This window comes from Engystomops pustulosus, chromosome 6 (assembly GCF_040894005.1).
Source record: "Engystomops pustulosus chromosome 6, aEngPut4.maternal, whole genome shotgun sequence".
Lineage (NCBI taxonomy): Eukaryota > Metazoa > Chordata > Amphibia > Anura > Leptodactylidae > Engystomops > Engystomops pustulosus.
In genome coordinates, this window is record NC_092416.1 from 127188604 (window position 1) to 127332782 (window position 144179).

The 144179-nt window shown below is 41.3% G+C and overlaps 3 protein-coding genes and 1 long non-coding RNA gene across 6 annotated transcripts; 3 read left to right on the forward strand and 1 right to left on the reverse strand.

Annotated features, from left to right (window-relative positions):
• Positions 1 to 34339: 34339 nt before the first annotated feature.
• Positions 34340 to 66113, forward strand: RBBP8NL (RBBP8 N-terminal like). 2 transcript variants are annotated; one of them, XM_072110959.1, is made up of 14 exons: positions 34340 to 34495; positions 41832 to 41964; positions 48485 to 48527; positions 48713 to 48808; positions 48975 to 49087; positions 50292 to 50376; positions 52905 to 53062; positions 54593 to 54669; positions 54986 to 55143; positions 57359 to 58163; positions 59171 to 59255; positions 59519 to 59595; positions 62020 to 62113; positions 64073 to 66113. In XM_072110959.1, the coding sequence occupies exons 2-14, from the start codon at positions 41868 to 41870 to the stop codon at positions 64168 to 64170; spliced, it is 1986 nt and encodes a 661-aa protein (XP_071967060.1). In that variant the 5' UTR covers positions 34340 to 34495; positions 41832 to 41867; the 3' UTR covers positions 64171 to 66113. The 2 variants fall into 2 exon arrangements, with proteins under 2 accessions (XP_071967060.1, XP_071967061.1); XM_072110960.1 differs by having other exon boundaries at positions 62030 to 62113.
• Positions 48594 to 58996, reverse strand: LOC140064253 (uncharacterized). The gene is made up of 3 exons (XR_011847740.1): positions 58859 to 58996; positions 52932 to 53011; positions 48594 to 48899 (listed from the first exon to the last, which is right to left on the reverse strand). It is a non-coding gene; the product is annotated as an uncharacterized lncRNA (long non-coding RNA).
• Positions 66114 to 71584: 5471 nt separating the features above from the next.
• On the forward strand, positions 71585 to 89089 carry CABLES2 (Cdk5 and Abl enzyme substrate 2). 2 transcript variants are annotated; one of them, XM_072110961.1, is made up of 10 exons: positions 71585 to 72109; positions 75923 to 75994; positions 76435 to 76527; positions 76620 to 76697; positions 77522 to 77630; positions 79185 to 79341; positions 81201 to 81301; positions 84066 to 84172; positions 84331 to 84535; positions 84679 to 89089. In XM_072110961.1, the coding sequence occupies exons 1-10, from the start codon at positions 71682 to 71684 to the stop codon at positions 84817 to 84819; spliced, it is 1491 nt and encodes a 496-aa protein (XP_071967062.1). In that variant the 5' UTR covers positions 71585 to 71681; the 3' UTR covers positions 84820 to 89089. The 2 variants fall into 2 exon arrangements, with proteins under 2 accessions (XP_071967062.1, XP_071967063.1); XM_072110962.1 differs by lacking the exon at positions 75923 to 75994.
• A 3406-nt stretch (positions 89090 to 92495) lies between these two features.
• RPS21 (ribosomal protein S21) lies at positions 92496 to 101309 on the forward strand. The gene is made up of 6 exons (XM_072110964.1): positions 92496 to 92638; positions 94789 to 94864; positions 96078 to 96141; positions 96448 to 96519; positions 99486 to 99541; positions 101238 to 101309. Exons 2-6 carry the CDS (start codon positions 94815 to 94817, stop codon positions 101245 to 101247), a joined length of 252 nt encoding a protein of 83 aa, XP_071967065.1. The 5' UTR covers positions 92496 to 92638; positions 94789 to 94814; the 3' UTR covers positions 101248 to 101309.
• Positions 101310 to 144179: the final 42870 nt, after the last annotated feature.

The window sequence follows — 144179 nt, forward strand, 5'->3', positions numbered from 1 at the left end:
TAGCATTTCACAGATATAAGTCCAACTTGTCTCTATCAGTCCTGCTCTACACAATTTTGGTTGCCCCTAAACCTTAGCCTGTATCTTCTGAACTTTATGGTTTGGGAAGACATCTTGCTTTTTCTGTCTGACGCTGAGCTTCTCTATGCTCTCTGTCTCAAGCCCCCCCCCCCCCTTGCATTCCAGGACAAGGTCATACACACACTCACTTCCTGCAAGTCGGCTTGTGTGGATAGATAGACAACATCTTTATCGGGAGGGGGGGGGGCACAGCAGATCTGACAGTAAGTGTTATAGGTGAGATATAGTAGAGCTGAGTTTGTCACGTGTAATATGCATCTCATGGATACCTTCATCTCTTATCTGTCTCTTTCCATGTGTCAAATACTAGTAGAATGTTCAGAAGTTGAATAAAAGTGTATATAAACCTGTACCCTGATAATCTAACCACATTGTCAGCTCATAGAACTAGATGGATCATGTTGTGTCTGCTAAGAGAGTCTCAGCCCTCACAACCTGGGATCCGACACTGACCATTAATGAGTGATAGGAGCTAAAACAGCAATAAAACTGAGTAAAATTGTAAAGTAAAAGGTTCAAAACTGATCTTTATTGTTAAACATCACTAGGCCATGGATCTACCTATTAAGGTAGATAGGGTAGTAGGTGCCTCTATTGTATGTGAGGATAGCCCTTTTAAGGGCTAATATTCACGTCCCCTGCAACTTTTTCTAACTTTTATTGCCCTTATATGCTAATTTTCTAAAGAGGCTACTGGGGCATGGAGTAGCCAGAGCTGAGGCTACACGGTGCGGCTACTCCATGCCCCAGTACCCTCTTTGATCCTCCTACCGGCTAAAAGGCTTTGCTACAAGGAGCTGTGCTCCCTCGTCCGCAAAGCCTGCGTTCTGCGCATGCGTGTTCAGCCGGAGCTACTGCGTATGAGCAGAACTCCGGCCTCGCAGACGAGCGCGCACAGCTCCTCGTAGCAGTGTGCCGAAAATATGCCGGTAGGAGAATCACAGAGGCTACTGGGGTATAGTGTAAAGAAGAAAAGGTAGGATGTGTAAAAGGACAACTGTATTCAACAGTATAAAGCAAGAAATGTCAATTTATTTATACAAAACACTTAAACACTGACATTTAAAAACATTTAAAATGAGCACTCCAAGAGTAAAGTGCTATCCACAGTGCATGACAATAGCATGTCCTGTTCTCCCCCTTCTAAAGATTGTAATGTATCTAGGCTTGGTGTTGATATGAAAAATGATGTAATCAATGATAGACTATGCATTGGTTGCCAATATGGTCAGAATATATACAGTTTCCCACAATCAATATATGAAATGACGCTATAGATAGAACCAGACAATGCAATGAAGTCTAAATTTAAATAAAGAAAGGTTGATATCACCAAGTTGTGAGATGGGGGAGATCACGCGCCCCATGCGTTCCGCCTACGTTGTGGCTTCCTCAGGGGTCTAGAGTTAAGTGCCCTAGGGTGATGTATATATATTGTGGTAGTAATTGGAGAGTTGGCTCACCTGTATGGGGAGACGCTGTCAGGCTGGCCATGCGTGTGTATGTGGGCGGCCATGTCGCGGTAGCTCCGCGCATGCGCGATCCTGGATCTCGTGCGACTGACACAATCCTCCACCTCCAGCTTGCGTCAGTCGCGCGTCACCAGGAAGGCACACCCCCGGAGTCCCGTGGTTGTCGTACAAGGGAAATTGTGAGGTATATTAAATTGGTATATTATGACCTCCGTAATTGGACTACTGGGGTGTGGAGTACTCAGCTCCGGCTACTCCACACCCCAGTAGCCTGTTTAGAAAATTAGCATTTTAGGGCAATAAAAGTTAGTAAAAGATACAGGGGAATAAAATAGAGGCACTTACCACACGATCTACCTTAATAGGTAGATCTGTGGTGGTAGGTTTGCAAACCCCTTGAAGCCAGAAAGATAACAGTGCCACTGCCACTTTTACAGGGGAAAAATGTGGCACAACTTTTGGTGCATGGCAGCACAGCTTAGGCCACACCCACTTATTTTTGCTAGGGTTATTTTTCTTTCCCAAGAAACCATGCCTCCTTTCACTTTCAAAAGGCTCTAAATACTGTCAGAGGCTGATGACACACCTGGACAGGGATTTGGGTAACCTGCAGCAATTTTAGCCAACAAATCCAATCAACATGTTGCAATAAGAACTTAGATCTGAAACTTAGTTCCTCTGGGGGGGGGTCTTGATTCCACAGCCCATGCAAGGAGCAGAATTCAGCCTTTCCAATGCAAGGTCGTAGCAGAAAACATTTTTGCAGTTATTAAGACCGCTGCGGAGTGAACCACTGCTTTGTGTAAATAGCCTACAATATGATATAACGCATGTTAGATAACTTTTGGTTGCAGCTTATGCCAGAATTCTGAGACGTTTTGCTTAGTTTGTCTCCCTTATATAGTTTTTAGTGGGTCATTATGAGAAATTGCCTTCAACAGTTGCCTCAAATAACAAAAGGTATTTTACTGTAGTTGCAGTTATTTGGTGTCCGGTAACCTTATAGCTTAGTCCTGTAATTGCTAGTTAGCATTTTTTATTTCTCCTGTATCCATAAAGTTTGTGCCTTCTTATGTTTAAGAAAGCTCCATCACTCCAGAAAATTAAATATTAGCATTTCATTAAACAAAATATACCATCAATCTGTCATTTACGATGTGTGGGTGAATTGCAGCTCAGCGGACAGGTTCTTTCCATTGTATGTCACCCTCGGCATCATCAGTTAAGACATTTTCATTTTGGCATTGTATAGTCAGAATCCAATCCCTTAATTCGTGATTCCGCTGAGTGCCAATAAATGGCTCAGATCTGCGGTGCGGTGTAGCTGCAGGCATCAGGCAAGCACTCTGCGCTTAGTGCCTCTCACTCCGCTTTATAAGATGAATCGAGATACCCAGAGTGACAAAACCTTCCAGACCCCATTAAGACTCATATAAATTCCAGCGGATCAAGGATCCCTGTGGTGTGTTATTTCCAGGCTCAGCTAATCGGTCTGGGAGATTTGCCACCAACTGTTTCTGTGTTGTGTTTATATCTGTATGAACAAGTAAGCAATAAAATGAGAGCTGCCAAGTCTATTAAATCATTACCAATGTCCCACACTCTTAGGAAATGACTGAATGTGGTGATGAAACCAGAAACCAAGTCTCCTCTGTGGACTGGTCCTTCAAGAGTTCATGAAAAGAAAGTTTTGGAGAGACAGGACCACAAATGAGGGAAACATTAAACAGGATAGTCAGGAGTTACAATGTAGAATTGGAAACAAGACATCTGATGATGGGCTGACCTACAGCCACATGAGGGCAGATTTATGCTTACATGCAATTTTACTGGCGTACAGGCCCTGAAATAGTCGCAATTTCAGGTCCATCGCCAGGAATTAGGACACCAACTTCGCTCTGTCACGGTTGTCCCTGCGATCCCGTGCCCCGCCCCATGGTGGCGCCCTCCTCGGCCCTCACTTAACTCTCCGGATTCCTGCTTCTGTGTTGGCCGGTCGGTGCGCGTGTCCCCGCTCTCTAGGGTGCGCGTGTCAGCTCTCGAAGATTTAAAAGGTTCCGCTGATTGGTGCTCGCCACTTCCAGGTTTTCTATTTAAGCCGGCTGCTCCCATCAACCTCCGCCGCATCTTTGAGCTATATGCCTGAGAGAAAGCTGTCCTTGCTATTCCCCTATGTTCCTAGCGTTCCATCGCTGATCTCCCCTTGTGACCCCGGACCTGACCCTGACTCTGCACCTCTGCCGCCTGCCTTGAACATCTACTTGCTCCTGACCATGAGATTGCCTAACGTTCCTGTAGCTCGACCTTGGCTGCCACTGCGGGCTAGTCGCACCTGTGGAACGACCTGGTGGTAGCACTCCGCAGCAAGACCATCCTGCTTTGCGGCGGGCTCTGGTAAAGACCGGGTGCCACTTAGATTCCGGTCCCAGGTGTCTGTTACTGTCATCGTCTGCAGTGGTCCCGGGGTTTCACTGACCCCGAGCACTGACACTCTCCAAATGGGTGTTGAGGGGTGTGAGGGGGGCCTTGGGCTATAGCGTAAATCTACACCAGACATGGCCAAAGGAAAACACCTTAAAACCTATATCTTTCTGGTGCTCTGTTCCAGTTCTGTGCATCCGACCAACACTGGTCTCTGTATGTATAAAGAGATTCAATGGTGACATCATGACCAGAGCTTGTACTAGAGCCTGCATCTCCATGTCCTGCCTGTGTAAGCATTAGAGCTGGAATGCTCTATGGACATGTCGTTAACAATGTACAACTCACGCATGTTATTTTCCAATCTTATACCGCATTGTAAACATAAGTCTGAGACCATCACACGCTCTGGGCTGTTACAAGATTGTGGCCATATCAAGAAGACTTTTTTTTAAATATTCTGTACCCTAGGTGTCTGTGCATAAGCTTCAGCATCCTCATAGCAAACCCCAATGATGTGCCAGCCACAGCACTCCCAAATTAATGTCTCTCTAGGATTACCAACAAGGCAAATCGCAGAGTATTACTGCAATATCCCCACAAATAGTGCCAGAGTCCTCGTAACAGTGCAAGCTAAACGCTCCAGGACAGTCATGATAATACCATAACTGTACCAGGTACAAGGTCAAACAAATAACCCTGGCAGAGGCCTTGTCCTTCACCGTGCCCACAATAGTGCCACTCATAGCACAGTGCCATTCATATACTGTATATGCACACACAACCCATTTCTTACATAAACTCTACATACACACACATATATATGCACTGAGGATCAAAATTAGAGAACAACACACAATTTTCTAAATGTCATTGTGTAGGACTATTTGAATATACCATAACATGTAAAATTTTGGTATCGAAAACGTATTTAATAAATTCTATATATTCTAAAGAACAGAATAAAAATATGAATTGCATAAATTGATAAAAGAAGGATTGTAAAACAACACTGATCGATATTAGAGAATACATTCAGATACCTGAAAGTTATTGGTGTTAATCTGGCACCTAGTGCTAATTTCTTAATTATCTGACAAACCCTATTTAAATGGAAGCCTAACTTTCCAGTTTGTGCAGACTTTGCAAAAATGGAGTGCTGTTCCTGACTGAAACCCTCCAGCAACAGGTTGTGATGAAGGCCATAGGGGTGACCCTATCAGCAATGGCAAGAGAATTGGTCATTCCAACTCTGTAGTTTCTAGTATAGTTAATCTTTTCAACATCACAAATGCATTCAAGTGCATTTGCCCTTGAAAGACAAATGCAAGAGAGGACAGGATAATGCAGAGAATCTCCATGGATAATCGTTTCAATACTGGCGCTGGAATTGCTCACCAGTTTAGCACTGAACTAGGTAAGGATCTGTCTTGTTGTATGGTATATCAATGTTTAAGAGCATTTGGAAAAAAAGCCCAATCTACAGTGAACAAACCTCTTGTTAGCAGAAAGAATCAAAAGACTAGGTCACCTTTCCAAAGGGGCATGTTGTTTGGAGAAGGAGGAGAAGTGCTACACAGTTGATTTTACCAATGAAAGCAAGTTTAATTTTTTGGGCTATGACAGGAAACATTTGCCCCTATATATGAAAACTGGCGGAATCTACTTTAGTGCAATTTGCACTTTCTTTTTCCAAGTTTCACAACTTTTTATTGTTACACAAAAGATGGGACTGGAGGACAGAGCCTAAATCCTGATTCGAGGAAGCTCTTTCCTCCACTCAAAAATAGTATTGAGAACGGTGGTTGAAACAGGTCACACCAGGGGATTCCCTGGGGTGTAATGGGACTCCAGGGTCCTTATTCATATAAAACTGGAGTCCTAGCATCCCCTCTTGTTTGGTGTGGAGCAACAGGAGTTAAAGGGGTAGTCTCATCTGGGCATTGACAGTTAATGGAATTCATCTGCCATATATGTATATATTTTTTCATTTTCATGAAGAAATTACCTATAAATGTAGCCATGTTGTCCTTTAGAATCATGATTGTGGTCCCTGCCGGAGTGATTGTACAAATAAACAAATAGATTTGTATATGAATGTCCGGGAGTTACTGCATGTACCACAACCGCCCTGTGGTAATGAACGCTGTATCCAGGATGTCGGGGAGAACTCAATAGTGCATGTCTGACCACCTCTGCCAGAGTGCTGGGTTGGTCGTATCTAAGGATAACCATCTTGTTTCTTATTGCCCGTATGGTTACATTTATGAGAAATTACACACAGATACATTTTTTTTAAGAACATCCAATTAAAGAAATGTGTATAAATGGCAGATAAATTAAATTAAAAGCGAGTGGCCAGATGGGAATACCCCTTTAAGTATTACTGCTTTCTTGTTTCTACAGCCCACCACACCACTGGTAATATAGAAGCCATATCCATGGACCATTAACCCTCCAAATGTTGTTTTCAAATTGAAGGTGAAAGTAAGGGAACTCCTCCCACTTGTGAAGATTGGGGGAGCCGCTCCATGGTTTGAGCAGCTGTTGGTGTAGTAACAACTGCTAGACTATTTTTTATAATAAGTGTTAATCATCCCCTTTCCCTAGGGAAAATATAAAATACATAAATAATTTAGATACACACTCTGAAAAGGCCCAGTGTATTAAAATATTAACCTCGCACCACGATGGCCTGTTCCATTTGCATTTTTTGCTCTTCTCTTCAAAAATTTGTGTACAATATTTTTCTGCATACAGAGCGATGAGGGCTTGTTTTCTGCATAACAACATGTACTTCAAATGTGATAAAATGCAACCAAAATTTGCATTATTTTCTTGAGAGCTCTTTTTTCATGGTTTTCACTGTGTCCCAGTTGACGCCTCCTCTTTATTCTTTGGCATAGTACAATCACGGGAATATCACATTTACATAAGTATTATGTTTTTAGGGGTTCGCCAATGTACTCAAATTTCAATCACCTTGTGATGTTTACCCAATAAAGATTATTTTAACCTCTTTCTTTACAATTTTACTCAGTTTTATTGCTGTTCTTCTATCACTCAGTGATGGTCAGCGTAAAATTCCAGAGTGTGGATGGGGAATCTCTAAGAAGACACTTCATGATTCCTCTGTGCTATGAGATGCTGTGTGCTGACAATGTGCTTAGATTATCAGGGTACAGGTTTATATACACTTTCATTTAGCTTCTAAACACTAGTATCTGATACATAGAAAGAGAAATGAAAGATGATGAGATCCATGAGATGCATATTACACATGACATCCTCAGCTCAGCAATACCATACACTATTAGCTCTGCAATAAGCCTCCCTCCCCCTCCCCTGGATACAGACCTTATCTGCCTGGAGCTTGTAGCTTTACTTTCCAGTTTGTCAGCAAGGAGTGAGTGTCTGTGTGAGCTCATCCTGGAATGCAAGGGTGGGGGCTAGAAGCAGGGAGGAGCTCATCTCAGTGCAGCATCAGTCAGTCCAGGGTGGGGTCCAGGGGCAACCAAAATGGTATACACCAGGACTGATGGAGACAGGCTGGATTTATATCTGTGAAATGCTGGATTTATGTTAATAACAGTGAATTAGAGAATGTGTTATTGTGTCATTTAAGAAACTTGTCTTTGTGGAAATACCCTTTTAAAAACCTTTTGTATAGACCTTTTGTACAGAAAAAAATGGCCTCATTTTGCCATAAATCATAACTTTTTCATACTTCACTGTACGGACCTGTGTAAGGTGTAATTTTTTTAAGCACAAGCTGACATTTTCAAGGGGACTGTACGACTTTTTATAGTTTTTTGTAAAAATTTCTATTGTAAAAAAGTTGCAAAATGGAAAAAATGTGATTTGGACGTGTGGGTCCTTATGTATATAAAATTTGGTGGGAGGTATAATTCACTACTGCACAGAGCGTTTCACATCCAGTATTCTAGCAGAATGATACATCCCCCCAATATTTGAGAGGATGATATAGTCTTTTACTACAATTGTTGCAGGGTATTTATTATATGACCAGGATTACAACTTTAACTATTATACAAGATTGTTGGCTAGTTTATTTTGATGTCTAGCGTGCATACATTTACTTATGGTACACTTGTTTGCATTGTACAGACCATTTTAAAGATCTAGTGGGGTGTCAGATTTTTACCACCATTGTTTTTATCTGTATTTCACATTGAGTATTAGCCCTATAATTTTCATGATTAGGTCTATGAATTTATACCTATAACATTTATACCTGGATGAATGTTTATACTTTCAAATCTTTGGTGCTGCATGATTTAAAGGGAACCTGTCACCAGGGACCTCATTTTCACTAAAGACCGATTGTAAAAGCCCATGATACCTGCAGTGCAAATCTGCTTTTCTGCCTTTTCTAAGCATTTGCATTACAATATAATTGTGTGTTATAACTTACTCTTGCATCCTGAAAAAATCCTGCGGTAGTCACAGGGGCTGGACTTTGGTTTGGATGCAGTTCAAAAAACAACATGTGACTTGTCTAAGCTGCAGGATGCCTCCATCTTTGTGCACCTCTACAGCTCTGTCCATCCCCCACTGATGTCAGGCTGACCAACTGTGACCTTTGAGAAGGAGCACGAGGTGGAACTGTACAGGAACACAAAGGTGGGGGCTAAGATCTGAGGAGTGAGTAACAGAGACAAGGCACATGTTGTTTTTTGAAATCCATCCAAACCAAAGTCCAGCCCCTGTGACTACCCCAGGATTTTGTCAGGGTGTAAGTTAAGTTATAACACACAATTATATTGCAATGCAAATGCTTAGAAAAGGCAGAAAGGCAGATTTGCACTGCAGGTGTCATAAGCTTCGGCAACCTGTCTTTAGTGAAAATGAGGTCCCTGGTGACAGTTCCCTTTAAATGTAGGTTGTCTATCACAATTTCTTTACAGCATAGGGCCTGTGTAGTAGTATCAGGGCAGTTTCTAGGTAATTCACTAATCACTAAAATCACTAAAATATATACATTGTTCTACAATTAATCTATATACAGCACCCCTGAATTGATCTATATACTGTGCCCCTTGCATTGATCTATATACTGTTCCCTCTGTACTAATCTACATAATGTGTCTCCTGTAATAATCTATATACTGTGCCCCCTGTATCAATATATATATTGTGCAAGCAGAGCCCTCACTCCTATTGTTCCATATGAATGTTTTTACACTGTAATATTTGTATATGTTCCCGATGATTGGTAAAACCCTATGGCATATTATGGCGCTATATAAATAAAGATTATTATTATATACTGTGCCCCTTTCATCAAGCTACCTGAATTAACCCCATATATCGGATGCAGAGCTGATGCTGGTTCAGCTTGAGATCTGAGCTGAACCGACATCGGGATACACGGGGTGCTGGCTGTAACTAACAGCCAACACCCCAGTGTAATACGGTCAGCGCGACCATGCTGTCTTCGGTGGGCGCCGGTCGTTCCCCTGGAAGGACTTCAGGGCTGCCTGCCGGCAGTGCCTGTGAGATGGCGTCTACGACGTCATCTTAAAGGCACAGTGTCAGCCTATGCATGAGCATAGGCTGACACAGCTAATACCCTGCAATACAACAGTATTGCTGAGTATTATCATGAACACACAATCAGATGATGGTGAGACTGGTGAAAAAGGTAAAAAAAAATGTTATTCAATAAAAAATAAAATAATAAATCAATAAAAATGCCCATAAGCCCCATAACAAATAAAGAGACATATAACACAAAAAAAAGTCCAAACACAAGCCCTACATATATAGTATTACCGCATCCGTAACAACCCTTTGAATAAAAGTAAATAATTATTGAACCCACACGATTAACACCGTAAAAAAAACTGTTAATAACCCGCCAAAAATTATGATTTTTACCTATTTAATCCTACAAAAAAGTGGAAAAAAAAGTGATCAAAAAACATATGTACTCCAGAATGATACTGGTGCAAAGTACAACATGTCCCGCAAAAGACAAGCCATCAATCAGCTCCGTAGCCAAAAAAGTAAACATGTTATGCCACTTGGAATACGGCAATGCAAAAATGATAGATTTTTCCCCACATTAGGGTTTTATTTGGCAAAATATTCAAGTATTGTATTTTCAACAACAGGGGATACCAACCCCAAAATGTAACACTGCAAAAAAAATGCCATCACATGACGCCAATAACAGAAAAGCTAAAATTTTATAAACTACAAAAGGAGCCAATGAGAAAATTAAAATCCTGACAGCTGCATGGCGCTCCTTCCCTTCTGCGTCTTGCTGTGCGCCCATAAAACAAGTAACGGCCACATGTGGGGGGTCTCTGTACTCTGGAGAAATTACAGAACAAACTTTAAGATGGGTTTTCTCTTTTTATCTTTTGGAAATGAGTAAATTTTAGGGCTAAATGACCGTGCCACCGACAAAATTTGACCATCTCAAGGGGCTAACAATCTTTCTAAAAATGGTTTCTGATTTGAGGAGTGAAAATTTAAAAATGGGTTGATTATATAGGGGGTTTTTGATGTTAAATATGTAAAATTACATTCAAAACTGTATTTAGCCACAAAATGGTCAATTCTGAAAATACGGAAAATCGATATTCAATTTGTAAGCCGCGTGACATCAAAATAAATTATCCAGACATTTAAAAAATTATGAAAATGTAAAATAGACATATGGGAAATGTTATTCAGCAACTTATTTAGATGGTAAATCTATCTGCCTGAAAACGCAATGATTTCGAATTTGGAAAATGGCAAATTTTTCAAAAAATTTATCACTTTTCTGTACAAAACTATCTCAGAATCGCTTTGATAACTAAGTGACACATGTCAGAATCCAAAAAATGGGGCTAAGCCTAAAAAAATAAATAAATAAAAAATTCTACCACCCGGATAAAAGATTGTGAGCCAAACACACTGACATACTGGTGTGTGTCCCCTGTGAAAGAATGGGCTCTTCCCTTATGCTTCTTATGTTCTGGTGTTCGATGGCTATAATGCTTACATGGCGGCCTTAATTGGCAGTCTCCGTAAGAAGAACTCTTACTTCCCGACCTTAAACGCACTGCAGCCAGACAGTTCCCTCAGTAGTGTCGAGGCTGTTTTGGCTCAGTGCAGTGCTGCAAGTTTTGCTCTGGCTCCAGTAATGTAGTGCAATATCTGCCGACAGAGACACAGCCATTACTGAATTACTTACTTTAGCAGCATAGCACCAAAGTGGAAGGGATGAATAAATCACTCCAGTGTGTACAGTGAACAATATCGACCACTGCATAATCTCTCTTGGACAGTCCATAGAGAAGGACTTACAGTCCTAAAATCAGTGTATAGTACTTCCATTTGAGCTGAGGAGAGTTTATTCTCATTCATTAGTTCTCAAGAAGTAAACTTCAGTCCTAGTACTAGCATCCTCAAGCCATTCTTCCCAAACTTGTGGGCTAGTTCACACGGAGGATCTAGCCCCCTGCCTTTTAGTCTGACATGTAATATATTTTAAGCAGCATTCATCTTTCACTTAGAAAATAGTGCACGCTGCTTTTTTTTTTACTATGAGATCCTTGATGGCTTGATTTTCGGAGAGGAATTTTGCTACAGATTTTCCAGGCAGCAAATCAGTTTCAAAATCCTCATTGTGAACTAGCCCTTACCCCTTACACTCTGAGAAAAACTTATCTCCGATGTTGAGCTTTTGCACCATCTACTGTCCTGAGACAGTACTGCCCTAAGGCAGGGCACTGCATAGACCAGAGTTATCATCTATCCCAATGTCATCACTATCTGAAAGTTGTTAGGATATATGAGCATTTCTGTGGATGATGGCACAATATTCTAGGAATACTGAGCAATGGTGAACTGCCAAAGGACAAGTTTTGGCACGTACAATAGTTCTAGGGAGTCTAACGGTATAAGAACATTGAAAGCCCAAGTAAACCTTATGAAGGCCATTTTTAAAATAAAATCATAAATCAGTAGTACATTAAATAAAATTAAGCATTGCAAAATACTTCATTATGCAAATATTTTTTCTGTCTCATGTTTTGCTCCGTCAGTTAGCAATGTTACTAAAAGTCTTATTATTGTCCTTTAGCTGTCAGTGGATACTGGGCAGAAAGCTGCTTTACACAAACTGCTTAAAGGGAAACCTGGGCCCAATAAACCACTACTAGCATGGTGTCAAGCAGCTTAACACCTTCATGATCATGTTTCTTTCATGGCTCAGCGTGGTTCCATCACACTTTGAAGTGAGATGTAAATTGGCATAAAGTCAAGGAGGGGGAAAGTTTAACATTGAAGTTAAGCTCCCATGTGATTGACTACGTGCACCGGAATTCAGGAGATCTGGTTAGTGATGTTTCTGGATGCAGTGAAGGGGGCATTCTAGGAAGGGAGAGCTGAATTCTCTGCCTCCTTGACTTTTAACAACTAATTCACATCTCACATTTTCTGGAAGATGCCTCCATATGGGACCATGAAAGAAACAATATCTGGAAGGTGTTTAGCTGCATGACAACATACTGGTAGTGGTTTATTAGGTAGATCTGCTGACAGTTTCCATTTAAAGAGAACCTGTCACCAAGGACCCCACCCAACAAATCACACACAGAACCTTCTAGATGTCTTAATACATGCTCCACTGATGCCTCTATCCATGGGATTAGACTGTAGGGAGTAACAAACCCAACCTTATTAAATCCGGTATTTGGCCCTGTACTTAAAACCCAATATAACAATAAAGAACCGGGAAACTTACTGTTTGGGTAACGTGGGAAGGCCACAGCATTTTTATTTTTATAACAAAAACATAAATTATTAAATAACAAGATAAACTTGAAACATTAACAAGGTAGGCCCATAGACTTCTTCAAACTTCACCCGAATGGCAGCCGGCATGTGGGAAACCTCCAACGCCTTTGGGCCTGTGTCCAACTCCGCCTATGCTGTGACATCTGTGGAAAAACAGAAGGAAACAGCCAGAACCCGTAGGAGAATACCTGAAAAGAATTTATTCTGAGGGCAGGGTGGGAGGGAGACTTCACACCTCTCCGATCCTGAGGGCAGAAGGAAAGAGCCCCCCCCCCCACGTGCACTCGAGCTTTTTAAAACACCCGGGCGGGTCCTTACCCGCCCCCAAAGACCGCCTCCAGTGACCTCATTCAGGGAGGGGTAAAGGGCCAACCACCAAGAGCCTTCTAGAAGCCCTGAAACTCCACCCCCCACAGTCCTCAGCCCCTTCGCTAGTCTCTTTGGGGCTTATTAGAGCCACCATTCTTCTAAAAAACACTTTTATTAATGTCCTTCTAGTCATGGAGGCGGGGAGCTGTAAGATATAGTCTGTATACCCCACCTCCTCACAGACACTGCTAACCTGGCCCTGGTCTCTCTCAGCCCCCACCTTTCTGAGGAATGGTTAATATTGAGCAGTGTCTGTCTGTCTCTCTCAATGTTCCAGCAAGGGCTTGTGTACAACTTCCTAGTGCCCCTTAAGATGAAAGTAAAGGGAGCTTGTTAAGGAGATCGCACTGGTTTCGGACTCCATCTTAGATACAGCGGCCATGTTCCCTGACCATTGTCAAGTTAATGTCATGATTCAAACTTCATTTTATGTAACCTGTTTGCTGGCCTGTCAGCTAATACCCTTTGACATTTAATGAGAAGCCAGTCTGTCCTCGATGCTGCATAATATTAGGATTCTGGAGCCACTTATCATCTCCTTCTCAGCAAATTAGTATAAACAATATCTGTGTACAAGGTGTCTGAGAACTGAGCACAATTAATTCACTTTTTCCCAGAATGTGCTGGTAAAAAACATAATGGCCAATAGAATCTAAGTGCCTTATCTCCATTCATACAACACCCCAAATGCTGATTTCTATGTGCTAAATACAGCTGTGTCTGTTTGAAATAAACAGTTTGATTTGAGTGAATCTATAGACTGGACTGTGTATTTCTTTTACTCTGTCATCTCGCTGCCGGCAGCTATCTCATCCTCCCTGAAAGGGTTAATTAAGACTCACCTTAGAAAAGTCAAGAGGGCTGTTGGGGCCCTGCATAAAAAATCCCTATCAGAGCTGCATATGTCTGTAGTTGAATATTGGCAGATGGTCCCCAAGTACAAGTTTCATAACAGCAGCATGGTGTTACAGTGCGACCTGTCAATCAGGAGAGCTGGGGCAATGCAGTGATATATCTGCATATGCAGGATCCCATCATTACATTAGGTGAGTTGCATATAAGTTGCGCAGTCCCCCGAGTTGGAGGAGGAGGATCGGGGTGACTGCGCATGCGCGAGGCTCGAGTGACGGCGCGGGAGGTTCGCGGACGCCGCAACTGCAGGCGGAAGTTAGGTAAGAACTGCCGCTATTGGCGGACAATGTAATTACCCCTTTGTATAAATATTTCGGACACCCCAGTGTTTAAATACCCCTGAGGAAGCCACACACTGTGGCGATACGCGTGGGGCTCGTAGCCACATACCCCCTGCATGCAGTCCCAATTGGGTAATATTTGGTTTTGGTGTTAGCTAGATATGGTGCATGTACTGACCGGCTATTTGTGCCTTTACTTTAGACTTTACTTTACTGTGATTTGTATACCTACCTGCTTTCTCCTAGCCATCCTTATATCTGCATTTGTTTTCTCTGCATTGTCATATCCAGGGGGTAATGTGGAGGGTTCTTTTTTGGTTGCATCATAACCATCCCCTCTGTGTGCATGAACTTCTTTCATGCAGTTTTAAATGTTTTTAATGGTGTCTTCTATAAACTTTGTATCTACTATTTGAACTAACTTGTATCTCCTTGAGGATCATTCATACACACCACACTGGTTTATTTTGATATTAGAAACTGATTTTTTAACATTGCAGCCATAGAAAGGAGCCATTTAGAATAAGGGCAATGCTTTCTTATCATAGTTTTTAATAAATTATTTATTTTGTGTGGGTTAATTTGCATGGAGGGTTCTATTTAAATAAGGAAGGGGACAAAGAAGGAGATGGGAACATATTTCTTTAATATAGGATATTAAAGAGAACCCGTCATGCAAAATAACCCCCCTAATCTAAATCGATTTTCATAAACTGCCATTAGAGAGCATTGCCTCTATCCCTTCATTGTCCCTCTACATGCCTGTAAACCTAAGCAATGAGGTCCTAAAGCTGTATGCAAATGACCTGTGAAATGTCCAATGAGTCATTAGCATATTCAAGTTGTCCGGCTTATTCATAAGTGGGAGGTACAGACACCCCCCCAGTTCTTTAGTGACAGCCTGTATAATGATGTGAGGCTGTATAATGATGTGCTTCCTGGTGCTGGTGCCCCCTGCAGCATGTGTGTGTGTATAGGAGAGATACAGCAGCTCCAGGATGCAGCCGTGTTATAGCAGAACATGTCAGGTCCATGGTTAACTGATGTCTGTGTATCTGTGTATTAGGAGGAGAGCATATCAGCAGATAAACTAACTATGCTTTACTATACATTACACACAGACATGGGCAGGGGGAGGAGAGGGGAGGGGTAACGGGTGACATCACTGCCTCTGACCATGTGACCAGCCTCATTTACATAATAAAGAAAAGATGATTTTATAATGATTAATGTATGAAATAACTAGATAAAGGCTGGGATGGGATCCTTGTGAACTGCTCCAACAGGTAGAGGTGACAGGACTAGTGACACAGACCTGATGACAGGTGTCCTTTAAGTTTACTTTTATCATCTTCACTATTCATTTAAACAATTTGGTTAAACGTTTAGTTATGGTGTAAAAAGACAAGAAACTGACTGTTAGTGTCAGTCCTTATATAATTTGTAATGTGTTTTTAACCATAAAATTGTTCAGATATTCAATTATTGTAATATACACATAAAAATGAATGATATTTTATGTATATTTATTAAAGGGTAGAAATAAAACAACTCATTCATGTTTCAAATCATTCTTTTGCCAAACAAAATAGATTAAGACCATTGGACATAAACTTATTTTACTTTATTTAAATTTAAAAACTTTATTACAGTATGCATATTAGATTGTAAGTGCTAAGTCTTTTGAATACCTCCCACCTAGTTATGAGTGACAGCACTGGCTCCTATTACAGGCGGTCCCCTACTTAAGGACACCCGACTTACAGACAACCCATAGTTACAGACGGACCCCTCTGCCCACTGTGACCTCTGGTGAAGCTCTCTGGATGCTTTACTATAGTCCCAGACTGCAATGATCAGCTGTAAGATGCCTGTAATGAAGCTTTATTGATAATTCTTGGTCCAATGACACCAAAAATTTTGAAACTCCAATTGTCACTGGGGCAAAAGAAAAAAAATTGTCTAGAACTTCCATTATAAAATATACAGTTTCGACTTACATACAAATTCAACTTAAGAACAAACCTCCAGACCCTATCTTGTATGTAACCCGGGGACTGCCTGTAGTTGTATATGCATGGACTGATTATCTGCAGTCTGGCCCTGGCCCCTTACGGTGACAATCTTTCCTGGAACAAGAAAAGCACTCAAAGCAAGTGGCACACATTGTCCAAACATAATCTAACCATAACACTGTTGAATTGTCATGCTCTCTTTAACCCTACTTGTGACATCCATTGTATCTAAACGGTGAATTTCAGGTCTCCAAAAATTACCCTTGTTGAGGTTCTCAGGGGTAAGGAGTTGGATCTCATGGACCATTAGCCTCAAACCCTCAATGGAGAAAATAAATATACAGTAAATATAAAAAAGAAACATATTTATTCCATGCAGTAAATGGTCTAATAGTCCAAATAGGTTCTAAATGTCTAAAAATTGCCATTTTTCAACACTGCAACCTGATAAAGAAAATGGATTACAAAGTCATCAAAATGTCAAACATTCTCCAAATTTCTATTAGTACACACAAATTACTAATTATCTAAAAAATATAACTTCCACGTCTTTGCACATGGATAAATAGAAGTATTAAAACATAAAAAAAATATATAGAAATTTGATATCTCTCTAGTAGGTGTGACCCTAGCAGTAGAAGTAACGTGTAAAAATATTACAGATACAAAAAAATAATTCCCCTGCATTTGGTTTACCAGTACATTGTACTGAAAAATAAAATAAAATTAGAAAGTATGATCCGTTTTGCAAATAAAAACCCTCATACCCTCTGTAAATGGAAAGGTAAAATGTTATGGGCTTTGGAAATCGAGGAATGAAAACAAAAAAAATGTAAAAGATCTGCAGCGGGAAACTTCATGCAGCAAATGTTACATAAATTACATTTATTATACTTTTGTCCTTATCCTATTGTTAGTTGATGGGAAGGTTTATGAGTCTTTTGCATGAATAGGAACATATTATTTATATATTCTTATGTCAGTGTACATATATACAAAAGAGAAATGGATAGAGCTCATGGATACCTCTCATCTAATTGAAGTGCCTTTACATGGATGAAAACTGGGTCAGAGCCAGATGCAATAGTCTAAAGGATTTTCCAGAAAGGAATAGTTTCAGCATATAGTAGAAGTAGGTTAAAAAACTACTTTTTACAGTTAAAGGAAAATTTATATACTGTTTACATAAACAGAAATTAATAACAACACAAAAGTACATTATACTGCTGTGAATAAAATGCAGGATTTGCATCATAAAAGATTACCAGCGAAAATGCTGAAGATGCATTGGTAGGCGGAACGCAGGAGGCTACTGGGGCGTGGAGTAGCCACCCCGTGTAGCCTCAGGTCCGTCTACTCTACACCCTAGTAGCCTCTTTAGAAAATTTGCATATATGGGTAATTAAAATTTATAAATGTTCTGGGCCACGAACGAATTAGCCCTAAAAAGGTTACATTAGAGGAACCTGCCACTGGATCTACCTTAATAGGTAGATCCATGGTGGTAGGTTTCCTTTAATATACAAAAAAAATATAAATATATATAATGGGAGGACATTCACTGTTATATACTATAGGGCATCTAAGAGAGGGGTGAGCTGTGATTGGCACCATGAGTAGCCTAGGCAAATGATGGTCTGTTTGACAGTGAACACCAGGTCTGACAGGAAAACTCTACACAACACGGCATCCAGAGAAGTCTCTCAGATAGATTTTACCAGCTCATGAACTAGGAGTGATTTTCTGATCTCCTTCCAACAAAAATAAAGACAAACTCAGAGCTTCAAAGAAAACACACATATTACAGCAAAGCTGGAGGAGACGAAATAAGAAAACCGGGCAAAGAAGAAAAATGTTAAAAACTTCTTGTTTATTTTCTAAACCACAGGAATGACACAAATCTGTAACTGCTAAATGTCCAGTGGAAGTGCATGGGGGGAGGGGGCTTCCGGGAATGACGAGATTAGGGGTAATTTACTCAAAACATATCCTGGAATAAATGATCTGCGAGAACACATTTCATAATAATATAATAGTGTGACCAACAATGGCAGCTACAATCATGTGGCCCAACAAGAGTAAGGCATGATGGAGAGAGAGAGCTGAGCTCTGCGATATATAGATGGATAGGAATTGGCAAAGGATCTGTTCGTAAAAGCAGAGTAAATCCTTACAGGATTCCTAAAAGAGACAAAGGCTGATTGACAGCCATATGTAAGTTTCCCCAAAAAATGGTCTAAATTGGCTTTAGATAAATTTGAGACCCTTTAACGACTAATAATATTAATTCCTTTATTTATATAGTGCAAACAGATTACGCAGTGCTGCACACAGCTTGTCAAATCAGTCTAGTATACATGGCCTAATGAAAAGCCTGACATGAAAACCAACAAATAGAAGTTGCAAAGTTAGACCAGACAGTCATATACTACACCAATTTATCAATAAGCTATAAGACTCTGTGGTAAATCTGGTGCAGCATAAGACTGTTCTTCAAAGACTGAGTTCAATTCATGTTGTGAACACATTCAGCATGTAGGCCAGGGCAGTTCACGTCATACACAGCAAAAATATCCAAAGATATTCTGTCAGACAGTATCCAAAACAGTGACATTGTCAGTAGCTCGTATTTCCTGACCCAAGTCTAAAGTCTCTCACTCAGCTAAATTAGTTCCCTATACTGTACTGAAGAGATACAACCACATTGAAACAGCTGGAAATCTGCTCCCTATGGAATAGATTATACTGGTTTGGTTGTAATCCCAAATCAGGCTTCTTGAAATCATGCTTGATATTGAGGGTTTGCCTTATAAATTAGCTAAGAGGCAATGTTTTCCATATCCCACACTGGAAAACGTATTTGCACATTTCCAGAATCCCCTAGTGGAACATCAATGGCTATAAGTCTCCACCTTAACTGAGTCTGTAAGGAGAACTCTTACTGCCCAACCCCAGTCAAAAGCCTCTCACTCAGCTTCACCGGTTCCCTTCACTGTACAGAAGAGACGCAAACACAATGAAACTGTGCTATCAATGGTTGGGAATCTTTTCCTTATTGAATAGGTATACTGGTTTGGCTTTAATGCTAACATCATCCTAAATGTTAAGAGAGCTGCCTTACAAGGTAGCCGTGGAATTTACATATTTGAAAATATAATAATAATAATATTTAAATACTTACATAATGGGATAGTTTGCAGTTTTTTTAAGTATAGGTCAGGCGCCTTACTTATAGATACTTTATAAATCTACCCAAAGTGATGTGATCTCACTGGTTTTCCACAGGACATACATAGTTTATCATATTTATTAATAGCGTCTAAAAGTAAGACTGCAAAGTTATTCTAAACCTCCTTATGCTGCACTGTATTTATTCTAGTCTCTGACACTGAATGATGAATCTAGTAAAGTATAAGACTGTCTGGTCTAGTTTACATCAGAAAAACTTGCCACATCCTCCCTCACAATCGTTGCGGATCCAGTGGGTCAGTCCCGGATTTATGGCCCTGTACCGCAGCAGTGGGAGGTCTGTCCCCCAAGATCAACTCTATCTGCGTCTTCTGGATTCAGATAGAGTTGAATGCATAATGATGAGGAGAGCTGTCAGCTGGCGGTATGTGAAGTAGGTCTACTGCAGAGGAATGGGGAGAGGTAAGCAACAGATGTTTTTCTTTTTGTATAGATAAACAGGAGAAGGCCAGGGGCCACACTGTGCAAAGGGGAAGCAAGAGGGCAGGGGCCACATTATAAAGGGTGGACAGGGGCCATAACATGAGGTGTGTTCGGGGTAATATGTTCAGTATATGGGTCCATAGGGAACTGGTCACAGGAAGGAGGCTTATACTATGTGTGGAGCCATTAAGATGGATTTAATCCTATTCTGGATGGTGGGATTAAGGGCGCTGCAATGGTCATGGCTTTGGGGAGAAATCTTTTTGTTTCTCTTTCTCTATCCTAAAAGTTGGTATGGAAAAAGCGGCACAACTTAGGCTGTCGATCAATAATTAGTACTCAACTAAAACTGTCTAAAAATGGAGAAAGTGCAAGTTAGACTAAACAGTCAACCAGATTTTAAATATTTGGCACGTCTTTTGGCAACTGGAAGCTAAACTTATGTCTACGTTCACCCTTTTCTGTATTAGCCACAAAAGTCTCTAAAAACGGTGTAAAATGCATTGCTATTGTAGCAAGAGTCATGTTAGTCATATTTTTGGTGAAAATTATTATCATCCCCAATATGTTATGTTAACTTAGTTGTCACCATGCACACAGCTACATCTACATCACTGAAAATTAAATATATTTAACTTAAAAAAATATAGGAATATTCTTAGCTGTGGCCATGATACAAGTGAGACATTTTCTTATTCGGGTTCCTTCTTTGAATATGTGAGTATGTATACCATTTACAGAACATAATGGAAAATGTAACACATTGCCTCCACCAAACATTTACTATAATATATGTAGCAGAGGGATCATTTAACCCTTTAGGTCATCAAGACCTAGGTTATACCCCTGGAATTCATTCAACAACCCACTAATCCAGAGAACAGTATGGTACCAGAAGACATGGAGGTGTCTGTATGATCTCTACATTTTGAAGAGTCAACATTTGGAGGAAGGGAGGTTACACATGTTAGGGCCCATTTACTAAGGGTTCGCCAGACGCATTTCCGTCAGACTTCCCAAATTTTTCAGTTTTGCATTGAATTGCCCCGCGCACGCGATCGGATTGTGGCGCATCGGCACCATGCGACACAAATCGGGGCACGAGGCCGTCGGACAACCTAACTGATTCGGACAAACCGCGGAATTTAAAAATCAAATTGTGTCACTAGTTCAGCACTTACATGCACCGGGAAGAAGATGGTGAACTCCGGCGGACCTCAGCGGCGGGAGCAACACATGCAGGAAATTGGATGCATGATCTTAGTGAATCGCAGCAGCTCAGAATCCTCGATCGCCGTCGTCAACGGGACGGGTAAGTAAATGTGCCCATTGGGTAGAACGAAGAGAGGCTATAAGACTTTGAAGAAGAGAGGGGACTGAGGATGATGAAGCTGTAGTCTATGCTGTGCTGCAGAGCTCTCCAGCTGTTATGAAAATAAAAAGACCACTGCAGTATATGGCTGACTTTTATTTAATTCTGCATAATGACGCCATCTACTGGTCAGCAATTAAATTTTTTAAACATTTTTGAACAAAATATTGCACCTTTATAATGGGCCTGAATGTGTGAGAATTTATTCACTTCTTTATTGCTTAAAAGACAAAGAAGAAAGAGGAATTGGATGTTTCCTAAGGTCTAAAGTATGAGAGCTGGATTGAATAGTCCTCCATCAGAAGGAGCCAGGGGTCACTCCAAATTAACAGCTCTGGCTGCTGAGTATACAGATCAGATTAGCTGACAATTAGACATTTAATTCAGATATGAAGTAATAAGTCATCCATTTATCTGATAGGAGAAGTGCTTTGGTTGGGAATCTCTGGGATACAATGCAGTTGGACAATGATCCTCCACGTTATCTGCCAACCGCATAACAAACATTTATGAAACGACATTTTTTTGTGGCTTTTAAGAGGTGTATTTAGGCTGTGTTTTGTTTGAAGTCTTATCTCTGGGAGTGTTTCTGGCCTGATAAAGCCTCATTTAGGTGGATCTCAAAGGACAACAAGAAAAACACTAAAAAAAAAACCTGATTGCGACTAAGCCGGACACAGATGTGGAAACGGACAGACAGAGCTAGAAGTTATTCCCACACCTGCAAACAATATGGTCCAAAGTGCTCAGCTCACAGTCACAGAAGCCAACAACTAATTTAGTAACTTTGTTATTTTTCTTTATCAAATATTGTGTTTCTCCGAAAATACAAACAGTCATGTTATTTTGGTTAGGGCTTATTTTCAGGGGATGTCTTATTTTTTCAATGGACAAAATCTATAGTTATTCTTGAACAGGAAAAAATCAGCACTTATTCAAATATAATCTAGTCATCATCTGATGGAATATGAACATAACTCTCCACATCCTGAATTACAACATAAATATTGTGTGATTCTATTGCATTTAGAATCATTAGACCAAATTCTCATGTCTAGCAAAGGCACTTTCCTTGTGTGAGCCCCTGTTGTCCATGGAGCTCCCTGTAGCACATTAAAGCTGTCGGCTCACTCCTCCTTCTCCTTTACCATGGTTGATGGTTTGGAGAGGGGAAAAATTCAAATGGTTATAACTCTTGTACCATAACTTCTGGTGTCACAAAAATCCGAGGCTATCATCATTATAATAGATGGTGTGCAAAATCTCCATATACTGCCATACTGTTGTAGTATGGCAATATATGGTAGGATCAATCAGACAACCTAGTGTAAAAGTACCCTAGGGAGTTTAAAAATTGTAAAAAATAAAAAAGTAAAAAATAAAAAATTATATTTAAAAAACCTAAAAATTCAAATCACCCCCTTTCCCTAGAAGTCATATAAATATAAATAAACAGTAAAAATCATAAACACATTAGATATCGCCGCGTCTGAAAATGTCCGATCTATCAAAATATAATAGCGGTTTTACACTGCATTTAACCCGGAAAATAGCGCCCAAAGTCGTAAATGGCATTTTTTTTAATTTTGAAAAATATTAAAAATTCAATAAAAAGTGATCAAAAGATTGTACAATCCTAAAAATAAAAGCATTGAAAATGTCATCAAAAGTCACAAAAAATGACACCACCCACAGCTCTGTACACCAAATTATGAAAAAGTTATTGGAGCAAGAAGATGGAAAAATGAAGAATTTCTTTTTGTACAGGAGGTTTTAATTTTTGTAAATGTATGAAAACATTATAAAACCTATACAAATTTGGTATCCATATGATCGTATTGACCCAATGAATGAAGTAGACATGCCATTTAGGGCGCACAGTGAAAGATGTAAAATCCGAGCCCACAAGAAATGGCACAAATGTGGTTTTTCATCATTTTCACTGCATTCAGAATTTTTTTCCCGCTTCCCAGTATACGGCATAGAATATTAAATACCGTCACTATGAAGTGCAACTTGTTTTACGCAGAAAACAAGCTGTCACACAGCTCTATACATGGAAAAATAAAAAAAGTTATAGATCTTTGAAGATGGGGTGTGAAAAATAAAGACGCAAAAAAGAAAAAGGGCCTGGTCCTTAAGGAGTTAAACATTGTGTTTCCAGGTACCACAAAACCGTAGATATCCGCTGTAAAAGTTCCAGTACCAATTGGGAGCTATATGTGAAAATAATATTTACAACTGGAACACATTTTAATGTCATATTAAAGGGTGAACAGAGTTGCGTGCCAGGGTTCAAAAGATACAGCTATTTGTATCTAGGGATAATTTTCAGAACAGGGCTTTTATTTTAGCCCTACTATGCAAAGATTACAGAATCATTCTAGGGCTTATATTTAACAGGGTATATAATGGAATAACTTAAAGGGGTTTTCCCACAGCTTAGGGCCTAACTTGCTGATGGTGGGGGTCTCAGTAATGGCAGTGTTGCCCCGTTCTTCTCTATGGAGCTGGTGGAGATTGGCAAGTTCTGCACTCAGCAATCTCCGTCAGCTTCATAGAGATGCGTGTCCGGCTGCTCCAGGGATCTCGATGGTGCTCTAAGGGGTACGGCGGGTTATATTTGACCACATCGGACCCCTTACTCTAGCCAAGCACTTACATGCACCAATAAGAAGAATGTGAACTCCGGCGGACCTGAGCAAGGAAGTGACAGATGCACAATATCGGGCACACGGTCTTGGTGAATTGCGGTAGATTGTCGTCAGACAATGCACTTTCTGTGAAATCCTCGGACAGGTAAGTAAATGTGCCCCATTTTGTGAGAAATTTGCTTGTTTTTACATCTCCATGTAACAACATTTATATTTTTTTGTTTACAGATCTGTTTTGGAGCTTATTTTATATGGGACAATCTGTACTTTTTCTTTTTTTTATCATGTCAGGGTAAACTACTTTTTGATCACTTTTTATACTGTTTTTATGAGGTCAGATATGAAAATTTCATTATTTTAGTGTAGTTTTTTTTGCATTTTTGTTTTACGGAGTTCACCGTACAGGTTCAGTGCAATTTATCTTATTGTACGATTGTTTTTTTTTGCCGATTTTCACTTTTTTATGTTGCATTTGGATATTACATGGGATGGGACTTCAGGGAACTTTTATTCTTTTTTAATAATTTTTTTAACTGCACTTTTTAAACTTATTTCTACTGTTTTATTTTGGCCTAGGGTGGAACATGGACAAGTGATCATTTGATCACTTGTTCATTGTAATATACTGTAATACTAATGTATTGCAGCATATTACATAGTCAGCCTATACATTCTGCATAGGCTGACAGTTGCACTGTTAGATTGTGCATTAAGCACGATCCTAACAGGTTGCTACTGAAGGCAGCCCTGGGGCCTTATTGGACGATCGGCACCTCTGGGCATGGAGGGTGCCAATCATCACGGCATTGCACTATAGGCAGGCTATTACGATCCCGGCTGTTACTGCGGGAACTACCCACATCCTATGACGTAGAGTTACATCAGGGTGCGGGAAGGGGTTAAAGGGAATATCAAAATCAAGCATGATAAACCAGGGACACTTACTAATAGATCCAGGCACTGTGACTGTGGTAATCTTCTTATGTTTTTTATACATCCTTCCTTCTTAAATTAACTTTTAAAATTATGCTAATGAACCCGAAAGGCTACTGTGGTGGTTCCCAGAGACCCTTTATATGACAGTATGACAGATCCACAGGCTGTTAAACTTGTCCACCCGTCTGCTATCTCAGCACATTCCCCTTTCCTAAGCCTGATGTATCTCACTGCAGCACAGAATGTTCCAGCACACAGTGGGAGGGGCAAGTGCTCCATGCACACTGTAATAGCCTGTGAATCTACAGTACAGTTACACAAATAAGAAGCTCTCAAACATCTCTGTAAATCAAAAAGAAAAGATGACCTTTGGATGTAGGGGAGTGAAAAACATAAAACCAAAAACTAAAAAGCCTTGAAGGTCCTAAGACGTACCAGGTAGTATTGTTATTCCCTATCCACAGAACTTCTGTGGTGAATGGAAATGCCAGAGATCTCTAAGGGCTGTGCACAGCGATTTACATATCAATTTATACCTTGTTTTTTAATGACATGTGAGACTTTAATTTGATAGAATAATTTTAGTAATAACATTCTTAAGTTTATAGAATTAACAGACAAATAACTAAAATGTGAAAATTACACCTATTTTTATTTCTTCACAAGTTGTTTTAATAAGCAGTAATTATTATAAACCTATACCAAAATATGTTGTACAGCATCCATCACTCTTCCCCAGGTTCAGCGACAGATGCAGCGGGTGCATGTGCAAAGTGTCTTCTGCAGCTCCTTCAACATTCTGCCTTCAGGGACAGGCTTGAGGGGGGCACACTTCAAAGAGCCATATTTCCTTTGCCATGGCACAGTTCTGGTGTCCTAATAAAGGGGTATTCCCACGAAGACAAGTTTCTTAAATGTACTCAGGATAACAAAAAAACACATTCCTCTAATTCACTGTCGTTAACAAAAATACAGCATTTCACAGATATAATTTCAACCTTTCTCTATCAGTCCTGGTGTACACAATTTCAGTTGCTCCTGGTTCCCGACCAGTGGCGTAACAACAGCCGTAGCGGTTGCTACGGGGCCCGTGCTGCTAAGGGGCCCGGGATGGACATGAACCCAAAATTTAGTGTTCTCCCCTCCACCAGCACGCCCCCTTACCTGCCTGTGTGTGTATATATATATATATGTATGTGTATGTATGTGTGTATGTATGTGTGTGTGCATGTATGTGTGTATATATATATATATATGTATGTGTGTGTATGTGTATGTATGTGTGTGTATGTATTTGTGTGCATGTATGTGTGTGTGTGTATATATATATATATATATATATGTATGTGTATGTTTATGTATGTGTTTGTGCATGTATGTGTGTGTGTATATACACTCACCGGCCACTTTATTAGATACACCATGCTAGTAACGGGTTGCACCCCCTTTTGCCTTCAGAACTGCCTCAATTCTTCGTGTCATAGATTCAACAAGGTGCTGGAAGCATTCCTCAGAAATTTTGGTCCATATTGACATGATGGCATCACACAGTTGCCGCAGATTTGTCGGCTGCACATCCATGATGCGAATCTCCCGTTCCACCACTTCCCAAAGATGCTCTATTGGATTGAGATCTGGTGACTGTGGAGGCCATTTGAGTACAGTGAACTCATTGTCATGTTCAAGAAACCAGTCTGAGATGATTCCAGCTTTATGACATGGCGCATTATCCTGCTGAAAGTAGCCATCAGATGTTGGGTACATTGTGGTCATAAAGGGATGGACATGGTCAGCAACAATACTCAGGTAGGCTGTGGCGTTGCAACGATCCTCAATTGGTACCAAGGGGCCCAAAGAGTGCCAAGAAAATATTCCCCACACCATGACACCACCACCACCAGCCTGAACCGTTGATACAAGGCAGGATGGATCCATGCTTTCATGTTGTTGACGGCAAATTCTGACCCTACCATCCGAATGTCGCAGCAGAAATTGAGACTCATCAGACCAGGCAACGTTTTTGAAATCTTCTACTGTCCAATTTCGATGAGCTTGTGCAAATTGTAGCCTCAGTTTCCTGTTCTTAGCTGAAAGGAGTGGCACCCGGTGTGGTCTTCTGCTGCTGTAGCCCATCTGCCTCAAAGTTCGACGTACTGTGCGTTCAGAGATGCTCTTCTGCCTACCTTGGTTGTAACGGGTGGCGATTTGAGTCACTGTTGCCTTTCTATCAGCTCGAACCAGTCTGCCCATTCTCCACTGACCTCTGGCATCAACAAGGCATTTCCGCCCACAGAACTGCCGCTCACTGGATGTTTTTTCTTTTTCGGACCATTCTCTGTAAACCCTAGAGATGGTTGTGCGTGAAAATCCCAGTAGATCAGCAGTTTCTGAAATACTCAGACCAGCCCTTCTGGCACCAACAACCATGCCACGTTCAAAGGCACTCAAATCACCTTTCTTCCCCATACTGATGCTCGGTTTGAACTGCAGGAGATTGTCTTGACCATGTCTTCATGCCTAAATGCATTGAGTTGCCGCCATGTGATTGGCTGATTAGAAATTAAGTGTTAATGAGCAGTTGGACAGGTGTACCTAATAAAGTGGCCGGTGAGTGTAGGTTGAACTTGATGAAACTATGTCTTTTTAAAATCTTTTCTATTAAATTATGATAGTGTAGGTGAATAATAGCACATTACTGCCACTAGGTGGCACTTTTGTACTGTATTAAATACAAAGACGATCATTTATAAGATTATAAAGGCTATGTTCATAATTGCAGCAGGAAGTCTTCTGTACCTTCCAACTGGTCAGAATTGTTTTTACTTCTTTCTTCCCCTTCTTTCATAATGGCTAGGTTTTTGGAGTACACAACTAATAGTTGTCCATAAGACAGATTTTCCCTTATTCACTTTGTATCTTTGCATCTCCTCCCAAATGACCCTGGATCTCTTCAATACTTGTGCCTGGGCTGTCAGTTTAGGTGGACAGCAATATCTTGCTAAGTTACTAATGAGGGCTATGTTTGCAATTGGCTGAGCACATATGTACGCCACGCTTTGATACTTTGTGGTGCTCTATCACATAAAATACCGTATATTCCGGCGTATAAGACGACCTGGTGTATAAGACGACCCCCCTACTTTCCTGTTTAAAATATAGAGTTTAAGATATATTCGCCGTATAAGACTACCCCTTTTCCAACGCATACAAAACACCGGTAAAAATTTTAAAAAAAACAGATTTGAATTTAACATGGTCCTTTTTTTAATTTAAATTCTTATGACATGCAGGTATATAGCAGGAAAACTGTCGCTCATAAACATAAGGCATACAACAACAACATTACCATCGTCCATTTTACTGTAAATGTTACCATACTGTACCTTAAATTTTTATTTGATTAAATATTCCATGCCATGAAAAAAACGCATTTGCGCCATTTACACATACTACAGTATGGCAGTATATGGGGATTTTCCTCCTCATTCATTACAATGTGCTATCAGCACATTGTAATGAAGGGGTTAAAACAAAATAGCCTCGGGTCTTCGGAAGACCCGAGGCTACCATGGAGACGCTATCTTTTTGATGGCTTTGCTGTGAAGCAAAGACTTACCGGCTATGGAGAGGGCTCAGCCCTTGAGCCCTCTCCATGCAGCGCGACTCGACCGCCGGAATATACGGTAGATTTGGCTGTAAAGTTTAAAAATAAAAAGTAGTGTTTGTTTGTATATATAATACCTGTCTGCGCTAGTGTTATCAGGTAGTTTTCTAGTTAAATCACTGATGTAAATTATCCCACTTTAATTTTGTTATTATTATTACAATTATAAATGTAGTTAATTTAAATCTATTTATTTTACATATTTTATAAATACAATTCCAAATATGACCACAGGGGAGCAGTGTAGCAGACCTGTCTTTCTCCTTGTGTCTAATATTGTTTATTGAGTTAACTTAAAGGGCATCTACCACCAGGATGAAAGATTGTTAACCAGTTACATGCTGGTGTGTGCCCCTTCTGGCAGGATCTGCTGTACTTTAAGCTTCTTATGCTCTTGTTTTTAAGAAAAAAGTTTTTAAAATGATAAAAATGATCCAGGTTCCATCAACACCAATGTAGCCCGGAGCCTCTTTAGGCTCATTTGCATCATTTTGAAGGCCTTTTTTGTAAAAAACAAAAAAACAAAACAGGGAATAGGAAATCAGAAGAAGAACAGATCCTGTCAGAGGGGACACAAACCAGTATGTCAGTGTGCTTGGTTTACAATCCTTCATCCTTGTAGTAGATGTCCTTTAATCTTTGTCAGAAAGAAAGAATTTGCATATAATTAGTGGATGTCAAGTCATTTAAATTCAGCAATTTAATTTTTGTGCCTGCTTGTGATGTCAGTCACAGATAATGTCCCATTTAACCTTTTTCATTGTTACCCTTCTGTCTTTTACTCCTCTCATTCCAAGAGCCATAACATTTTTATTTTTCAGTTTACAAAGATGTGTGAGGGCTTGTTACCTGTGAAACAAATTGTACTATTATAGGCACCATTATAATCCATGCAATATACTGGAAAACTGTAAGAAAATTCCAAGTGCAGTGAAATTTAACAAAAACCGCATATGCAGCATATTCTTGTGGGTTCTGTTTTTACGGCTTTCACTGTGCGCTCCAAATGACACTTCATCATTATTCTTCGGATCGGTCTGATTAATTGGATGCCAAATCTATTTAGATTTTACTATGTTTTAATACATTTTTAAAAGTTAAAATCTTTTGCACAAAAAAATTTTTGCATGTGGTCAGATATATGCATGGGGTACAGTTTGCTATTGTTAAGAGGCTAAACGACCTGAGAGGATGTCCCTCACATGACATGAACTGTGGCCAGTAAGGAGGCATAAGGCATGATGGGATTAGATGGGAGGGGCCGGCCAAGCAGGGCACGCCCCCTCTGATCCCAGGTAATATATGATTATGATTTATGTGGATGTAATGTAAACGTTTTTAGCTAAAAGAGGGGGGTCAGTCAGTTAATAGAGCTCTATAGGAACCTGTCCCTGGTTATATATGTGCAAATGTGGTGCTGGGAAGACCAAGGAGATGGTGGTGGACTTTCGTAAGCACAGTCCTCCTTCTCTACCAGTGGTTATCCATGGGACAGACAATGAGGCAGTGAAGTCCTACAAGTACTTGGGTGTCCTCCTCAACAATAAACTGGAGTGGGCAGAGAACATAAACGCACTTCACAGGAGGGGTCAGAGCAGGCTATACCTGCTGAGGAGGCTGAGGGCATTCGGAGTGCGGGGGGCACTTCTTAAGACCTTCTTCAACTCTGTAGTGGAACCAGCCTTCTTCTTTGGTGTAGCCTGTTAGGGAAGCAGCATCTCAGCTAAGGAGAGGAGCAGACTGGACAAACTGATACGGAAAGCCAGCTCTGTCCTGGGGGTCCTCTTGTCACAGTGCAGGTGGTAGCTGAGAGGAGGACACTGTGTAAGTTGCATGAGATTGTGGTGGCATTGGGGAGCACATTCAGTGACCGACTGCTTCACCCCAAGTGTGAAAGGGAGCGTTATTGTAAGTCATTCCTCCCCGCTGCCATCAGGCTGTTCAACAAACAAGGCCCAAACAGAAGTACCCTGTGCCCCCCACCTAACCAGTCCCTGCAAGTCCCATCCACAGACTAAACATCAAACTGCTGATCATTGCTTGTCTCTTTTTTTGTCTTTTTATCCCCCTTTTCTTTTTGTTCATTTATCCCTAATATTATTGTTGTCATAGTTTCTGCTGCTGTAACGATGTGAATTTCCCCAATGTGGGACTAATAAAGGATTATCTTAACAGGTTCCCTTTAAAAAATCTCCTGTTTCCTAAAATATTCCCTAGTTAATCATACCAAACAGCCCTCTCATGGTTATTTTATGTAAAGCGCCCCTCACCCCCATTGGATTCATTATATACAGCCCCCTCACCCCATGGATTCCTTATGTACAGCCTTATGTTGGCCTCCCCCAGCAGCTCTTGGCCCCTTGATAATTTTTTATTCAAATATTCTTGAGTGAAAAAATGGCAAAAAAGTGGTGATTTGGACATTTTGGCGCTATTTTCCGTTACAATGCTGGGAAAAGTGTTTTTTATATTTTAATAGAGCAAGCATTTTAGGATGTGCGGATACCTAAAAGCTTTATGATTTTTACTGATTATTTATTTTTATATGAGTTCTAGGAAAAGAGGGTGAATTTTTTTTTAATATATATATATATATATATACATATATATATATATATATATATATATATATATATATATATATATATATATAATGTATTATTTCAGTCCACCTAGGGTACTATAACTCTGGATAGTCTGATCACTTACTCAATATACTGCAATGCTACTGCAGTAATTTTACTATTATTAGAGAGATCAGCATACATGGTGCTGCGGTCGGATTCGTCCATGTCACTTAACAGGTTCACTGCCATGATTGGTGCTAGCAACGACTGAGGTGGTGTAGCACAACAACGTAATAGTACATTGTGATGTACAAAAGGGTTGATAGACCTGCATGTCTTTTTAGCATGTAAATAGTAGCAATAAATAGCATGTTGCTTTACAAATCATTGTAACTGCACTATAATGCATCCTTTGCATGTTGTAGAGCACAGACACAGATTACCAGCCCCAGATTATATTCTTCAGGTAGGCAGTATACTAGCCCTCCTCCACCCTACGACATATAATACTGTAACCACATATAGCCAACTATTTAACACAAGATATTGCAGAGGATTGCAATGTCATGGTGGGGACATTAGAGTTGTCTGGAAAAGTGGATGCACAGGGGTTATAGGGGAGTGGATTTGGCAGGAGTACACAAGCGAATAGTCTTTAGCAATTGTGCATTAAAGCTAATTAATTGAATAATGCATAGTACAGGGTCTGAAGGGAGGAACCAAGAGTCATGCTCCTCCCTTGCATAAGGTATAATTCAATGAATCAGCCTTGACAGGAGTGTTACTTATACTATGGATCACTGTTGATGAATATCACTAAGATATAGTTTGGTACTTGATTTCCTTTGTTAACACTGACCAAATATCTATATTATGTAAATATTTAGTGAATAATAATTATAGGGCGTTTTCAGGCTTAGTGCCTAGGGCAGCATAAGCTGGGAATGTGGCCCTGTTTGGGGGAACAGTTTTACCTAAAAATGGCCAAAGAAATCCTCCACATAAATGACACAAGGGGTTCTGCTGCAGATTTTGCATTTGGGAACCAGGAGCTTCAACACAAGCAGATAATTTGCCCATTGCGTTGAGAAATGATGTCTAACATTTACTAACAATTATATGTTGCAGACAGGACAGTATCCACAGGACAATATTCTACTCAGTATTTGTAAGCCAGAACCAAGAGTGCATCCTACAGAGAAAAGTATCATGGAAAGATTTGTGCATCTCAACTTTGGATCAATTTCAGATTTTGGCTTCCAAATACTGATGCTCAATAATGACCAGAACACTAATATTATTATGTTTTATGCATAAATTCTCATGCAATCAATAATTTTCCCCACTACTTCCATGATGTTCAGGAGTATGAGGGGATATACTGTCGACAGACAATAATTTTACTCTTCATCTTAGATGCGATAAAGGACAAACAAGAGAATTGTCATTTGTCACTCATTTGCTGGACATGTACATAATGGGCATTGAATGGGGAAAAAAGTTTATACATTTACAAGGTCCTAAACCTTCTGTACTCCTCACTGAGGCCATTTTGTACTATAATCCCATTTTATTATTGTTAATCAGACCCTGAGGCTATTAGACTTGCCAACATCACTCAGTCTTTGGGAAAAGAGCTAAACTTATGCCGACCCATCAATAAAATAAATCCTAATAGCTCTAACTATTCATCTACAGAAGGCATTGCTGAAATTTCACAGGCCAGGCCAGTACAGGGCTAACCCCTTATAATGTCAACTCTTTCCATATGGTATTCCGAGTAACAAATAGGGGTTGTCAGATTTAGAAAACTAAGTAGCATTCAATAACTTGTTCCATTATAGAATTTTTCATATTTAAAATGCTTTACATGGTATGATTAAGGAGGCTGAAATCAGTTTCCTAACGCTATTGTAAATTGGGTTTTTAAGTGGCAGAAGGGACGAAGCTGCATTGGGACTAATGTCCAGTATAATGGCATATAAAAGAGTGGAAAATGGATCCACCATCCTTTTACAACAACAGGAGGGAATTAACTGGATTCTTATTGTGTAATTGGGTTTCTGTTGATCTTGTTGTGGTACAAATATAGCTACAGGGGCTTATTTACTAAGGGTCCGCGGATCGCATTTCCGTCAGACTTTCCGAAGTTTTCGTCATTTGCGCCGCTTTGATAGTTATTTAACTGGGTGATTGTGTCACACACGATCGGATGTGGATGTTGGCGCAGCTGCGCTGGCTTTCATGCGACAGAAATCAGGGGGGCTTGCCGTCGGATGATCTAACTCATTTGGATTGAGCGCAGGATTTAATTTTAAAATTGTGTCGCAAGATCAAGCACTGACATACACCGGGAAGAAGAAGGTGAACTCCCGGCAGACCTGAGCTGGGAAGCGACACATGCAGTATATCGGGCACACGATCTTAGTGAATCGCGGCAGAGTGCATTCCAGTCGGACAATGGACTTCAGGTGAACTCCATCGGCCAGGTAAGTAAATGTGCCCCAATGTGTTATTGCAGTGTAGATGTCATACCATGCAAAATATGCCATTCTGTTATGAGCTTCATCTTGTTCTGCGCCCTTAAAATCAGTGCACTGGGCTGCAGGATGGCGGGCTAGGTCAAAGGCTAACGTAGGGTTAGGGGAGCAAACTTTTAAGAAAGCAGAGAGGCAAAATAGCTTGTTTCCCAACATTCTCAATCTTCAAAATGACAAATGTATATAGTTACGTAGTGAAAAGTAGTCGGAATGTGTCACTTCATAAATGTGGAAGATAAAACAGAACCATATGGGTTATTACCAGGAACAAGGTGGATGGACAAAACTCCAGCACTTACTTTTTGTAGTGAAGTGAAAAAACTGTTTAATGTATAGATTGGATCCCCTTGGAACAAACATTCACACTTGCTACAAAAGTCTCCACCTCTTTATTCCCATACTACAATCGTATCTCTATTTAATCCAGCACTATACAAGTTCTGCAGCTTTGTTGAGTAACCGCCTGACCGGTCTATCCACTTTGAATATGGTTTGCCTCGTTCCTGCTCCAAGGATGAAGGAACTTAAACCTGTTGAACAGGTTTGTCAAAAAGAAAGAAAAAAAAAAAAAGAAAAAAGACAAATTTATTTTATTTGTGTGTTTGGTGTCTATGCGGTAGGACTGCTGACTGATATCAGGCTTTGTAGACTTTTTCAATATCCCAAATTTGATGGTGGACACCAAGGCCTGTGGGACTGGAGCTTTCTGCCAGGAGAGATATGTAAGTAACATGAGTGCTTCGTATGTGCAGTTACTGTCTGCAGCTACATTGTGGCACAGGAGGGGATAGTGTGGCAAGATACACGGGGCAGCAGGATGGCAAGGTGTTCCCTTGACTGTTTGTGGTAAGATCTCTGATATAGATATAAAATGGAGAACTTGGACCTGTAGACCATGGTATACAAGGGGATCAGTAAATAACCATGTTAGAGCTATTGTTATTATTGATCTTTGTGCTCCGGCATACACAAAGGGTTGTTAGTAGTAGACGTTGTGCTATGTATCTATTCTTTGGGAAAATGAATTTAGTGTTAGCCAAGACCAAGAAAGTTATGCAGTCGATAAAAATTAGTATAAAATGGGGAGTGAAAGAACAAACCTTTTGCCTTCAGTAGAGTTAAGCTGCAGTACCAACTACAACCCATAGAAAGGTGCGGCACTGTTTCTGGAAGCATGTAACCGCTTTCCAGCAGTAAAGAGTTAATGACTGTGTATGTTAATAATAGGCATGTGACTATACAGACTCTGCGGTTGGCAATGAGTTCTCCAGTGTTACCCCACAGGAATGCAGGAGTATAGGTCGCCACATAAGAGGAGCTTTGTACTCACACACAGAGCAGGTGGAATGTCGCTGCAGGAATGGCATTGACCTGCCACCCAAACAGGGAAAGAATGAATAGTCTTTGTCTGCAGGTCATTAAAACATAATCAAAGAAATGTGAAGAAACATTCTAACAAATATAAAGTACACCATGGTTTCACAACCATGACTGTAGATATAAGGGGCATTGGCAAGATTCAGCTCAATCAATGAAAGGCTTTTATTGGAAGGCACATTTCTTGGTATGGTTAAAAATATTTAAAGGAATTAATGGTTTAAAGGAACACTCTAGGCAGAACATATTGGGGCAAATTTACTTACCCGGCCCATTCGCGATCCAGCGGCGCGTTCTCTGCTCTGGATTCGGGTCCGGCCGGGATTCATGAAGGTAGTTCCTCCGCCGTCCACCAGGTGGCGCTGCTGCGCTGAAAATCACCTCCACGCGCCGGAATGCACCACCTCGGACCAGGTGAAGGTAAGCGGTCACCAAGCGACACTTTTTCGGGTTTTAAATGCGGCGGTTTTTCCGAATACGTCGGGTTTTCGTTCGGCTACGCCCCCCGATTTCCGTCGCGCGCATGCCGGCGCCGATGCGCCACAATCCGATCGCGTGCGACACAATCCCGGGGCAATTCAGGTACAATCGGCGCAAATCGGAAATATTCGGGTAACACGTCGGGAAAACGCGATTCGGGCCCTTAGTAAATGACCCCCATTGTGCATGTTTATTGCAGTGCCTAAGGTGGTAGATCACACCATGCTGTGTAATGGCTAAGTAGAGATGTATATAAATCTTCATATAATTTTCAATAGGTTCCTTGTAATACTCATTTGTCCTTGTGTTGGCGCTGCAGGTGAAATAAAAAAGGAAATGATGGAATTGCAAATGATACAGCGGCAGCACTATAAGATTTTAATGGAACTGCAAACTACACTGCAATAGCTCCTTTAAGATTTTGATGGATTTTAAGCCCATCAGTAACTTAAAGGAAATCTACGATCAAAATCAAGCATGGATAAACACTTACTCATTAATCTAGGCACAGTTACTGTGACAATCTTCTTATATTTGTTATGAACAGCCTTCTTCCTTCTATAATTAACTTTTAAAATTATGATAATGAGCCTGAAGGGCCCCTGGGGGTGTTACCAGAGGTGCCCCATGCTGCAGATTCACAGGCTGTTACAGTGTGCAAGGAGCTCTTAGCCCTCCCACTGTGTGCTGAAACTTCCTCTGCTGCAGTGAGATTACATCAGGCAGTGAGAGGGGAAAGTGTGGAGCAGGAGCAGAAGGGAGGGGAAGACAGTGTAACAGACTGTAAAGCCAGATAAAATAGGGGCTAGGGTAGCCCCTTAGGCTCATTAACATAATTTTAAAACTTGATTTCATAAAGAAGGCCTAAATAACAAATATAAGATTACCACAGTCACAGTGCCTGGATCTTTGAGTAAGTGTCCCTGGTTTATCATGATGGATTTTTATGGTAGATTTCCTTTAATATCTTGCCCCTCTCACATTACACATTACAGCTGATCACTGATAAAAAAAAAACAGCATGCAATTTGTGTTGTAAGGTTAGCTGCCGTAAATATGTGGATTATCCTGGTAAAATTTATTATTATTATTAATAATAACATTCAATTATAATAAATAAATAATCAAATTACTGCGTAATATGTATCTGCGGTCCTGTCACTGTTCATCATTTGTGTGTTTGATTTACTATGATTTAACGATTTACTGCCATCTTAAAACTTCTATAAATTGCATGTAGATTGATCTTTCTGAGAGCTGACAGTCTATTTTAACTCATGATACAGATTGAGTAAGTAACTTGTTCTGGAGGAAAGAGCTAGATAAGGGGAAAAAGAAGCACTCTGGTTGGAAAAAATACATGGCAAATTAGTTATCATTTGCTTACCATTGTACCAAGTCTATTTAGAGTACATTTATCATGTTAAAAGGAGTTTTCCATGAATATTGAAATGGTTAAAAAGGACCCATACTTACACCGCTCCAGCTCTTGGTTCTCACATCACTGATGTGTTTTCGGGCCAGTGGCAGACCAGAGGTTCCAGGGGGGTAACAGGACGCCCTTCATCAAATGATGGTCTCCTCAGACAAGGGGACAAAAGTGATGTCCTATGGTCTGACAATGGCACTCAATGTTTGAAGTGGGTAAAGTGACTGCTGAACCTCCATCCGAATGCAGGCCCGAAAACTGAAAGTTCTAGAGCAACATAGGAACAAGGAGCCAGAGTGGGGTCAGTATGTGTTCTTTTATTATGACCCTAGACCAGTGATGGCTAACCTATGGCACTGGTGCCGGAGGTGGCACTCAGAGCCCTTTCTGTGGGCACCCGGGCTATCACCAGAGATGACTCCAGGTATCTTCCTGCAGTCCCAGACAGCCCAGGACTTGCTGTGTACAGAGCTATTTTAAAGTGACAGCTCTACCTGGGATTATTTTCTGCTTTATTGGTGCCTCAGGTGCTGGTATCAATGAAAACTGTGACAGAGAAGGGAGTATAAATCACACATTACATTTCCGTGTTGGCACTTTGCGATAACTAAGTGGGTCTTGGTTGTAGTTTGGGCACTCGGTCTCTAAAAGGTTTGCCATCACTGCCCTAGACCCTTTGGGTATTTTCCATATTCATGGAAAGGCTATTTAAAAAAATAATAATATAATCACAAAACTGCTGTAGCTCTGTGCACCTCTCTCTCTTTCTCTCTCTTGCCAGCAGCACTAAGTGGTGAAAAATAATCCTTCACTTTTCAAATAGGAAAGTATCATATGTAGAAGATAGAGATTCTCTGTCATGTTTGAAAACCTCCTTTTGTAAATATATGCACTTCCTGTCAGTGATACAGATCCATGTCATCCCCTTTCTTTCCTGGTTCTTATACATCAAGCTGTCCATCGAGGGTATAGGTGGATGATATTCTCCATATTTATTACTGTGTTGTATTCTGAAATGCACAGTTTTATGCACAGTTTAAGTCTTCTTCCAAACTCCCTGCTTACATTTGATTTGAGCTATCCAATTTCTATTATATACCACTAGAAATAAGATTAAAACATGAGTAAGTACAAACCTGTCCATTCCCATGGAGAACCAACTCTTCCCCCCTGTTGGTCCTTACAATCTCTATGTACATGCTGGCATTTGGCATGTGACCATTACTATCACTGGCCACTGTGTCATATGCTGTATTATTGGCCTCATGGCTCCATTCACAGAACTAATTCCAGTTACAGGGCATGTGACTATGTGACCACTGGCAGCCATCTGGAACAAAGTTGCTGCTCTTAATCGCAAAAGGAATGGTCAACGATGTATTTATTTCTGTATTTGTTTTATCTTATTTATAGGGGTTTAAACAACTTTTTAGAAAATGCACACCCCCTTTAAATATTAAAATTCTGTCTAACTTCACCTACCACTAGGGGGAGCTTATTGCAAATTCTGTTATCATTTAGTATGCTGTTAAAACAACCACCTCTAGTGGTCATCATGGGTGGACAGGATGTAACTGTTTAACTTTATGCATGTGTCAGTGTAGGGAAATTGGGACCAGGTATTATAATAGTGGATCTTTATTCTACAAAGATTTTTAATTCTAGAGAAGTATTATAAACAGTAACTATGGTCCAGCCGCTTGTAATGTATCAGGTAGTAGTGACCAGGTCACATACTGGTAGAGCAGAATGTTTTGCCTCAGATATTACTCATACAACATTTAGTTATCTCTGGTTTTTACACCAAAGAATCTGTGTATTTAATGAGCAGTAATATCTATAGCCTTATAGTCAAAGAAGGGCACCTTGTATAAGGTATATAGTAAAGAATTAAATGCGTATTTCCATCTGGAACATAGAATATGCAATAAATGTTCACATCTATTTTGAGAATTTGGAACCCTCAACTCACTAGTCTTGGAGTTGCAGTGAATGGGATAATGGTCGTACATTATTGCCTCTACTCAGTCAAACAGAAGCTTAGCTGCAATTCCCAGGGCTGACCACCGCACACACACACACAATGGAGATGTACTTCTGGCTCCATTCACTGTTATTTGAGTGCCAGAAGCTGCAGCTGATCAATGAGAGTCTTGTGTATCAGGTAACTACAAATGATATTGATGAACTTTCCTATGAACAGATTATCATAGGAAAACCATTGTTAACAGGACAACCTGAAACAATAGACGGTTGTCCAAAACTGGATTTTGGCTTTGTTGTGCCTTGGGCAAAAGTTAATATGTCCCTCACATTGCCTTGACACCAGTAGAGTAGCTTGTTGCCACCACTCCGACACCCACCTTTTGCCCACAATATGCCTCAGCTGCTGTACAAGTCTGATGCTCCTTTGTGTGTGCAGTTCAACAGTAATTAACTTTAATTGATGACCCAGAATTTCAGTCGTGCATGCTTCTTAGTTATTTAGAGATGTTAATGTCTTACATTTGTCCTCAACCCACAGTAACACTCGTAACAGAGCTATAGGGCAGTATACTTAGAGTTTTCAGAACTCAGCTGTGCATCATGCTAGGTATATCTGGTCATGCAGTACTTTGAAAACCAATATTACAACATTACAGGTCATAATGTCCAGCAGGTGAACACATGTTGTTATAGATATTCACTACCGAACAAGCTTGGGGCAAAGATCATGCGTGAGACTTGAATGAAGCGAGTCAGAACTTTGGAGCCACGGTGGCAAGCTCATTTTAGAAAACAGTCAAGCTTTAAACAAAGCCAATTTGACCTTTCTAACAAAAACTGAACCTGACAAGGTAAGGGTACATTCACACGTGGTATGCCCTCCGTGCGGGCATACCGCCGTGGCTGGAGAGGAGGAGGAGGTGACCCCTCCTCCCTCCATAGAGAATAGTGGCACACGGCCACACACACGACGAAAGATAGAGCATGCTCTATCTTTTTGCGGTGTGCGGCCTGGAACGGTGCCGCCCTGCCGCTATTGCCGTCTATGGGGACGTACATGCGGCCATATGAATGAGCCAGGTGCTTTATATCATGTCAGGGATGCCTTGACATAAAGAATGGTGACCTTCATCCAATATGTTGGATAAGTGATTTGGAATCGAGGGACAGAGAGTTCGCCATTGAAATCACATACCAGCTTTGCTTCTCCACTGCATTGTTGACCACCTGGTCCTCCAACGTCACCACCGGTCTTCATTGAAAGGACACGCTACTTTAATCTCTACATCAACCATCATGTGATGGTTGCGGCCGGATATACGGCCGGATTTTAGCTCGTGGCCGGATATACGTCCACATGGACAGCATTTAGCACGCTGTGGCGGGACGGTGCATGTTCTATCTTTTTCCGTGTGTACGGCCATAAGCTATCTTCTATGGAGAAGGGTGTACACAAGACAGGCTAAGTTTGTTTGAATGTAGACTTTTAATGAGCTAAGTCTTAAACATCCCTCTATCAAGGCTGGCCTCCCCCTTTCCTATCATAGATGTAATTTATTAGTCCAATACCTATCAGAATGATCAAAAACATGGAATCAGACATCATAGTTAGCACTGATATTTATGTTGGGGAATCTCCAAGAAGTTTGGTACAGAACAATTTTAGTGGGATTACTATAAATATGAGGTGTGGTTAACCTTTAATTCTCACAAGTTCAACCAGACAGTCAACATAAAGTGAAATAACAAGTTCTTTGCTATGTCAGCCTTCTTTACAAAGGGTCAAATGACACACAGGGTGTAAAGGACAAATACTCACCTGCTCTATACAGCTTAGAGTCATAACTCAGATAATATTTCAACATGATCATTGGGACTTCAGTTTCACTAAAGAAAACAGATTCTTGAACATGTTTCAAAAGTATTCCTTCCAATTTCCTTAGTCTGATATATCAAATAGAACAATACATACAGCAAGACGGGTACGGTTTCAAAATTTACTAATATACATCTGTTAAAAATTCTGCACTGCTTTCTTGACATGTAAAGTGAAGCCTCTTGTCTTCTACCTCATCAGCCACACATTCCTGTCCATAGAATGGCTGCAGATGTAGGGTCATGTGATCCGTCTGTCCATGAACAATTGCCCTGCCAGAACCGCTTCCAGTGCAGAACTATTAATAGATGTACAGTATATAGGTAAATTACCTAATATCCTGTCCCACACATTTGCACACACATAGAAAAACATGAGGTAAAGTGGACAAACATGAAGTATAAAAACATATAATCCCTTTCAAATATTCAGGTATTATGGTACCATTCAATACAACCATAAAAAGGGAGAAAGGAAAAATAAAAGGCAATTGTAAAAATGATTGGCACTCTCCCCAGCTTGTTAATACTCAAAATTCCTGGCAACGTAGCAGGGTCTCCACCGTACACATTCATTTCAGAAACAGGATTCCCATGAGCATTTGCTGAGTCAGTAGACCACAAGGAATCAGACTTTTATTAGACATTTCTAAATGCAAGTGAAAGGAATTATAGCAAGGTGAGAAATAATAGAGATTGTGTCACCCGGATATTTTCCAAAAAGAAAAAAAAAAAACGCCCACCACAATACTAGTCAAGGGAGTTTGAGAACACAACTTCTTCTAAATTCACAAAATAAAGGTTCATACAGTGTCATAAGTTTATAGGCAGGTCAATAAGCAGGTTTACACATATAGAACAATGGTATAGTTTGTGAGGTAAATATTTTTTCCATCCTTTTCTATTCTAAGGGCAACAACTGAATGGTTGTAAACCAGAATCTGTGAATGAGGAGTGTGACGTGTCCAAGTGTCAATATGGCAAGCGAATGTTTTACCGAAGCACTACACAGACTGAAGGAGATCCATGACAAGGAAGTATTAGGTGAGCATAGATATGTGGTTACAGGAAAGCTGGGGTCCTGGGTTCAAGTCCCAGAGGTCAACATCTGCAAATATGTTTGTATGTTCTCTCCCTACTGTGTGGGGTTTCTCCGGGTCCTCCGGTTTCCTCCCACACTCCAAAACATACTGGTAGGTTGATTAGATTGTGAGCCCCATTGGGGACAGGGACCAGTTTGGCAAGTTCTGTGCTTAATCTGTGTGCACTATATAAATAAAGGAATTATTATTATTAAGTTATCACATGGTCAGGTGTGAACATCACATGAAAGGATACTTTTGCATTTTATTTTACATTTTTACCACATATTTTTTCAAATATTTGTATGCTCCAATGCAACTCAAAAAGAATCAATTTTGTATATAGCCCTAAAAATTTACCATGGAAATACACAAGTTTGTGTGGGGGAGTTACTGGAGAGTTGCAGCCTTTTTTATTCAAGATGTGTGGAAGCAAAAAGGTGATTGCTAAAGTGAATACCATGGTAAAAAAGTGGAATATCACACACTGAAGCCCCCCACTGTACAGGGATCTGCAGCTTTCCTCTTCAATATATTTATACATATTGTAGGGGTTCAGCTCACTGGTCAGAACAAAGACAGTTCACAGAGATACGGAGACAGACTTGTACTGAATTGGTGCGTCTTCCAGTCTTTATTAGCAGTTGCAATCACAGGCCCAAAAGTTCATAACAGGAAACAAAAGAGCTGCCCGTCTTGGCGCTAGCTAACACAGTAGATTTCCCTCTCTAGCTACTAAGCACACAAAACAAGCTGAGTGGCAGTCTGTACCTTTTTGCGGTTGCCTCCTCTCAGCCTCACCTCTAGCTCTGATCAGAGAGACCCTCCATGGTGCAGCTAGGGTTATAAAGCCCTGGTCCAGGTTCAGGCTAACAAACTGCACGAAGGCTGCCCCAGAACCTGGAATAATCATCAATGGCCAACCCTTTACCAAAACCTAGCTGGAACATAGATGCCATTGATGACCTTTCCAGCCACTGACTTACAATATATGTATACACTTTGTTATAGGATCTAACAGCTTTATTTACCACTTCCAGATTCATCTCATGATTTGTCTTGTCTTTCAAGGACAAGTTAAGACACGTTTGTGAACCATGAGAAAAATGTCCTGGGAAAGAGAGCGTAATGGGCTGTGTTGGTTAAACTAGTAAGGCTGCTGGTGAGACCACATTGTTCTTCTGTGCGTTTAGACAGGTTGGAGAAGAACAGCTCATGAACAGACTTGTCTCACCACTTAGTCACATGATGTTTGGAGGCTGGTGATTTTTTTTTACTAGAAATACACAATTATGTTATTGTTTCATAGCTTTAAGAGGACAGTCTTCTGCCAGAAGTCTCCAACCTGTGGCCCATCAGCTGTTGCAAAACTGCAACTACTCCCATCATACCCTGACAGTATGGTATTATAGGTACCCTCTCTGAATAATAAATATGCAACAACTATAGAACCACAGTGCAGACCACTATTTAGCACTTGGTAAATCCCCTCTATATTATAGGAGGCTGTGCAACTTGCCATTCTGTATTCCAGTTACTCATTATTTTAAAGATATTTGTTCGCAGACTGGAAATGTACAGAACTAACATTTCTTTCCATTAGTTACAAAAATCAGTGCAAATGTGACAAGGAGTCATGACAGTCAAAAAGAAAAGTTGAAGCAGCTTCTCTCAATGATATGTTCTCACCAATTATTATCTACACCTGCTTTTGAATTCAGAAACTGCATCTGAAAACCTGAACGTTTGAACGCACCCTAAGGCCGGGGCCACACAGGGCGCTTTGTCTGCGCTTGCAAACGCAAACGCAGACAAAGTCGCGCCCACCGGGGCGGGCCTCGGCTCGATCGCCTGCGATCGGGAACGAGCCGCCGGTGTTTTGCGTGAATTTAACGCGAAACACCGGCGGCTCGTTCACGATCGCAGGCGTTTCCATAGAAACGCCGATGCGGTCGGGCCGAGGCCCGCCCCGGTGGGCGCGACTTTGTCTGCGTTTGCGTTTGCAAGCGCAGACAAAGCGCCCTGTGTGGCGCCGGCCTTAGGGTGTATCTATACAATGTGTTGTGTTGCGTTTTTGGATGCATTCCATAGGCTTCAGCCTAGATCACATACTAAGGTTAAATTGCGTTTTAGTAAATGCTGTGGAAACGCAATGTAACCTTAGCATGTGATCAAGGCTGAAGCCTTTGGAATGCCTCAAAAACGCTTCAAAAAATGCGACTCAACGCAACATGTGAATGCGCCCTTCGGCCGGTGACACGTGTTGCGTTTTTTGTTGCATTTTTGCATCCTTGAAAAACCATATTTGCATATTGCTTTTTCAATGGGTTTTAGGTTAAAGTGTCTTAAGTTGGTGTTTTCTACTCTGCGTTTTTTTGTCTGCGTTTTTGAGGGACGTTTTCATTGGGCTTTGGAAAGCGGTTGCGTTTTTGAAAACGCATGCGTTTGTGGTCTGCATTTTGAAATGTGTAGGATGCAGGTTTATTTCCATTTTTAGATGTAAGGTCTTTCTTTTGTACAGTATACTTAATCTCAAACCATACAGATACTTTAGAATCTAACTTCGGACCCAGAATTGAGCAATAATGTAACATCTGTGCCCGTTCAGGCTTCAGCGCAATCCTCGGTTTGTAAAGGATATGCTGATTTTGCTCTTAGGTCACGTTCTGTCCTTGCTAGGCTGAAGACTGCTTTAGGCTGGGTTCAATCACGTTTCTTGCATCCGCCTGTCATATTCTAATATGTATACGTTTAAAAATTGACAAAAACTGATGCATTTTTTGTCATCCGCCTACGTTTATTTGACGTATATGCATACGTCACATCCCTTTGGGTCCGTTTTTGCACTTTAAAAACATATACTTCCTGCACCTTCTGAAGCCAAAAGGATGTGATGGATTGATACATACACATGAACACGTTCTGCATACGTCATCCATAGACCAATGTTAAAAAAAAGTATACGTTTTTAAAAATTACATGAAAAACGCAGCAGCTTACGTTTTTCTCAACCAAAAAAAAGGTACAGACGCACAGGACAACAAACGTACACGTGTGGGCATTCGTGTCCATGTCCATTAATAAATACACCGTAGAACACATTTAGATACGTACTTTGCAGTCAAAAAAATGTATCTGTCAGGTGGATGCAAAAAGACATGATGTGAGCCCAGCCTTACTCCTTTCCTGGCTTTCTTAGTTGATATTCCCTACACCCATCTATCTTCAGTGGATTTGCTCTAGTGTGGAAAAAATTAAGTTAGCTGAGATGGACAAAATGTTCCTCCACTCACACTTCCTTGCTGGTTTGGTTTGTCTGGATGCCAGAGAGGTGGTCCAATTGACTTCTGGAACGAGACTGTGACTTTCCAGTTTTGCCTGCTATTTCCCCTGTGCTTGCTATAAGTCTTACTGGTGTTTATCTTGACTTCTGTATTTCAGATTCCATGACCAATCATGGGAAGGGGATTTAGCCTTATTGCTCTGTCCTTTCAGATCATCCAAGCTATTCCCTCACTGGATTACACACAATTTACACCTAGTAAAAATACAAAATAAGCAAGTCTTTTATGCCAAAACAGTGGCATAGATAGATCAATAAATTCACCCATAGACTATTTTTTCAGTTTACAACTATAAAAAATCTCTTTATTATTAAGATTGTTGAGAGTTTGGCATTATATGGTGACACATTCACCCACATGCGATACTAGTTTAACCCCTTCTGAGGATCATTCAGAATAACAATCAGACCAAACCATCTTTTCCAGCTTCATCAAAGTCCCGTTAGGGGGTTTTTATTGATGACCATGGGTCTTCCTTTACTACATGTCTATCCATAGTCTTGTTGACTGTGGATTACAACACTGTAATAAAATCCCTTTCACCTGAAATCAACTAGACATCACATCACCTGAAACAGAAGAAGGTACATGGAATTTAACAAGTATTTAGGACTTTTTTCAATGTCAAATTTTCTTAGATCACAAACAAAGTTTAAGTTGAAGTGCAAATAGCTGTTGAAATTGTGTAAAAAGGCACAAACCTGACAAACAGGTTTGTCACGTGTCACAAGATGTTGAGGCATAGAATATTTTCTTGTTAATGAGAAGACGTTTAGCAAAGTGTGTGGCACAGAGCTTCAAACACAGGAGGTATAAAAGCTGTTGCTGTATAACACATGATGCGCCCATATCATACACTGGGAAATTAAAGTATTCATTACAGACTTGAGAAAGCTTTGTAAAGCAAACAGTTGTTTTCTGAAACCTGCCCCTTGAGCTGGTATCAGTCAATCCTGTAACATTTCTGCAGAAGTATACCTTTGTTTAGAAAAGATATTGAACACTACACCCTGCAGTCATTTGCTGGTCATCCATATTTCTCCAAAAATTAGAAATCTTCTGGGGTGCCCATGTTACCCCAAAAGGTCTAGTTAAGGTTTATTGTGGATAATAACATATATGTAGGTTCTTTTTTCTTTTAGGACAGTTTACAAATAACCGATTAGATCTTATTGCTGAAGTTTCATGTAGGGTCTGAGTACCAGAACATTTTCCCACTCCATATCAAACATTAAATTCGAAATGTTAAGAACTTGGAAGGAGAAAACTCACATTGGATAGTATGCGTTCAATAAATATTGTGAATGGTTCTAGCATCATACCTGCCTTTCTGTGGCTATCCTAAAGGATACTCCATTGTCCTAAAAGACCCCCCTTATAAAAACTTTTTCAAACTATTAATTTTAGTCTTGTAAAGCCTCTGCTAATTGGAGTGTCATGGATGCTACTAATATCAGAAAATGGACAACTATGAAATCCAATCCCATTTTGAAATGACTTCCATTAATTCTAAGAGATCTCATTTTCTCGCAGTTCCAGTTCAGATATAGGGAGTACGGAAAGTATTCAGACCCCTTTAAGTTTTTAACTCTTTCATATGTCTTGAACTGAAGAAAGGCTTTCATCGGCACACTCTGGCATAAAGCCCAGACTGGTGGAGGCTATGGTGATAGTTGACATTGTATCACTTTTTGCCACCTCCCTACTGCAACTCTGGAGCTCAGCCACAGTGATCTTGGAGTTCTTATTTACCTCTCTCATCAAGGCTCTTATCCCACGATTGCTTGGTTTGGCTGGACAGCCGGGTCAAGTGTGGTTGTCCCAAACTTCTTCCATTTAAGGATTATGTAGGCTTGAGTGTTGCAGAAATTCTTTTGTAACCTTGGCTAGTTCTGTGCCTTACCACAATTCTATCTCTGAGTTTCTTCGGCAGTTGCTTGGATCTCATGATTCTCATGTGCTCTGACATGCAATGTGAGCTATGAGTTCTTATATAGACATGTGTTTTTCTTTCCTAATCTAGTTCAATTAGTTTAATTATCAAAACTGACAAGGCGGACCACACTTGTTCACATTTTTAAATGTTTTCATGTTGTTGTCTTGTGGTGTAAATTTATTAATAAGGGATCTTGTATTTCTTCATCCTAGTTGCATGCTTTTGCTTTCTTGTATTACAATAAAATTAGTTTAATTAAACACAGATAGAATCCAATGAAGGAGCAGCACCATCTTAAGCAGGATCAGAAGGAAATGGACAGCACATGAGTTAAATATGAGTGTCACAGCAAAGGGTCTGAATACTTATGACCGTTTGATATTTCAGCTTTTCTTATTTAATAAATCAGTAAATTATCTAGAGTTCTGTAGAATGTTTTGATCTTACCCAATTGGCTGCAATGAAACAAAGAGTGAAAAATTTAAAGGGGTCTGAATACTTTCCGTACCCACTTTATATCGGATGACAACTCTGAATATCAGTCTGCTCTTGTTATAGAAAATGTGGGAAGCTTTGAATGATTAAAAAGTAGAACAAAGCCTCACAATGACTGATAATGTTCCTCATGGAATTGTATATGGTGAATTTCAGTGCTGTGTGGACTTAAGGTTACAACGTCTTTCTGGCCTCCAGGAACAAAGCTGTTGCTCTAATTATTAACCACTCCTTAGATAAACAAGCAAGAAAATCTGCTATAGACTTCCAAGTGTACAATGTCTACTCACCTGCCATATGGCGACCCAATAAACCATAACATTTGGAAAGTTTAATGTGGGTGACTTATACTATTAACCAAAATGATTAAAACAACTTGTATTTTCTCTATGTGTTTGCGTGGCTTTCCTCCCACACTCCAAGACATACTGGTAGGTTGATTAGATTGTGAGCCCCATTGGGGACAGAGACTGATTTGGCAAACTCTGTGCAGTGCTGTGTAATCTGTGTGCGCTATATAAATAAAGGGATTATTAATATTATTATTAAAGATGATATGACCATCAGTAGAAATCATAAGGCACAATCACGCAAAGCCCACTCAAATTAGGCTGTAGAATCAAAATAATGTCTACAGTCTGCTCTTGTGGGCCGTGTTTAACAATTATTTGAACTTAAATAGAAGTTAATTATGTATTCTTTTTCAGGTATGCAAACAAAACTCACAGAATTAACAATGGAAAAGTGTCGGTAAGTAAGGCTTACATAACGAATGACATAAAATTTACATTGTCAATGGAATTTTTAATTGATACGTTGAAACTGTGAACTCTGTTCTTTACTTTTTTAATGGAGGTAAGGAGTGGAGGTTTGAACGGTAGTGTGAATAATGCCTAAACACAGTAAAACGTTGATGATTTTTTTATCAATTTTAGAGACTCACAAAGGATTGAGGAGCTATTTTCTAAAAACCATATATTAAGGGAACAGCATAAGGTGCTGAATGAAAATATAAAGGTGCTTGAAAATAGGTGAGTTTGCTGTTCATCTTCATCAATATGCCAAGTGTTGGGCTTATTTGCTATTCCAGTTGCTTGTCGTCACTGCTCTTTACATATTAATCTATACATAAAAAAAGAGAAATAAACCTATTGATATTTAGCATCATATATCATGTATTCTGGTTTGGTTATTCAGACTGAGAGCTGGTCTGTGTGATCGATGCACAGTGACCCAAGAAATAGCGAAGAAGAAGCAACAAGAATATGAAAACTGTCATTTTCACAATCTTCAGCAGATCTCATCTCTTAGTAAGTACAGTATGAGGATTTGGATTCTATACTGTAAGATTACCATTTTTTCTTCTATATCCCTAAAATACAATCTAGTTTTTTCTCCTTATGAATAGATTTGAACATATTCTTTAAGAGGCATTTTCCTTACTAAGACTCCTTTATTGTGGCTCAGCTGCCTATAGGAGGGTTTGATTTCATAATGTAATAATAAGAACTCCTTGATATTTGGCTGTTTAATGGACCACATACCAAACTAAACTTAAGAGATGGCAGCTGGACTTATACTGCATAGCAAAAAATGACTATAGCTTTGTCACAATTTACATGGTCATAACTTAGGATCCCTTTAACATACCCAGGTGATTTTGAGACTGTTTTTCCATAACTTTATGTACATTATGTTAATTGTAAAACCTGACTGATATGTCTCATGTTTTTTTATTAAATAGGGAAATTTAGAGAAAAGGTATATACTTTATTTTTCCATGTAAAGTGGGTGTATTGAGATCGTTTGTTCAAGCTAATCCACTGCAATACTGATGCAGTGACAGTCACAGTCAGATCATGCCCGTAACAGGATTTGATATGTAATGGCATTGGGCAGCCACTGGGTTCTTCATCTAACCCTGAGGCTGATGAAGTGGGATAGGAGGCAGATGACCCTTACATGTCCCGATCATCCTTGGTCTACAGTGATCACGTCTGTGACTACACTTATCTCCACTCCCAGGTATAAGAGGAGCGTGGCAGCTGTAATTTACAGCTGACACCAGTGGGATGTGGCATCAGCTCCACTTGTAGGCTGGTGCCATGACCTGGATGTTACAGTACCGCAGTACTATTACATCCGTTTAGAGTAAGGAATAAATGTGCTAAGCCATCTATAGAGTAGTACACAAGAGCGTACTATTCACAACAGACTCTAGGGATCCATTGATTTTGTGGAAAAATTCAAACATTGTAGTATAATAATTGACAGAACAAAAGTAATGAATGTGAACTTGTCTGATATCATTCTGTCAACCAGTCACAAAGTCATCCAGAAATGAATAGTTCCTACTCTTTCCTGTCACCAGGTGAAGCAACATATTAGAGCTCAGTGTGTATGTAATCTAAGTCATTCGGGGTAAAATAACTAATTAGGGAACTAATCAAGAAACCAAGTATCAATGTACAACATAAAGATTCAGATGTAAATCTTATTTTTTTCCATTTACAGCTAATGAAATTAATTTGTTAAAGGAAGAGAACAAGACATTGCTGGATGAGCTGAGGAAAATCAAATCCATGGAGATTAATTCCAGGTAATAATTTTTCGGTGCTTGGATTGAAAAATACACTTCAACAATGTGCTCTCCTACCAGTGCCTCTTCAAAAAGGCAGGGGTTAAGACCTTTGCTCTGGTTGAAAATTTGCCTAAATTTGCCTAAATATTTAATAGTTTTTATAATTTAATAATTGTCTCCAGTATGGTAATAATTAGAACTCATCTACAGCTTTTATTGTATGTGATGAATCAGCAAATTTGGATGTAGACATAACAATTATCTGTAATATGGTAATTTGGAAACAGGCAATAAGATGGAAAAAGGAAAGGACAGATACAGACACTGAACCCTAAAACTAGACCCTCCCCCCAGCTGTGCCTACCTACTTGCCTAGGTGACAACTGGTCAATGTTCCCTTCCTGGGAAAACACAGAGACAAACAAACATGAAGAATGGTCATACAAATACTGGTCAAAACCAAGAGGATGATGTAGTACAGAAGCAAGAGACAAACGCGTGGTCAGAAGACAAGCAAGGGTCAAAAGATTAAAAAATATGGTTCAGTAAATGCTACCAAGCTCCAAAGAAGACATGTAGCAAGCACTTGACAATCCTCTTGTGAGATATTAGAGTTCCCTGACATCCAGACAAACCAGACTAGCAGGGGAAGAATGTGAATGGAGCAGCCAACTGTCCATCACAGTTAGCTTAAAAAGAATTTAGTATATGTATGCAGTATTTTACACCAAGCACACTTACATGCTGGTGTGTGTGCCATGAAACAGGATTCAGTCTTCATTTATCTTCTAAAGGACTAGTTTTGGAGAAAATCATCTTTTAAAATTATGCAAATTAGCTAAAGAAGCTCCTGTCTACATCACAGAAGCCCCTTCTTGCGTCATCTTGAGCTAATTATGCACAACTCTGTACGGCGTTACTGCCTGCCTCCTTCCTCCTTTCCCCAGCCAGTGAGACTGTGATGTCAGACAGAGGCAGTAGTTGCTTCTGTGACATAGACAGGAGCCCCTGAGGCTCATTAGCATAATTTTAATAAATGATGTTTTAATAACTAGATCATTAGAAGATAAAGAAAGAAAAGATCCTGTTTCAGTTGGCACACACAAGCGTGTAAGTGTGCTTGGTGTACATTACTGCATCCATGTGGTAGATTTCCTTTAACTGTCTGCAGCCTAGAACAAGAAAAGAGGAAACAGACGCGTGGTGGAAATCAATTAAGACAGCCAAAAGTGAAATAAGGCAATGTTCTCACTAGTGCAGGACAGAATGCAAACTATGTACAAAATCACATTCAGTTTTGCATCTACTGCTGTACTTTATGGATAATGGACAGAGGATGGAGCTGAAGTCCAAACGGGCACAGATGTCACATAATCTTTTTGCACTGTTAGGGTTGATTTCAATAATCAGGGTATTGTATGCAGTTTTCAAAGCCCAAATCATTGAATTGAAAAACAGGAGGAGGCTTAGCATTTGTCATTTTCCTTCCTTCCTATTACGATCCAAAAGAGTTTCTGAGCGCTTTTCTTGAGATTTAGTTTTAAAATCCATCCTGTTGGTTGATTAGAGATGAAGACAAAGGGACGTCATCATGTCCTGCTCTGTCTCCACTGTGGGCCAGAACACAATTCATACTGATCTGACTAACACATTGGTATAATATAACAATACATAAGACGGGGGGGGGGGGTCGGGGTTCACTAGAGATCCATTTGGTCTGTATCATGGTGACATACTCCTCTGGGCTAGTTCTGTCATAGCTACACTGATCATAGCCCAGGATTTGTCTGTGGGAACTTACCAGGTATATATCCATATGTTAACATATAACAATTAGAAGACAAAGGGTGTGCGCAGCTTAAGCTTAACAGGTTCCACCAGTTTGTAGGGGCCCACGTTTCTCTCCAGTCTAATCACTTTGCTTCCAGTTACTTTGACAATTTCATTAATAACTACTTTCAGTTGCTTGTTCGGAGCACCTTATGTTTAGGGAACAATGTTTGTAGGTAGGTATTTTAACATGGGAAATACACAGCATAACTCAAAACCACACCATAATGCAAATCTGTATTACAGACTACCATTGACAGAAGGTCAACTAAGCCCCAGGACTAAATGTTTCTGTAATCAACCTAGGCATCAGGTCATAGATGTAGCTGATGCCCATGCATCTCCCATATCTATCCCCTTGCCTATGACTTTGTTCTTAAATCATTGTAAGATTTTGGCAATACCACAAGGTCACTAAGGTTTCCTTATGGTGCAAAAAAACTTTTAGAGAGTGATATGGTGGAAAAAAGATTACTTGCTACCATTGTAAAAAAAAATCTAACACGTAGGGAGACAATGTAGTGACAACTATGATTACAAGTTGTGGCATCACAAGGTGCTTGCAATGTAGATGGTTTTCCAATCAACTATGATTGTGTGCCATATAATAATGTAATCTCATACAGCATTGTAATGCAGCAGAATAATGTAATGGATATAATAATGTAATATAAAGTAAATCAAAAATAACACCTGTTCCATTTCCATGTTTTTAGTGAGAAGAGTATATCTAGGAGTCTTACCCCTGAAAATAATGTAATCGCTGAGGCACAGCAGCCTGGGCTTTCCACAACAAATCCGAAAAACACAGCTGAAAAGGCTTCTAAAGACAGAGAAACACCAGAAATGATCCCAGAACGTCAAACACCAGAAGGTCACTCTCCATCTCATACCGTACTGATTATTACACATTATAATAACAAAAATAAGCTCCATCAGCCTTGCAGGGTTTTTGCCTTCTGGATCAACGCAATATAATGTATAGGTTGGACTTGATGGACTGATATATTTTAGTAACCTATTTTACTATGATACTATGATACATCTGATCCAACTGCCATGAACTAGCGGTTCACTTTATCTGAACCCTTTGAACTGAACTACTCTCATATTGGTCATATAAGGTCACTGTCAAATTAGGATAATAGCTGTCAAAAATGTTTCCCTGCTCATTTTCAGGGACATAAATACATAACAGCTGCTATGGGGTCCACAATGTCAGGGGGCCCACCATCTGGGGTACTGGATGTGAATATGCTGTATGTGTGCATTTGTAATGTGTACATGGTGTACCGTATTTTCCGGGCCATTAGGCGCACCGGAATATAAGGCGCATCAGTCCGATGCGCCTTATATATGGAATTATTCCATATATAAGGCGCATCGGACTGAAAGGCGCAGGGTGGCCGGGGGCGTGTCGGAGTTCCGGGGGCGTGGCAGAGCGTGGCAGAGCGGAGACGGAGCGACCGGAGAGGTGAGCGGGGAAGGGGGTCCTTTCAGGGGGAGGATGGCAGCGGACCATACTTACATGAGTCCCCACTACCGGAGACAGCAGATCTCCTGCGGGAACTGCAGACCGACGCGGCAGAAGTTGTTCGTGCCGCGTGGTCTGCAGTTCCCGCTGGAGATCTGCTGTCTCCGGTCTCCGGTAGCGGGGACCTATGTAAGTAGGGTCCGCTGCCCTGCACCATACATAGGGCGCACCGGACTATAAGGCGCACTTTGGATTTCTAAGGAAATCCTAGGCTTTTATGTGCGCCTTATAGTCCGGAAAATACGGTATGTCTGTGTATATAGTACTGCATGCATATGTATATAAGCATATATGGTGTTTATATACAATGTTATCAGAAGTTCACTATGGGGCCCTGCTTCTCCTAGTTAAGCCACTGCTCATCCTGCATGCTAAAATCAAACATGCCTATACCTTCTTTTGTTTCCTGACATTGATTTCCCACCATACACATAGACAGTGGAGACTGCAAACAAATATAGTATTAATAAAACAGGACATATATTGACTAAGGCTACATTCACACGAACGTATGGGGACGTATATACGGCCGACGTATATACGGCCGATATACGTCCCCCATACACTTCTATGGGCGCACGGCACCCTACGGGAGCGGTACGGTGCCGCACACGTGCGGCACCGTACCGTTCCGTACCCGGGAAAAAGATAGGGCCTGTCCTATCTTTTCCCGTAATACGGCGCCGTGCGCCATAGGTTGCTATGGAGAGGGGCGGGGGTGAGCTGCGCTCACCTCCTCCTCCTCTCCCCGTACACTGCCGTTGCCCGCTACTGTACGGTACGGGCGGGCAACGGCAGTGTGAATATAGCCTAACTGTAATTTGATGAAGTTATAAAGCTTTGATCATAAATTTTCTGTGTCTCTAACAGGTGCTGCCGTCTTGAGATTGTCACCAGCAGTGAAGCATATGCAGGGACTGGAAGATGAGGCTCGCCAGGCTGATATGGTATGATATTTGTGACACCTATCGATGCCAATATTTTGTTGCATCATTCCTCTATATGACTGTGTCTTATAGAAATGGTTTATTGAGCTACAGGTCAGAGGCAGGATCAAACAAAGCCCCTGTAAGCATTCTGCTGGCAGCCATAATACACTGCATAATACTCTTTTACACTGCAAAAGAGTAGAAAAAAATAATACATATTTATAAGAAAAACATTAAAAAATACAAATGAGTTTGCTATGGTTGAAATCGACTAATGGGTATGTGAAGCTTTGGGCTGTTTCCAAATGTATCTTAACTCTTTCTTATTTTCCAGAATATGTCTGGGGTGCAAAAACTGTTTCTAAGTACACATAAACAGCAAAGAATATCCAACCAGCTTCATGGGACCATTGCTGTAATGAGACCAGGAGCCAAGAGTGGACCTAATGTGGAACCGTCCTCCATCCATAAACGCAGCCCAAACCATGAATTGTAAGTCAATCGCCTGATATATTGTGGCACTGTGTGGGTAAATTATAGGAAAATTAAAGGCTGACTAAAATATTAGAACTCTATTTTAATTCCAATACTTTTGACACATAATTGCACTAAATCTGCTTGTTTTTCTTTTTTCCTACTTTTTGTTTCTCAAGTACATGATGTTTTATTGTTCATTTTCCAGATGTTCCGTGCAACTTTTCACTTATGCATCTTATTTTTCTCTATTTTTGCTACTTTTCAGATGCAAATGTGCACCTGGTCCAGGGCAGGTGCAGAGTGAGGTTTTATTTTCTTGTACGCTGTTTTAACATGTAAATTGGAATTAGGTCACAAGCTTTAAATCTTATACATTTTTGTGTTTTATACAGTTTATTGAAATGTATAGGTTACTTCTAAGGGTGGGGTCACAAGTGGTGTTTGTGATGTTTTTTACACGTTACCACATGTGTGGTGGTTAGAAAGCTTTTTTTATTGCTGGATATGTAAGCAGCTGTAAAAATGTTAACATAGGTGCTTACACTTCCAACAATAATAATTCCTTTCTTTATATAGCGCAGACAGATTCTGCAGCGCTGCACAGAACTTGCCAAATCAGTCATGAATAGAAACGCTTTCAAACCAACCCAACGCATGGTAACATGTAAAACACAATTGTTTCTGCAATGTATTTCAAAACAAATCACGACTGCCACATGTGACTGGACCCTCATACGTCGTCATCTCTCTGGGGTCTGACTAGAGTGCTTAAAAAATTGAGGCTACAGACTCAAATCCAACATTTACAGTAGTGTCCACTTCTGTACATAACCCCTCACATGGCTTATGTCCATGTGGATTTGAGACATTTGCAGAAAACCACCAAACCACACCAAAAAACAAAGATACATCCCCCCCCAATGTCATTAATTTGTTGCAGTCCTATCAAACAGCAATATGGTATTATGTAACCATATAGTTCCTGTTTCATAGTATAGGACAACACAAGGTAGTTTTTACTTACATGATCAGCTACATTTTATACTTGAAGTTTTGAATTTATAAATAGAAATGGTTTCTGAGAAACACTGATCACTACTAAAGACAAGTCTATATAGGAGCTGTTTACTTTTTGTACCATTCCTCATAACTCTGCACCACTTCTAAGATATTCCTCCTGCATAGTGCTTTCCTATCCCTCATTGTACAGTCTCACAATGTCCAAGGACACAGACCCAATTGGTAACACTCAGTAGTCATAAATTTCTAGTAATAATGCAGTACAGTAAAACAAGTTCTATTCATCAAAAATCTTTTCTAAGAAGTATTTTACTCATTTAGACATGTCAGGTGTTTTAAAGGGAACCTGTCACCAGAGACCTCATTTTTCACTAAAGACAGATTGTAAAAGCCCATGACACCAGCATTGCAAATATGGCTTTCTGCCTTTTCTAAGCATTTGCATTACAATATAATTGTGTGTTATAACTTACATTGTTCCATGCCAAAATTCTGGGGTAGTCACAGGGGCTGGACTTTGGTTTGGATGCATTTCAAAAAACAACATGTGCCTTGTCTGTGTTACCCACTCCTCAGAGCTCCTGTACAACTCCTCCCTCCTGCTCCTTCACAGAGCTCACAGCCTGGTCAGCCTGACATCAGTGGGGGAGGGACACAAACATGGAGACAGCCTGCAGCTCAAACAGGTCACATGTTGTTTTTTGAAATGCATGCAAACCAAAGTCCAGCCCCTGTGACTACCCCAGAATTTTGTCAGGGTGCAAGAGTAAGTTATTACACACAATTATATTGTAATGCAAATGCTTAGAAAAGGCAGAAAGGCAGATTTGCACTGCAGGTGTCATGGGCTTTTACAATCTGTCTTTAGTGAAAAATTAGGTCCCTGGGGACAGGTTAAAACTAAGGGCTGCATAAAGGCTACCAGGACATATATTGATGGTCCCCACACAATTTAATGTATCTAATCTTTCATGCAAAAAATTGGCAGTCCTAAAGGTGTAGCATTGGTTCTGGTAACTATGTGATTTGTAATCTTTTTTCTCCAGCAAATCACATCTGCAGCCTAGTCTGTGAGCTTGGTAATTTTAGCCACCATTTAAGACATATTTGACAGAAAAACACCCATAAAAGTCAGGAGTGCTGTCAACTATGTAAACTCCATTTATATGTATTAATCTATGATCCATGAATTTGTTTATCTTTTTAACAGAAATTCCAAGGAGCTCCCTGTGGAAACATGTAGCTCCCCTTTCCCACTTGAACCCTTAAAACATGTCCTATCAGAAGAACAATTTTCTCTTTTGAAACAACACTATGTTATAAAGCATCTGGCACAACATGCTCCTGGGTTACAGAATGAGGGGGCACCTCATAAAATATTGGACAAGCATCGGCAAACTCCTTTAGAAAGAAGACGACCTGAAGATAATTGGGAAGAAAAGGTAACAATGGCGGAGCTACAAGGAGCTGTGTTATATGTGAGAGAGCAAGGGCTGAAGAATAGAATAAATCAGGTGACTCAAAGAGAGAAACTTCACTACCTATTAACCAAGCAAACCCAAGGACTTAGGATACCTAATTCAAGAGTAGATGTCCCTAAAAGTCTAAGGGAAAGCCAAGAAGACAAGGAAATGTCCCTGATACAAGCTTTACGTGGAAACTGGGCCAACAGCAGGCAAATAAATAGCCAAGAGATGGCACAAGACTGGGAAGAGAAAGATGCAAAATATGCAGAGGCTGAGACAAGAGCTGAGGAGCAGGAGGAATCTCCAGATAAACCACTTGACCTCTCTGACACCAGAAGAAGTCAGTGCACCTATCAAAATGACATCAAGAAACAACAAAGACATAGTTATGAAGGTTGTATACAAAGCCAGACATCTGGAAATAACACCTCACCTATCATAAAGGCATCAAACTCTGACTGTATAAATGGAAGCGGTCCGGAAGATACAATGGAGGATAGGAGAACAAATGAGAAAGATGCAGAAGAAAACACAAAAGATAAAGTGATCGTAAGTTGTCACATGTCCATTATATACACATAAGGCCACTACCATAAAAGAACAAAGAGCACAGCACAAAATACAGGCACACAAATGACTAATATAGTGCAGCACAAAATATAATTCTAAAAACATGAAACAAATACCAAAGAATGATATATAAAGATGTGAGGACAATTCATTATTTCTTACTACTAATTCAGTACTCCACTGTCCTAGCACAGGAGTTCCACACAGCTGAACTGGAACTAGGAAATCTTCCGAATTACTGTTTCGGAGATGCTCTTACCTAGGTGTCACTTTTTGACCATTGTCAAAGTCATCTGATTCTTGAACTTAATGTATGTCAAATAGGTTGGATTTATATCTAAACTTGTTGTTTTAGGGATATATAATGTCAGATTGTACATGTTGCCGTTAAGTTTAACAGCTTTATTGCACCTGAATGCTCAAACACAATGCTACCTGAATGCTGGAAATGAAATCATCTTTACATACAAATGTAGAGGGAAGAGAGCAGTCCCAGGACAAAAATCCAATAGCTAAGGCTAAGGCAGAGGGTGCATGCAGCTAGCAGCCCTGGTGCAGGGTTTCACAGTCAATCAGCAAAGTAGTAGAAGCAGCAGGCTTCATGACAAAAAAAAATTGATCCTCATTTTACTTGGAATGCTGCTGCTTCTACTTTGCTGATAATCTTTACTTACCATCCCATTCCACCACAGTTCCAACAGTGACCACAACACAACCACAGCTGTTGTGTCATGGAGTTGCGTGCTGCTTGAATCATTGAATTTGATAGCCCTTTCTAGAGTCCTTAATGACACAATGACACAGATCCTTGGATTCCTATCACAAGAAAATTAATAAAAGTCAAAAATAGATACATTTATTAAAAGTTATTACATGCACTTAGGCTGAGGTGCAATGCCAAACATGGACAAGAATGTAACTGTGTGTAGAAACAAATAAGAATCAAATACATTGGATTTTTAATAGGTTTATGTGTTTATGTTTAGGACTACAATCTTGTTTCACAACTGGATAGAGAACTGTCTACTGCAAAGATATTAACAAAGGGGCATAAAAGATACCTTGATTCAGGTAAGTAAAAAGTTTGTGGGGCACAATGCAACCAAGGGAATGCAAAAAACCAATTGGCGGCACCAAGACAGCCTCCTGGGAACTAAAGATGGGACATGTGACTGATGGTAGTTGTCACACAGATATGTTTTTGCACTCTCCACATTGCCAATAGTGTAAAGTTGTAACAAATTTTGGTTGCTTTGTCACTAGCAGAATCTATGCCTCAGTCTATTGCTACATGCAAAGTTAATTGATTTTTAACGTTCTTTTTGTGTCATTAGATGAGGATGAAGAACAAATAAGAGATGTGAAATCCCCACAAGAAATGGATGAAGGATCAGCCACTTCAGACACTGAGGTTTGAAAATATGACATGTCATATATATGTAGTGTATATGTAGTCTGTGTATATACCTCCAATAATAAAACAAAAGAAAAAGGCCACATGATACAGTACAAAGTGTCTGCCACGTATTAAATATAGCCAAGGGCTAAACCATGTACAGAGAACTACAGCTCATAAATGTAATCCACAGTCACTCAGTACTATAAGGTTTACATGTCCCATATATATATACACTATGCTACCACCTGCTGGCCAACAGACTTTGCTTCCCTTAAAACAGAAGAGACATATATATATAAGTCCCTATGGGTCAACAGCTCCTAAAATCTTTCAAGGAAAGGGCCTCTGATGACTACATAATATGTCATAGATTACATGACAGTCCCACATAGGTGTCAGAGTAGGTCCAGTTTATCCCAGCATTCGGACCTCCTTAATATCTTCACTTGACAAAATGCCAATAAGGGAAGTCATTGATTTCAATGGACTTTTAATGGTTTATGTTTATTGCTGATGGAAAAACTTGTGCTGTAGCTTCCTTCCAATTAGTACAAAGGGTCACTAAAGCAAACTAGTAAAAGTCCATTGAAATCAATGGACATTTCAAAGGATCTGTTAGACTTCCGTTATTATGGCTTCAGTGACAGAAGATGATAATGGAATGAATGGAGGTGTGAACTGGTTTATAGATAAATATAGGGAGACCCACATTTCAATTACCTAGCCTTTCGTTGATTACAGGTGAGCCCATTGTGCATTTACTTTAAACAGAAGAGTTAACTGTCAACTGAGCAAATGTCCGACAGCTTTCCAGGCATATGGTGGCTTAAAGGAGATCTATCAATAAAATCAAACATGATAAACCAGGGACACTTACTCATAGATCCAGGCACAGTGACTGTGGTAATCTTCTTATATGTGTTATATTTGACCTCCTTCCTTCTAAAATCAACTTTAAAATCATGTTAATGAACCAGAAGGGCTCTGGGGGTGTAGCTTCTTAGGCAGTTAGTGAGAGGAGCACTTCTGCTTCTTACTTCTTCTGCTGCTGTGACATTACATCAGGCAGAGGGAAGGGGAAATTATGAAGGAGAGAGAGGAGAATGAGGAGAGTGAGACAAGCCCCATTCACAGCATAACAGCCTATATAGCTGCAGCATGGAGGGCCAATTGACACACCTCTCAGAGGCCTTCTGGCTCATTAACCCATTAATGACATGTGACATTTGACTATGTCTCGATTTAACCCATGCATTACAATGTGCGATTTGCACATTGTAATAGATGATGTGTAAAATCACTATATACTGCCATACTGTTGTATGGCAGTATATGGTAGGATCAATAAGACAACATAGAGTTAAAGTACCCTAGTGGGTCTGAAAAAAATAAATATAAAAAAATAACTTAAAATCATCCCCCTAGAACTGATATAAATATAAATAAACAGTTAAAATGATAAACATGTTAGGTATCGCCACGTCCCAAAATGTCTGATCCATCAAAAATTATAACAGTTATTTCCGGTCCAAAGGTGAAAATGCCACTTTTTAGCCGTTTTGCAAAATACAGGTACGGTAGTCCCCTTACTGACTTGGTGATTTAAAGACGACCTCTGAATGTTAGTAATTTATTGTACTGTAGCCTTTGGCTTCAATAAACAGCTATAACAGTTATAAAAGGTGTCTGCAGTTAAGATTTATTGTTAATCTTGCTTCTTATGACAGTCCAACATTTTCAAAATCCAATTGTCACAGAGACCAAAAAAAATTTGTCTAGGTTTCAATAATAAAATATACAGTTCCGACATACATACAAATTTAACTTAAGAACAAACCTACAGAACCTATCTTGTACTTAACCCCGGGACTGCCTGTAGACAAAAAATCTAAGTCCTTGGTTTATCCATGCTGGATTTTGATGGTAGATTTCCTTTAGGCTGCATTTACACGGCTGTTGGGGGACATATATACGTCCCTCATAGGCCGGCAAAAGGGCACATGTGCGGCACTGTACCGTTGTGTAAACCGGGGAAAAGATAGGACGTCCTATATTTCCCCATTATACAGCACTGTGCGCCATGTTTCTCTATGGAGAGGGGCGGGGGTGAGCAGTGTTTACCCCTCCTCCTCTCCCAGGTGCCCATTTGTGTGTGCCGTACTACAGTATAGACAGGCTAAAGATGTGCTCACCTCCCAAAATTTTTACACCCGTTATTTCAATTTGAGTTCTACCCATCCTGGAAATCCCTACAATTGGGCAGCAATGTTTACTTTTATGTTAATTTTAACAAGCCTCACTGGACATTCCTGTGAAAAATGGTATGTTTGGGTGACATGGACGTTTTATGGTCAAATATGTATATATTTAAAGCTAGTGGTGTATAATTGAATGTGTATGTTTGTGGAGGTGGATCTCATACATCTCTCTCTACAGGGAGAAATAGAAAAGTCAGAACAAGCCTCAACAGACAGCTGCCACAGTGAGAGAAAAGCCAATAAACAGCAATGGAAGAAGAGATTGCCTAAAGGTAACTGCTTAGGAATGTGAAAAACGTGAGATTATACTATACTAAATATTACTGTCAGGACTGTCAGGCTTCTGGGGTAGGGAACCCCCTGGACCACCACGGACGATGACACAAGTCCACATCTGGGACCGGAATCTAAGTGGCACCCGATCTTCACCAGAGCCCACTGCAAGGCAGGATGGTCTTGCTGCAGCGTGGTACCACCAGGTCGTTCCACAGGTGCGACTTGTCCGCGGTGGCCAGGGCCGGCTCCAGGTTTTAGTGGGCCCCTGGGCGACAGAGCCTTAGTGGGCCCCTCCGTGGGCCGCCCTCCAGTGGCCACACTCCCCCCCTCTCCCCACACACTGACCACCCCCCCTCCCCTGCGGACACACTGACCACCCCCCCTCCCCTGCGGACACACTGACATCCCCCCCTTCCACCTGCGCACACACTGACCCCCCCAACCTCCCCCTGCGGACAAACTGACCCCCTCACCCCCCCTACCCCTGCGGACACACTGAACCCCCCCTCCCCCTGCAGACACACTGAACCCCCCCCCCTGCTGACACAATGACCCCCCCGCTGACACACTGACCCCCCCTTCTCCCCCTGTATACACAGTGACCCCATCCCTCCCCCCGCGGACACACTGACCCCCCCTCTCCCCCTGTATACACAGTGACCCCATCCCTCCCCCCGCGGACACACTGACCCCCCCTCCCCCTCTATACACACTGACCCCCTCTCCCCCTGTATACACACTGACCCCATCCCTCCCCCCTCCCCCTACGGACACACTGAAACCCCCCCCCCCCCCTCCGGGAAAGAAGTATTTTACCTGTCCTGGTTCCCCCGGCGCAGCTCCTGCAGCTGTCTTCGGCCTGGGCCTCCCGTACGCGCCGGCTCTGAAGCCGGCACACGTGACCCGATGACGTCATCATGTGCGCCGGCTTCAGAGCAGTCGCATACCCTGCGGAGCGCTGCATCGTGGGAACCGGGACAGGTGAGTTGTAGATTCTGCCTCTATGCTGCGCTCCCGACCAGCGCAGCATAGAGGCAGAAAAATGATTGATCCGGATGGTGATCAATTGTACCAGTGTCTCATAGAGACACTGGTACAATTGATCCGGGGGCCCGAGTGGGCCCCTCCAGTACCCCGGGGCCCCGGCACTTGCCCGGGTTGGCCGGGTGCTGGCGCCGGGCATGGCGGTGGCAGCCAAGGTCGAGGTACAGGAACACAAAGCAGGCTGAAGGTCGGGGACAGGCAGATAGTCTGGGCTGGCAGTAATGGAGCAAAGTCTAAGTCAGGTCTGAGGTCACAACAGGAGGGCAGAATACAAGGCATACGCACAGTAAGCTGGCATTAGCTCAAAGATCCAGTGGGGGTCGATGGGAGAAGCCAGGTTATAAAGAAACCCGGAAGTGGCCAGCGTGAATCAGTGGCGCTTTGGCCCTTTAAATATGCGAGTGCCGGCGCCCTCGGGAGTAGGAACCCGCACTGAGTCTGGACCAGGGTGTCGCCACGGAGAGGGGCACGGATGTCTGCGATCCGAGATGTGTATCGCAGGGGCACCCGTGACAATATCACTATAATAAAGGAATATATTCCTTACAAGAAGAGGGTTACTATCTTAAAGTTATAGGGGATGGCCGTTGCCTGGTGGTTGTTAATGATTTGAACACTTTTAGTTCATATCTTTTAGAACTTGTAGAATACCAAAGCCTTCCTGCTATTTTCAGTCTTGATATCTAGACATGAGCTATGTCATATACTATTGGAATGAACTAAGTTTAATTGCTGTCAGCATGATGATGTTGTATGTCCATGTGGCAGTGTTATTTTTCAAACAATGCCCTGATCAGCAATGAATGAATGTCTTGCCTTCATATAGCATCATGCTTTGAACTCAATGTATAAAACAATGTACAATATAACTATAAGAACACAAGTGACATTTCAATGTTCTTCTTTGTCAGCATCTAAGAAATCTCTCCGGAAGAAGAAGAAAGTTAGAGATCACTCCACAGAAAGTGACACCTCTGAAGAAAACAACAAGAATGACCTGCCTGAATGACAGAACATGATGACATGTGATAAATATGACAGTGGTTCAATAGAAGGATTCAAAGGAGAATGGATAAGGCTTGGCCTGTCATACAAAAACCCGTATATAATTCAGATATTTAGTAATGAGGAATAATAAGCTATACATTCAGCTCCCATGCCATGTAATTGTGACACTGTATATAACTTTTATTTATTTCTCAAGGTGTCAGATAATGTTTATTGGATGTGCAGTTAAGTCCTACAAAAGAGAGGGTGTAACAGAGGCACCACAGGGTTAATATGGCACTCGCTCACTAAAAGCTTACCCTAAAGCTGCCAGAAATGCTAATTTGGGATGTAGGTAAGATGGGAAGACAACTTGGAGAGAGGCCCAAGTTAGATGAGTTTAGGTAAGCCTTGGCACAGTTGTGAGTAGTTGTTGAGAATAATAAGTAGTTGAGAATAATAAAATTGTTTAGAATAGCAATATTGTTGATATTTGAGGGTTTGTCTCAGGTTACACTGACAGTGTTACCTATTCTTAAATCAAATTATGTTTATTAAAATGTTTCCACAACAAAAAAAAAATCACAAAAATCTAAACACCCCTCAAATAGTCACAACCTAGTGGATCTTGTGGATCTTCCTACTGATACCACAACACTCTAGTATATTACTCAGACATTGATGATATATCCTAGAAATAGTGCATGCTGACAGTGTACCCTGTGACAGCCCCTTTATGTTGAACCTCATGAATACATACATAGACTGTAAGGTTCCAGACGCAATGGTACATAAGATGGGCACAAAATTTGTTGTGTGCCCCCCTCCATCTGTAAGATGATACATACCTCAGGTTCAAGCATTGCACTGTATGTACTCCTTTCTCGCAACCTTTGCACTTATTGGAAAATGTAGGTGGCGCCTCCAGATCATATGTTGACTATAGCTGCTTGTCCAAGTAGTAAGAGGTTAGCTCCAAACTTGTATCCACAAAATGAGATGTAATATCTCAAATTATATTTTCTGTATATATACAGTCTTTCATTTGTTAATTTAATTTAAGGTACACCAGTCATGAACCTATACATTTTTGTATGCACTTATCCATTAATGTAGATATCCACCTTCAGTGATTCTCTTCTACTGTTGCTGGCATCAATGGCAGTGTATCCAAATAAAGTGAAAAAAGGTATTGGCCCACATTTTCTATAGGCTGTGCGCCACATTTGTGACACATGCAACCCTGTTGTGGTGCAGCTGGACTATTCTTCACAACACACAAATTTCCGGTGCTCAGTCAGTGGTACACTTTGTTGGGATAGTGCAGGGGGCACAAGAGGGGGGCACAAGAATCACCACAAATACTGAATCTGATGCGCTCTACACAGGCAAACTACACAAAGTGCAGTTTGCCCTGTTCTTAATAAATGTGCCCCATTGTGTATTGTCAGACAATAAAATTGATGGCAATCTTTTAGCAGTGCAAGCCATTCCAGTGATGCATCCTCTATGACTCACCAATCCTACATATATGAACTTCATTTTAAAGGGGTTTTCCTGTTTCTGCAAATAGATGTTATTGTTTCTGTAAGAAAAAGTTATACAATTTTCCAATATACTTTCTGTAATAATTCCTCATGGTTTTGAAGATCTCTGCTTGCTGTCATTCTATAAAAAGTTTCTATGTTTACTTTCAGTGGATATTAATTGGTCCATGGTCATGTGATGTCACACATGTGACACATATGCCGTGCACAATGCTCTTATATGGCAGAAGTATGTTAGCTGCCGTTCATATGACTAGCATGCGGCCACCATATACAGTGGTGTGAAAGGAGCCTAATACAGCACTCTCATTATTTTCTGTGACGTAAGGAGCTGTGCACCTGTGTGATCACACATGACAATGTCCACTGGAGTAAACATGGAAGCTTTCTATAGAAGGACAGCAAGCAGAGATCTAGAAAACCGTGAAGAATTGATACAGAAAGTATATTGGAAAATTGTAAAACTTTTCATCATAAAAACAATAACATGTATTTGCTGAAATGGGAGGACCCCTTAACGTAACTGATTCTTCTTACAGATTCCAAGGCTCTGCAGCTGAGCACAACAATGTAGCATTGGCACCTTTCATCTTCATTTCACCCTAAAAGGACCATTTCATAGCAGTTACACAGATAACTGTGTGTTCGTGATCAAAAACCCTTTAATCATGTAATCCTGGTGACTCCTATTTTGTAATATGCTGTGATTTCATTTTTTGAAATAAATCTTTATGTTCTGTGATTTCTAAAAGGTGACTTCAATCAGGGTCGTCAAAACGGCATGGCAAAATGGGCAACTGCCCAGGGCCCCCTATCCTAAAAGGGTCCTCTTCTAGTGGACTTCTGTGGGGAGAAGTCTTATCTCTCAGTTGAATGCCAGTGTAAAGATGCACTTTTCTGCTGCACCTGAAAGCAGATCGATCTCCTGCCCCTTTTACATGTCTATTTATTTGTACCTAATAATATTAATACTCTCATTTGTCTTTGTAGTTTTGGTTCTTTGTCATATGCAGATTTTTTTTAGGCACAAATTTTTTAAAAAAAGGTGCATATTTTGGGGCAACTCATACCATTGTTTTTCCTATTGTTAGGGCTGGAGTGTTTTTGCTCAATTATTTGCGCCCTTTCAGGTGTAAATCAATGTTAAATAAGGGGCATAGATCTGGAAGCAGGAGAAATACAAAGATAGGTGCAAACTAAAAAAATCTATATGGCGAACTGCTGGGAAAAGGTTAAAAAAATTGGGCAAATACTCAAACGTGCTCAAAAGGTCACTAAAATATAACCAAAAAACGTGCATCAGACTAAGATAAAACTTCCCGATGGAGTCTGAAGAAGCAGCTACATCTACCGCCTATCTCCAGGTATCTATATGTCTATGTCTATCTAATATGTACCATCTACTCATCTTTTTTTATATCTACCATCTATGTATCGCTCTATTATCTATCTACCTAAATATCTGTCTATTGATTGATATGTCTTTCTTTCTATCTATTTATCTACATATTTTCTATCCTTTTTTATGTATTCATAACTATCAATAATGTATTTATCTCCACCCTATATCTATCTATTAGTTTATATATGTATCTGTTATGTAACTGGTTATTAAAGGAGCTGTTGCAAGTGTAAAAGTTATAGGGAATAACAAGGACCGACTGCTGGGACCTCCATTGGTCATCAGAACAGGATCCTTGCACTACAGAGGGTGGAGTAGCAGTCCGAGTATGCGTCCTGCCTCTCCTTTCACTGACTATGTGAGCAATAGAGATAGGAGTTTTGCCGTTGAAAGATGTAAAAGCCAGTGGAGGCTGCTGCTCCCCTTATTACCTCTCTTTTTGAGAGAGTTTGGTTAAAACCTCCATAAGCACAAAACGTTTTATGGAGGAAAAACAAATGCAAAAAAGATTATGGGGCTTATTTACTTAAGTAATGTCATGGGGGACATTTAATTATCTACAACAGGACAGAATTCTGTTGCAATTTGCACAAAAAATAATGTCCACAACACATTTATAAGGGGTTCTAGTTTTCAGGCTTTCATGTGACAAATTTAGCAAAAGGGACGTGGCCTATCAAGGGACGGGTTTCATGCCAAAAAGTCAGTGCTCCAAACATAATGCTGACCGAACAGAACTGTGTCCCAATTTTATGGCATAAAATAAGCAATCTTACATGAGGTACAAAATATGACAGGACAGTCTTAAAGGAAACCTACCACTTGGAATCGTGCTTCTAAGCCGCAAATACCGTGCACCAGCTTCCTTATGTTCTTAAACAGATGCAAAGCATTTAAACGCTTTATTAATCTTTATATAGAAAGTAGCTTCACCGCACCGTAGTCCGCGCTCGGCGCACCATGCACACAACCATGCGTGCGTCTGAATAGGCGCATGGTGCGCCGAGTGCGGACCACGGTGCAGTGAAGCTACTTCCTATATGAAGATTAATAAAGCGTTTAAACGCTTTACATCTGTTTAAGGACATAAGGAAGATAAGCGCCGGCACCAGCTCACCCTGAGCTGGTACACGGTATTTGCGGCTTAGAAGCACGATTCCAAGTGGTAGGTTTCCTTTAACCCCTTAAGGACGCAGGGTTTTTCCACTCATTTCTCGCTCTCCAACTTCAAAAATCCATAACTTTTTTCATTTTTACCTGTACAGACCTGTGTGAGGGCTTATTTTGTGCGTAACAAATTTTACTTTCCCGTAATGTTATTTATTTTAACATGCTGTGTACTGTGAAGTTGAAAAACGCTCTGCGCCGTATATCTACGGCGCAGAGCGTTAAGGGGTTAAACAACAAAATATTTATCATTCAGATTCATGCTTTTATACGATACTTGTGCAGTAGTATATGACTGTCCAGTCAACTGTGCACCCTCTTCCCTTATGACACTTTTCATAAATCTGCCCCAGTGACTCCACCAACAGAATAGTGACTGCAGCTCTAGAGTATAATACAAGATAAGACTCTTGATCAGTACAACATGTGCGATGTAACAGAAGCACTCGACCAGCAGAACAGGGAGTGAAGCTCTGGAGAAATGTTCTGCAAGTAATCCATCGAATGATGATAAGCAGCATAAGCATAATGATTTTCTTCTCACTAAACTGGCTCCTTGTAAATCTGAGTGAGTCACCTTGAATCTGCCTGCCCGGAGCAGTGAAGTGCAGTGCTATGTAATTACACACATTATTATATATGATGTAGGGTGTTGACATAAAGATTTTTAATATTGTAAGAACTATTTGGGAACATTATGGAAGTTCAGCATTACACAGTAAAAACTGCTCCTTTCCAGCCCCTCCCAATTGGCAACTGCCTAGTCACACAGCAGATGCTAATGAAAGGTACAATATAACATATCTTTTTTTCTGTAAAACCAACACTTTGGCAGTGTATGTACTATGCTCTGTGGGGACTGGGGGAGTGCTAAAAATGGGTCTCCTGGTGACAGGTTCCCTTTAAACTTTCCCTAAAATCACCTGTAAGGAGTCAGAGGAGTGGAGAATATTCAATATGACTTTGCTCCTCCCGATTTGATCAGTGTCCCATAGGACATCATCCTGTTACCTTCATTAGCCGAAGATGACGTATTGAGACTATGAGACATCAATTAAGGCAGGTGTGGGCATCCAACATGACTCTTCTCCAATTGGTGAAAAAGCACATATGCGCCATTTTCTTGTGGGCTCAGTTTTTTCAGCTTACACTTCAATTAACACCTCCACTTTATTCATTATTTTGGTTCAATCACGGGAATACTAAATTTATAAGTAATTATTTTAAGTGTTGTGTTTAATACATTTTTAAATATTTAAACCTGTTTTACCTAACATGTTTATGATTTTACTTGTTTATTTTTATATCAGTTCTAGGGAAAGGGGGGGTCATTTGAACAAAGGTTTTATTAATTTTCTTTTTTTAGACCCACTGGCACTTTAACCCCAGGTTGTCTGACTGATCCTTCATATACTGCAGTATGGCAGTATATGGGGATTTTCCATGTCATCTATTACAATGTGCAAATCGCACATAGTAATAGATCTGCTAGAATGAGACAGGCTTCTGTGAGCCCCTTCATCTTATGGAGTACTTTGCAACTCCTATTAGTTGGCTTATTTGGACAAAATTTTGTCAGGTCGGCATTATTTTTGGCACACTGGCCAACATTTATTAAAAACAGAGCAGTCTGCACTATTTGCAGTTTGCAGAGGGCACAAGATTCAGGATTTGTGGTGCACGTTTTGCATGACTCTGGAGCCCCCTGCACTGCCCCGACACAGTGCACCACTTTTTTTCGGTGCACCTTTAACATAGGGCTTGCGACACAATTCTATCTGACTTTGCATAATAAATGTAGTGCACGGTCCAACTGAGCACAGGAAAATGATTGCATGAAAAATAGTGCCCCTGCGACACAAAACGGTTGCGTGTGACACAAATGTGATGCAGACACTTGTTAAAAACATGTGCACGCAGTTTGCACTAAAAAGAATGTAATATTTGTAGTGGGTTTTTCATGCGCGTTTACAGGTTTTTTTCCACATGTATTTCTTTATCTGTTGAGTTTCGCCTGAGCCGACATCATTTTACACAATAATCTGAATCACAACACAGAATTGATGCAGATTTTCCCTCTCCCAATGTAAAAAAATAAATAAATAAAAAAAATGCAATAAGCAGTGAGGAGGCACAAGAGCGACATGATCATCATTTTATTTTCATTAATTTCTGCACAGAACAAAACTTTTATACTGCCGATTATAGGGAAAAGTTCTGCAGGAGAGGAAGCACCATAAACACAGCTACACAATCAGGGGCAGATTAAGACTACCATGGGCCCTGGGCTGTATGAATATTATAGCCCCTACAAGTCTGGAATTCACTTTATACATATGGTACTAGAAAAGTTTCTTGGAGAATTTCTTCTGTTGCTTTCAATCTGCGAATTCAGGACCTTTGGAAGAGCTTCAAAGGTCCTAAAATGACTCCTGTGTACATGTATATTGAGAGCAGGAGTATGAGGATTTCATAGGTGAAGGTCCTTCTCAGTATAAAATTTGGTGGGTGGTTTGGGTGACCAGGGGCCCCCTAGAAGGCCAGGCTGGCTACATTATAATCCATTACTGTACACAATAAATGGATGCTGTACTTGATTATTAGCGGTGGGTCATTTACAAACAGCTCTTTCGAGTGAATGACAGGAGAAAGCTCCCTTCAGTAAGCTAATCGCCCACATAACCCCACCCCTAGTCGGCTCAGCACACCCGATAAAATCAGGTTAAAAGTTGTGGAGTGGGGTGACTGACTGGCCTGATTATACATTTAATAGGGAGCCCTTCAGGACCCAGAAGCGCCAGCTCTTCTTAGTGAGCGAAGCCTAATAATCCAGCTCACTAAGAGGAGCCGGACATCCACCACTATTGGATATGGAGCAGTTGAGAAGATTTGGAGCAATGGAAAAGATTCAAGAGCACTTGGATATCTTCACTGTATACACTCAGGAGCAGTCATCAGTCTATGTGCAGTCCTGGGGCCAATCATATCTCTAGAGGGGTCAGAGGCCACGGGGATACATGTGCAGTTGGGGAGAGGGATAAGAGCAGCCGATGGCACATGTTCTAGTAGCCGGAGCCGTGATGTGAGGCGAGGAGGATCACACTGCTCCCGGCCGCCCACGTCTCACCACAAGACACTTCCGGGTGTCGGCCCCGCCCCGTTCATTGAATAAATTGGAATACGAAGAGACTGTAATACCGACGTCATCGCAGCCACACTGCCACAGACGTTTGTCCTCAAGTGACATGTGACCTCCTCGCGCTCCCCGCCTATTTCTATAAGCACCTGATTGACAGGTTTTTCTTCCAATCAATAAACGATTCTATTGTTGTTACCCTGGCCCCAACCAATGGCGTACCGGAGTGGGCGGGTCGGCGGTAGACTGGCCGTACCCCGGTCCGGGGCCTCTTTCAGAGAATGGCCGCGGCGACCTGCGGCTCCCCCGGTGTGACAGGCCCAGGAGGCCGCTCCGGAGAGCTGTCCCATGGCCACGTACCACAGAGAAGGAAGCGCGGCAGTGACTCCCGCCGCAGGCAGGCCGCCCTCTTCTTCCTCAATAACATCTCCCTGGACGGGCGGCCCTTGTGTCCCGTACCGCAGCCGACATGGGAGCCTGCCCCAGCCCCGGACATGCTGGAGCCGTCACCTGCTGCACAGACTCCGCTCACGCCCTCACCGCGACTCCTTCCGACTAACGGCCCTCGCATCGTGCTCTCCAGGGAGCCTCCCCCGCCCGAGGACGCGGGGCGCCAGGGAAAGAGCGGCCTGGGCACTCCCGCCTCCGCTGTGAGGTCGGTGCCATCTTCTCTGGGACTCAGCGGCGGCCCCACAGTGGAGAAACAGAGGTGAGGCACGCCCCCTGACCCCAGGAAACCCCGCCCACACCTGGGGAGCCCCTTCCAACTTCACCTGTGTCCATGAAGCCAGTGTCTGGTGTAATGTGTCAGCACGTTAGAGGGAAACACTCCTCAGGGCGCGTTCACACGTTGCGTTTTCATTGCGTTTGAAACGCATATACAACAGCTGATGAGAGGTGATTTGCCTAATTACATTACCGTTTACGTTTGGAAACGCAATGTTAACGCATGCGTTAACAAAATGCATGCGTTAACGCGTTGTTGAAGCATGCATTAACGTCGCGTTTACGATGCGTTTTGTAAACGGAAATGTTAACAGTGATGTAATTAGGCAAATCACCTCTCCTCAGCTGTTGTATATGCGTTTCAAACGCAGGTCAAAACGCAACGTGTGAACGTGCCCTCAGGTATATGAGGTAGTGGGTTATAGTATCATATGGGTGTATCAGGGTAGCCACCTGGGCCCCATAGCTCTAAGGGGGCCCACAGTCACCTAAACTACCCCCCAGAGTTATGGAGACTCCTGTCTATTGCTACAGTCATCCTGCATATAAGGGCACCACAATGACTACTCCTCCTACCCTTCAGGTAGCTGCTCATAGCATTTGCAACACAACAGTCAGTTATCCCAGGAATACTTCCCCCATGTCACAACCTCTTGCAGTATCTAGATCAGTGATTTTCAACCTTTTTTGAGCCGCGGCACACTTTTATACTTAGAAAATCCTGGGGCACACCACCAACCAAAATAGCACAAAATGACACTAAAACAGTCATATTATACATATAGTTAATAATACAGATTCTACATTTATTTTACTCAGTGAGTGAGTGTGAAACCTGGGCCTGTTTCAATAAACACAAAAGGGATATCCTGGCAGGAATGGTGGAAAGACACACGGAGCTCTTCCTCAACAGTTCTCAGTTTCTCCCTGTTTTTAGTATGTGGTGCTGATTATTATGTGGCTCATATACTGCAAAATAAAGGGGTACAATGAGAAGTACTATGGCCATGAGGCCAGAGTACAAGTGCCAGCTCATATACTCAGCATATGAGCTGGTACTTGTAGTACTCCAGCCTCATGACTATAGTATTTCTCATTTTACATCGCTGCGCATTGCCGGGAAACAAAACACAGGGGGCACCATAGTTTGGGGAACTTTCCCCGCGGCACACCCAACCATGTGTCGCGGCACACTAGTGTGCCACGGCACACAGGTTGAAAATCACTGATCTAGATGATGTACTAATGCTAAAGTACAGCCTGGGGGGAGATTTAGCTACGAAATCGGTGTTAACTCTTAGTCAGAGTGCCATCAATTCTGATGGGGCAGAGCCTGGTACTTTATGTAACTCTTCTTCATTTGGGACAAAGCTTTAATGACACTCACAAACTACAGCACCCAGCACACAATGAAGAGACTTAACACATGTTTAAGCAACAGCTGAGGCACCCCTAGCCTCCCAGTCTAATATTAGCATCCTCGTAGATAAACCCTACAAACTTTCCCAGAACTCTAGTTCATCCGTGGTGGAACCTGCTGAGTTTCGAGTTTTTATGTGTATTATTCATGAGCAATTCTATTCATATTAACCTATAAATAGTTTATAGCAGCTGTTGGGCACAGATATGGAAACTTACCACTAAAGGGCATGTATTATTGTTTCCTGTGATCTTGTGTAGTCCTAGAAGTCCCATTTATGTTTCTCTGTGTAAATTACATGGGCACTGACAGTACTGCCCCCCTGTCTCCCAGATGAGCCCTTGGTCAGTGGTCACTATCCAGCTAAGCGGTTATGGAGGGAATCGGCACACAGAGTAGAGCTGCAGCAGGAAAGGTAGAGGACCCGGAAGCAGTACCCTAGAGCTGACAAGTACTTACTGCTTCTGGGGCCTCTCTGCTATGGGTCCTGGCGCCGCTGCATACAACCAGCATCAGCAGTCGGGACCCAGAGTGGAGCTGCAAGAGAAAAGTCAGGAGGAGTGAGGACTCTGCTACACTCACTGCTATCAGGCCTCCTGCACCAATGAATGCGTCCATCAGTTATGGAAATGCTCGTTAGACTGACTGGCATAAGAGTGTTGCCTAGAATGAGACTTGAAAAGCTACATGTGGCCCGTCTGCCATAGGCTGTGCATCCTCTCTAGGCTTTAAGATGAAATGAATGTGTGCTGCACTTTATGTACATGCTCAGTAGCTCTTCCACTGCAGATCAGAGGAAAAAGGTGCTGGGAAGGATTACCTGCTATCATCTTAATGCAAGAGATTGTCCTTCCCTAATCCTAAACACGTTTGGTATCCCCGGCTCCTAAATTGCCCAATCTATCAAACTATATATTTAAAAAGGTCAGAATGTCCAAATTTACAATTTTTCATCACTGTGATCAAAAAGTCCCACATTTCCCAAACCGGTATCAATAAAAAGGTCAGTGTATCCCCTTAAAAAATCTACCTTACACTAAAGTATTTAAAAAGTTGCAGGTGTTAAATTGTAGCAATTTTTTTTTTAATGGCTTATAGTTTTTTATTAAAAGATATTAAAACATAAGACAAACTATAGAAATTTGATGTTGCTGTAATCGTATTGAGCCAAAGAAGAAAGGAATGGATCATTGGTATCGCACAGTGAAAATGGTAAAAACAAAGCCTCGTGCAAATGGCGGAAATGTTTTCCAGCTGCTCCATACATTGCATGGGATAATAAATGGAGCCACTTGGCAGCACAATATGTCCCTCAGAAGACAATCCATCATACATTTTGTATCCATCATGGAAAAATATAAATATTCTGGCATTTGGGACAAGGGGAGAAAAGAAATGGAAGTAAACTTTGGGGACAAACCGTTAATAGTTTTAGTCCAGAAAACTCTTTCGATGATGGAAGTACCAGAATCTGCTGAATGGACTTTTGTACGATCCTGGACTTCATGTCACAGTATGTGGAGGTGGTTAAGTTGATCTAATGCCCCATTTAAAGGACCTCTACTATCAGATGACCTGATGATATATGATTAAAACTCACCTCCCTGTCCCCGGGTGCTCTGATCTTTAGTATAACTTGCAATGGCTGCATTTAGTAGAAATATGCTCCACCGCTATATAATACATGTATTCATGCCTCGGCCCTACTTGGTCCTCCTACATGGTGTACAGAGGTGGTGACGTCACTAGCGCTCTTTCTCTCTCTGCAAATCCTGCACATCCAGCCAGGCAGCCCTGGCAATGTCATTGCAGCGCATGGGACGTCACCGTCTCTCTGTACTCTATGTAGGAGGACCAAGTAGGGGAGGGCATGAATAAATGATACAGCCGCGGAGCACAGTGGTGCTCTGCAGAGCAGGTTTGCTCATTTGCATATTTTATAAAGTTTTATTTCTACTAAATGAGGATATTGGAAGATATACTAAAAGATCAGTGCACCCGGGGACGGGGAGGTGAGCTGTAATCCTCTACCATCAGGTCATCTGATGGTAGAGGTCCTTTAAGGAAATCTGTCACTACAATCCATCAACTTGAATCAACTGCTATGTTGTGTATGGCAGTGCCCACACATGCCTCCAATACCTATGCCTTTTATTTACCTGCTTCTTCTGTACCAAAAGTACAAAAGTAAGTTTAGAAATGTGCAAACGAAGTTGGAGTGCATTGGATGGTGTAAGCGGAGCCCCTTAGACCTCTCGCTCCACAACCTAATACTAGAACTTTCATGCTGAGCTTTGGGCCACTGTAGGTGCAGTTTCCCCTGTGCCATTTACCTGAGCCTTGTCTCTTGTTCTTATAACTGCCTCCGTCTTCCAGGCGACGACACCTGTCTCAGCGCTGCTCCCTAGAGTTCCTAGAGGATATTACAGAATTTACACCGTTGCAAAGGTATTGCTCCCCTCAAACAGCTCCTGCTAACTAACACCACTAATACATCTGTTACTCTGCACACTAACACTTTACTAATGTATATGTCCAGAGTTTCCTTCTTTTGAATTATTTGCAGGATCACTAAGTTTTCCCCATTGCCAGGTAGTGCTGTCATGAGCCTGCTGGTACGGATGCAGGCTCTTAGGCTGCTTATGTGAACTCTGCCTGACGATCAGTCACAATCTCCAGTTTCCCAAGACACAGATGGTTCTTGCCTGGAGTGTGGAGGCACAAGGGTCCAAAGTCTATTATGTTGCATTTACTGCTGTGATTCTCCTCCTCATCTGCTTACTCTATGTATTGATATCTTACTATTGCTATACTCACTATTATTAATATCTCACTGTACTGCCCATTATAATAGTGCACCTCATATTTGTGCGGTCATTACATTGCAGGACCAAGAACATCCCGGAGTCTCCCCGACAGTCTGTCTTGAAGAAGACACATTTCATCAAAAGCATGCGACAGTATGACACCCGCAACAGCAGGTTTGTGCACAATGGACACTTCTGGAATTGGCGTGGATATATGGTGGTGATGTTATCGTATCTGTAACAAGTCTCTTTTTTTTTTTTTGTAGAATTGTTCTAATCTGCGCCAAGAGATCCCTGTGTGCTGCGTTTTCTGTTCTTCCATATGGGGAGAGTCTGCGGATAAGGTGATGTCACCTGCCTATCATACTTATAAAACTGATGTATTATCAGCAATAGTGAACCCTCTACATGCAGGATTTGTGTTTGTCGACAAGCCAATGCCTCATTCTCAGAGTTGTTGCCTGTGTCAAGCCCTGCATGTTGGGTATTTCAATGCAGATTTTAAGGCTACCTCCATTGTAGACAAGGAGCTACCATGCAGAGTCAGTCAGAAAATAGGACATGAAACTCCCCCCTCCCCCAAACAGAAAAAAAACTTACCCACCTTCCACATGGGCAAGTGTAATCTTGGCTATTCTGTTCATGCTGACCGTAATTCTTAGACAGAACACCGGGCCTAGACTTTAGTGGTCTCTTACTTTAACCTGATATAAAATGGAAATGGCTCTGCATATACTGTAATTGTCACATAAATTATTATTTATAGTCTTGGCTTTGTTAAGAACTCAAGCTTTCCTGTCACATGTGACCTTTTCCTACTGTGTAAAGATTTGAGATCCATTTATAATCAAACTTTAGCCTTTGTGTTTTACGTCCGCTCCATAATTTGTGGAAGAGCAGGAAGGAAGGGGACATTCGTAACGCTGGGGGCTGCATTGTCTCTCATACAAAGCTGCAGCACAGGAGACTGCAGAAGGGAATCCAGGCTGTACAGATGGGGTAAAGCCCTGTTTATCAGACTGGCTAACATAGGAACAGGGAGCCATTGCAGGAGTTGGGTAGTTCTCTGCTGTAAGAAGCTTCTTGTCTGAGATAAGCAGGGGGTCAGCTTTATCAGCTCTGTCATGCCTCCTCAGGTTATAACCCCAATTCATCATTTGTTACACAGCGAACTCCGAGTAGAAGGAACAAAACAGAGACATCCATCTGGGGGCGCTCCTTCAAACACAGATCCAGTATTTGGAATGGAAGGTGTGGAGCTGGGGGCCGAGGGGGAGGTAAGAACTGTTTTACTCATGAATTTGTAAATAGAAGGCCCTTCCCTCATGATTGGCCAAACCTATTAAGTGCCTACATATGGTAGATATTGCCCACCTGAAAGCCCCTTACACCCCCACAAAATTATATTTCCAGCCTGAACTATGTAATCTGGACAGGATGGGATGAGTGATTAAAGAGAACCCGTCAGGCTAAATAACCCCCCTAAACTAAATATATTTTCATAAACTGCCATTAGAGAGCATTGCCTCTATCCCTTTATTGTCCCTCTACATGCCTGTAAACTTAAAGGACACCTGTCATCAGGTCTGTGTCACTGTTCCTGTCACTACTACCTGTTGAAGCAGCTCACAAGGATCCATCCCAGCCTTTATCTAGTTATTTCATACATTAATCATTATAAAATCATGTATTCTTTATTATGTAAATGATGCTGGTCACATGGTCAGAGGCAGTGATGTTACCCCTCCCCTCCCCTCCCCCTGCTCATGTCTGTGTGTAATGTATAGTAAAGCATGGCTAGTGTGTGTGCTGCATCTGCTGACATGCTGCATCCTCCTAATATACAGGTGAGACACAGACATCAGCTACACATGAATCTGACATGTTCTGCTATAACATGGCTGCACCCTGGAGCTGTTGTATCTCTCCTATACACACACAGGCTGCAGGGGGCGCCAGCACCAGGAAGCACATCATTATACAGCCTCACACCATTATACAGGCTGTCAGTCATGCACTGGGAGTGTGGCTGTGCCTCCCCCTCATGAATAAGCTTGACAGCTTGAATATGCTAATGACTCATTGGACATTTCACAGGTCATTTGCATACAGCTTTAGGACCTCATTGCTTAAGTTTACAGGCATGTAGAGGCACAATGAAGGGATAGAGGCAATGCTCTCTAAAGGCAGTTTATGAAAATTTATTTAGATTAGGGGGGTTATTTTGCATGACGGGTTGCATGAGGCTGCTCCATGTGCTTGCTGGTGGCCACGCCCCCTGCAGCGTGTGTGTGTGTGTGTGTGTGTGTGTGTGTGTGTATAGGAGAGATACAACAGCTCCAGGCAGCCATGTTATAGCAGAACATGTCAGGTACTTGTGTAGCTGATGTCTGTGTATTAGGAGGATGCAGCATGTCAGCAGATGCAGCACACACACTAGCAATGCTTTACGATACATTACACACAGACATGAGCAGGGGGAGGAGAGGGGAGGGATAACAGGAGTGACATCACTGCCTCTGACCATGTGACCCGCCTCATTTGCATAATAAAGAATTCATGATTTTGCAATGATTAATGTATGAATTGACTAGATTAAGGCTGGGATGGGATCCTTGTGAGCTCCAACAGGTAGTAGTGACAGGACAAGTGACACAGACCTGATGACAGGTGTCTTTTAACAATTATACCTGCCACTGTACTATAATGAGAGCCCAAATGTGCACATGCTTCATGCAGGTTGTAAATATTTACCTTATGATATCATATGTGGTCATTGCCTGAAAATCTGTACAGAAAATCCTCTAGCTCCTTATGTTTTCGTTTTTTAGGTTGTTTCTTATGCAAAGTTTTTATATCCAACAAATGCCCTAGTCAGCCAAAAAGAAGACAATCAGCCATCACAGGTCAGGCTGGTGCTCCATGATGCTTCCAAGCGCAACTTTTCTGGTGCCAGGTTTACTCCAGTGTCCGCAGGAGCTGACATTGGTAAATTTTTATGGGGTTTACTAACTATTTTAAGGAAATGTAGCACCTTTTAGCTATGTTTGATCCACTTCTTGATGCACAGTCATGGCCATAAGTTTTGAGAATGACACAAATATTATATTTTCACATGATCTGTTGCCCTCTGGTTTTTATCACATACAGAAATACAAGGGCAATCATATTATGAGTAACAACAACTTTTATTGACAGTTAGAATGAGTTAATGCAGCAAGTCAGTATTTTCAGTGTTGACCCTTCTTCTTCAGGACCTCTGTAATTCTCCCTGGCAGCTCTCAATCAACTTCTGGACCAAATCCTGACTGATAGCCGTCCATTCGCGCACAATCAATGCTTGCATTTTGTCACAATTTGTTGGTTTTTGTTTCTCCACCCGTCTCTTGATGCTTGACCACAAGTTCTCAATGGGATTAAGATCTGGGGAGTTTCCAGGCCATGGACCCAAAATCTCTATGTTTTGTTCCCTGAGCCATTTAGTTATCACCTTTGCTTTAAGGCAAGGTGCTCCATCATGCTGGAAAAGGCATTGTTGATCACCAAACTGCTCCTGGATGGTTGGGAGAAGTTGCTCTTGGAGGACATTCTGGTACCATTCTTTATTCATGGATGTGTTTTTAGGCAAGACTGTGAGAGAGCCGATTCCCTTGGCTGAGAAGCCGCCCCACACATGAATGTTGGAGGATGCTGTACAGTTGGCATGAGACAAGACTGGTGGTATCGCTGACCTGGTCTTCTCAGAACAAGCTGTTTTCCAGATGTTCCAAACAATCGGAAAGGGGATTCATCAGAGAAAATGACTTTACCCCAGTCCTCAGCAGTCCACTCCCTGTAACTTTTGCAGAATATCAGTCTGCCCCTGATGTTTTTCTGGAGAGAAGTGGCTTCTTGGCTGTCCTCCTTGACACCAGGCCTTGCTCCAAGAGTCTCTGCCTCACAGTGTGTGCAGACGCACTCACACCTGCCTGCTGCCATTCCTGAGCAAGCTCTGCACTGGTGGTAGCCCAATCCCAAAGCTGAAACACCTTTAAGAGACGGTCCTGGCGCTTGCTGGTCCTTCTTGGGCGCCCTGGAGCCTTTTTGGCAACAATGGAACCTCTCTCCTTGAATTCCTTGATGATGCGATAGATCGTTTACTGAGGTGCAATCTTTCTAGCTGCGATACTCTTCCCTGTTAGGGAAGTTTTCTGCAGTGCAATGATGACAGCACGTTTCTTTAGAGATAACCACAGAAGAGAAACAATGATGCCAAGCATCAGCCTCCTTTTAAAGTGTCCAGTGGTGTGATTCTTACTTAATCATGACAGATTGATCTCCAGCCCTGTCCTCATCAACACCCACACCTGTGCTACTGGAGCAATCACTGAAACTATGTTAGCTGCTCCTTTTAAGGCAGGCCTGCAATGAAGTTGAAATGTGTTTTGGGACAAAAAGTTAATTTTTTAGGCAAATATTGACTTTGCAATAAATCGCTGTTAAGCTGATCACTCTTTATAACATTCTGGAGTATATGCAAATTGCCATTATAAATCCTGATGCAGTAGACTTTGTAAAAATTAACATTTGTATCATTCTCAAAACTTATGGCCATGACTTGTATATTTTACATGTTTGGCTGTTTACATGTCTAGTTTTGCCTTTGACTCCCATTGTAATGTGAAAGGGAGCAGTAACCTTACCAGAGGACTATCCACTCCTGGATCCAGTGAATATAATTGGTTGCCAGGTACCTCCGCAGTGTTTTCCTAGATGTAATTTATTGTCTGCTATATATATTATATATACCTTGGTGAGGAGTTATTATTTTTCCTCACTTGACGTTCTTAACACTTTCCCCATTCTAGGCACAGAATCGGACAGCGTTGAATACAATCCCGATCTCCTGGATGATCCTCAGTGGCCCTGTGGAAAACACAAGCGTGTTCTCATCTTTGCTTCCTATATGGTAATTTTACTTTCCATTTAGTGGAAAACATCTTATATGTGCATACTATGCAACTTAGCCTCTTTCTAATGTGACATTATTGGGACCCCCATCGATCATGAAACATAGAGGGTTTTGTCCCCTTCATTGGTTTAGTGGCCATGTTGTCAAGTAACTCGGCTGCAGACTGTCCCACCTCTGCTTGCTTGGGGGACAGTGTACTATATTCTCCTACAAAACGCAGGGGTCCATAAATATCTCCATAGTCATTTCTGTATGACGGAAGCCTCTCTCATCCACGCCATTAGCTATGATAAGACTTCTGCTCGCCTCTGTGTACAATCACTGTGGTATAGCATAGTGTGGAAGAGAGACGTCCTGTTTGATACACAAATCCATTTTTATCAGGTGACAATGAGATCAACTGACAACCAAATTGCTGATGGGAAGATTAACTAAGTAGGGTAATACTCAATGATTGGTACATACTAAAGGACTAAAGATGTAATGTTGAGGAAAAACAATAACTGGACTTTCTCTTTAACCCCTTAATGACCGCCCTATTGGGAATCTACGTCGGTCATTAAGGGTACTTCTTCTGATGCAACGCCTTTCTACGGCGCCGCATCAGAAGAAGATTTCGGGACATCGGGTCAGTATAGTGCCGGTGTCGGGCTGTGATATCACAGCCCAGACCCGGCACTAACACCCGGGATCGGAAAAACTCCGATCCCGGGTGTTTAACCCCTTACACGCCGCGGTCAAGCATGACCGCGGCGTGCAAGTGTATCCCCCGTGGATCGGACCCCCCCGGTGCGCTTACCGGGGGATCCGATCCCTTCTGCCGCTGCCCCGGGTCCCGACGAGTGACCCGGGGCTGTCGGCTCCTCTTCTCGCCGGGTCCTGCCTTCCTGCGTGGCATGCTCAGTTACTTACACTATACACTGCAATACAAGTGTATTGCAGTGTAAAGGCTTGAATAAGCGATCGGATGATCGCTTATTCAAGCCAAAAGGTTGAAAATATGTGAAAGTAAAAAAAAAAAGATTAAATTGTTTTATAATAATAATTAAATAAATAAATAAAATAAAGTCCCATAATCTCCCCAGTTACACATATAATGCAAATACAGTATATAAAACACAAAAACACACAAAAAATGTACATATTTGGTATCACCGCGTCCGTATTAATCTGTACAATAAATCTAAATCAATATTGAACCCGCTCGGTGAACGATGAAAAAAATAACTACGAAAAACTTCCCGTAATATACAATTTTTCATCAAACACCATCACAAAAAATGTTCTAAAAAGTGATCAAAAAAAGCTACATTCCCTAATATGATACGACTGAATAGAACAACTCTTTTCGCAAAAAATAAGCCCTCAACCAGATCTGACAACAGAAAAATACAGAAGTTATGGCAATAAAAATTGTCAATAGTAAAAACAATGCGATATTCTCCAATATTGGTTTTGCTCAGGAAAATTGAGCAAAGATAAGAAAAACTATATAAATGAGGTATCACCATAATCGTACTGAACCAGAGAATAAAGATAAAATATTATTTTTACATTACGGTGAGCGGGGGGAAAAAAATGCTAAAAATCCAAAATAAAAATTGATGATTTTGTTTGTGTCCCCCTTGAAATAGTTAATAAAATCTCATGAATAAGCTATAGACCCCCTAAATGAATTATCTATACATTGTATCTCATTCCGTAAAAAATAAGCCCTCATATGTTTGCATTAACAAAAAAAAATAAAAATGTATAGGTAGTACAATGTGACAATACAAATCTGCAGTGAATGGCGCCTCCATTCATTCTATGCTCGGCCGTGCGCCTGTACAGAAGTTTACCACCGCATATGGGGTATCAGTACACTCGGGAGGAATTGGGCATCAAACGTTGCAGTGCGTTTCATCATTTAATTTATTCTGAAAATGTCAGTTTGGCCTAAATGAATGTATTTTCCAAAAAAATTCCATAGTTTCTAAATCGCAGGTCCATATTGTTTTAACCCATGTGAAACACTTAAAGGGTTAATGGACTTAAAAGAAGTTGTTTTACATACGTTGAGGGGTGAAGTTTCTATAGTGGGGTAATTTATGGGGTTTTACTATTACTTAGGCCTTACAAAGTCACTTGGAAGCTGAGTTTTCCCTCAAAATGTGAGTTTTGGCAATTTTCATGAAAATGAGAAAAATCGCACCTAAAGTTCTGCGCCTCATAACATCCTAGAAAAGTGAGAGGATGCATAAAATATCATCCCAACATAAAGCAGACATTCCGTAAATGTAATTTATCAAGCTTTTTGGGTAGTTTTACTTCCTGTCTGGAAAGCAGAACATTTCAAACTTGGAAAATGAAGAATTTTTACAAACTTTTGCCAAATTTTCACTTTTTTTCAGAACGAATCGCAAAACGTATCACTTAAATTTTATAACTAACATGAAGTATAATGTGTCACGAGAAAACATTCTCAAAATCACCGGGATATGTTAAAGCGTTCCGAAGTTATAACCAATTATCGTGAGACATGTCAGATTTGAAAAATCGAGTCTGGTCATTGAGCTGAAAACTAGTGTCGGTGATAAGGGGTTAATATTTTGCCATTTTAGAGCCCATGGTAAAACACTACATTCCTATCAAAGTATATGTGTGACCCCCAATTACATATGTGTTTTACTACGTACCATTTTATCCTAAATATATTCATGTATCCATGAATATTATGATCGTATATCTCTCTGTATTAAACTTCTGTACTGTTTTTCAGACGACAGTTATTGAATACGTGAAACCAAGTGACTTAAAGAAAGACATGAACGAGATGTTCAAGGAGAAGTTCCCTAATGTAAAACTTACTCTGAGCAAGATCAGAAGGTGAAGTAACATAATGATTGTTAACTTTTGATAAATGTATTTACTGCAGTCACTTAAAAGTGGGAGTCTTTTATTCCAGGTAGTCCCAGATATTACACATATTGACATTTTAAATTTTTCTCTGATTTTTTTTTTTTTCCTTTTTTTGTTGTCACCAGCTTAAAACGTGAAATGAGGAATGTGGCGCAGGAGTGCAACATGGAGCCAGTCACAGTGGCTATGTCCTATGTTTACTTCGAAAAGCTGGTCCTACAAGGGAGAGTGAACAAGCAGAACCGCAAATTGTGTGCCGGTGCCTGTGTGCTCCTAGCCGCTAAAATCAGCAGTGACTTTAAGAAGCCCGAACTCAAGCACCTTCTAGATGTAAGTGTAGTGTCCATACTGCGCCTAAGGAAGCAACAGAGGTGGCAAGCAGTTGTATTGCTAAAATGAGTGTTAAACAAAAAGCATGAAGTTTCCACATTACAAGAGGGACCTTGTCACTCACGTTTTACTTTACATTACAGAAATTAGAAGAACGTTTCCGAGCTAACAGACGGGACCTGGTTGCATTTGAGCTGACTGTGCTAGTGGCCATGGAGCTAGCACTCTACCTCCCTGAGGCCCAAGTTTTACCTCATTACCGACGGTTGACCAAGCAGCAATAGAGATTCCACGCTCTGTTCCAGGGTTCAAATACTTGTGTGTGAGCTTCTTCCTTCTCTTGTAAAATCAGACGTCTGTGGAACTCCTTGTCTGTTCGCCCCACATCGGAGCATTACGCTACTAAAGTGTATTTATTGCACCATGGGAAAAGCACAGTCGTAGATGGAAGTGGAGTAGGGACACACAGGGTCTGGATCTGATGCATACATTTGATTTTTGCATAGTTGCACATTTATACTCTCTTCTTTTACCAGTCCAGAATTTATTTTTTTTTAAATGCATTTAATTCTGAATATTACATTCAGATTTTGTATGAACTGTAATTGAATTTATGGGATTGATAGAATTTATTTCCCATACATGAGGTGGTGTTTGTGTGACACCCCAAATGGACAGAGGGATTTAGAATTGGTGAAGGGAGAGGAATTTTTCTAAATTCTTTTGGAGGATTGGAAACAAGCACAGTTAACCCTTCAGTGCCTTTGTAATGCCTCAAAAATCACTCTGGCATTGAGGATGTTAATGCGACTGACCATATTACAGAGCATTATGCCCTTAAGTTAGGAATCGCCAGTACATACGGTGTATGCTTCTGCCAAACCTCTCAATCACTCCTTTGAGAAGACCACCCTTTGTTCATGCGAGATGACTTGTGACATATGTTAAATTTTACCATATAGTATGCATATCAGCCAACCTCTTAGAGAAGAACTCCCCCAATTAGTTATTGTCAATGCAATTTTTTGTGGTCATTTTGGTTTTGGCATTGTTGCCATTACTACTTTTGTAGGAGCTGTCACTAAGCTTTCTTAGGCTTGTAAAAATATCTGGTTAGTAATGTGGTAAAGTATGAACAAAGCAAAAGCTGTTAAGATAACCATATTAGCTGTCACTCAGCTTTCCCAGGGATGGAATTAAAAAGCTTCTGACAGAAATGCAGATTTCAAGATTGTAAGGGAAAAGCCATCATCTAGAAGATGCCGAGTATGTGCATTGCGATGTGCATGAGCCAAGAAACAAATCTACAGCTTAGACCAGTGATGGCTTACCTTTGACGCACCAAGATGGTTTTTGTTGACACGTAGCAAACTGACAGCATCCGGGAGTGTTTCCCCACCTCTAGATGATGACGCTGTCTGCTTGCTGCTCTAGCTTCACTGCCTGACAGAAACGGCATCCTACTCTTCTACTGAGAGCACGGTGTGAACGGCGGCCATCCTACCTTCGATAGTGAACATAGGTTTGTTAAGCAGTGAAGCCTGAGTTGCCACCCACACTAAATTTATTATGGACTTTCACCCAAACAGCAGGAAGCACTGGAATTATTTCCCATAATTACCTTGTCAGTGGCAGAGGCTGGAACCAAGGTTCATTCCAGTGACTACAGGGGGAATGGGAGAGTCATCTCAAGCATGTGTGCTCCTTACACCCTGGTCATTCTCTTAAAGCAGATACCTCTTAGCAATACTGGAGGAAGAGAACTTGTAAATGGAGCTACAAAATGATAGATTTTTCTCGGTGACACCTCAGTTATGCTTTTTTTTTATTATTATTATTTTGACAAAACAAAGTCTAAAGGTTGGCCATCTCTGGTTTAGACATAGAAGGCAATAAGGAGACCAACTCCCAGGGATATTCTGTCTGGTGCCAGTGCTCTGAGATTTCTATTATTTTGTGCGGATATTTACAGCTTCCAAATAGTAACAGTCCAATGATTTAAAGAGAAAAATGATATGCATACTTTGTTTTTAATAAGACGTGCCTGAATTTACTCTGATCTGGAATCAGGATTTGTTATTTATTCCGTTAGGTTTACAAACTGTTACTGTGCATCCACCTACTGTTTTTGTGGAGAAAAGGATTTACGTTCATGCCTGATTACAGAAGTAGTCTAGCATGTAGAGGTTATAGTGCCACACAGAGGCACTATACAGTGTGTGTCATGCAGTCCCATCTGGGACTTTTACATTTCATGATTGAGTCTCTTTAACAGCCATTAAAATTAAGCAGTTTTTCATGTTATAAATGTGCAGGATCCCACGGATGCCAGCAATCATGAGCCTGAGATTGTGATACAAGGAGCCTGTCTGCATACACAGATAAAAGTGCTCTGTCCTGAATTGTGGCTGCCTCTGTGTTTTACCAGTGGTCAGACTGGCTACTGAGCTGAGATTATAAACCAGGGGAAATGGCAATACAAACATGTAGCAGCAGTGAGTATAGTGCCAAACGCTGTCCACACCACAACCAAGGCTGCTCTGCTATGCTGTATTTGGTTAGTGCACCAAAATGGGGTTGCTTTTTATTTTCTGCTTTTAAGGTTTTCTTAAACTGTGTGAATATTGATAGGATGTCTGGGCAATGGTATTCGTACCACATCTGTATATCTGTGTTTCCTATTGAAGGTAATATATATATGTGCTTACCTCTAGAATAACCTGGCAGCATTAGATCTATGTGCATGGGGTTATAACCTGCCAGCAGAGCGGTGACACTTCATTAAAATCCAAGAGCTTTGTCTAGATCTATAAACTGTATATAGATCGGGACCTCCAATACCCTTCCAGCTGTAGGCAATATGTATGTTGACAGTAATGTGTATGTTTCTGCTCCCTTTAACAACTGTGATGTCTCTAATTGTAATAGGAAAACAAACCTCTATATTAGAGAATAATTTCAGCACATGTGTGCTGTATGTACTGAGTAGTGTGGCTGATGTTTAGAAGTTTTTCCAGTACTCGTACCCCTCCTTGCCCAGTGATTTTGGTCGCAGTTAATGCTGTAGCTCTCTGAAGCTATTTTGATGTGCAGAACGGCAGGTAAAATGTCCATATGTATCATCATTGTGATAAATAGTATTTGCTATGAGTTATATTATAGATTCCTATTTGCACATGCTCTGAGTTCCCAGGTATCCCCTGAAGTGTACATAAATATGCGCTGGACATCACCTCCCCACAGGCACCTACCGATATGGAGGGACATGAATGCTAACAGGTGGTGGATGTCACCCTTCAGAGCTGTTTTCATAGCACCCTCTTGTGGCAAGAAGCGTGAGAAGAGCCCTGTGAGATGTAGAGGCAGCTTTCTTTACCCTTCTGTATTTTGTCAGTCTGCCCTCTTTTATGTTTCTCATACAAGTAGCACAGCAATATCACCCTCTATGTCTGTTCTTCATCTCACAGTGATCTTATCTGTATCTGTTCTCCACTTGTATACCAACTTTCCCACATTGGCCAGTCAGGTTTAGTGTTTTGTTTTAACCCTACCTACTATTTTTGGACACCCTAGCTTGTTTTGGCAGTAGTCTTAGAACTTGCCATCTAGTGGTATAACTGGTGTATTATACGCAGCCAGACCATATGAAACTATATTTACTTTTGTATCATAAAGCAATGCTTTTGTTTCTCTAATTTATTCTTGTCTATGTTATAATGTATATTTTATAGATTTTATATATATTTTTTTTTAATTAATCCTGAAGCCGAGCTTTAACCATTTGTAAACTTCACTTAAAATGACAAAAGCTGCATAACTATCTCTGGAGCAGACTGTGCCCATTTCTGTATCTGGGCCATTGATAGGTGAGGAAGACTGTATCAGTGACTGTCCCCCATCTCTTGCAATAAAGCATATAGCATCTCCTCCCCTATTGGTCTGCCACGCGCTAACGAGGTAATTTCTAGTACTGGAGGAGGGAGATGCCTTTTACTGTAGACTTTTTATTCTTGTCTTTCATGTAGGCCGTCCGTGTGTGTGTGTGTGTGTGTGTGTAATTTTATCTGGGTGAAACCAAGAACAGATAATATTTTTTGATATTCAGGCAAATGGCATCAGCTTTTACATGTGTATGAAAATGTGGTGACCTGAAAATGGTTAATGAGGGCGTTGGAGACATTATGGGGCAGATTTATGATACCAGCTATGCGCCCTGTCTGCACAGTGAAAAGCAAATAAAAACGGGGCACAGAAACCTCTATCCAAAATATATATTTGCCTAATTCCTGTGTCAGTGGGCCAGGTGAGCAATACGGTGCAGGAAGTGTCAAGTCTTCGGCCGTGTTTTGAGATGCAATCCAAAGGCTCCACCCACCCTTAGCAGGCACCGTGCGTTCTCTGTTATGCCAATGAGATCTCTGTGCGTAGAACTGTACATGTTTTGCAGTAAATAATTACAAAGCACCTTGTTTGTAATTTCATTCCAATGTATTCCAAGTAATGAAGCATTTGTGACTTTACACTGATGTGAATAAAGTGATTTAGTTTCTTTTATGTACAAGCTCTTTGCCCATTTACCTGAATGGGATTCAACTATAAATGTTACATTGCAGGACTGGGAAGCTGGGATGTCAGACCTCTGCCATTCTGCTACTGATTACAAAGGCCTGTAATAGCCCTATTAATTTTGGGTGCTATTTAACTATGAGCCATTCAGTTATGTTTTAAAAATATATAAACGTAGGTTCTCTTCTTGCTACTCTCTTCACTGCCTTCTATACGCTTCTGTGCCCCACTGGGTAATAGGACTCTTACTTAGTAAGTGCCCCCACGTATATCATGCAGTACAAAATAGCCCTTTTATAATAATAATTCCCTTTTCTACTCCACATTGTGGTAGATGCTTGAATTTTCCTCTTTGGTGCTTAGGAGCAGACAGAGTAAAAGACTGGGAAGAGGTGTAGAGGCATGGAGACAAAGGGCCAGAAAAACTGGCCTAGTAGCCCTGAAATAACTGCAATTTCTGGTGGTGCTCTAGTAATCGTGGTTATTTCAGGGCTACTAGGCCAGTTTTCTGGCATAGAAGTCCTGATGAGTGTCATTATTTCCACCAAACAGCTATGGCCGACGGTGTGTGGGACAGCACGGACTGTGTAGCCCTCCTTCTTACCTGAATTTGCTTCAATAAGCAAACATTCAACTAGCTGAAAGGTCGCTAATTAATTGCACAACTCTACGCCAGATAGGACCTGGTGTAAAAACATGCGCTGCACAGCCATCTGCTGGATACACCAAGAGCCTGCAGCCGTATGATAAATGACCCCCGTAGGACAAATAATGAAGATGCGCACTGCTGCATAAAGGAACCTTAGCAGCACTGCTCGGGGGCATTAGTAGTAGAGGGATTTTCCAGCCAATTATCCCATTTCATTTTCTAAAAACTATTATTCCCAGCTGGAGATTTACCCTATAGATTCTCTGATCTTTTTTGTTTACAGATCATGTAATCAAGGAGGTAAAATTACCAAGGGGAATATCATCGTGGTGCAGCACTATGTATGCAGGGTCATCATCCAGATCACCATTAAAACCTCCTCCCACAATGGTGCTGTGCTGAGTGCAACCCAGAAAATGTGAGGAAAAAGGGAGGAAAGCTGCAGAAATATCTAATAAAGAACATGAGGGATCCTGTAGTGAAGTGCTAGCTAATGTCTTATGGTCCTGAATGTTACAGATAGTGATAGACCTATATTTAGTTCCCAGCAGGTATGGGGGCACAAAGCCCTGGAGAATTCAGCGGGAACCCAGAAAATTAGATAAATGCAAACGTTGTTAATAAGAAGCACTCAGAGGATTGAGCAGGTGAGGGATTTCGGGCGGCTTACCATGCGCGCGGCTACATAGGAAGTGAATGAGAGCCGCGCGCATGGTAAGCGCCGAGTGCGTACCTGCCTGCGCCGGCTATAAAGTTTAGAAAGTGTTTTAAACCGCGATACCGCGGTTTAAAACACTAACGAAAATAAGCTCCGGCACCAGCTCACCCTGAGCTGGTGCCCGGTATTTCCATCAGAAACCTGCCACTACAAGTGGTAGGTTTCCTTTAACTCACATGCTGTCCATTTTTCCTTCTGATCCTCCTTGAGATGGTTCCACTCCTTCATTGAAGATCAGCTGATTAGGAAAGGGCCACACCTGTCTACATAAGACCTCACAGCTCACTGGAACTGCCCAAAAAGCTCAGAGACAGAATTGTGGCAAGGCACAGATCTGGCCAAGGTTACAAAAGAATGTCTGCAGCACTCACGGTTCCTATGAGCACAGTGATCACACCAGAATTCTTACATTTTGGGATGACCGTATCTCTTTCTCGACCTGACCTAAGCAATTGTGGGATGAGAGCCTTGGTGAAAGAGGTAAAGAAGAACCCCAAGATCACTGTGGCTGAGCTCTAGAGATGCAATAGGATAGGGAGATGGGATAAATTTCTACAAAGTCAACTATCACTGCAGCTAGTCACCAATTGGGGCTTTATGGTAGAGTGTGCTGACGGAAGCCTCTCTTCAGTGCAAGACATATTATGAAAGCCTGCAAACAGTTTGCAAAAACAAAACACATGAAAGACTCCCAGACTATAAGAAATAAGATTCTTTGCTTTGATGAGACAAAGATTGAACTTTTTGGTGTTAATTCTAAGCGGTATGAGGTGAATTACATTCACCTTCCAACAAGACAATGACCCTAAACACACAGCTAAAATAACAAAGCAGTGGCTTCAGAACAACTCTGTGATCATTCCTGACTGGCCCAGCCAGAGCCCTGACCTAAACCCAATTGAACACAGTAGGGAATTACACTGTGTGGGGGTTGAGTAAGGTTTGGGGTAAAAGATATTGCTTAGGGAAAAAAAAATCATCTTTTGCCTCTCTGAAAGTTGGTAGTCCATTTATGGAATAAGAAAGTACAATAAAAAAATGAATACCTCATACAACTTTGTGATGGAAAATAATAAAAGTTATGAGCAGGGGATTAATTAGGAGAGACTGGATTCCATAGCAGATTTCTGAATGAGGCCCCTTTCCCCCTGCAGTCTTCTTTAGTGATCTGAATCTTTACGCTCCGGTCTCTAAGAAGAGCCGGCTCTTGTTCCTGAACGGTTCCCTATTGACTGTATAATAGGGAGCCTCATTCCAGCCAGTCCACCACTTCACACCACCTTGAACCCAATTTTATTGAGTTAAAAGGGGTGTGGTGAGCCATTTAGGGGTGGGGTTAAGTGAGCTATCGCTCACTCAAGGGAGCCTATTGTCTTCTTATTCCAGGGAGATTGAGGGCACATACTGTTCCCAGTAACTGCTGACCACATGGGGGAAGTACATCCTAGAGATGTGATTCTTAGTCCAACTGTCGCCTCCCCGACATTTCTTATCTGAATTCCTGACTCAGCTGTGTACTATGAAATATTTTGCTGTTATACTGCACATTGTACAGCATATTATGTATATTACATGTATATAAAGGTGCACATCCTCCATTCTTTAGTGTGTCGGGTTGGATGCCGGGGCCCACTGACACTGCAGTCCCCATAGCAGTCACTATGGCTTCTACCCCTGTAGTTATGTCCCTATGACTTCTAAAAGGTGAGAGGTAAAAGGGTGTGGCCTGAATGGTTTTGTATATGAATAATGGATGCCACCTGCGGATGCGGCCTGTGCTTGTTCTATAGCCGGTGGATTATCATGAGCACCCTCTTGAAAAACATAATTTGTTTTTGCTTTTTATCTTGCTCATAATAAAAAAGCAAATACTTTAGCCCTAAACAATACAAGAGAACAACAAGACCACAACATATTTTATAACTCATCACAATGTGCGATTATTAATGTGTTATTTCCTGTAGATTTTTTTTTAGCGTTTAGCATATAAACATGGGCGCCGCATGTTCCGCTCTAGTATAAAGCTTCTAAGCGTTGCTACGGCAGCAGCAAAGACTTCCTGTTACACTGAGTGAATGACCCGGAAGTGTTCCCTTCCGTCGCTTTGACTTGTCTGTTTCCGGGGCGGTGCTTCCTCCTCTTTCGTGTCCGCCATTACAGTGAGCAGGAGGTGAGCTCTGGGGCTGCGCGGTGTTGGGGGCCTGCGAAGCCGTCCTGTGTATGTGCAGCCGCCATGTTCGTGTTTTTGGGGACGGGGGACCATCCTCGGGCAGATCCGTGCCTGTAGCGAGCTCTGGGTGCGGGCTTATAGCGGCACACACGTGCCTAGGGCGCCCTGTATGGAGGCGCCTGGTGGGAAAAGAAATTGTAACATGTAAAATCGGTGTCACGTCACATACAGAGGCCGCCAAGTGCTGCCAGCATTGTCTCCCCAGCTTCATCATTGACCCCCAATGATGTTACCCGCAGCATATTCAATGGGCAGGATAGCAGTTCTCTGCAGACCCCACATCTCTCTACCTCATGCAGGGACTTGGTTAATTTGTAGTATAATACAGGATAACTAATGTATGTACACAGTGACTCCACCACCAGAATAGTGAGTGCTTTACACAATATCTCATGAGCAGAGCAGGGATATGTTCACATAAATCAGCACAATGGCAAGAAGCATTGATGCTAATTTGAGGGTAAAAACCCATAGCTACTGATAATTATGAACAGACCTTTAACTTGAATTCCATTTACCTACCTGAACTCAGTACATGGCAATGCCCACACTTCCTGCTTATACCTTTTATTATATAACATAGGCACATGAGGTTAAAGTACTTTGGGGGAGTTAATGGAGCAGCTCTGAATCCACAACAATATTTATAAGGGCTTGTACATCATTATGAAATAATCACAATTACTGGCGTACAGAAAGTAATTATTTTCCTCTTTACGCCACCTCCACACTTGCGTATCTGTGCACTTGCTACAGCCAGCAAACATTCAGGTTGCAGAACCTGGTGTACGCTGGTGCAGCCAAATATCCAATATGAATTATCCAGAGGGGTGGGGCGTTCATCCCATCCAGGTGTACAATAAATGTTCCCTACCGACACTCAGGGTGCGGTCACGCGTTGCGTTTACCGCATGCGTTTAAAAACGCATTGCTACAGCTGAAGGGATATTTGCCTAATTAAACAGCTGTTAACGCTTGCGTTTACAAAACGCAAGTGTTAACGCATGTGTTAACATCGCGGTTAACGCATGCGTTTTGTAAACGCATGTGTTAACAGCTGTTTATTAGGCAAATCTCCCTTCCGCTGTAGCAATGCGTTTTTAAACGCATGCGGTAAACGCGACATGTGACCGCACCCTAAGGGTGAAGACACACGTGGTGTTTTTGGGCCGTTTTTACTAAGTGCGTTTTCAGATCGTAAAAAACACATGAGTTTTTTACGATCTGAAAACGCACTTAGTAAAAACGGCCTAAAAACGCCACGTGTGTATTCACCCTAAGGGTGAAGACACACGTGGCGTTTTTGGGCCGTTTTTATTGCGCAATTTCGGAAAAACAGACAAAAACGCAATACGTTTTTCCGAAATTGCGCAATAAAAACGGCCCAAAAAAGCCATGTGTGTCTTCACCCTAAGGCCGGTGCCACACGCACCGCTTTGTCTGCGTTTGAAAACGCAGGCAAAGCCGTGCCCACCGGGGCGGGCCTCGGCCTGATCGCAGCGGCTTCTTATGAAACGCCTGCAATCGGGACTGAGCTGCCGGTGTTTTGCGTTAATTTAATGCAAAATACCGGCGGCTTGTTCCCGATCGCAGTCGTTTCCATAGAAACACTGATGCGATCGGGCCACGACCCGCCCCCGGTGGGTGTGGCTTTGTTTGTGTTTTCAAACGCAGACAAAGCGGTGCGTGTGGCACCGGCCTAAACCTCTTAATTTTAACAAGTCCCTTAGTGTTGGAGACCAGCCTCACAAACTGTGACAGCTGCTGTTTAGGACAGAGTTCACAATTACAGTGATGTTTATTTTGGAAAATTTAGTTCTATGCAGACAAAAGACGTTCAGTAGAACTGTAAGGAGTCCCCAGACTGTTGATAAAATCATGCTAGTATATTGCGTCCTGGCTTGTGACTAGTCTGCCCTGTGACTCCTTAGGTCACTTTTATGCAGGGTTCAGTTATTTTCTGTGTAAAGCTGAATATTCCAGAATATGCTAAGACATTGTTATGATGCCACCACACTACATGACAGGCTGGTGACAGCTTTTAGCCTGAAGTTCTCATGACTTTTAATCCTGGTATTTTATTTTGTCAGGTTTGTTTGACATTGGCCAAGCCAACATGCAGAACGACGCTGGTGAATTTGTGGACTTGTACGTCCCCCGTAAATGGTATGAAATGGATTTATATCTTGTATTTAAGTTGTTGTTTTTTAACCCTTATGGAGGTTAGTTGTAACATTAACTCCTTAAGGACGCAGGGTTTTTTCGCTAATTTCTCGCTCTCCACCTTCAAAAATCCCTAACTTTTTCATTTTTCCGAGTACAGAGCTGTGTAAGGTCTTATTTTGTGTGTAACAAATTTTACTTTCCCGTAATGTTATTTATTTTAACATGCCGTGTACTGCAAAGCTGGAAAAAAATTCCAAATGTGGAAAAATTGAAAAGAAACCGCATGTGCGTCACGGTCTTGTGGGCTCAGTTTTTACGACTTTGACTGTGCGCTCCAAATAATGCCTCAGCTTTATTCTTTGGTTTGGTGCGATTGCGGTGATACCAAATTTATATAGGTTTTATTGTGTTTTAATACATTTTCAAAAATGAAACAAATGTGTACAAAAAAGGAAAAAAAATGTTGCCATCTTCTGATGCTAATAACTTTTTCATACTTTGGGGTACAGAGCGGTGTGAGGTGTCATTTTTTTGTGAAATGAGGCGACGTTTTCATTGCTACCATTTTGAGGTCTGTGCGACATTTTGATCACTTTTTATTCCATTTTTTATGTGATGTAAAAAGGTGTAAAAGTCGCATTTCGGACATTTGGGCGCCATCTCCCGTCTCGGAGGTCACCGTAGGCCGTAACTGTTTTTATATTTTGATAGATTGGCATTTTGGGACTCGGCGATACCTAATATGTTTGTGATTTTTACTGTTTATTATGTTTTATATCAGTTCTAGGGAAAGGGGGGTGATTTGAATTTTCTTTATATTTATTTATTTATTTTTTCACTGTTTCTTAGACCAGCTATGGTACATTAACCCAAGATGGTCAGATTGCTCCTACCATATACTGCAATACTTCTGTATTTCAATATATGGCATTTTTGCAGCTTCAATGTAACATTGAAGACCATGGCAATTTGTTTTTGAAAAGGGGTGTTGTTGGTCAAAAGAACTTGTATAATGTCTCTAACAAAATGGACCTCTTATTTTAAAATAAGGCTCATGATGAGACTGATGTTGGGGCCAGTGTTTACAAGCTGAACAGCTACAACTGAGGCTATAACTGTGTGATGTATATACTTGAAGGTTCTTGTTTTTGTAACAAAGGGATGCATGTCAGTGACTGCTGTTATATAGTTTAACATTAAGTTTTCTTTGTAGCTCTGCTAGCAACAGAATCATTGGCGCCAAGGATCACGCCTCCATCCAGATTAATCTTGCTGAGGTAAGTAATCTTAATATAGTAATAATGTTACTATATCAAATTAAATAAAAATTATTTTTTGGCTGCAGATGGTGAATACAATTGAGTACAAGTCTGCTGCTGCAGTGCCTCTAAATCTGTACATTCTTTTAGTACTGCCTTTTATGTTTAACTTCAGCTTCTCTGGGTCTTTCATACAGTCACATTATAGAGAAGGATCTTATTTGCCTCATAGGGTACAATTAAATTGTATTGAGTTTACCTCTCGCAGTTCAAAACTATGTAGCTCTAAAGTTTTTTTAAATTTTTTTTCCCCCTCTTCTATAGCTTGATAAGGCAAATGGCAGAGTAACTGGCCAGAACATTACCTATGCCATCTGTGGCGGCATTCGCAGGATGGTAAGTTGCCCCCTGGCTTAAATAGTAGTTTCAAAGTCACTGATGTTATATGCTCTAAAGCCACTTTCCAGAAGACTAAACTATGGAAGAAGTGCTTGGCCCCAGTGTAAAGAGAAATCTTCTCATCTCAGACAGACCCCCACCACTGTAAAGGGGATTGTCATTGGTGCATAAGTGTACTTACTGTAATGAGTCACAATGGCTGCAGAAATTATAAATCCATGTGTTGTGGGTTAATTACTGGACCTAAAATTGCACAGCCAGTAGCAATCTGGGATTAATAATCCAGTGTTTATTTCTCAGTGGCAAAATGCAACTAGATTGCCGTAAAGCAGGGGTCATGAACCTTTTTGGTTGAGAGAGCCATAAGCGGCACATATTTTAAAATATAATTCTGCGAGAGCCGTACAATATGTTTAAAGGGATACATGCGCTAACCGCTGCAGGACATCCCTATACACACTCTAACCGCTGCAGGACCTTCCTCATACATGAGCCCACCGCTGCAGGACCTCCCCATACATGAGCCCACCGCTGCAGGACCTCCCCATACATGAGCCCACCGCTGCAGGACCTCCCCATACATGAGCCCACCGCTGCAGGACCTCCCCATACATGAGCCCACCGCTGCAGGACCTCCCCATACATGAGCCCACCGCTGCAGGACCTCCCCATACATGAGCCCACCGCTGCAGGACCTCCCCATACATGAGCCCACCGCTGCAGGACCTCCCCATACATGAGCCCACCGCTGCAGGACCTCCCCATACATGAGCCCACCGCTGCAGGACCTCCCCATACATGAGCCCACCGCTGCAGGACCTCCCCATACATGAGCCCACCGCTGCAGGACCTCCCCATACATGAGCCCACCGCTGCAGGACCTCCCCATACATGAGCCCACCGCTGCAGGACCTCCCCATACATGAGCCCACCGCTGCAGGACCTCCCCATACATGAGCCCACCGCTGCAGGACCTCCCCATACATGAGCCCACCGCTGCAGGACCTCCCCATACATGAGCCCACCGCTGCAGGACCTCCCCATACATGAGCCCACCGCTGCAGGACCTCCCCATACATGAGCCCACCGCTGCAGGACCTCCCCATACATGAGCCCACCGCTGCAGGACCTCCCCATACATGAGCCCACCGCTGCAGGACCTCCCCATACATGAGCCCACCGCTGCAGGACCTCCCCATACATGAGCCCACCGCTGCAGGACCTCCCCATACATGAGCCCACCGCTGCAGGACCTCCCCATACATGAGCCCACCGCTGCAGGACCTCCCCATACATGAGCCCACCGCTGCAGGACCTCCCCATACATGAGCCCACCGCTGCAGGACCTCCCCATACATGAGCCCACCGCTGCAGGACCTCCCCATACATGAGCCCACCGCTGCAGGACCTCCCCATACATGAGCCCACCGCTGCAGGACCTCCCCATACATGAGCCCACCGCTGCAGGACCTCCCCATACATGAGCCCACCGCTGCAGGACCTCCCCATACATGAGCCCACCGCTGCAGGACCTCCCCATACATGAGCCCACCGCTGCAGGACCTCCCCATACATGAGCCCACCGCTGCAGGACCTCCCCATACATGAGCCCACCGCTGCAGGACCTCCCCATACATGAGCCCACCGCTGCAGGACCTCCCCATACATGAGCCCACCGCTGCAGGACCTCCCCATACATGAGCCCACCGCTGCAGGACCTCCCCATACATGAGCCCACCGCTGCAGGACCTCCCCATACATGAGCCCACCGCTGCAGGACCTCCCCATACATGAGCCCACCGCTGCAGGACCTCCCCATACATGAGCCCACCGCTGCAGGACCTCTGCCGTAAAGCTCCAGATTTCAATGTCTGATGTTACATGATAAATCTGTCATTTTATGTAAAGATTTTGGCCAACTTTTCACCAAATCATTGTCTTAATTTATACCATAAAATGTGCAAATAGGTAAATCTCTGAAGTAATTATACAGTTTATTGGATTGTGAATTTTTTTTGTCTGTTTCTGCATGACATCTTTGTTATTGCTAGGAATATTCTGTGTGCAGCCCATGTCTCATTGCTTTTGCCTAAGACTAAATAGTTAGTCCACTTGTAACTAATGGACTACATGCCAGTCCTTCAAACAATTCCCATACCTGGTTGTCTAACAATATGCTTGCCCAATTCTTTTAAAGAGCTGACTGCTCGGAAGTTTATCCCAATCGTTGTCAGGTGCCATTGACTTGGCTTAATCTGACAGCAAGCGAACAGCCAGCTTTAAAATGTTTGTGCAGATTTTTGGTGGCTATGGTGAATGGTAAGAAACATCCTAAAGGCAGTTAAAGAAGGTCTGGGGCAAAAGCCTCTGAGCCATGGACATGAATCTGGTCCAGTTCTACAAGAGCAACTGTTACTTGAATTGCAGATAAAGGTGTCATTTTAAGAATATTTATGCATATCCATAGGATATGCATAAATAAGCATTGACCGTTAGCGACCACTCTTCTTTCCAGTGCTGAAAATAGCCAATTGTATAGATTGGCCACTCATGTGCAACAAACTGTTGCTGTGAGAGGATTGTGGACCCAAATTGATAGCTGAAGATCCCTTCCACCGGTCCTGCACCTGTCATTGTGTAATCTATAGCTTATTCTGTGCATATCATGCATAAAAACAGGTGATTACCCCTATAATAGCACAGCACTTTGCTGTGTTCTGTGTGGGTACAGATCATGCTGACCCCCGTGCACCACTGCTGATGCATCACATTGGCTTCTAAATCATTATCATTTTGTCTTCAGGATTCACAGATGTCAAACTAAAACATAAAATATTTGAGATTGATCATAAAATGGCTTTACAAATCTTGCTGCCAGATATACTACATATACCTTTTTATCTGAGTATATGAAGCAGTGTGTGAGAATGTTTAATAATAATGTCCTTCTTCTTTTCCCACAGGGAGAATCCGATGACTCCATTCTCAGGTTGGCAAAAACAGACGGCATTGTTTCAAAGTACGTACTAAATTTCTGACTTCAATATATCAGGACTCTTTTCAGCATTTAAATGGCTGGACTTAGAGGTTGTCAGTCAATCCTTTCCATCCGTGGCTGCTTTTGTGGAATATGAAATAGTATTATTTTGAACTTGGAGGAACCTAAAGTGGTATAATGAACACTCGCTGTAATCTAAAACCTCCCTTAACCATTTTGCAAATGAGCAAAAATGCATATTTGGTTCCAGTTTTCAAAAAAAAAAAAGCAAACAAGTAAAATCGTTAGATTTGACCTGCAGAAATATTTTGCACGTAAACATATTATGCTAAAATATAACAATCTTATTGTGTTGCACACTTGGCTCCTAGGAGATAACAACGGCTCAGGAGCGGTCCACAAACAGTCCTACAATTAAAACAAAAGGAGAAATTACTCTGACCGGAGCTCCGACAGTCCTTTATAAATTCTTTATGCATCCAACAAAGTATATTGCTTGACGCATTGATCCTTTTCAATAAGTATTGCACGTCACCATTCAGACCAACTCCATCGCGTTTCCTAATCCTCCTTCATTGCCATCTCTTTAAGACAATTTCACTAGAAGAAATACGTGTATGGATAGTGTAGTATATTCTTTGTAGTTTCAAATTTTATTTAAAAATATACTCACAAAATATTTGTAAAAATGCGCAAATCTAGACATAAGCAGGACGCCAGTCACACGTCCACCCGACCCTGGGTTTTACCTACACAGCTTCTTCTTCAGAGGCGCGTATTTCTTCTAGTGAAATTGTCTTAAAGAGAGATGGCAATGAAGGAGGATTAGGAAACGCGATGGAGTTGGTCTGAATGGAGACATGCAATACTTATTGAAAAGGATCCATGTGTCAAGCAATATACTTTGTTGGATTCATAAAGAATTTATAAAGGATTATCGGAGCTCCGGTCAGAGTAATTTCTCTTTCTTTTATATTATGCTAAAAACTGCACTGAACAATTTAAAAAAAAAAAAATTTCTTTTAAGGAAATGGTAACTTTAGAAATTACTTGCCCTTGAAAAATGTGATATGGCTCTTAAATGTGTGTTCATTCTCTCCCATAGTATGGAGAAATTGCAGAAACTTCAAAACATAATAATTGTTCGTTTTTTGTTTGTTTTTTTTTGGGTGTGGTGTGAGTAGGTGCTATGATAAATATAGTGACCAGATACATACCGTATATACTTGAGTATAAGCCGAGGCCCCTAATTTTGCCACAAAAAACTGGTAAAACCAATTTTTTTTTACTCAAGTATAAGCAGAGGTTTTTTTTGTGCTGAAAAACTAGGCTTATACTCGAGTATATATTGTAGTTGTATTTTCTATTAAAGTCAATGGGGTTGTTTATTTATACTGAAATTATTGCTAATTCTTGTGCAGTGTAAGAATTTGCAATAACAATAGCGCCTACACCACCTCCACGCCATTTGGGTCTGGAGGAGGCGTAAAGGGGTGCGGCGTCCGATGGAGTTGGGACACACGGGTGGTTCCGTCCCATGTCTGCGTTCTTTTGTAAAAACAAAGAATTTTCCTATCACAAATCTACCCGATAAAGTCTCATAGATTAGCACTAGTAGTGTGCAGCGGTAAATGACTTGTGACCGCAGGGTTGGGGCAGGAAATGTTTGCCACAGTGGTTCTATATTTCATTAACTAATATTTTTTTCCCTTTCTAGGAACTTCTAAATGAAAAATCCTTTGGATTTGGAAGTCTTGTAAGAAAACAATAAAATGACAAATAAAAACTGTTCTGGTGTCTTGTAGTCCCTGAGCAACTTATGTTTTCTGCAGTCTTTAACCCCTTCAGGATGTAGCTTTTTTATATGTTAAGGCTGTCCTTAGGGTAAAAAAACACTTATACCTGTGATTTTGACATTTGTTGTCTTGTGAGACATTGTAGTTTGTTAGTATAATTTCTCTGATCAGTATTTTTCAACCCCACAGGTGGATCCCAAATAAAATGCACTATGGATAGCGCATAGTAAAAAATATCCATTGTTATATTGTCCCCAGCTCCTGCTACGGGAGACAAACACTCCAAAAATCAGAATGCATATTTTCCTGTGTTCCGCAATACCCCATATGGGCCAATAATGTACAGGCTAGGCACACCGCAGAGCTCAGCAGGGAAGGGGTGACATGATGTATAAGCTGGTAAATATGGAAGCACTCCATACATAGTCCTGGTTTTTCTGGGCATGTCTCACAATGATAAATGGTGTCCTTCCGAATGCCTGTTTTTGGAGCACACCCTACACCTTTTTGTGTCCTTCCCTTCCTGGCTGTTTGGTGAATTTCTTCTGGAAAGTGCAGTCCTGTTACAATGCTGGTGGTGCTGTGTGTAGACATTGTCCAGGTAGAGGTGGTAGCCCTGGTCCAGCAGTGGGTACACAAAGTCCCACACTATGTTCCCTATAACACCGAGGAAGGGGGACATTCTGGGGGCACTATAGTGGAGTCCTTACCTTCATATACTCTGAACTTGTAGGTATACACTGATGTACTTTAGTACAGCTCATAAATCTTCACGCCATACCTTGCCCTCTTATTGGGCAGATACTGGCGGAATTGAAGTCTCACTTTGAATTGTACCAGGGACTCGTCTATGGCCACATGTTTCTCAGGGGGTATATACCTTGGCTAATATGGGCCTGACCTTAACACCTTCGGGACCGAGGACGAACTAAATCATCCTCGTGCTGCGAAGGGTATATGGACGCCTCCATCTTGGATGGCCGATCACCACCCCCTGTGACGGCATCGGAGGGCGGCAATTGGTTGGCATGGCAGGCTACAGTCTCATTTGAGACTCGCAGGCTTGCCATGTGCAATGATCTCTAATAGCCAGCAGATGGCATGCTATTCAAAATCTTTGTAATATTGCTATATATTGCAACAAAGTAGTATTGCAGTATATAGTATTAGCAATTGGACCCTTCAGGGTTAAATTACCCTGGAGCGTCTGAAATAATGGTAAAAATGTAACCCCGTAATGGAAAATAGTGCCCAAAGTCGAAAGTGCCATTTCGAAGCCCTCACTAATGTAATAACCAAGCACATGAACTCTTATCTCTCCTTGGCTTTCCCTACATTTGTGTATAAACTAATAGTCCACGCTGACACAAACTGAAGCCCCCCCCCCATCACTTCACACAAGGAAGTGGCAGGAGACACTCTCCAAGTCTGCAAGCTGTGCCCTCATGTGCTGTGCTGGATTGTTACTTAGGTAGATACATAGGTTATAGATGGATAGATATATAGATACATACACTCATGCCACTTTATTAGGTACACCATGCTAGTAACAGGTTGGACCCCCTTTTGCCTTCAGAACTGCCTCAATTCTTCGTGGCATAGATTCAACAAGGTGCTGGAAGCATTCCTCAGAGATTTTGGTCCATATTGACATGATGGCATCACAGTTGCCGCAGATTTGTCGGCTGCACATCCATGATGCGAATCTCCCGTTCCACCACATCCCAAAAATGCTCTATTGGATTGAGATCTGGTGACTGTGGAGGCCATTTGAGTACAGTGAACTCCTTGTCATGTTTGGCTGTAGTCGGTTGGTGGAAGTGCATCCAGTATGGCCGTTTTCATGGTGATATGCAGGGATGGCAGTTACACATTATTACTATGGTAACAGCAGCACAGTCTGTTACAACATCACTGGGAGCTGAGCATAAGAGGGAGGAGGAGTTACTGAGAACTAAAGGATCATGGAACTTGTTTCCAGTGCCGGTCATCTTAGTGATAACTTCACCTACTTTGGAGAGGCCATAAATTTTGTAAATCCTATTATTTTAGCTGCGTTTTGTGACTGATGGCATTGAGTATTGTTGTACTCGTTTATTTATATCATCATGGATTTTTGTGTCAGACGTTCATATCCCCGGAATACCCCTTTAAGGCTCAGCCCCATTTTTTGTATTCTGACTTGCGTCGCTTTATATGGTTATAACTTTTGAACAATGTTACTTATCAAAACGATTCTGAGATTGTTTTTTTGTTTTTTTTTTCCCCACATGTTGAACATTTTAGTGGTAAATGCTGGCTGATAAGTTTTGCTTTTATTTACAGGAAAATTATGAATTTTTTTGAAAAATTTAACTTTTCTGAAATTCTAAATCATTACATTTTGAGCTAGATAGATTTACCACCTAAATAAGTTGCTGAATAACATTTCGCATTTGTCTACTTTACATTTTCATAATTTTTGTAATGTCTGGATAATTTATTTTGATGTTGTGTGGCTTACAAATAGAATAGCGATTTTCCGTATTTACTCTTTTGCGGATAAATACTGTTTTGAATTAAATTTTACATATTTAGCATCAAAACCCCCTATACAATCAACCCATCTTCAAATCTGCACCCCTCAAACTATAAGAAACAGCTTTTACGAAGATTGTTAACCCCTTGAGATCTTCATAGTAATTGAATCTAAATGGAGGTGAAATTTAGAATGGTCAAATTTTGTCAGTTATACGTTCATTTAGCCCTAAAATGTACACATTTCCAAAAGATAAAAATACAAAACTCGCCATACAATTTGTTCTGCAGTTTCTCTCGAGTACAGAGACCCCCCACATGTGGCCGTGACTTGTTTTATGGACGCACAGCACCCAGGTTGTGTTCCATCTGGGTTGGGTGATTTGTCAATTTTTGTGATTTTAAGCATGGTGCTGCATTTCTTCCTGGGTTAAACAGCTGACATTTCACAGCAGGTAAAGATGCAGATCATCAAGCTCCAAGACATCATTAATCTTGAACTTCTCCACCATAACCTCCTCCTGTGGCAGAGAGTTTCATAGTCTCACTGCTCTCATATTAGAAGCAATAGTACAGGCAGTCCCCGGGTTACATACATGTTCTTAAGTTGAATTTGTATGCAAGTCAGAACTGTATATTTTATCATTGTAATCCCAGCCAGAACTTTTTTGGTCTCTGTGACAATTGGATTTAAAAAAATGTTGGGTTGTCATAAGAATCAGGATTAACAATAAAGCTTCATTGCAGACACCAGTGATACGTTATAGCAGTTTATTGTAGCCTAGGACTAAAGTACAATAAATTACCTGTATCCAGAGGTCAGTTTGTAACTATGGGTCGTATGTAAGTCGAGTGTTCTTAAGTAGGGGACCGCCTGTACCCCTCAAACAGAGGGGAAAAACAAAGGACTGAATAATGAATATCGAGAGTCAGTGAATACTTTTACTGAATGGTGCAGCTTAAATGGTCTCGTATTAAATGTAAATAAGACGAAAGAATTGGTTATAGATTTTTCAAGGAAAAGGGGCGTTATGCCCAAACCGCTCATTATAGCAGGGACAGAAGTGGAGCAGGTTGGTAGCTATAAATATTTGGGCGTAATCATTGATAATAAATTAAGTTGGCATGAGCATATTGATAAGGTCTCTAGACGTGCTAATAGTAATCTATTCTTTTTACGTAGACTAAGAGCATTTGACATCCAGAGGACTATGTTGGTCAGTTTTTATAATACGGTTATGGTGAGCGCATTTGCATTTGCCCTAGTGGCTTGGGGCAACTGCATTTCTAGTAGGGACTGTCAAAAGATGAATAAAATAATTAAGAAAGCCTCCTCGATAGTGGGTTTACAATTTGATCGATGGGAAAAACTCGTACAGTGCGGGATATTAAGGAAATTGGAAAAAATTAGAAATTATAGAGACCATCCAATGCATGGCGTGCTGCAGGCACAGGTCAGTGGTTTTAGCTCCCGTTTTATTCTCTTGCGCTGCAGGTCGGAGAGATTTAAAAAGTCGTTTATACCGGCCGCTCTCGAGCTGTCAAATACCGCAATTAGGGGTAACATAGGAATGCTTTAGAAATTAAGATTATTGGAAATATGGGTTCCATTTTATTACTTTTATAATCTATTTAACTAATTATTTACCTTGTGTATTGGTGTTTTTACTCTGTCCTATTGTATATGTGTTCTTTTTATGTGAGTTTTTTTATATATGTGCTGTCTTGTCAATTTTATGTATTGCTGAGGTGACACTTTAAATGCCCTTCTGGGATAATAAAGTATTATTATTATTATTATTATTATTATTATTAAAAGGTGCATATAACAAAAATGCTTTATTGGTAATACTTGACACTTTATCGATAAAATATAATAAAATCACGAGTGATAAGTACAAAAAAGAGAAGAAGCAGACCGATCTGGACAAAGCGGAGTAACAGGTAAATGAAGGAAAAAACATTGGTAAAGAGACTAGACCAATACAGGCAGAGTGCCTACTGTTGGATCATATTTGTAATGCAATCTATGGCTGTTTGAAAAAAAGGGAGTGTCAGCTCTTACCAAGTTGTTATAGCATTGAAGTTCCGCTGTTCAGGAAAGGCCGCGTCCCCGACGTACGTTTCGGCTCGGAATGAGCCTTCGTCTATGTTGATGGTAAAATCGCCTCTCCTCTAGGCGTAGAGGATGCCCCCTTGTCCTGGTCACAGGCCTAGGTATAAAAAGATCTTTGGATAGATCCTTGTACTGTCCGTTCAGGTATTTGTACATTGTAATGAGGTCTGCCTTTGGCTGTCTTTTTCTAAGCTGAACCCCAAATTTAGTAATCTGTCATTGTGTTCTAGTCCCATTTTATGCCCTTGACAACTTCCATTAACTGCTGACATTTCGAGTGTTCGTTCTCCATCTACTAACCATCTCAGTAAAGGATGATTCAAAATGAATGAAGTTGCTAACCCTCAATCTGCAATTGTATATCCAGTCAGGTCTACTGGTTAAGATGAGGTCCAGGAGTTGTCTTGTACCATGTAATGGTCTTTTATTAATGTCAGTTACCTGCTGCTTTTGTAAGACCTGTGAGTTTCTGTCCCTGTATGTACCATGGTAGTTGCAGTCCCCTATAATAATCACAGCCTTATATAAGGCTTTTTTTTGTGCCCTGGATAGGTGTTGTGGGCAATTTCAGAGACTAAAGTATAAGCCCAAAGGGATCGGTGGTTGTAAGGGCACATCTGTGGTTCAGTGATGCATCTTGGATTCCTTACCGAGACGTTGTTTTCAATGAGTGTTTTAACATTTCAGGTTTTTTTAATGGATGCAGAGACTAAGCAGAAACAACACGCAGCGGATGCACATTGGACACACATCACACACCAGAGTGAATTTGGAGTCTCACATTACCTTCATGGGTTCCCTCGGACTCGCTTTCAACTCGGCTCTAGTGGGTGTAGCCAGCATTTAAACACACTGGCGCTCTCTACTGCCTGTAGCCGGTATTAGTCTGGGGTTATCCTGCTGATAGGGTCTGATGTGAGCTTTGCTTTTTGTCAGTGCTGCTATCTGGAGCATGACAGGCTGTTTATAACACGGCAGTGGAACGTACAGGTCACGTAGGAGGCAATGGGTTCAGCCACTCGTGGTATTAGCGCATTTTTCCTCCTCTTGATCACTTAAGCTCCTGTACATCTTCAGGCCAGGGCCTCAGCCAGGAAAGAACACAGTGTGCGGTGGTTATCTCCTTGTTGAAGTGCTGGCGAGCAGTGGGCGTACTTGCACTTTTGAACCTTAGTGCTCCCATCTTAGACCTTCTACTGTGCAGATCTCTATTGGAAAGGAGCAGGTTGGATAAATAGGTTGTACATTATAACGTATTAGGTTTTTTTTCTGGATTGGGTCTCTATGACATATGGGGCTAATCAATTTATAAGGGGTCCTTCATAGTGGCAGAAGTGAATATGTCATGGCCCTCCTGCTGGCATGGATTTGACCAGTGTAAACGCAGAGGGTGCACATATTGGTGGCACTTCTGTAAATAGGCATCTAAGCAAAACAAGCCCTTATTTTACCCAACCTTCCACTACTTCCGGCACCATCATCTGGTCATTTCCACTGGGAGCTGTGTACGAGTCACCAGTAGGATGTGTTGTATATGCGTAACACTGCTAAGGACAATGATAGGCTTCAACAGTGACCTGTGTATATTGATCTTATTATAAGGGTACTTAAAGGGTTTTTTTGTTTTATTTAAAGGGAACCTGTAATGTGATTTTTAGCTATTTACAGGTTCCAGCCTATGCTATGCTGATTTCAAAAAATGCCTTTGTCATCACTCTGACGCATTTCAGTAGTTTATAGAAGTTTAACTCACCTTACCTGGCTCCCTGCCAGCTGCATGTGGTGAGTCCCAGGGGAGGGGCAGCGGCAGCCTGTGTGTGCCTGTGTCAGTCTTCTCTCCTCCACACTTGTGCATCTCCCTCGCTCCTCCCCACTTCCCGTTATGTGCATTGAGTAGGCAGGAGACAGTGGCATGGTGTGGTGTAGTGGAAGAATACATGAGGAGAAACAGGAACACACAGCCTCCCTCCCCCAACTCGCCACAGGCCTCTGTGAATGCTTATGTGAAATATTGACCAGAAAACTGCCTTGTGAAAATGGCTGCCTCTATGTATTGGCAGAGGCAAGTTCTAGTAGTACTACTAAGAACACTTAAGAACGCTACTTAAGAACACTTGACTTATAGACGACCCCTAGTTACAAACGGACCTCGGGCTACTGTACTTTAGCCCTAGGCTATAATAAACAGTTATAACAGTTATCAAAGGTGTCGGTAATAAAGTTTTATTGTTAATCCTGTTACTTATGACAATCCAACATTTTTAAAATCCAATTGTCACAGAGACCAAAAATTCTGACTGGGGTTACATTTATAAAATATAAGTTCCGACTTACATAAAAAATCAACTTAAGAACAAACCTACAGAACCTATCTTGTATGTAACCTGGGGACTGCCTGTATTGTATTCAACATATTTTACATTGACTTGTGCAACTAATGCTGTAAATACCAAACACTCAAATTCAAAGTGTACTCATTAGGTTTATCGTGCCATGAAATTACAAGCAATTTTAACCCCTAACCGACGAGCGCTGGCTGAGCCCTCTCTATATCCGGTAAGTCTTTGCTTCATAGTGTAGTACGGCAGTATATGGCAGGATCGATCAGACAACCTAGGGTTAAAGTACCCTAAGGAGTCTGAAAAATAATAAAAACAAAAAAAGTTAATATTATAATAAAAAAATTATTTTAAGAAATATAATTAAAATTATAATTAAAAAACCTAAAACTCCAAATCACCCCCCTTTCCCTAGAACTGATATAAATATAAATAAACAGTAAAAATCAAACACATGAGGTATCGCCACTTCTGAAAATGCCCAGATCTATTAAAATATAATAACGGTTTTTCACTGCGTTTAACCCCATAATGGAAAATAGCAACCAAAGGTGAAAATGGCACTTTTTTGTCATTTTGAAAAATCTAAAAAATTCTATAAAAAATGATCAAAAGGTCGTACAGTCCTATAAATGGGAGCATTGAAAATGTCATCAAAAGTCGCACAAAATGACACCACCCACAGCTCCGTATACCAAAGTATGAAGGGGTAGTTAGTGCCAGAAAATGGCAAATCCCCTTGGTATCCCTTGATCGCACTGGCCCAAAGAATAAAGTAGACATGTCATTTGCGGCGCACAGTGAAAGTCGTAAAATCCAAGCCCACAATAAAATGACGCAAATGTGTTTTTTTTCACCATTTTTACTGCATTTGGAATTTTTTCCCTGCTTCCCAGTACATGGCATGGAATATTCAACACCGTCACTATGAAGTGCAATTTGCTGCGCAGAAAACAAGCCATCACAGAGCTTTTTATGTGTAAAAATACAAAAGTTATAGACTTTTGAAGGTTGGAAGTGAAAAATGGAAATGATAAAACAAAAAAGGGCCAGGTCGTCAAGGGGTTAAGTTATGTGAACCCAATAAAAACTTTTCGGAAGCTGTAAGTTCAACTGGCCTGACCTTTGATTTCTATGTAGGTGCACAGTGTCCAAGCAGGATAATGGGAAATTCCAACACTCCATTGTGTGGTTAAAAATTAAATTTATCTAAAGTGTCTGAGAGCAGAACTGTTCTAGTTGCCCGTGGCATCTAATCAGAGCTTAGCTTTCATTTTCCCACAGCTATTTATGAAATGAACAATGTGTTCTGATTGGTTGTCATGGGCAGCTAGAACAGTTCACAGGCTTATGCACTTCCCCCCATTGCTATATCTTAGGCTGTGTTCAGACCTTGTATTTTTGATACACCAGGAAAGGTATTGACGTATTAAGCTGAGTGTATCCATAGTCTTATAATGATAGACATGCGTCTTCACAGTATACAGTGTACATTGCATACTGTGGAAAACACAGGATAGAAAGATGCAGCAAACTACATCTTTCCGTCCGGCAACCTCCTGCTTTGTCCTTTTAGGACAAGATGGGCCCATACCTGAAAGGGTTAATGTTGTGACTGATGTCTACAACAATATTCTGCCTTCAGACTTTATCATGTGTTCCCTCTGGATGGTGTTATCTGGCTGGGACAGCAGGTCACCTCCTTTTGCTCCCTGCACTTGAGGGATTTTCCTGCTCTCTGATAAGTTTGGGATTCTGTGAGTAGTTTGTCTTTGTTTTGGTGACTGCTTAATATGGAGGAAGCTGATGTGGATCGCCCAGACGGCAGGACTGTGATTGTAGAGGTGTCTGTGATGTCCAGGATTACATTGCCTTGATTATGTGTGTAGCCTCTGGCCATCCTCTAAATATTTACATGGCTCTCGTAGATCATGTCCCGAAAGCATTCCTCTGATCTTGTGCGTCTTATCTGTACGTATAAATTTATACAGCTCCTTCACCCAGGATTCCTGTAGACCTTGGTACGAAAATAGAATCTATGAGATCATTATTTTATATATTAACCCATTCTTGCATCTTCATAATATTGTATGTACTGTTATGGCTTGTATTCTGGATAGGATCAGACTCTGATACCTTCGACAAATACATTTATCTGTGAACCCAAATTCATATGGTACGATTTTGACCATAGTTTGGCAAACTGGTTTTTGAAGTCCTAGTATCATCCAAGTTGAGTCAGATTTTCGCGTCAGATTTTTACAAACTGTAATGAGCGAGTTTTATACACGAGTTGGATGGATCAAGACTTAAAAATATCTGATGTCTTAATATACTGTCAATGCTTTACAGCTCTGACCAATGTAGACATCACTTGCGTATAGGGCGGGCGTATGCTAGCCGTATGAACTGCACCGAGCACACATGGCACCTGGTACCTTGCCATTGCCAGAAAAAAGTGAGTACTCCATTTTCTACTGTATGTACAGCCCACAGCATGTCTCACCCCTGCACCTCTCCAGATGCACATATACTACACCGGGTTCCAGCACAGGCAGGGCATCCGTTTGTGTGAAAGCCGCCTTATAAGAAAGATCCATTTTGAGCAAGAGAACTAAGAATGGTGCCTATCAGGCAAATTCCTGTTATAATGGCCAAGAGGAGCAACATCACAGCTATTCATCCTTAGATACCACATCCCAAGCTGACCATGACATCTATGAATTCATTGCCAAATGGGGATCCTCCTGTTTTTCAGTTGCCACCAAGGCGAAAAAAATAATTGGGTCAATAATTGTCATTGCAGTGGGGATCTGTTATTTAGACCGTATGGTGAACAGCATAAAATATACATCTCCCTTAGGCTCCTTTCACATTTTAGTTTTTCAAGTGTGAGTTCTGTGTGTTTTTAAAGTAGAGTACTTGCCTTCCACTCATTGTATTAAATGGGTTTGGTCAGACTTGCCTTTTTTTTTTTTTTTTTTTTTTTTTTTTTTTTCTTTCAAGCACACATCCGTGTCTTTTTTAACGTGCATAAAAAAATCTCAGCATGCTCTAATTTTGCAAATCACGTGTGAAAAATGACCCATACACTCTAAGACGCCTACAAGTGCATTGCGTTTTTCACTGATCAGTTATCATGAGTCTTTTTCATGCGTTGTCTGTGTGTGAAAATACATTGAAAACACAAAAAAAGGCATGAAAACCGCTAGTGACTCCAAGCAACCAAAAACGCTGAAATAAAGGTCAGTTTTTCATGCATTGCACTCAAGTGTGAAAGAGGCCTAAGAAGGTAAAACTAAACTTATCCTAAGGATTAAGAAAAAGGATATAATGCAATATTTGGATATTTCAGACCCCCCACCTGCCCGTAAAGCCGTATCTAGTCCCTGATTTCATGTACTTAGTGTAATGCTATGATTGCTTCATCCACTTGGTTTACAGAAGATACTTGCTGTGTTGACTGACCTGCCCCGAGTTATTTAGGTCCATTTAGGGAAATAACGTCTCTGTGTTGCAGGCAGCCCTTACATGGCTCCATTACATTAAGCTGCCAAATTCCTGTTCTCCTTGAAAGACATTCTTACCTCCTGCCCTCTGTTTTGGAGGATTACCCTTAGCTGTAACTTCAAGACCTAAAGTAGCATAATAAACTTTAATGATATCTATAGCTTATATATAATGCAACATTTGCTGGTTATACTTTGTGTTTTCTAGACTTGATTGCTTTGTATAGTTCATGAATAAATATATATTTATCAACATAGTTTCACCATTTACATGTAAATTCTTTCTTTACCCACTTGAAAGAGCAGTGCAACCCCTTTGGAAGTTGTATTTGTAACCATAATCAACCTAAAGAACAGAATCAATATGATGCCTCTACCTGTATATATGCATATGCTGTATATACTTCAGTATAAGCTGGCCTGAGTATAAACCGAGGCACCTAATTTTACCACCAAAAACTGGAAAAATCTATTGACTAAAGTATAAGCCTAGGGTGGGAAATGCATTGGTCACAGCCTCCCCAGTGTATAGCCAAGAATCCCCCAGTAGTATATAGCCAGCCATCCCCCTGTAGTATATAACCTGCTAGCGCCAGTATGCCCAATACATAAAAAATAAACTGAGTACTCTTCATTGCAAAGCCCCTGGCAGGTCCTCTTCTTACTTCATGTGCAGCGATTGACATCGTAGTTTGTGCGCTGGCCGTGAGTACATGAAGTAAGAAGAGGACCTGTCCGGTGTGTCGGTAAGGTGAGTACTCAGTTAATTTGTTTTATATATCCGCGTAAAAGCTGAGCGGGGAATTTTCAGCACAATTTTTGTCTTATATTCAATATATAAGGTAACTACTTTAATATTGCCCTATGTCCAAAAATGTAACTACTATAATACTCCTCTTATATCCAAGAATATAACTACTGTAGTACTGCCCTAGCTTCAAGAATATAACTACTATTATACTACCTAAGCACAAGCATATACTTTAACTGCTATAGTACTGGCCTATATTCAAGAATATAACTACTATAATACTGCTCCTATGTACAAGAATATAACTACTATAATACTGTCCCCAATGTCCAAGAATATAAATACTATAAAACTGCCCCCTATCTCCAAGAATATAACTACTATAATACTGCTCGTATGTACAAGAATATAACTACTATAATACTGCCCCTATGTACAAGAATATAACTACTATAATACTTCCCCCTATGTACAAGAATATAACTACTATAATACTGTCCCTTATGCACAAGAATATAACTACTATAATACTGCCTCCTATGTACAAGAATATAACTACTGTAATACTTCCCCCTATGTACAAGAATATAACTACTATAATACTGTCCCTTATGCACAAGAATATAACTACTATAATACTGCCTCCTATGTACAAGAATATAACTACTATAATACTGTTCCTATGTACTAGAATATAACTACTATAATACTGCCCCCTATGAACAAGAATATAACTACTATAATACTGCTCCTATGTACTAGAATATAACTAGTATAATACTGCCCCCTATGTACAAGAATATAACTACTATAATACCACCCCCTATGTACAAGAATATAACTACTATAATACTGCTCCTATGTACAAGAATATAACTACTATAATACTGCTCCTATGTACAAGAATATAACTACTATAATACTACTCCTATGTACAAGAATGTAACTACTATAATGCTTCCCACTATATACAAGAACATAAGTACTATAATACTGCTCCTGTGTACTAGAATATAACTACTATAATACTGCCTCCTATGTACAAGAATATAACTACTATAATACTGCCTCCTATGTACAAGAATATAACTACTATAATACTGTCCCCTATGTCCAAGAATATAAATACTATAATACTGCCTTCTGTGTACAAGAATATAACTACTGTAATACTGCCTCCTGTGTACAAGAATATAACTACTATAATACTGCCCCATATGTACAAGAAAATAACTACTATAATACTGCTCCTATGTACAAGAATATAACTACTATAATACTACCCCTGTGTACAAGAATATAACTACTATAATACTGTTCCTATGTACTAGAATATAACTACTATAATACTGCCTCCTATGTACTAGAATATAACTACTATAATACTGCCTTCTGTGTACAAGAATATAACTACTGTAATACTGCCTCCTGTGTACAAGAATATAACTACTATAATACTGCCCCATATGTACAAGAATATAACTACCATAATAATGCTCCTATGTACTAGAATATAACTACTATAATACTGTCCCCTATGTCCAAGAATATAACTACTATAATACTGCTCTTTTGTACAAGAATATAACAACTACTATACTGCCCCTATGTACAAGAATATAACTACTATAATACTTACCCCTATGCACAAGAATATAACTACAATAATACTGCCTCCTATGTACAAGAATATAAATACTATAATACTGCCTTCTGTGTACAAGAATATAACTACTGTAATACTGCCTCCTGTGTACAAGAATATAACTACCATAATAATGCTCCTATGTACAAGAAAATAACTACTATAATACTGCTCCTATGTACAAGAATATAACTACTATAATACTACCCCTGTGTACAAGAATATAACTACTATAATACTGTTCCTATGTACTAGAATATAACTACTATAATACTGCCTCCTATGTACTAGAATATAACTACTATAATACTGCCTCCTATGTACAAGAATATAACTACTGTATATACCGGCGTATAAGACGACTTTTGAAGACAGAAAAATCTTCTGTCTTCTCTGGGGTCGTCTTATACGCTGGTAATCGTTTTATACGGCGGCGGTCGGGTCCCGGTGCATGGAGAGGGCTCACGGGCTGAGCCCTCTCCATAGCCGGTAAGTCTTTGCTGCATATTGCAGCAAAGGCTTACCGGTAACACCCGCGATCGGTGCTAGCACCGATCGCGGGTGTTTGCACAGCTATGGCTGCCGGCAGCCTCAAAAAGACATCGGGGCGCATACTCACCCTCCGTTGGCCCCGATGTCCGCGCTGTGCTGTCTTCAGTCTTCCGCGCCGTCTTCTTTCTTCTGCTGGGCGCCGCCATGCTTTTCCCCGGGGCGGCGCCTAGTATGACGTCAGCAGCGGCGTGTCATACTAGGCGCCTGCCGGGGAAGATCAATGGCGGCGCCCGGCAGAAGAAAGAAGACGGCGCGTAACACTGAAGACGAGCCGCGCGGACATCGGGGGAGCAGCGCAGCACATCGGGGCCACTGGAGGGTGAGTATATAAGTTTTTTTGTTTTTTTTAAATGCTGGGCTGTGCTGTATACTACTGGGGGCAGTGCTGTATACTACTGGGGGCAGTGCTGTATACTACTGGGGGCAGTGCTGTATACTACTGGGGGCTGTGCTGTATACTACTGGGGGCTGTGCTGTATACTACTGGGGGCTGTGCTGTATACTACTGGGGGCTGTGCTGTATACTACTGGGGGCTGTGCTGTATACTACTGGGGGCTGTGCTGTATACTACTGGGGGCAGTGCTGTATACTACTGGGGGCAGTGCTGTATACTACTGGGGGCTGTGCTGTATACTACTGGGGGCTGTGCTGTATACTACTGGAGGCTGTGCTGTATACTACTGGGGGCTGTGCTGTAATGGTAATGTTGTTGTTTTATGCCTTATGTTTATGAGCGACAGTTTTCCTGCTATATACCTGCATGTCATAAGAATTTACATTAAAAAAACCATGGACCATGTTAAATTCAAATCTGTTTTTTTGTGTTGGAAAAGGGGTAGTCTTATACGGCGAATATATCTTAAACTCTATATTTTAAACAGGAAAGTAGGGGGGTCGTCTTATACACCAGGTCGTCTTATACGCCGGAATATACGGTACTATAATACTGCTCCTATGTACAAGAATATAACTACTATAATAATTCCCCCTATGTACAAGAATATAACTACTATAATACCACCCCTGTGTACAAGAATATAACTACTATCATACTGCTCATATGTACTAGAATATAACTACTATAATACTTACCCCTATGCACAAGAATATAACTACTATAATACTGCCTCCTATGTACAAGAATATAACTACTATAATAATGTCCCCTATGTACAAGAATATAACTACTATAATACTGCCTCCTATGTACAAGAATATAACTACTATAATAATGTCCCCTATGTACAAGAATATAACTACTATAATACTGCCCCCTATGTACAAAAATATAACTACTATAATACTGCTCCTGTGTACAAGAATATAACTACTATAATACTGCTCCTGTGTACAAGAATATAACTACTACGGATAGACAATATTTTACACCTTAGTATGATACCGTAAGGTGCTGCCTTCATCTGCGTTCATTTGCAATACTGATCAGGATCCTTTGTTTGGGTGAAAAACGGGTGTGGTCTTTTTGAATGGCGCACTCGGGTAGAGTGAGTAGTAGACGTAAATAGTGATACAAATGGGTTTTATTGACAACAGTCAATTTTCTTCAGTCTTTTTCAAGGTAAGGTATCCTTATGGGTCTGCATAGACTTTAGCCAGTCTTTAGTCTTATTATAATTGAAAACGGGGTTCTTTATCCCAAAATGCGTTGATGTCAAATACAACCAGTTTGTTTGACTTTTCACGTCTACTACTCCCGCTACCTGAGTGCACCATTCAAATAGACCACACTAGTTTTTCACACATGCTTAAAATGATATTCCTGGTGACAGGTTCACTTTAAAGTCTCACATGTCATGAAATAAAAAAGAGATGTAAAGAAGTTCCAAAGATATTGTCATAAAGAAAATCTACTATCCAAGTCAAGCATGATAAACTGCATACACTTACTCATAGTCCTGGGCACTGTAACTGTGGTCATGTTATATTTGTTATCCATGGCAGCCTCCTGATAAAATAAACTTGGACAATTATGCTAATGAGCCTGAAGGGCTCTGGGGGTGTTCCCAGAGCTTTAGGCAAAAAGATGGATCCAGCACAGTAAGCCAATGACTTCCTTTAAAACCAAAAGAATAGTCCATGATTTGCAATCCGCTTGAGTCTTAACCAGCATACGAGCAAGATAAAATAACAGCTGGTGCATTTCCAGTGCATGGCACCTGGATCTATAAGTAAGTGTTCCTGGTTTATTCATATTTTATTTTGAGGGTAGATTTCTTTTAAAGTCACAGTTGGGATTGTGATTTTCATATACTGCTCCCATTTACAATATAACTGTTTTGTTTATAACTTTTTTGTATTTTAACCATGGAAATCTCTGTAGCTCCTAGAAACACAACCCTTGTGCAGCATTAACCCTTTCCCGCCGAAGCCCTTTTTCGTTTTTGTGTTTTCATTTTTCACTCCCCACCTTTTTTATTTTTCCATGTACAAAGCTGTGTTATGGCTTATTTTCTGCGTAACAAATTACACTTCAAAATGGTGGTATTTTATATTCCATGGCGTGTACTGAGAAGCGGGAAAAAAATTCCAAATGCAGTGAAATTGGTGAAAAACCGCATTTGCGCCGTATTCTTGTGGGCTTGGATTTTTCGGATTTCACTGTGCACCCCAAATTACATGTCTACTTTATTCTTTGGGTCGGTACGATTACGGGGATACCAAATTTGTATAGGTTCTAAAATGTTTTTATACATTTACAAAAATTAAAACCTCTGACGCTAATAACTTTTTTATACTTTGGTATACGGAGCTTTGGGAGGTGTAGTTTTTTGTGACTTTTGATGACGTTTACCTTAACTGTACGACCTTTTGATCACTTTTTATAGAATTTTTTATATTTTTTAAAATGGCAAAAAAGTGCCATTTTCGACTTTGGGCGCTATTTTCCGTTACGGGGTTAAAAGCAGTGAAAAACGGTTATTATATTTTGATAGATCGGGCATTTTCAGGCGTGTCGATACCTAATGTGTTTATGATTTTTACTGTTTATTTATATCTACATCAGTTTTAGGGAAAGGGGGTGATTTGAATTTTTATGTTTTTTTATTTTTACTATTTTTCAGACCCCCTAGGGTATTTTAACCCTAGGTTGTCTGATAAATCCTATCATTTACTGATATACTACAGTATGGCAGTATATGGGGATTTTCCTCCTCATTCATTACAATGTGCTGATAGCAGCCTCATCCGTCGACGCTGCCATCTTGTCGAGGTTCACCGCTGCCCGTGACGACCCTTGGAAGACCCAAGTCTGTCTTGGCGTCGATCACCGCCGGTGGCTTCAAAAAGACGCCGCCATCTTGCCGAGGTTCGCCGCTCCCCGTGACATCATCGGGGAGCAGTGAACCTCGGAAAGATGGCGGCATCTCTTTGAAGCCACCGGCGGTGATCGACAGGAAAACACGGGTAAGCCTTTGATGCAATATGCAGCAAAGACTTACCGGCTATGGACATGGCTCAGCCCGTGAGCCCTCTCCATGCATCCACACCCGGCATGTGATGTATTATTATGTCACATGTTGGTAAGGGGTTACCAGATATTGCTGTCTGAAATATTCCCACTATTGAGAAGGAGGAGGGATCTGACAGATGCAGTGTGCTACAAGCTGGTAGTTGGTCAAGAGGAAAGTGACATTGCTAATGAGAAATTGGGCCTATGATTATAAAGTTAAAAGAGTCACAAGAAATTCACTAAGCTGTAATGATTTGTCAGAGAAAAAAAATGCAAGACTGTCTTATTTTCAGAGAAATATAGTACTTATTTCCTTGTAAGGAAAAGAAATATTGTACCATAATACTCGCTCCTATGAACAAAAATATAACTATGAATGTCTTTCTATGTACAAGAATGTAGGTATTATAATATTGTCATCTATGTACAATATAATCAACTATATAGTAGTCTCTTGTGTATTCAAACAATGTTAATATAACTATGCTTCCCATGGTCATGAGTAAGAGTACAATTATACTAACAGGCATACATATGAATATAACTGCTACAATACTTTCCCTATGTACAATAATATAATGCTACAACTTTTATAATGCTGGTTTTATATATTTATGTATAAAAAATACAAGAATATAATTACTATAATACTGCCCTCTATGTACAAGAATATAACTACTATAATACTGCCCCATATGTACAAGAATATAACTACTATAATACTGCCCCTATGTACAGGAATATAACTACTATAATACTGCCCCCTATGTACAGGAATATAACTACTATAATACTGCCCCCTATGTACAAGAATATAACTACTATAATACTGCCCTCTATGTACAAGAATATAACTAATATAATACTGCCTCCTATGTACAAGAATAGAACTAATATAATACTGCCCCTATGTACAAGAATAGAACTACTATAAGGGCTTAATCACATGGATACATGTACATCCCCAAAGACAGCAATAGCGGCACGGCCGGGATACGGTGCCACACATGTTTGGCACCGATCCGGGCCGCACAAAGCAAAAAGATAGAGCATGCTCTATCTTTCGGCGAGTGTGCGACCAGTTGCCGCTTTTCTCTATGGAGGGAGGAGGGGTCACCTCCTCCTCTTCAGCACACGGCGTGTGAATGTACCCTAATACTGCCCCTATGTACAAGAATAGAACGACCATAATACTGCCCCTATGTACAAGAATAGAACGACCATAATACTGCCCCTATGTACAAGAATAGAACGACCATAATATTGCCCCCTATGTACAGGAATATAACTACTATAATACTGTCCCCTGTGTACAAGAATATAACTACTATAATACTGTCCCCTGTGTACAAGAATATAACTACTATAATACTGTCCCCTGTGTACAAGAATATAACTACTATAATACTGCCCTCTATGTACAGGAATATAACTACTATAATACTGCCCCCTATGTACAAGAATATAACTACTATAATACTGCCCCCTATGTACAAGAACATAAGTACTATAATACTGCTCCATGTACAGGGATATAACTACTATAATACTGTCCCCTATGTACAGGGATATAACTGCTATAATACTGCCCCTATGTACAAGAATATAACTACTATAATACTGCCCCCTATGTACAGGGATATAACTGCTATAATACTGCCCCTATGTACAAGAATATAACTGTAACCGTAACTGCTGCTATTTTCACTGTTATCCACCGGATGGTGCTGGAGGGCTTCCTAGATTCTTCTGCTGACAGTTGGACCAGTAACAAGATGTTTTCTTGTCAGAGTTTTTCTCTATTTTTGGGTTAGCCAAGTGTTTTATGGAATTTTAGTTTCTTTAGAGGTTTTTTTATGTTTGAATTTCAAGGGTTAATGAAAGTCAGGAAGCAGCGAGCACTTGCTAATTTTTAAAGGACAAATCTAAGCCTATAACAGGACACTGTGAAACTATCACTGTGACTAGAGCTCAGGGAATCAATATTTATTCTCACTATTAGGGCAGATGCTTCAGGTCACATCTGCTTGTTGTCACTTGGTATCTGGACCACTGGTGTGTCAGCGGGTAGATGTACCTAAAATCATGGCCTTGTTATTCCTTACCTCACACTTCAATACCCGCTTTGTGTTGAACAGCAAATTAAGGTGCATTGTTCTGCAGTCTGGGATCATTAAAGGGTTATTCCCATTTCAACAAGTAACTGATATTGTTTGAATAATGAAAAGTTCTATATTTTTCCAATAAACTTTCTGTATCAATTCCTCACAGTTTTCTAGACCTCTGCTTGCTGTCATTCTATAGAAACTTTCATTGCTTATCTCCAGTGGACAGAAATCTGACCATGGTCGCACGGCTCGTTTTATCACACAGCTGTGATTACTCTCTATGATATAACCAGCCGTGCACCTGTGTGACCATGGTCAGATTTCTGTCTACTGCCAGTAATCATAGAAGCTTTCTATAAAATTGCAGCAAGCAGAGATCTAGAAAACCTGAAAGAATTGATACAGAAAGTATAATGGAAAATTGTATTATTTTTCATTATACAAACAATAACATTGATTTGCCGAAGTTACAATACCCCGTTAAGCTGCTTGTGTTAGATCCCCTACATCAAGCTCTATAGGTACAGAAGGGGTGGATTAATTAAGGATACCATGGGCCCTCGGCTGTATGAAAAGTGTGGGACCCCCGACATCCCATATTTTTAAAATAATTTGCTCAAACCTCCCAAACATCTCGGATCCAACGGGACAGTCCTGGATTTCGGGCTCTGTCCCGTCCGGCGGGAGGTCTGGCCTTGGACATCCACTCTATCCGCATCCTCCGTTCACCGACAGAGTAGGGCTGCATTAACGCGACCGTTGGGGCCACATTCGTCCGGCAATGGTCGCACGGAGCCATACGGTGCAGCACACATGCGGCCCCGTGCTGCTCCGCACACAGGGAAAAAATAAGACATGTTCTATCTTTCCCCGTGTTACTGCGCCGGCATCGCAGTGCAGAGGGTAGGAGTCACCACTTCCATCTTGGCAAACGTGTGCCCACCGTGTATACGTCCGTGTGTATGTAGCCTTAAATGCATTTCTATGCTGATACAGAGAACGATCCGCACTTAATCCGCCATTGCCCCAGAATTCATTGGTTTTTCCCTGTTTTAAGAAAATACGTTTTAATCAATGACATAATGAAAATACTGTGCATGAATGCAGTGCTATTTAAAAATGCTAACTTTGTGCTATAATGTCCAGCCGTACAATGATCTACCCACCATACATGTAATATTACCTTATCTGTATGTGTGGATTGCAGGTCTGAAAACCTTTATAACCTGAATTGCTCTTGGGCAAAATGTGAGCCTCCAGATTCCTGCAGCCTCCTGTCACCTTTCACCTCTTCCTGTGCCCCCAGCCCTGTAGGGGGTAGATGACAGTCACTCCCTGGTGGCTTGGAGTAGCAGCAGTGAAGGGGTGCACAGCTGGATTCCTCTCCAGGTATCAGGAACAAGAATCAGCGTGTCTAAGGCTTACAATCCCTTCACGTCTGACGAGATTTCTCTATCCTGTAATTAAACATCATCTTGTCTGTTCTCACAGTCATCCATCCCAGTGCTGGGGACGCCACACAAGGTGATTCCTGTTCTCATTTTAAAAGTTTGTGCACAACATTTCCAGGCAGCAGTAGTTTTAAGATTTGGGTATTGTTTAGGATCTGTTGGTATCAAAACATACAGATTTGACATGCAGACACTAGTGAACTAGGTTTAAAAAAAATGTAAATGATGTGCATGTATTTCTTATTAAAGTTTTCCCAACCTGTATATTTCTTTCCCAGAATCCTCAGTGGAACTTTAGTATTCCATAACCCTTCGTGGTGGCCTTCAAAGGCAAATCTCCAAACTCAAAGGAGTTCAGTTTCTTCTAAGACCTACATTGACAGCTCCTCACCTAGCAAACCAGTTCCCTTCACTGAGCTGATGAGATGTAATAACAGTAAAACAGTTTGGAATCTGTAGATTTTGTAATAAATATACTGGTTTGGCTATTGTCCCACATAACGCACTAGGCTTCTTGAAAGTTGGGTAGCAGTGTTGATGGAGTTGCCTTATAACCCCTTTGTGCTACAGGGGGTGTATGTAGAGAGCTTACAGGCTGAGCTCTCTTTACACACAGGGGATGTCGGCTGTATAACACAGCTGCCACCCACCTATAACTGCCGCGGTTGGTGCTGGCACCAGACGTGTCAGTTAGCCTGTTAAGTGCTGTGGTCAACTCCACCTAAAAGAGCTGCATGTGGGCGCCACCACCTTGGATGTCCAATTGGCCGAATCGTCACATAGGTCCCAAGTTGATATAAATGAAAATGTCAGCGCGTACCTAAACAAATGACACCTTCGTAGGTCTGTACATCGGTCTGTGAAAGTTATTGGTCTCGGAATTTGGCAAAATGACAAATATTTTTTTTTTGTACAAAAGATTTTAATTTTTTTTCTAATAAATCATATATACATTTGGGATCCCTGTGATCGTACCAAATAATGGGGAAGTGTCATTTGGTGTGCAGAATGAAAGTCCTAAAAACGGAGACCACAGTTAACCATAGTTATCGTTTTCTCACCCTGGAAAACTTACTTACATCATTTATACGGTTAAAAAAAGACACATTTCCATCCAGTTCAACCAAAGAAGAGAAGGTATTGGATGAGGAAGGGATTTAAGGGTAACAACTCTATATTATAACATAACCGTTAATGTTATTTAGATGCAAAAAGGAATCTAGACCCTTCTTGAAGCTCTCTGCTGTCCCTGCTGTGACCAGCGGCTGAGGCTATTCCACAGATTTGCAGTTCTCATAGTAAAAAAGCCCTGTCGCCTCTGTCGCACTCCAAACAATTTAAAGTGAATAAAAAACTTAAAGTGCACTTATTGCCATGTGTACAGCCATGTTCCAACTCCTATGGACTGTAGCCTTTCTGAAGAGGAAGTACCACCATTTACGATTGTCCAACTACTTATTACTAACTAATACTTCACTTCTCCTGTGGAGGCTCTGTAGATAAATGCCACAATTGGTTCTTGGGTTCTCAACTGAATGCAGTAGTTCAGTGGAGGGAGAAAGAAAAGATCTGTTCCCTGGAGTGATGTGCACTATCAGACACAGCGCAGTGGACCAGATGATATCTCTCTGAATATCTCTGATATTCTGGGTCAGAAATAACTTTCCTAGTAAGAGATAAGCAGTCTGATTAGAGTGATCTATCCATTTCCTTCCTGCTTCACCCACAATACTAACATCTTGTTGTGTCTCATTCTAAGTAATAACTTGATGGGAATGGGTCACAGATGAGAGTGACACAGCCATAATAATAATAATAATGGGATTCTACGTAGATTTGAGGTCTAGGAGGAATGCAGAATTGTGCTGCATCAGCTCCGGCCTCTGCTCCCTTCATTGTCCCTCGGCTGATAAATGACAGCGGATGTTTCTGTTTAGGGGATTTTAAAAATAGAAATGATGCAATATCCTGGTTAATAGTGCAATGTATTTATAGTATCAAACGTCAGATGAGCCAATAAAAGGCATCACTACTGGCTCACCAAATTGACGGTTATATGAGGAGACGCTGGAATGGTTGTAGTGCTAGAGAAGGCAAATCTCTGGGGTGTCACATTTTTCAATTACCTTCACTGGGGTGATCCCAGAGTATTCATTCGCAGACACCGCATTAGAAAACCTCCTGACATTCGCCATGGCGCCAGGACATTGTCTGCGGCATTCCCATTATGAAGAGGAGGTCTAATGTAAACTATGCAGTAAAGATCTTGAAGGGGTTGACCACTATTACAAGACTTTAATAGGGTAAGTACAAAGTCCATACCCTGGTAAAGTTTGTGTAAAGCCGGCTGTCTGGAGTCAAGTGACCCATGTCTCCCAGTGGCTTTATGCAATTGTTACCAGTGTGCTATATGCACGACCCTAGTAGGGTTTTGTACTTGTCCTAATAAAGTTTTGTTGTGGTGGCCAACCCCTTTAATGCTTCTCATTTTTGATCTTTATAATGGGATTGTATAATTCTTGCAAAAACAAGACTAAAAGGTGTACATGCTAATTGGAACATTTTAACACACAATATACTCAATATCCATACAGGGGGGTTATAATTGTAGAAGCAATTGTAGATCTTAAAGCTACAGATGTGAGAACTGTGTACATTGCATCTTTCATCTTTAAATTTGGAATGTAGAAGAGATGAACAAATATTTGCCCTTGCTTTTCCCCCTGCTCTTTCTTCTCTGCTTTGATAGTGAGTGGAGCAGGTGAGTGCTTGAGATCTGATCTCCAGCCCTCGTAGAATGGCTTCATTACTGAAGCACCACGCCCCAGGGTTCCCGCATTCCAACCCAGTGATATCAGGTTTGATGGAAGGGGGATATAGTGGCATAAGCTTTAGCTATACACCTAGCTTGAGGCTGTAGTCTAGATACAAGGCCAAAGGGCAAGAAATCTCATTAGAAGTGAAGTACCGATTTCAGAGCAGTCTGCTAACTGTAAATGGCCAACTGTGGGCTATAGGTCACTCTATGAAATAACATAACAGAATACTAAAGATCATCAAAAAAAACCATCAGAACCAAAAATCAATGCAGTATCAACATCTTTTATGGTTCAATAACAATTTTATTTAGTATGTACGTTGACAATTAAAGCAAATTATGACAAGCAGTATCAACATCTTTTAGCCTTAAAGTTTTTGAGGCTAAAAATATCGATCATATCCTTTGAATAGGTTTGAATATTTAGAATAGTAGAATTGTTGAGGTCCAACAACTAGGATTCTTGCTGATCAGCTGTGTAATTCGACTGTTTTATTAGGTGACACAATGATCAATATTCTTCACTATTTTAGATTATATGTGCCTTCACCAGTAAGTGGTGACATTGAGCTTGTGAAATCTGTATCATGGTGGGAAGGTTAGGCTCGATCACATCACAATTTTTGGACACGTTTAGCATAGACACTATAAAAATTGTAGATTCACGCTGAAGGTATCAAAACTTTGAATTAACACGTGTGGAATTATACTTAACAAAAAAGTGTGAAACCATAAAACAAAATGTGAAAATATATTGTATTCTAGGTTCTTCACAGTAGCCAGCTTTGGCTTTGATTACTGCCTTGTACACTCTTGGAATTCTCTTGATGAGCTTCAAGAGGTAGTCACCTGATATGGTCTTCCAATAGTCTTGAGGGAGTTCCCAGAGATGCTTAGCACTTGTTGGCCCTTTTGTCTTCACTTCACTCTTCTTCTTGGCCAAATAGCCCTTACACAGCCTGGAGGTGTGTTTGGGGTCATTGTCCTGTTGAAAAATAAATGATTGTCCAACTCCTCTTACCAGTTGTTGTAAAGATGTGTCTGCTGCTAGAACTCTGTGTGGCATTGACTTGGTCTATAATCTGAGCTGCTGTTAAGCTGCGATTTCTGAGGCTGGTGACTCGTTTGAACTTATCCTCTGCAGCAAAGGTGACTCTTGCTCTTCCATGTTTCCATGTTGCTTGTTCTTTGCAACTACACTTAGGGACACTTTCAAAGTTTTTCGGACTGGCTGACCTTCATTTCTTAAAGTAATGATGGCCACTCATTTTTTTTTCTTTGCTGCTTTTTTTCTGGCCATAATACACATTCTAACAGTCTATTCAGTAGGACTATCAGCCGTGTATCCACCTGACTCCTGCACAACACAACTGATGGTCCCAACTTCATTTGTAAATCCCACTTATTAAGCCTGACAGGGCACCTGTGATGTGAAAACCTTTTCAGGTGACTACCTCTTGAAGCTCATTAAGAGAATGCCAAGAGTGTGCAAAGCAGTAATCAAAGCAAAAAGTGGCTACTGTGAAGAACCTACAATATAAGACATATTTTCAGTTCTTTCACACTTTTTGTTAAGTATATAATTCCACATGTGTTAAATTATATTTTTGATGCATTCTGAATGACAAGGTGTGTCCAAACTTTTGGTCTGTACTGTGTATGCTCACCGGAAGCCATAATAGACGTATTGCATTCATCTCTGGCCTCCGCTGATCGTATACTCTGGGAGGTCCCCAGTGATGTAATTGTCCATAGAAAGAAGACAACCGGAATATTGGCAGCAGCCAATCAGTTGTTGTTTTCGATGTCTGCTCTTCCTCCCTGTGAGGCAGAGAGTTGGAACAGGAGGATGTACACCACTGTATGAGCACACAGTGGGATACATTCTGTCCCAATGTATTCTTACAATGGAGGGCTAAAATGAGGTATCCTTAGTCTCAGTTGAAATAAGGTATGAAACCTAATTTGTTTAAATCTGTTTAACGTCTTACTAAGAAAAATTTACAATACAAATGGCAGTATAAAATGTGTCCGGAGTTACACTTTAACCCTAAATAATAGAATAGATTAGCCATAGTTATTGTCTAAACCATTGAGTAACCTCATACCTGTGGATACGTATAGCGGTTTTATTGTATGTGAAGCAGGCACAGACAGATTCCTCACATCACTATATATACATTCCTATACCTTGACATTCCTGTAGTGTTAGTTTTCAGAATGGCAGCTCATGACACTGAACATTTTACCCTAAGAGAAAATTCTAAGAAAGCACTAAACACAATTTTTCAGTGATAGTATGAGGTGGAAATAATATCTTATAGCTAATTTGTCTCACTGAACATTCCCAGAAAGCTTTTCTATTGTACTAAATGATCAAACAATGGGACTAGGAAAGTAGGACTAGGTGTTCATCAACTTTAAGATCTCTTAGTGATGCCAAGAAGATGGCAGACTGTATGCCAATGTATCATCTCACATAAATCAAAAGCATCCAGCCCACACAATCCTCTGTAAGGTAAATTTTCCAGCAGCACAGAACTTTCTCTCTCCCTGACATTTTGTTAACATTTTGTTTCCACTGTACATTGTATCATTCTGAAGCAAAATTTCTTGTTACCTGCAGCCACCTCTAAGGGGAGCTTAAGTATGCACTATGGGCAAGCTTTTTATTTTTTTCTGAGCTATGTTATTGGGCTCTTAGATTTCCATGTAAGCCCCTGGATGTCAATATCATATGGTGGGGCTTCTAATCGCTGCACCCCTGTGAATGATATGACTTAAGCAGCTCTAAACACATAGGGGCTCATCTACTAAGGGTCCGCGGAGCGCATTTTCATTGGGTTTCCCGACGATTTTTGTGCCGCATTTAACAGGGGATTTTGGTGCACGTGATTGGATTTTGGCACAGCGCTGCTGGCTTGCACGCGACGCAAATCTGGGGGCGGATAACCCGACGGATTCGGACTACGCGCAGGATTTAACATTTCGTATTGTGTCGCAAGACAAACACTTACAAGCACCGGGAAGAAGGTGAACTCCAGTGGACCTCGGCGGGGAAGCGACAGATGGAGGAACTCGGGCGCACAAGCTTCGTGAATCGCACCAGACTTCATCTTCGTCGGACCGTACGAATCCAGGTAAGTAAATTTTCCCCATAATTGTGCACATTTCCGATGTCTCCTGTGAGCCCTTATTTTTGTCAGTAGTGGGGGGTCCCAGAAGTTGTAACACAATTATAAAATAAAAATGGGTTATTTTGGACACTTGCTTTAAGAAATCTGTATAATTCTCAGACCTTTTCATGTTTCAGCTCCAGACACAGATTTTTAATGAGCCCAGCATAGAGATCTGAGAGGAGTCCATTACAGAGCGCAGGTGCTTTTTGTGACTTCAAACAGACATCACCCCTGCCCTCTTCTTTATCTAGGATCAAAGGTCCCTAATGTAAGGGCATGAGAGGTGTTGGGCAAGCCTCCTGCATTGTCTACCCAGACATCGCTTTGTGGTGGCGGGTCACCTGGATGAAGTTCACTGAAGGTGACAATAGCACACCTGCTCCATTCATTTAGTGTAGACACAACATCATACATACATGTGTTAAAGAACCATTGCAGACAATCTATACATTGAACCACTAAATATTGAAAACCTCTACAGCTTTCTAGTAGGCTAATAATCTCTTTGTATATGGCCTCAACGGTTCTCTTGACCCTCCAGCATTGTGGCTCAGGAAACCACTATTACAATGGAACCAGGAGCAGGTAGGTGGACTTTATTTTATTGTTTATCCCTACCGCGTAAAATGAGGAGAACACAGTTCTGTGATCATCCATTTACATCTTAAAGCACATGGTTAATTTCTGGTAGACAGGTCTTCTGTAATAATGGTTTTTAGCTGGATTATGGGGTCATTTGTAGAGCTGCACTGTGCTGCAGAGTACGCTGCGCATATAGCAGTGGTTATCTGTTGGTTAGGGCACAGCATGGTACTAGGAATTCCAGCTGTTCCATTCAGGCTGTAGGTAAATCCTCGCCTCTTCCATACAGTGTGAGAACCCAGAGCAGTGGCGTCTATCAGTAAACCACCTGGTCCATATATGCCCCCCACACCCGCCCAGAATCTCTGGAATGTCTCCTCCCTGCATTTCTTTACTGAACGTGGGACTTTCCTTATTCTCCCATCACCATCATCATAACTGCAGTTTTACGCCTTGTGTGTTCCAGTATCTGAACCTGACTGAGCGGTTTCCAAAAAAAAGAAAAGGCTTCAACACTTTTAGTAACTCTGAGATAAACCTTCTACAGGAAATGCTACTACTGCTATGCCTTACATAATAAAGTCTAATTGGTACCTGCATAACATGCAGACATTATATTTTATGCATGTGAATATATATATGAACTTGTGTCTGTACAAATCCTTCCACACTTATGCATTAAATGCCCTTATTGTGATCCCCATGCAGTATATTGTCACATACTTTAAAATGGTCCTACATATGGTATACTCCACATTGTGGCTCCTATACTTTATGATATTCCCCTTATTGGGGTACCTAAGCTTCATAATGACCACAAAATGATGGCCCATGTTGGTTCCCTCATTGTTTAATACACCACTTATTGTGGCACTGACACCTAATCATAGCGCTCACTATGTCCACCACACTGTATAGAAGCCCTATCCTTTTGCCCCTGCACCTCAAAATGTCTCCTCCATAACATGTATATGTACGGGTGGTTTGCGACAGGCCCCCAAAACCCCTACAAGAAAATACCACACTCCCCCACCTGCAACGTGTACCGGGGCTGCATCACCACTATTATACTATACTGTGTTTACTGCACCACTAAAACATAATAAAAAATGTAAAATAAATGCCCCCTCAGTGTGGTACCCACAGTTCATAATATCCCTTTCATTGTTGCCCCCAAATTAAATAATGTCCTTCAATGTGTCTGTCACATTTAATTTTGCCTCCTGTGACCCATACATTTACTAATGCCCTCTCTAGTGATCCCCACACTTATAGGCGTTGTCCAGGTATAGAAAAAAAATGTGTATATGGCTGGGAGGCTTTAAAAATATTTAAAAACATGCTGTGTGTCAAGGTGAATGTATAAGATTGGTTTAACTATAGCAGTGATGGCGAACCTATGGCACGGGTGCCAGAGGTGGCACTCAGAGCCCTCTATATGGGCACCCTTGCCATTACCTCAGGGTAGAGTTTGTCAAACAGGACTTGTTTGCAGTCCCAGGCAGTCCAGGACCCTAGAAGCAAGCGCTAATGATAACCAAACTTCTTCTCCTTCGTTCTACTGTATTGGTGTCCTCAGGTGCCCATACAATTTAAACCCATGACAGAGCAGGGGGTAATAAGTTACTGCTTAAATTGTCGCATTGGCACTTTGCGAAAAATATGGGGGTTTTGGTTGTAGTTTGGGCACTTGGGGGGATATTTATCCCCAGCGCCAGCGTATGATAGCCCCGCCGCTGCAAATTCGTAGCCCGATTCATGATGAGGCTTCTGCCTCTTCATGTATCGGGCTGCCAGCTGCGCAGCGTTTTTCCTACGCCAGGCAGGGCCTGGCGTAGAAAAAGACGCAACCGGCGACTTTTCACGTATGAAAAGTCGCCGGCAGCAGCGAGTGCGCAGGCGCGGGGACAGTAACGCCCCGCGCCGGCCCACTCCCGTCCGGCCGCGCCCCCCGCTCGGCCGGCCGCGCCCCCCCTTCACGCGTGGCGGATTGGGGAAAATAATCGCAAAAGCTAGCAATAAGCTAGCATTTGCGATTATTTCAGGGCCTCTGCGCCAGTGGCGGTGCGCAGAGGTCCTGATAAATATGCCCCTTGGTGTCTAAAAGGTTTGCCATCACTGCTATAGTTAAACCAATCTTATACATTCACGATTAATATCTCCTTGACACTGTGCCGCTAGCCATCATTGTCGGGTCTCTTTTTTTTCCATTTACAGAGGCTGGTGGTTCCTTCCCGACACAGCCGTGTACCTTTTACAGCATTAGTTTAGGCTGTAGCTACGGTCAGGATCACACCACTGGCCTCTGAGAACAGAGATCCGGCAGTGATGGGAGGTGCAGCAGCTGAAAAGAACGTGGAGAGAGGGTATATGCTGTCCCAGCCATGCACATATGAGCACTGCGTAGTACTACTACAGTATTCTTATTTTGGACATGTGGGCACTGGAGAATACCACCACAGTTATCCTGCCTACATGGGCACTACTGCACATTGCTAACCTGTTTGTATGTACACTGCAAAGTACTGCTAATTAAATCCTGTAGCCATTTCACCCATGATGACTCTAGACGTCCCTCAGAAGAACAGAACAACCAAAATGAAAAATGTCACACAGACGAGAATAACCATAAGAAATTGGGGCTGATATATAGAAAGTGGCGCCTGGTGTACCAATGTAAATCACAGAGACCCCTGGAATATGCCATGCCATAATTGCTAAGAGGTTTAAGCTATAACATGGAACAGGATACAGGTAATTTGGTCTACCTTATTCTTTTTTAAAACTAGCTTGCAGAGGAAAAGGGGGAAAAAAATTACAAATTCTGTGGCGTGCAGCAGGTATTGTACACCAAAACACTGGTGCACAAGACATGATACAATGGCCCAATTACATTTATATCTATCGCCCTTGACTGCAAAGATAAAATTACAGGACATTAAAAGGAAATCTACTATTTGATTTCATGCTTAATGAACCAAACATACCTTGAGAATGCTGTAGCTACACTGATGCAGACACATATCTTGTTTAATCCCAGGGCTGAGTGGTTTTGCTGAAAAACTATTATAACATTCAGGACCTTGGGAAAGCTGATTTGCTTCAGCCTACCTTGAAACACATTACACAGAGTTTTCTGAACTGTCCAGACAGGAATAATCAACCTGAGCTGGATGACTCATACACAGCAGCTGGGTGGATGGTGCAGTGATTGATTAATTCTGCTTGTCAGGCAATACACAGTAATTACAGCGTTCTCCGGAGCAGTGCATACTTAATGTGAGAGGAGAAGCGAGCCAGGCAAAGGAGGGACAGCTTAATTATCATAATTTTATAATTGTTTATTCAGCAAAACCACTCTGCATAGTGATTAAACAAGATATGTTCCATATACCGAAAAAGAAAGAGTGTCATACCAGCCCAGCAATTGTCAATAATAATAGCAATCTTTATTAGAACAAATATAACGACACAAGACCTAAAAAACATAAAAACACATAAAAGGTGCAATGAAGCACACTGTACACGACTCGGTGAGTTGAGTACAATATAGTCAACCTCACAAACCCCCTCTGGATGTTAGAAATTTACCTGGTGTTTATGTAAACAAATTTTGTAAACAGGAAAGTCAACATGCAATACAGGAGTATAATAAACAAGAGAAGCAACCCTCACTATATAACCTGTCAAAAGCCTATGTCACAAGGTAAGTTGGTCCAAGCACAGGCAGGGTGTAACAGGAGGGTAAGAAACACCAAGTACAGCCAGGGGGCCCAGGTAATCACAGATTACCACACATATATGTTCCTGCATCAGTGTAGCTACAGCATTCTCAAGGTATGTTTGGTTCATAATGCATAAAAGCAAATGATGGATTTCCTTTAACTAAAAGGACCATTGCAGAAGCTTTCCCTGTTTTTCTACCAGAAAAAAAAAGCTCGAAATGCTTTTTCCCATCTAAATCCAGGGACATGATGTAAAGGTCCTTTCATTTCTATTTATATAGTAGGCTTGGATCTGGAACTGTATCTAGGCAGTAAATGTTATATTATTTTACAAGCTTTAGACTGGAATTCCGCCTTAATCTGCCTCTGATCCATGAAACCTTTTCACTTTGTAGCCGAGGAGACACTGCATAGCCCTTCAGATAGAAATCCAAGTTATTATGTAGAATAGAGTCTGTTCCTGCTTTGGTTTTATTTTATCTGTTTCAGTTGCAGGGGAACAAATTACCTAATAAACAATTACTGAGAAACAAGAGTCCTGAAGGATCCAAAGCATGAGCCAGTGGATGACACAAATCACCCCAATCCAGCTAATACTCTGTGACAGGTGACTTGCTCTGCCTCTGACACCCTGCCCACTATACACAATGCACTACATGGTTCTTATATGTAATTAATTTTACTTTTGGCATAGGTGATCTTTATATGGGCATTTATGTATTGCACAATAAAGGCTCAAGCAGTGGGAAATGTGTGACCATACTGTTCCTGCCTGCTATATGTGAGGAATCCCTGCATATTGCTTTCTACCATTCAGGAACATGGGTCTTTGGTGCTAGTACACATACAGTGCTGGGTCACAGCAGGCCCAGATCCTGAATAAAATAGAAGGATGGACAATGTCATCATATTATTGTGTGATAATATAATACAAAGTTCATTCACATTCAAAACATTCACTTTTTACATGTGGTGCAAGCGCAAGTTGTACTTTTTACATGTGGTGCAAGGGCATTTGCTCATAATGACAAGTGTGTGTGTATGTATATAATAATTACACAGTTTGATAGCTCACACTTCACATGCATCACCTTAATTTAACCAGATGTAACTGGGTGATTTTTCACTGAACCCATTTTCGCCTATGGACACATACAGATTGGTTTGTCACTGATGCCTTACTGAACCATTATTTACAATGGGCTTTTTTATCAGTGGTCAATTTAGAACCTTCTTCTTTTTGTGTTTTCCGACAACATTGGATCAGTGTAAAAGAACTGAGTTTGAAAAAGCCCATTGAAAAGAATGGTTCAGTAAGGCATCAGTGAAAAATCTCTGAAGCCAGGAAGAGAAAAACAATCTATATGAGTCCATAGGCCAAATGGTCTCAGTGAAAAATCACTGATGTCAAAAAACACATGTGAAACCACCCTAAGGCTCTCATGAAATATCACCCTATAGTGACCCCGATATCAATGATCATGCTGAGCCCAGAATAACCATAATGTCAATCTAACATCCTATTAAAGTTATGTCCTGTTACAGTGCTTCAGTTTCAGCCCCTGAGATTCCATTCTTTGTGGATTTGGCAGCTTCTGGTCCCGATGGAGAGAAGAGATCATTGTACATTAAGCAGGACATGGTGATTCCATGTGGGAATATATTCTCCATCTGTTAACAGAACCAACACTAGATGTCACTCCCTCTAAAACTTTGCTAATATCAACATATTTCAGTTGAACTCCCTCCTCTTCTGAATCCCCTGTGGGATACAGCTCCCCCGCACCCCCTCCTCTACACTGTTGCTGCTGTAGGAGATGAAGACTGCTCGGTTCCCAGGCCAAGCTCATTTCACCTGTTTCATCAGTCAGATAAAACCTTCCCATGGAATTTGGAAATATGAAACTAAGATTTATGCATAGACGAAAGAAATTCCTCAAATTCAGATTTATTTTAATATCTAGGGAGCTACAAGTTGGAGATGCGTCATTTAATGCAATTGAAAGAAGAACCTGCAGCCCATTTGTGCTTGCAGGAAGATGATCAAAAGTAGTGTAAAAAGCTAGATCTTGGACTACCACAGACTATACAGTTACTGTCAAGTCATTGACATATGTGTTCCATTGTAGCAAAGCTACGGGAATAAACTACACTTGCACATTATATATTATTCAAGAAAATACTGCAACCTTGTTTTATTCCAGTAGCATTTCTCCATAAGCTTCAGGTTCATGGTCATCACCTGGAATAACAGGTGTTGTAGGCTAAAATGCAAAAACATCTGCCTACCAGGGCTGCCTGTCTTCTCCTAATAATAGGTTATGAAGTTTGTCTAAGAGAATTTTAGGGCCATTTCCATTGTGAGGATGAAAAGTAAAGACAATAAATCATTTCCAACACTGATTTACAGGGAGTAAGACTTGTCATTGAAACATTGTATTTTATGTGGTTCAACTCCAGATTCTCCAGCCTTGAGTACACACAGATCCTGCTTTCACCACTGATATTTTATGAGTTAGTGCGGAAATATGACTCAAGGGCAATTCTGAGTTACTTGTCCATAGGGACACATGCAGTGTGTATTTGTGGGTAAAGAGCATTAATTGGCCCATGTTAAGGGACCTTCATGATGTAAAGAATTACCATGCTATTCATATAAACGCCCCCTGTTCAGGATAGAGAGGGGATAGCACTATGCTTATGGTAGACCCCATAGATAGTGGACATTTTGGAGGAACCTTGAGTTTTATAGATGAGGCTTCTGCAGTTTGTTTATATTTTCAGGTTTGTTTTTCCTCATGTAATAGTTTACAGCTCTATAACCTGTGACCCCACAGCTCATGATGTATCTGTTTGTGTGTTTGCTGTGGGGGGTCCTCCGAATGTGTTTATTCCATCTCCCAAACAACATGCTGTGAACATGCCAAATTGTGCAGCACATATTTTTTTCCATACCTCAGACAGAACTGAAATGTTGGTGTTTTCCGAAGTCTACTTGGCCTGCAGTCTTCTGGTTGAGGTCTCAAATCTTCCTGTCACATCCACATATAAGCAATGGGATTAGCAAGCACAAGCTTTTGAGCCTACATGAAGCAATGCTGTATGTACTGGTAGCTCATTTTCTTTGGAAATTCTAGAAGTAGTGAAAATAACAATTAATAACATGGGGAAAAATACCATGGAGCTAATGCTAAAAATGGAGAAGAGCAGTAGAAGGGAGTAGTTATTGGATGTGTAGAGGAAACCTTGGTGTCTAAGGGAGTACAAGGCTTACCAACTTGGATATTCTGTGACCAATAAAGAAGGACAGAAGGCATGAAAACTTTACACATGGGAACAGCAAGAAAAAGTGGCAGCTCAGAGGAAAAGTAGCAGCCACAAAGTAATAGAAGTACATTGGTAATTATGAGTAACCAAAGTACTCTTACTAAAGAAGAATGCTCATATGCTTATTTGAAGTCATAAAATAATATAAGTCTTATTGCCTGGGCCAGTGGTTCCATCAACATTGCAAATATTACAGGCGATAGTGGGCATCCCTGTTTAGTACCATTAGAGATTTTAAACCCTGATGACAAAAATCCTGACAGGGAAACTCGCCCATTTGGGTTTGAGTACAGGGCCATTATTGCACTTAAGATTGCCCCTGTCAGGCCAAACTTCTGTAGTGTGGTCTCCAGATACCCCCAACGTATTCTATCAAATGCTTTCACCGCATCTAAGGGTAAGAACACACTGGGAGTTAGGGATATCAAGAATTCAAGTTTGTAAATCAATTTTTTTACCCAAGATATTATATCTGTTTAGATGTATTCCACTTCTATTTCCCAGAATAATATGAAATAAATTACAGAATCTACTTTTCAGATTTATATGGGTGGGAAAAAAAATCTAGGTTAAGTAAAAAAGTATTATTTGCCCCCATAAAAATGGTGGGTCATGGAATGCCAAACTTGAAGTTATATCATAAGGCCACTATCTTAGACATGCTAAGTGAATGTTGTTCCCCTCGGTAGCTCATAAGTGGATCCAGATTGAAAGCGTTGCTACATCAGCAGGTTCCATAAGACTTCTTATGGAAAGTATATGTATATTAACCCTACTAAAAAACAATATATTCTAGATTCCCTTGGATATGCTATGGAAATTTGGGTAGATGTAATGCAGAAAAAAAGTGGAATATCACTCAAATTAATATCAATAAAAAGTTTGGAAGCAATTATACCTAATATGAATCTAGACAAGTGGGTAAACAAAGGATACAGTGACATAGATTCTATAATGAAGGGGGGGATAATGAGATCGTTTGAGGAGTTGCAGAATGATAGTGGATTACCGAACGAGACCTTTATTCAATATCTACAGATACAAAATGTGCTAAGAGATATTATAGAGAGACATAAAAGGAGGGAAACTAGAAATATTCAACACACAAAGCACAAAGATGAAAAATGTATCATTTGTGTATAATTTCTTAAATGGGGAGATAGAGGGAGAAAAATTTGGGTACATGATAAAATGGGAACAAGTAATTTGAGATATTGATATTAGGATAAGAAATTCCAGGATTGGAATTGCCAGTTATACACCACGAGAGAATATAAATGTTATGAGCGAATGTAATGTTGAATATATGGAATTTATGTTTTGTAACTTGTAATGATAATGTGACCCTACACTGAATATGTTTTCAAAAATAAAAAAATAATAAAATAATATAAGTCCACTGTTATCATAGCACATGAGATCTAATTAGTATTGCCTAACATGATGTCTTCAAAGTCAACTTCTGCAACTCATCAATGTGTGTTAGAGAATGGGCCTTTTGAGGGTTGTTCTGATCTAAATTTACAATAGCTAGCAGATTCATTGAAGAGCTGATTTACCTAAAATATTTGGCGGATAAAAATCTCAATATATCGTAATAATAGAGTAATATGAAAGCTTTTGTGTATATCTTACAGGGTTATTGGCCCTGTAACTGTGGGGTATCTCCCCTTTAAAGAACATTACAGTTGAATATGGCAAATGATGGCCAAGATTTGCTTGAATTCATTAGTATGACCATATGAAAGACTTTTCAATTTGCCAGTGATCTTAGATTATTCTCTAACTTAATTCGAAACTCTCACTCTCGTCCCCAGGACTTCTTCCAAGCTGCACCAATTCCTACCCCAGACTAATACTCCACCTCCAAAGCTTAAACATGCTCTTAAAACCCATCTCTTTAGGCAAGCCTAACAGCATGATTCACTAACATTCACTAACAGCATGATATTTCATATCCTCCTCCCATCTGTTGTCCAGCAAACACCAGATACCAAGTTCCAAGCTTCTCTGCAGTCCCATTGACCTTGGACTTTGTATATAACATTGCGGCTGATGGCTGGTTCAACAGCATCTGCATAGAATGCCTCCTTGACCCCCTACCATCTGTTTTTCATACTATGCACTCCACTGAAACTGCTCTGATGTATCCAATGGTCTCACTGCTTATTCCAAAGGTGACTATTCTCTCCTCATTCTTCTGGATCTCTCGGCAGTGTTCAGTACTGTGGACCACCAGCTCCTCCCCAGGATGCTTCGCTCCATTGGCCTGAAGGACACTCTTGTGGTTATCTTCCTATCTCTCTGACCGAACTTTCAGTGTCTCCTTTTCTGGATCTTTCTCTTCTCATTTTCCTCTCAGTGTCAGGTTCCTCACAGCTCAGCCCTAGGTCCTCTTCTCTTTTCCCTCTATACTGCCCCCATTGGACAAACCATAAGCAGATTTGGTTTCCAGTATCACCTCTGTGCTGATGACACCCAGCTATATACTTCTGCACTTAACATCACCCCTGCCTTAATCCAGAACACTAGTAATTGTTTCTGCTGCCTCTAACATCATGTCCTCTCTCTTCTTAAACCTTAATCTTTCTTATTTTTCCACCATCTACTAACCAACCCAACCATGACCTCTCCATCTCTGTCTGTGGGATCACTATAGCACCAAGGCAGCAGGCCTGTTGTCTTGGGGTTGTGCTGGACTCCGACCTCTCCTTCGCACCGCATATACAATCTCTTGCTCACTCTTTGCCACATGTATCTCAGAAACATCTCCAGAATCCGACCATTTGTTACCCTGAAAACCTCTAACATTGTTATTCTGATTCACTCTCAACTAGACTACTGTAACTCCCTACTAATCAGTCATCCACTAACTAAACTCTCTCCTCTCCAATCTATTCCTAATGCGGCAGCCAGCCTTGTCTTTCAGACCAAACGCTACACGGATGCCTCCATTTTGTGCCAATCATTGCACTAGTTGCCTGTCTCCTTCCGAATTCAGTTTAAAATAATAACACTCATCCACAAAGCTCTGCATAATGCTGCACCTCTTTATCTCTCATCTCAGTCTATCGCCCAACCCGTGCTCTTTCATCTACCAGTGTTATTAGATTAATTTCAACCTTAATTCAAACCTCTCATGCACGTCTCCAAAATTTCTCTCAAGCTGCACCAATTCTCTGGAATTACCTTCCCTGGACTATCAGACTAATACCTAACCTCCAAAGTTTCAAACAAGCTCTTAAAACCCATCACTTTAGGTAAGCCTATCACACTCACTAACTGCATGAAATGTCAACTCTCTCTTTACTAATCCATCCTGTGTCCTCCCTCCCTCCGTTTATCTGGCAAACACCAGATATACACACTTACCGGCCACTTTATTAGTATACCTGTCCAACTGCTCATTAACACTTAATTTCTAATCAGCCAATCACATGGCGGCAACTCAGTGCTTTTAGGCATGTAGACATGGTCAAGACAATCTCCTGCAGTTCAAACCGAGCATCAGTATGGGGAAGAAAGGTGATTTGAGTGCCTTTGAACGTGGCATGGTTGTTGGTGCCAGAAGGGCTGGTCTGAGTATTTCAGAAACTGCTGATCTACTGGGATTTTCACGCACAACCATCTCTAGGGTTTACAGAGAATGGTCCAAAAAAGAAAAAACATCCAGTGAGCAGCAGTTCTGTGGGCGGAAATGCCTTGTTGATGCCAGAGGAGAATGGGCAGACTGGTTCAAGCTGATAGAAAGGCAACAGTGACTCAAATCGCCACCCGTTACAACCAAGGTAGGCAGAAGAGCATCTCTGAGTGCACAGTACGTCGAACTTTGAGGCAGATGGGCTACAGCAGCAGAAGAGCACACCGGGTGCCACTCCTTTCAGCTAAGAACAGGAAACTGAGGCTACAATTTGCACAAGCTCATCGAAATTGTACAGTAGAAGATTGGAAAAACGCTGCCTGGTCTGATGAGTCTCGATTTCTGCTGCGACATTTGGATGGTAGGGTCAGAATTTGGCGTCAACAACATGAAAGCATGGATCCATCCTGCCTTGTATCAACAGTTCAGGCTGGTGGTGGTGGTGTCGGGAATATTTTCTTGGCACTCTTTGGGCCCCTTGGTACCAATTGAGCATCGTTGCAACGCCACAGCCTACCTGAGTATTGTTGCTGACCATGTCCATCCCTTTATGACCACAATGTACCCAACATCTGATGGCTACTTTCAGCAGGATAATGCGCCATGTCATAGCTTCATAAAGCTGGAATCATCTCAGACTGGTTTCTTGAACATGACAATCAGTTCACTGTACTCAAATGGCCTCCACAGTCACCAGATCTCAATCCAATAGAGCATCTTTGGGATGTGGTGGAACGGGAGATTCGCATCATGGATGTGCAGCCGACAAATCTGCGGCAACTGTGTGATGCCATCATGTCAATATGGACCAAAATCTCTGAGGAATGCTTCCAGCACCTTGTTGAATCTATGCCATGAAGAATTGAGGCAGTTCTGAAGGCAAAAGGGGGTCCAACCCGTTACTAGCATGGTGTACCTAATAAAGTGGCCGGTGAGTGTATACCAGGCTCCAGGCTTCTCTACAGTCATCTTCACCATGGCTGGACCATTATATAAGCTCTTTACTCTCTTTACTCTTGTGTCACCGTCTCATCCTCATAGTCTGTAAGCTCTTGTGAGCAGGGCCCTCACTCCTATTGTTCCATATGACTGTTTGTACTCTGTTATGTAATATTATATTTGTATATGTCCCCTATGATTTGTAAAGTTCTGCAGAATTTGTTGACGATATATAAATAAAGATTAGAGTATTATTATTTATGTGATGTGTGTCATTCTCTGCAATCCCTTTGCTGTGATTCCACTAATGAAGACTTAATTTCCCATGACCTTGATGGATGTACAGTAACAAAGTGGGCAGAGCCTCATCACACAGCACTGTATCTGCTTTATTTCTTATTTGGCGTCTCCATGTCAGCTCTTACAAGCAGGAGGCAGTGGAGAATGGTTTGAAGCTTCATTACACAGAAATGTGTTGTGTGGACTCATCTACTGTCATTGCCCTCCTGGTCCCTTAGATAGGGCACAGATTATATCTTCACTTGAAGGATATACAGGGGAACAAGTAGGATGAAAACAGACAGGTGTGATTTAGTAGGTGGTGGTATAACTTTGATGACTTTTCACCATTTTGTGATAGTGACAATGTTGACCCATCACCATGTTAAATTTCTGTAGTAACCCATGTAAAGTAAGCTGAGGTTCTTGGTTGCAAGCTGCTATATACTAGCGGAAGATACCAGCCTTACTGCATTGTTACCTGCTTGATGCCAGTCCTACCCAGTGACAGAACAGAGGCTCTGATTTTTAGCACATGAATGATGTCAGGGCTATAGCATGCTAGGAGAATCAGTGCCAAGCGGGCAGCTGTTCTCCAGCTGGTAGGGCCTATTCTGTAACCTGAGCTCCAGAGTGAGAATATTAACAAGTGTAGAGAATTCAGCACTGAGCATATTACACTAGTCACTTGTCTTCATATTGTAGGCAAGGAATTTAGTGCATTTACTTATGTAGTGACTCCAGGGTTGGACTATGGTGCCTGGGGCCCACCAGTGAAATTGATTTTGGGGGCCCACCTACTACTACTACATAGAAATATTCTGGGATAAGGGAATTTCTAAGCCCTAGCGGGGGCAGTGAGTTCAGGGATAAGCTAAGCCCATTCTCCCTCCCTCTCTGCCAGTGTTTGGCTCTTGGTTTGTGTACAGGGGCTGCAGTGGTAATGTTACCTCAGGACATTAATGTTAGGAATAGTATAAGAGTTATCCCTGGTTTCCCGGGCTTCTGCTGGTGGTTGGGCTGTGGTTAGGGATAGTCTGAGTTACCCCTGGTTTCCAGGGCTGTGGTTAGGGATGTAAGTGTTGCACTGCACCAACCTTCCATTAAGGATATGCTGAAAACCTTTATAAAAACTGATGACAATCACCCTACTATGGTGTCCCCGCACCACAAGACAAGTCACACCCGGCTCTCTGACCCTATAGATCAGTGATGGCGAACCTTTTAGAGCCTGAGTGCCCAAACTTCAACCAAAAGCCACTTATTTATTGCAAAGTGCCAGCACAGCAATTTAAGCAGTAATTTATTTCTCCTTGTTCTTTGACAACTTTCAATTGTTCAGCCTCCTAAAGACACCAACGCAGTTGAAAGGAGGAGGGCAAATTCGCCTATCATTGTAGGAAGATTCTGCAGGAAGATTCTTTGAGTCCTGTCTGGTGAACTTCATGCTGGGTTGATGGCCTGGGTGCCCACAGAAAGGGCTCAGAGTGCCGCCTCTGGCACTAGTGCCATAGGTTCGCCACCACTGCTATAGATGAATCAGTACATAAGCTAGAAGGTTAGTCAGTGACTACGACTGATCTGACACAGGAAGAATTAGGATCTGGTACCTCACAGGTGACATGTCTTCTCCTTCACATCCGGAATTGTCATATAATCTGGTTGCAGAATTTTCTGCCAGATGTGTTCAGCTATGGGAAGCAGATCCCCCTCACTGCACTCCTAAAAACACCACAGTTACTTACAGTACAATGTCACCTGGATAAAACAATGTCATACACCTTGCCCCCTCCAGATTTTAATAAGGCCTCTCATACACACTGCCACCCCCACTCCATACTTTATAAAGGGCCCCCATGCACACTGCCACCCCCCCTAATATTTTATTAAGGCCCCCCCTCCCCTCCATATTTTATTAAGGGTCCCCCTCCCCTCCATATTTTATTAAGGACCCTCCCCCTCCATATTTTATCAAGGGTCCCCCTCCCCTCGATATTTTAATAAGGCCCCCCTCCCCTCCATATTTTATTAAGGACCCTCCCCCTCCATATTTTATCAAGGGTCCCCCTCCCCTCCATATTTTAATAAGGCCCCCCTCCCCTCCATATTTTATTAAGGCCCCTCCCCCTCCATATTTTATTAAGGGTCCCCCATGCACACTGCCACCCCCCCAAATATTTTATTAAGGCCCCCTCTCCTCCATATTTTATTAAGGGTCCCCCTCCCCTCCATATTTTATTAAGGCCCCTCCCCCTCCATATTTTATTAAGGCACCCCCTCCCCTCCATAATTTATTAAGGGCCCCCCCTTCCCTCAACAATTTATCAAGGGCCCCCCCTCCCCTCCATAATTTATTAAGGCACCCCCTCCCCTCCATAATTTATTAAGGGCACCCCCTCCCCTCCATAGTTTATTAAGGGCCCCCCCTTCCCTCAACAATTTATCAAGGGCCCCCCCTCCCCTCCATAATTTATTAAGGCACCCCCTCCCCTCCATAATTTATTAAGGGCACCCCCTCCCCTCCATAGTTTATTAAGGGCACCCCCTCCCCTCCATAGTTTATTAAGGGCCCCCCTCCCCTCCATAATTTATTAAGGGCACCCCCTCCCCTCCATAATTTATTAAGAGTCCCCCTCCCTTCCATAATTTATTAAAGCACCCCCTCCCCTCCATAATTTATTAAGGGCACCCTCTCCCCTCCATATTTTATTAAGGCACCCCCTCCCCTCCATAATTTATTAAGCCCCCCTCCCCTCCATAATTTATTAAGGACCCCCCTCCCCTCCACATTTTATTAAGGCACCCCCTCTCATCCATAATTTATTAAGCCCCCCCCCCTCCCCTCCATAATTTATTAAGGACCTCCCTCCCCTCCATAATTTGTTAAGGCACCCCCTCCCCTCCATAATTTATTAAGGGCACCCCCTGTCCTCAATATTTTATTAAGACCCCCTCCCCTCCATATTTTATTAAGGCCCCCCCTCCCCACCATAATTTATTAAGGGCACCCCTCCCCTCCATATTTTATTAAGGGCCCCCCTCCCCTCCATAATTTATTAAGGGCACCCCTCCCCTCCATATTTTATTAAGGGCCCCCCTCCCCTCCATAATTTATTAAGGCCCCCCTCCCCTGCATATTTTATTAAGGCACCCCCTCCCCTCCATAATTTATTAAGGGCACCCCTCCCCTCCATAATTTATTAAGGGCACCCCTCCCCTCCATATTTTATTAAGGGCCCCCCTCCCCTCCATAATTTATTAAGGCCCCCCTCCCCTGCATATTTTATTAAGGCACCCCCTCCCCTCCATAATTTATTAAGGGCACCCCCTGTCCTCCATATTTTATTAAGACCCACTCCCCTCCATAATTTATTAAGGCACCCCCTCCCCTCCATAATTTATTAAGGCCCCCCCTCCCCTCCATAATTTATTAAGGCCCCCCCTCCACTCCATAATTTATTAAGGGCACCCCTCCCCTCCATATTTTATTAAGTGCCCCCCTCCCCTATATAATTTATTAAGGCCCCCCTCCCCTCCATAATTTATTAAGGCCCTTCCTCCCCTCCATAATTTATTAAGGGCACCCCCTGTCCTCCATATTTTATTAAGGGCACCCCCTGTCCTCCATATTTTATTAAGGCCCCCCCTCCCCTCCATAATTTATTAAGGGCACCCCTCCCCTCCATATTTTATTAAGGGCCCCCCTCCCCTCCATAATTTATTAAGGGCCCTCCTCCCCTCCATAATTTATTAAGGGCACCCCTACCCTCCATATTTTATTAAGGGCCCCTTCCCCTCCAGTATTTCGGGTGCAGTCAGTGATAGTACTTGATGCGGCCGTTCCTGGCCGCATCGAGTACTATTGCAGCCACTGGCAGGGGCCACAGAGGCCCCTGCCATAGTGACAGGAGTT

What these genes read in the sequence shown, in the direction of transcription:
- CABLES2 (XM_072110961.1), top strand. Translation starts at nt 71,682, where the DNA reads ATGGCCGCGGCGACCTGCGGCTCCCCCGGTGTGACAGGCCCAGGAGGC. An exon ending in GAATTTACACCGTTGCAAAG is followed by an intron (nt 75,995 to 76,434) that starts GTATTGCTCCCC and finishes ATTACATTGCAG; the next exon opens with GACCAAGAACATCCCGGAGT. An exon ending in AGCTGGGGGCCGAGGGGGAG is followed by an intron (nt 77,631 to 79,184) that starts GTAAGAACTGTT and finishes TTCGTTTTTTAG; the next exon opens with GTTGTTTCTTATGCAAAGTT.
- RPS21 (XM_072110964.1), top strand. Translation starts at nt 94,815, where the DNA reads ATGCAGAACGACGCTGGTGAATTTGTGGACTTGTACGTCCCCCGTAAA. An exon ending in TTGTACGTCCCCCGTAAATG is followed by an intron (nt 94,865 to 96,077) that starts GTATGAAATGGA and finishes TTTTCTTTGTAG; the next exon opens with CTCTGCTAGCAACAGAATCA. An exon ending in TCCAGATTAATCTTGCTGAG is followed by an intron (nt 96,142 to 96,447) that starts GTAAGTAATCTT and finishes CCTCTTCTATAG; the next exon opens with CTTGATAAGGCAAATGGCAG.
- RBBP8NL (XM_072110959.1), top strand. Translation starts at nt 41,868, where the DNA reads ATGAGGAGTGTGACGTGTCCAAGTGTCAATATGGCAAGCGAATGTTTT. An exon ending in CCATGACAAGGAAGTATTAG is followed by an intron (nt 41,965 to 48,484) that starts GTGAGCATAGAT and finishes ATTCTTTTTCAG; the next exon opens with GTATGCAAACAAAACTCACA. An exon ending in TCCATGGAGATTAATTCCAG is followed by an intron (nt 50,377 to 52,904) that starts GTAATAATTTTT and finishes CCATGTTTTTAG; the next exon opens with TGAGAAGAGTATATCTAGGA.